At 46.6% G+C, this 115,128-nt stretch overlaps 2 protein-coding genes across 9 annotated transcripts; one reads left to right on the plus strand and one right to left on the minus strand.

The window, feature by feature from the left end:
• Positions 1-9,522: 9,522 nt before the first annotated feature.
• Positions 9,523-62,808, plus strand: Znf395 (zinc finger protein 395). Of its 6 annotated transcripts, none has more exons than XM_021182242.3 (11): positions 9,523-9,650; positions 21,472-21,563; positions 49,256-49,520; positions 50,189-50,421; positions 52,614-52,723; positions 55,100-55,329; positions 55,888-55,988; positions 56,757-57,057; positions 58,603-58,695; positions 59,608-59,711; positions 59,977-62,808. In XM_021182242.3, exons 2-11 carry the CDS (start codon positions 21,556-21,558, stop codon positions 60,086-60,088), a joined length of 1,557 nt encoding a protein of 518 aa, XP_021037901.1. In that variant the 5' UTR covers positions 9,523-9,650; positions 21,472-21,555; the 3' UTR covers positions 60,089-62,808. The 6 variants fall into 6 exon arrangements, with proteins under 6 accessions (XP_021037901.1, XP_029324864.1, XP_021037904.1 ...); XM_029469004.2 differs by having other exon boundaries at positions 49,259-49,520; XM_021182245.3 differs by lacking the exons at positions 9,523-9,650; positions 21,472-21,563 and adding an exon at positions 21,799-21,967.
• Positions 62,809-65,443: 2,635 nt separating this feature from the next.
• Pnoc (prepronociceptin) lies at positions 65,444-89,705 on the minus strand. Of its 3 annotated transcripts, none has more exons than XM_085828990.1 (4): positions 89,654-89,705; positions 75,081-75,230; positions 68,771-69,197; positions 65,444-65,802 (listed from the first exon to the last, which is right to left on the minus strand). In XM_085828990.1, exons 2-4 carry the CDS (start codon positions 75,204-75,206, stop codon positions 65,717-65,719), a joined length of 639 nt encoding a protein of 212 aa, XP_085685116.1. In that variant the 5' UTR covers positions 75,207-75,230; positions 89,654-89,705; the 3' UTR covers positions 65,444-65,716. The 3 variants fall into 3 exon arrangements, with proteins under 3 accessions (XP_085685116.1, XP_021037992.1, XP_021037993.1); XM_021182333.2 differs by lacking the exon at positions 89,654-89,705 and adding an exon at positions 89,396-89,476; XM_021182334.2 differs by lacking the exon at positions 89,654-89,705 and adding an exon at positions 89,396-89,476 and having other exon boundaries at positions 68,715-69,197.
• Positions 89,706-115,128: the final 25,423 nt, after the last annotated feature.

Genomic DNA, 115,128 nt, shown 5'->3' on the forward strand with positions numbered 1-115,128 from the left:
TTTCTCTATTTCTTTCTTTCTTCTCCTTGGGAATAGCTATGTTTATTATTGTACCACTAATAGACATAAGACCCTGTGGTCTCCCTTCCCCCCAGCCTGGAACCTGCCTGCTCTAGGGTGGAGCTACCGGCTCATTCGTCCTGCCACGCCCACTGCTGGAACCTGACCTTGCTGCCTGGAGGCACACACGTGTTCGTCCTGCTACTGGACCCTGAGTTACTTGGCGGGAAATTGGGTTCCCTCCCCCTTCCTTTATAAACTGAGTGTCTGGAAATATTAAATTGAGTCTTGATCAGAATGTTGTCTTGACTCCATTGTTTCTTCCGCCCTATCTAGTTACCTCTCTTTGCAGGGAACTGCCATTCTCAGTTGAACCGTTCGTGTTGTGGACCGCGGGCGGGCCGCAACAAGACCCAACAACCCCTGCCCCAACAAGGAAGTTGAAGAAACATTAACAAACAGGGCATATTCTAGCTATGCTAGGGAGTCAGAAATCATGTGACATGCCACCTCTGCTTTGGTACCCAGAAGAGAGTGTGAGATTCTTCAAGGCTTCCAAAGCTTCAGGGAATCCAGGGTCATTTCGGGTGGAGTCCTCGGGGTGCTGCTTTGTAGAACCTGATGTGTACGGTGTGCTTTTCCCAACTCTTTTCCCGTCTATACATTAAATTAAGTCCTAGGCCAAAGTCTGACCCAGAGCTTCTGACCAATTGAGACGGAAAAGTACGTTCCCTTGACTCTAGCTCAGATGTGTGGGCCTTGGATGACGGTTTAAGCTCCGTCTCACCCCTTAGATATAGGAATCAAAACCTAATGTCATCTTTGGTCATTGTGAGGGACTCAGCCAAGGCCTCCAGAATTTCCTTGTTAGGGTTGGGGTCTGTCTCGAACTGCCGGATTAGCTCCGGGAACTGCTCAAGGATGAACCCAGAGTTGCTATCTGTGGAAGACAGACTCGACTCCATCTCAGTTATGTCCATCATGGCCGCAGCTCCCTTGAGTTCCCTTCTTCAGTTTCAGCAGGGCAGTTTCTGAATTAGCCTGCATTAAGTTCATTTTGGCCTTCACAGAGTTAGGTCTTGGTAGATGCCATATTACCATACTGGCACTGTGAAAAGCATGATGGAGACTGGGAAATGAGGGTTGTGTGTGATCCGATTGTCAGGGTTGGGAGACTGTAATGTTCAGAGGGTAAACACATCCCATTAGAGTCATAGCAGTTCCTGAGAAGCAAAATAAAAAGACTGACTTCTTTTCATGTTCTTACATCATGTTTGGAAAAGACCACTAACCTTTCAGGGAATAAATATTTCAGTGGTTTGGAGTTAACGGCTAAACAAACAGATAACTCAGAAGTTTCTTTTGTCCTTCGGACTATGCGACCTTTGCCTGGGCCTCCAGCTCTCTGAGATCCAGTTCTTCAGATTATTTTGAGCAGCTCTAGCATTCCTCACTGGCTGGATGTTCCACTGGTAGCCCGGAGCCCAGGTTGTGAAAACAGGGTTGGAAAGTGACTGGACGGAGCCCATCCGTTTGGGGCAGTTCCAGATGTCTGGCTTCTGAAGCACACACAATTGTTGGGAACAATGATGCTAACTGAGAGGTCTGAGGTTGGGTAAGCAGTTTGCCAGGGGCTTCGGTGCATGAGGCCCTGAAGCTCAGGGTTAGCCATTTGATTAGCCTCTGGGACTGGTTGGTAAAAAAAGCAGAAATAGAATTCTAACTTAGTCTTGTCTACCTCCCAAGATACAAGATGTGGATTTCCTCTTATTAAACATAAAAAGGAGAAAAGTTTGGGTTGTAAAATATTTTCAAAATCAAGAACCTAACCGGGTGACTCCTAAAGGGCCTGGGTGTTGGTCTGCCCTTGTTTTTTCTTCTGATTAGAAGGTGTGAGAAGCAGCAGGTGGGCTTTGGTATCAAATGTGGCTTTGAAGCTGGACACAGACACACATGCCAGTAATCCCAGCACTGAGAGGTTGAAGCAGGAGTATCTGCGAGTTTGAGACCAGCCTGGGCTAAATAGCAAGAGTCTGAAAACAAAAATAAAACTATCAGAGAATGAATGAAAACTCAAATAAATGAATGGGTACCTTGGCTTGAATTCTAGCTCTCCTACCTCCAAGATCTGTGACTGTGCAGGGTACTTCCCACTTTCTTTCTTTTTTTTTTTTTTTTTAAAGATTTATTTATTTATTATATGTAAGTACACTGTAGCTGTCTTCAGACACTCCAGAAGAGGGCGCCAGATCTCGTTACGGATGGTTGTGAGCCACCATGTGGTTGCTGGGATCTGAACTCTGGACCTTCGGAAGAGCAGTGGGGTGCTCTTACCCACTGAGCCATCTCACCAGCCCAACTTCCCACTTTCATTGCATATGCTACCACTGCCACTGGCACAGCTATGGGAAGGGGGCTTCAAGGAGGCCGTCCATGTGTACAGAGCTGTTGACATGCAGGGATGAAAAAACTTGGGTTAGGTACGAGGAACTGATTTACAAGTGATATAGTGTAGAGTTGAACAGTTCTCCCTTAAGCAACACTCTGACCCAGGATACTCTACTAGTGAGATAAGCCCTTAGTTTGTTGAGAATGTGTAGCCCAGTCTGGCCTTGAGTTTTCAGCCCTTCTGCTCCTGACTCTCCAGTACTGGGATTATACATGTGCACCAACATGACCAACTGAAGCAATACTTTTTAATTGCAACCCCTTGGTAGCATGTCATAACTACTTTTTTTTTAAAATATTTATTCATTTATTATTTGTAAGTACACTGTAGCTGTCTTCAGACACTCCAGAAGAGGGCATCAGATTTCATTACGGATGGTTGTGAGCCACCATGTGGTTGCTGGGATTTGAACTCAGGACCTTTGGAAGAGCAGTCGGCGCTCTTAACCACTGAGCCATCTCTCCAGCCCCATAACTACTTTTTAATCAGAAGAGATGTCTATGGAACTGTTGAGCTCAGTTTTCAACCTGCCCATTTGCCTGTAGCAAAAATGAGGATGATAGGCTGGCTAAACAGACCACTGGGGAGTTAAGAGCATTTGCTGCTCTCAAAGAGGACCTGAATTTAGTTCCTAGCACTCTCATGGTGGTTCACAACCATTAGTAACCATTTGTCAGTTCTGGGGATGTAACAACCTCTCCTGACCTCTTCAGGTTCCTATGTGTATGTGGTGCACAAACATACACTCAGGCACATACACTAAAATAAATTTTTTTTTTAAATGAAGATGATTATTAATAAAAGTCACTAGGCTGGTAAGAGCCTAACTTTATGGGCGTCAATGAGGAAGTAGCACACCCCCACAAAAGGTGAGGATTAAATAAGATATCCCAATGAAGGTATATGTCTTCAGCAGGCATACTGCTTCTCTTGATCACCCTCTCCGGAGCTTCTCTGCTCCCTGACAATATCATGTTCATTTGGAAATGAAATAGATGAAAACTAGTTGGTAGTGTCTCCTGTGACTGGGAGATGAGTATACAGCAAGCAACTGTCTGCAAAAGATGCAAATCAGACCGAGCTGGCTGATCTCTGCTCAGTACCCAGTCTTGCTTCCGCACCCTGTTCACTGATTTCAGGGTTGTTTTGTTTTTTTGTCTTTATTACCCATAGACAAAGGTCAAAATTTATCCCATAAGTTAGAATTTCTCTAAATCTGGCCCCATCAACCCTCCAACACCTTGTCATACCGAGACTCAACACAAACCTCTCTTCTAAGCCAACTGGTTTCCTTGTTCGCCCCTATAAACATCCATTGCAGCCTTAGTAAAAAGCCTCTTCCTCGCTCACAACTTCTCTTTCCCTGGGGTCCAAGTCTTACTGAGCCAGGTCCTCTCTTGTAGTGAGTGTTTCTGATATCTGAATGAAGTTCTCTTGGCTCTTGCAAGTCCCGTGTAGTGTGAGTGAGTGTGTGTGTGTGTGTGTGTGTGTGTGTGTGTGTGTGTGAGAGAGAGAGAGAGAGAGAGAGAGAGAGAGAGAGAGAGAGAGAGAGAGAGAGAGAGAGAGAATGTATGTGTGTGTGGCCATGCGTGAGAGACCAGGACATTGGATATCCTGTTTTATGACTCTTGGCCTTATTTCCTTGAGACAGGACTTTTAATGTACCTGGAGCTAGGTCAGTATGCCCCAGTGATCCTATGCCCCAACAAAGTACTGTTTTACAAGTGTTCACACAGGCAGGCACTGGGATTTGAACTCAGTGCTCATGCTTGTGCACTCTTACCCACCGAACTCTTCCCAGCTCCAGCTCCCACCCTTTGTACTACTTTCCCTTCCAACTCCTGCATGATGGCCCTAACAGTCAGCTGGAAAGCAGAAACTTGGTTCTAAGTCTCACTGGCTGTATACCCCAGGTAATACCTTTCTTGGCTTCCTATAATTCTGGAGTTGCATAAGGAAACACAAATTCCTTTAAATATGTTTAAGATTTATCTCTGTTCTATGTGTACGTGTGAGAGACTGCATGGGTGTATGGGTACAGAGAAATTCTGCCTCAGAAAATAAAAAAGGAAGGAAGAAAGGAAGGAAGGAAGGAAGGAAGGTAGGAAGGAAGGAAGGAAGGAAGGAAGGAAGGAAGGAAGGAAGGAAGGAGATAAAGTTATGGGCCCAGAGGGTGATGTATGTAAGTTTTCATTTAATACACATTGAAACATTTGTTAACCACCAGTACCCAACAGGATGGATTTGAGGCCAATAGAGAGACCTGATAAAGGAGAGAGAGCAAAAAGGCTCCATCTGAAGGAACTTGAGCACACTATCACTTGTGTAATTTACTGAATGAGGGGTCAGAATAAAAGACCAGGGTCTTGTAGTGTCTCCCAACCCTGTCTGGGTCTATGGCCAGCCTCTTTCTCCGACTCCCATCTTCTTCCTGTTCCAGACTCCACCATCCACACCTCTTTCCTTGGCACCATAGATCGTTCATCGCACATTCCTTCCACTTAGAAACGTGTTCGGTGCTGGATCAGGTAGTTCAAGTCTGTAAGCTCAGCTGTTTGGGAAAGAGAGTCACAAGTTCTCAAATTTATCTGTACAAAGAAGAATGGGGGTGTAGCTCAGTGGTGGACGGCTACAATAACAGGAACAAGATCTGGGTTGAATCCCACAAGATTTCAAGTGTTACTAGCCATAAGATGCATTTGCCTTAGCCCGTAAAGAGATCCCCTGTTTGTTCCTCCATCCTTCCCCCCCAAAAACCTTGACTTCAGGCCCCTAAAGCCTTGTCAGGCTGCTGCAGGTACTATCAGGGAGCATGTTAAGAAGACAACATAGAACAGTCCTGAGTGATTTTTTTTTTTTTATTAATTTGATGCCAATCCCTATTCTGAACACCTTATCTACTGGTGTTTACTCTGTGCAACATCACTGTTAGGTAGTTACTGTCGCTCCTCCTCCGGGTTATAAGTCATCTGTGGAATCCAGCAAAGATTTGACCAAGATACCAAGTAGGTGAAGAAACGGGCTGCGGAATTCTGGCCTGAACAGTCCTTCCTCTTGTCACAGGCACAAGAAAGTACTGCTGGGAGGGCCTCCCACCTCTCTTTGCCAGCTGTGCCTAGCTCCATTAGCAATTGTGCTGTCCCCGGATGAGGCGGGGGCTGAGACTGGGCTGCAGGTTTGGACTGGTCAGTCTTTTGACACTGACCAGTAAGAGACCAGACAGAGAAGCAACAGGAGGTGGAGTCTGACAGTGGATCTCTTCAGTCCTGAACCTCAAGTTCGCTCACCTTCTAGGAAAAGGCGATTAGCGCCACCCTGACCGCGCAGGGGGGCTCGTTTACGCCGCCGGGATGTATACGTTTAAGGACCGAAAGGCCGATTCTGGGGCTCAGGCAGCGACTTTAAGAGGTTCAGCCGAGCGGAGGCTATAGGGAAGATGGAGCGAAGTGCGTTGCGCCTGCAGAAACAGAAGCAGCATCCACGCCGCCACGAAGCCCAGCCGGGCTCGCGGGCTGGAGCAGAGCCAGGCCGCGCAGGCCTCAGGGCGGGGCGGGACGGGATCTGGCCACGCCCCCATCTTATTTTTCTCTCCGGCCCTTAGCGCGAGTCACGTGGGCGGGGCCGCGTGGGCGGGGCGGTCCCTTGGGAGGAGACTGGCTGAAGGCTCCGGGCCTCTAGTGCTCCGGGACCCGGCGAGAGAAGGAATGGAGGGGTGGGGGGCGGGGAGGGGGGGAGTGGAAGACGGCATGCGGGCGGGGCCTGTTGTGGGGGCGGGGCCTGTTGCTAGGGCTGGCGCAGGAAACTGGGCTCAGGGGCCCGGCCTACTGGCTGCGGGCTCAGGCTGCTTGTTTACTCCTGGCGAGGGAGCAGTAACCCTGTGTTGGCGGAGGGGGGGGTGGGAGAGCGAGCGGGAAAACGTGGCCCGGAGTTCCAGGCTGAGGGAGCGGAACGGGCTGAGGGCCGGGGCTGCGGTGGGCCTGGATAGGAGCTGGATGATCCGGCGCAGCGCAGTCTTCAAACAAGTTCCTAGAGTGGCTGCACAGCTCCTCCTGGCCTTTGCGCCTCCCACCCTGCACACACAGTACTGTGGCTGGTGAAGGGTGCATGCACATCGTTTTTTGTAAGGTCCTGAATTTCTTGAATCCTTTAGGGTAGGACTGTGGAGCGGTGTTTCTAGTGTTGCTGCTCGAAGAGGTGGACGCCTGCTGCGTGCTTGTTCCTGAGTGGGTCTCTGCCATTTTTTTTTTTCCTCCAGGAACTGATTCATTTGCTCGTCCTCACGTAGTTCACATGCTTGCATCTGGCCACAATACACACAAATAAGCCCTTCGGGGGTTGTTCTAGGCAGTTCAATAGCTTGTGCTTGGTTTTTCTAACAAGGATGAGCCAGAGGGCTGCTCACACAACCTAAAGTGCTCCACAAATGAATTCGCAAAAATTAGCGAACACCGGGCAGTACCTTCTTCAAATGAGTTTCCATTCATCTGAAAAATACAAAGCACGGAGAAACTGTAGCTGTACTTGGTATTTGCTACTGTATCCATTACTACTACCTAACCGGTTTATATCTGAGGACTCGAAGCACACCACATAAAGACACTAGTCTGAAGTACAAACATAGAGAAGGAAGGGAACAGGAGGCTTTTGAATTACCCCACCCCCACCCCCCAAAGCGCTGACCCTATTGTGTGAGGACGTGTGATTTTCTGTCATTAGTGTCTCTGATTTGGAACATCAGTCCTCTATTCCCTGGGGTTAGTTATTAAAGATGTATTATTATCTTAAATTGTGTGTGTGGTTGCATGTGGGTATATGTGAGTGAGTGCAGGTTCCTAAATGAACAGAGGTGCTGCATCTCCCTGAAGCTGGAGTTCTAGGCTGTGGTGCGCTGCCCAGTGTGGATTGGGGAACTGACCTCCAGTCCTCTGGAACAGCAGCAGCCCTCTTAACTCCTCTGCCAGCTCTCCCTGCGGTTTCATTTGGCTTCACCATCCTAGGATCCTACCCTTTTTGGGATCAGTGGTCTAGAGGGTGGGGCATTTTATCACCGCAGTCAATTACAGTCCCGTCCCCCCCCCCCCAAACAAGGAGGTAGTTGGGAGAGAAAAGGCTGTTTTCTGCTAGAGTTGCTAAGTTGAAATGTCAGAGTTGTGCGTTGCCAACAAACTGTGTTCCCAAATATATGAAGGAAGTTCTTTCAGGGGAAGGGAGGCTCTTTTGAGGTAGGAAAAATAAAGAAACTACTAAGATAGAGCACACGGACATGAGAAATTTAGAGACTAAATCATTACAAATAGGTTTAAACTTGGGCTCTCCAGAGCTGGGAATGGGTCTAGCTCCATATTAGAGCTCTGGACCAGTGTGCACAAAGGCTCTGGCACTATGGCCTGAAGTGTTTCTAGATTTCTCAGTTAAGCAGACAAGCCTGCTCTTTTTTTTTGCTTAAGCTAGCATAAACCGAGTTCCTCTTACTTATCTCTAAAAAGAAGTCTGACTAATAAGTTTGGCACGGAGTTTATTTTTCCCTCCTAGAATAATGGAAGTTGGGTGCTGGCCACAACTATCACTTCTTAAGTGTTCTACTTCCCGTAATGAGTCATGCCAAGTGTGTGTGTCCCATGGATGTGGGTTAGACAGCAAGCGCAATTCTTCAGGAAGTATCACTACAATTGCAAATAGGACACACTTCAACAAGCACAAAAGAAGGGTTAGACAGATAACACTTAGCCTTGGGAGACTGTAATTATCTGAATCATGAATAAAATATAGACGGAGATTTTAGCTTTTATAAAATGTATGCATTTTTAAAGGATCTTGCTAAATAGATCAGGCTGACCTGGAATGAATCATCTTCTGCCTCAGCCTCCACACCTTGCTAAGACCAAGCTTATTTATGTATTATATTCATCTTATTTTACTGGCACAGCCTCTCATGAATCTCAGGTTGACCTTGAACTGGATTCAGGGCCAAGAGTGATGGCCGGCTTCCATCTCCTGAGAACTCCACAGGTGAGCACCATCATACCTGGAGATCATCCAGGGCTTCATGGATGCTAGGCAAGCACTCCAGAGCTGTCTTCTCTTAAAGGTTTGTGAGAGAGTACTTGGTTCTTAGTGATATGAAAGGAGAGAGAGGAAGGGTAGGAGGGAGAGAAGGAAGGAAGTTTGATAACAATTATTAGTTGGTTCTAGCTGAAAGATACATAGGGACAGGAACATTCACAGTCACTAAATCTTAGACACCAAGGGTCCCTGGTGTGTCATTCTCTTTCCTGAATAGTTTCACCAGGGACAAGGGTGTAGGTGATCCAGAAAGAGCACAGATCTATGTAGTCATCCAGAAAAAGCATGGATGGACAGTCTTTTTGCATTTTAGTCAGCAACGGACATTCTGAGGGGAGAGTGGGTTGTGTGTCCTCCTTGAAAACACATCCAGGATATCGGCACAGACATTTTGAAAGGAAAGGAAAGCTGAACCGGGGTGGCTAGCGATTACTAGCACTTGTGGCTCCTACAAAACACAGGGGTTCTGTTTCCAGTCCCTAGATGTTGGTTCATAGCTTCGGTTCCAGAGGATCTGACACATGTGGTACACAGACACACAGACAGGCAAAATGGTTATACGCATAAAATAAAATAAAGAAATATAAAATTAGTGAATCCATTTAAACACTTGAGATAGCTAGAATCCTAGGCCCTGTCTACTTCTTGACTCCTGTGGGGGAGGAGCCTCTCTACCTGGTGAGCGCAGGCTGCTAGGTTCTCTGCAGAGCTGGTCTACAGCACTCCCATTGTCCCTGGAGAAGAGAGAGAAACAAGAAAAGCAAGGCTGAAGACAGCAGAAAAAAAAAAGGGGGGAGAGAGAGAAACGGCAGATGTGGAAGTTTAATTCTGAGGAGAGGAATTTGGAAAGACAAGTTTTTGGAAACGTTGTTGTGTGTTGTGCAATACTCCTTGACTTCTTCCCTTCAAAGAGTCAACAGAGAGGCTGGCGATGCAGCGGCTCACGTGGTGGTGTGCCTGCCTGATAGGCACTGAGCTCCTGGTTCTAGCTCTAGAACTGCAGAAGCCAGGTCTGCTGGTGCATGCCTGTAATCCCAGCATTCTGGGAAGTGGAGGCAGGAGGAACAGAAGTTCCAGGCCATCATCCTTGGTTACATAGAGAACTGAAGGGCAACCATGACAATACATGACAAAGCAGGTAGGCATGAGAAAGGGTGGCAAGATGGGTCACCAAACAGAAAGCCTGAAAACCTGAGGACAATCCCAGGACCCTATGGTGGAAGGAGAGAACTGATTTGTGAGAGGAGTCCTCTCACCCGCACATTCATGTGGTGCTACGTGTGTGTATGCCTGATGCCTGACACACAGAGGGGGAGAGAGAGAGAGAGAGAGAGAGAGAGAGAGAGAGAGAGAGAGAGAGAGAGATTAATAAATAAAAGAAATTTTAAAAGAGAATGCAATAAAAGTACACACAATCTTTTAAAGAAAGCCTCAGCCGGGCAGTGGTGGCGCACGCCTTGATTCCCAGCACTTGGGAGGCAGAGGCAGGCAGATTTCTGAGTTCGAGGCCAGCCTGGTCTACAGAGTGAGTTCCAGGACAGCCAGGGTTACACAGAGAAACCCTGTCTCAAAAAACCAATAATAATAATAATAATAATAATAATAATAATAATAATAATAATAATAAAGAAAGCCTCACATAGTTTTATTGAACCAGCCAACCAGAACAGATCACACAGAAAGAAATGTCAGATTCCAAAATATGTCAACTTGTGGTGCAGTGGTAACATTTTCTGTGTGATGAGGTGAGTCATAACTGGTAAATCATGATTATTTTTGCTAGTCCATAGTAAGTCCATATAGACCTTGCTTGCTTTTCCAGTGTCTCCTTTTGGAAATGTACCTGGTTTATTGTGAGATTTCATCTGAATCCACTGGGGAATGGGGCAGTTTGCTTTTGTGTCTTGGCATGAGTCAGTCCTTTGACTCAGAAACTCTTTTGAGAGGAACCCACAAGGAATAATAGTCCAGTGGAGTCAGACACATATCATGGTCGTGGAGAAAATGAAGAATTGTAAAGTGCTCTTAACTACGGAGCCGTATCTCCAGCTCTAGAAGGCGATGGTTTTTTGTTTTTTTGTTTTGTTTGTTTGTTTTGGTTTTTCGAGACAGGGTTCTCTGTATAGCACTGGCTGTCCTGGAACTCACTTTGTAGACCAGGCTGGCCTTGAACTCAGAAATCCGCCTGCCTCTGCCTCCCGAGTGCTGGGATTAAAGGCATGCACCACCACACCTGGCGAGTTTGAGCATATTTAAGACCTCAAAGCCCACTTACACAGTGACAAACTTTCTTCTATAAGGCCACACCTACTCTAACAAGGCCACACCTCTTAATACTGCCACTCCCTGTGAGCCAAGCATCCAAGCCCATGAGTCTATGGGGGCGACACCTATTCAAACCACCACATTCCACTCCTTGGCTCCCATAGGCTTGTCGTCATAACATACTGCAAAATGCATTTAGTCCAGCTTCAAAAGTCTCTATGGTCTACTACAGTTTCAACAGCCTTTAAATGTCCAAAGTTCAAAGTCTCTTCTGATGTTCATGCAATCTTTTAACTGTAATCCCCTAGGGGGTTAAAAATCAAAAAGCAGATCACATCCTTCCAACATATAATGGCCCAGGATACACGTTACCATTCTATAACACAGGGAAGGGGGCGCAGGGAGGAAATACTGAAGCAAAGCAAGACCAAATCCAGCTGGGCAAACTCTAAATTCTGCATCCCCAGGTCTGATGTCAAAATGCTCTTCAGAACTCCCAACTCCTTTCAGCTTTGTTGACTGCAACACACTTCTCTCTCTTGGGCTGGTTCAATTCCCAGTGAGTAGCTTTCCTTGACAGGTATCACAACTCTGGCATCTCCGACATCTTGGGGCCTCCAAGGCAAGCCAGGCTTCAACTTCACAGCTTCACACAATGGCCTCTCTGGGACTCTATGAAAGGATACCTCGGCCGGGCGTGGTGGTGCACGCCTTTAATCCCAGCACTCGGGAGGCAGAGGCAGGCGGATTTCTGAGTTCGAGGCCAGCCTGGTCTACAAAGTGAGTGCCAGGACAGCCAGGGCTACACAGAGAAACCCTGTCTCGAAAAACAAAAAACAAAAACAAAAAACAAAAAAAACAAAAAAAAAAAAAACAAAAAAGAAAGGATACCTCTTTTTTTTTATTTTGTTTTTATTTTTTGTTTTTTGTTTTTATTTTTATTATTATTATTATTTTTTTTTCTGAGACAGGGTTTCTCTGTGTAGCCCTGGCTGTTCTGGAACTCACTCTGTAGACCAGGCTGGCCTCGAACTCAGAAATCTGCCTGCCTCTGCCTCCCAATGCTGGGATTAAAGGCATGCGCCACCACCGCCCGGTGAAGAGACACCTCTTGACACATGCCTGGCCTCAGGGACTTTTCTTAGTTGCAGAGGGAGATTCTATAACCTCTTTCCTCTCTTCTTGACTCTAAATCCAGAACCACGTGGCCAAAGCTTCCAAATTCTGCTGTTTGTTGGGGCTAGAACATGGCCTTCTTGTTCAATGACATCTTCAGCTCTCTGTTTTTAATGGTTTCCTTCACTGACTATGCTTGACCTTTCTGGAATTTATTCTGTAGACCAGGCTGGCCTTGAACTCAGAGATCTGCATGACTCTGTCTCCTGAGTGCTAAGTTTAAGGGCCTGGACCTAAGTTTTTCTTTAATTCCTTTTCACAAGATGGAAGTTTAGCTAGATGGGATCTTGCCCTGATGTCACTATTCCCTTAATTCCATTTAATATCCTTAATTGTATATCTCCTTGAATCCAGGATTGAGCTCACTTCGCTTCCTGGTGCTCCTTTAGTACTTGAATCACACAGTTCGCATTTTCCTTGCTCAGCTTATTCTGTTTAATCAAACTGTTCTTCATGAGAGTGAACCACAGGAAAGACTCTATACTAGGATGCTTTGAGATTTCTTTTGCCAGTGCAATTAATCTAAATATCTTTACCTTAGCCTCAGGCAGACCCACCCTTTGGATAAGAGCAAGAAGCAGCCACATTCTTTACCAAAATATCACAAGAATAATCTCTAGGTAACATACTAATGTTCTTTTTTTCTGAAACCTTTCTAGCCAGGCCCCCATAGTTCAAATCACTCTCAGCACTGCTATCTTCCACGTTCCTATTAGGATGGCCCATGGAGTCCCACTTAAAGCATCCCACAGCTTTCCTAATCTAAAGTTCCCAAACCCACATTCCTCCAAACAAAACCACGGGCAGGCCTATCACAGCACTACCATAGTCCCTGGTACCAATTTCTATCTTAAGAGTTCACATAGCTGTGAAGAGGCACCATGACTATTGGTTTGAATAGGGATAGACCTCTTCAAACTACCACACATACCAAGACATATAGAAGCCATTAAGTTAACCAAGTGGTGGTTTGCTTGTTGGAAATGGGTTTAGCTGATGCCAAAGCAAACGATGATAGTCATTTCCCCAGCTTTTAGTATTTATTGTAAACTTGTTGGCTAAGTGAGCTTTGGAGTTTGCCTTTGGTGACTAGTTTTGGTCATGAGGTAAGCCATAGGTGCTACAGTGGGAAATACAAGAGAGGGAGAGAGAACACCGTAGGACTGTCTGAAGTGGACTAAAGTCCTCTGAAGTGCTAAAGGAGAGAATGTGTTGCTACCGGACATTTCTCTTGTCTCCCAGGAGGCACTGAAGCAGTCCGTTGCGCTGTGGGAGAGGGTGGGTTGGGATTTGGTAAATCAGCAGTTTATAAGTGTGAACACTGTGAGGTGGGCCATGCCTGAGACAAGCTTTGGAAAATCAGAGTACTCCCAAGTGGATAGTACAAACGGGTAACTGAATAGGACTTTAATAATTCATAGAGTCTCTATCAAAACGAATTAAAAGGTTTACTAAAGCAGGATACCATCTAATGTCTAATGAATTGCAACTTGAGAGAATCAGTGCGGTGATAGATAGATAGCTATGTGAGGAGGCTGAGACCTAGAGTTCTAGGAATGTGTTTGACTCTCAAAAACAAACAGGCTAGAGAGATGGGGCAGCAGCTAAGAGTGCTTATTTCTGTTCCAGAGGACCTGAGACCTGAGTTGAGTTCTCAACCTCTGTATTGGGCAGCTCACGACCACCAGTGACTAATGCTCTAGTGGATCTGCCACCCTCTTCTGGCCTCTGGTGCTACTGTACACGCACATCACACACACACACACACACACACACATTACACACACACACACACACACACTACACACATAATTAAAAATAAAAATTTTTAAACAAACAAACAATCCTAAAGTAGGACCCAGTTTTTTTGTTTTTTGTTTTTTTAACCTAAACTTTGAGTTTAAGAAAATAGGCACCATTGTTCTAAGACTTAGATTCTCCTTCAAATGTAATTTCTCAAGATTAAATAACTTAGTGGAAAAAGTTTCTTCCCTTTCATAGATCAGGACACTTTTCTTCACGTAAGACTCCACCTCTTTGTTTTAATATATATTCTTTTTATTAGGTATTTTCTTCATTTACATTTCAAATGCTATCCCAAAAGTCCCCATACCCACCCCCACTCCCCTCTCACTATTGCCAAATTGGGAACCCAGTTCTAGCACACCAGGCTTGGGGGACAAAGTGCTTCAAAAATAATGTAGCTACCTTAAAAACAAGACAAAACAAGACAAAACAAAACAACTAATTTTGTGTGTGTATATGTGTGTGTGTGTGTGTTCCCATGGGTACCCATGTACTCATGTCAGTGGAAGTCAGAGGACAACCTGCAAGAGTCATTTCTCTTATTTCCCTTTATTTGGGTTCCACAGATTAAACTCAAGGTCACTAGGCTTGACACAAGGGCCTGCACTTGCTAAACCATCTTGGTCTACACATCTTGTTTTATATTGTGACGCTTTTTATTGCTCTGAGTTTTTTCCCTTGTGGGTGGGAAAAGCTGCCCCAGGCCTTATTAAGGATCTTCTATGGGAAGAGCCTTCCTTCAGGGGTCATAACAGAGGACATCCCCAAGTCCCCCCATCAGGAAGCACACAAATGGGACTGAGTTGAATTAGTTTTTGTCATGTGTAATTTGCCTGTATCTGGGAGGCTCCGGAGTGACAGCCGTGAAGACAGCCAGAAGGCAGTGTGGAAATCTTGCTGTTGGTCTTCTAGACCTCCATAGCGAGTTGATGTGTCTGGGAGTCACAGTCCTTGCACCTTCAAAGTGGTCCTGTTCTGGATCTTATCATTCTGCTTCCAGCACCAAGATAAACATACTTTTCATCTCTGTCTTCTGCCCTCACTAGAAAGCAGGCAGCGTTGTCCGGGATGAATTTCCTGTGTCATAGAAACCACAGAAGCATAAGATGATAAAACCATATGTGCATATACAGCCTGCCTGGGGTTACACATTCCCTTATACCCACAGTCCTTAGGGCTTGGGTATTTTTTTTTTCCCTTTATTGAGCATGGATTGTTGCTGAGTTTTAGTTGCAGAGACTAGTAGAGGAAGTAGGCGTAGAGCTGAGCATTTGAGCACTGGAGTGCCTCCCGCTGTCTACACGTGTAGGAGTTTGTCCGAGAGAAAGTGTCATTGTACAGATTTACCCCGGGGACTTCAGGTACACCCTTGAGTTTTGAACAACCTCACAACCTGTCAATCCTCTAGCAATGGAGTACAAAGCCTATTCCTTCCAGAAAAGCCTTAAGACAAGTAGATTAGAGAGAACTGCCATTGGCCCCGGGCGTGTTTGCAAACTATTCTCTTTAGAACTTCTGACTCTTGCAGTCCTTAGAGTGAGAAGTGCTCTGGATAGATGCTGCCCCCTCTCCTTTTTTGTCCACTAAGATCCACCATGGCTTTTTTCAACCAGAAAAAAGCACTCAAAATGCTACAAGTACAAAAAATAGCATATTATTCTTTCCATCTGAAACTCACTACCTGGTTCTGAGAGGACCACAAAGGAAGCTGGGTTTAGAAGTGTGTACCTAAGAGGCATTAGCGGCTCCTGCTTTGACTAAAAAAGAAACTAAGCCCAAACTACGGAGCTGATAGATATCTTGACTGTCTGCTTTAGAGAAGCTAAATTCTGGAGGGGGTTTAAGAAATTAAAGTTGTGGTTGACTCATGAGTACCTCCCTATACCCTTTTTTCATTTCCATGTGTGTGTGAAGTATGAAGGTGTATATGCACATTTGCATGTGTTTTGATACATGTGTGCACAGGCATACATATGTATGTGTGTACCATATAGATGTGTGGACATGTGTGTGGAGGCCCAAGGTTGAGGTTGGGTTGGATCAGAAATTATCCCCCATCTCTCTTCCACTTTGCTCATTGAAGCAAGGTCTCTCAATCAATCCCAGAGCTTGTGAATACAGGTAGGATTGCTAGCTATCTTGCTCTGGGAATTCCCCTGTTGCTAACTTCAGAGTCTGGGATTACAGGCAGGCTATCTATTCCTCCTGGCATTTACATTGGTGTTGGGGATCTAAACTTTAGCCTTCAAACTTGCTAAACTGTTTTAATCACTGAACCATCTCTTTAGCCCATGATTGACTAGTCAGACCCTTAGTTTCTGATTACTTACTGAATATCTACTGTATGCTAACCACTGCCCTAGAGAGCCAAGGATACAGCACAAATAAAATCCTTGTTCTCGTTGAACTTGTAGCCAAGCAGCTGGTGACAGATTGTCAGGTGGTAATGAGAGCTAAGACTATGGAATATCTCTGGGTAAAGGGATGGGCGGTGCCGGTGCAGTTTTAGATATGTTGGGAGGAAAATGTCTTGTGTGTTTGAGCAGAGATGTAGTTAAATACTAGGCTTCTAGAGGAAAATCAGTCTAGATTCTAAATAAGCAATTTCAAAGAGGCCAAGGTGGGGGCTGGTTTGAGAAACAGCATGGAGCTGATGTCACTGGGTAGGCCAGGACTTCATGGCCTAAGATCACATGGCTTTGGAGGGAGGGGATGGAGCCCTTGGAGGTTTTGATTGGAAGAGTGGTCCAAAGGGTCCCTGCATTTGCCTGGGTGTTATGTAGATTGTAGAGAAGCAACAGAGAGAGGGTTCCATTACAGAAGTCCAAGTAGGAGAGATGGTAGCTGGTTCAGAGAAGCTGTGCTGGATATAAGCAGCTGGAGCCAATAGGGTTTTTTTTTCTTTTTTCTTTAATTAATGTCTTACAGAGTTTGAAACAGGAAGGGAGGAAGGAAGGAAGGGAGGAAGGAAGGAAGGAAGGAAGGAAGGAAGGAAGGAAGGAAGGACATGAGATAAAGATGTTTCCAAGGATGTGTGCTGGTTTCCAGAGAGCTAGACGAATGCTGTCATTTACTGAGGTGGGAGGGAACAGATTTGTCGAGGGCCAACAGAAGTCTGATTCTGGGCATGGATCCCCCCCCCCCCCTCCAGCCCCAGGTCTAATAGACAACCAAGTTGGGATGTCAAGCAAGAATTGGTGGTAAGAGTTTGGAGCTGGGTAGGAGGTGGTGGCTCATACCTTTAATTCCAGCACTTGGGAGGCAGAGGCAGGCGGATCTCTAGGTGTTTGAGGCCAGGCTGGTCTACAGAGTAAGTTCCAGGATAGCCAGGTTTACACAGAGAAACCCTGTTTTGAAAACAACAACAGGGGCTGGTGAGATGGCTCAGTGGGTAAGAGCACCCGACTGCTCTTCTGAAGGTCCAAAGTTCAAATCCCAGCAACCACATGGTGGCTCACAACCATCTGTAATGAGATCTGACTCCCTCTTCTGGTGTGTCTGAAGACAGCTACAGTGTACTTTCATATAATAAATAAATAAATCTTAAAAAAAAAAAAAAGGAAAACAACAACACCAACACCAACAATGGGGGTTTGGAGTTCAGGAAACCAAGTAATAGAAAGCCTCACCTAGTGGTATAGGCTGAAGATCCAGTTCACACTGGAAGTTTCATTCTACTCTAGATAAATGGCTGAGAGGCCGGGCGTGGTGGCAAAAGCCTTTAATCCCAGCACTCGGGAGGCAGAGGCAGGCGGATTTCTGAGTTCGAGGCCAGCCTGGTCTACAAAGTGAGTTCCAGGACAGCTAGGGCTATACAGAGAAACCCTGTCTTGAAAAACAAACAAACAAACAAACAAACAAACAATGGCTGGGAGCTTCCCAAGAGTCCTGGAGCCCACAGAGCATTTAAAGTGTGCTTTGAACCGAGGAGCACCTTGACCATAGATCACTGCTACTCTCTCCTCAGATGCCATCAGCATCTCCATCTAGCAACCACTGTCTAAGGCCCCATGCAGGACATTGCCTATATCATGGACAATGAGACTGACCTGCAAATCTTTAGTCTTGTAGGAGATTAAGATGAAAGAGTGGAGATTTCAGTGAGGAGGGTGTAAATTGAGGGTGCTCTGACCCTGGGAGAGGCACCTCCTCCTGCTTTGGAGGCCAAAGGAAGCACACCAGAGAACTTGCTCCCCAAGTGTTTCTGCTTAGGGATGAGCAGGGAGAGCCATGGAAACCAGTGAGTGTGAACAGAGAACACAGCCAGTGACAAAGGAAGACATGCGTTCTGCTGAGCAGCTGAGTGTGAATAGAGTGTACAGAAAGCAGAGAGGGAGGCAGGTGGTGGCTCACCAGGAGGGGTTCTATGGGCAGTGCTGGATCTGTATTAGAAAAGCTTCAGGCAGCCTCTGGGAAGCCTTAGGCAGAACTAAGAGGTTAAGGGAAGGATAGATTGGAGAAGCCAAGCCTGTAAGCAGTAGAATCAAGAGTCTGAGGAGGGTGACCATTTTAGGCTCATAACTGCCCCAAATATGACCTATTCCTGTGTCTGTATAGCATTAGGTAGGGGTGGGGACAAAGGTCTGGGTCTGCTTTGCATAAGCTGATAGGAGATAGTCTTCAAAGGGCCGGTTACTTGAATGGAAGGAAGGCAGAAGGTGCCAGCACTTTTGTAGAGAGCCAGGGTGTGGGAGAAAGGAAGGTCAGCAGGCCAAAGATGAGACAGCCCTCATCATGGGCAAGCCCTTTAATAGAGGGAAGCAGAAACAACAGGACTACAAACTCCAAATGTCAGTCTTTGCAAGCACAGTTGGCTTGGCATGCACTGGGCTGCATGTGTGTATTCAGGGCCAGGGACTGGCTTCTGAGGGAAGGTGCTTCATGCTGGGTGTTTGTGTTGAGACCAGGCATCTGTGATAATGGGACATTCTGAGTTGGGGCTAAAGGGAGGCACTCTGGGATATATACTATAGCAGTAAAAAGGGATTTGCATCTAACATATGCTGGGAGAAGACATATGTCCCTGAACAGCCTGTGATACCAAGAAGAGATTTCAACCAGAACAAGCCATGGGCTCTGTTCCTATTCAGAGTATGGCTCACTTTGCACACAGTGAGGCATGTGTTTTGTCAACTAAGCGAGCATCCCAGTTTGATCAAGACTCAGTCATTCTAGGAAGTGTACGTATGTTTGGCTAAAACTTTAAATGAAGGGCTAGAGAGATGGCTCAGTAGCTAAGAGTACTGGCTGCTCTTTCAGAGGTCCTGAGTTCAATTCCCAGCAATCACATGGTGGCTTACAACCATCTATAATGGGGGTCTGGTGCCCTCTTCTGACATGCAGGTATATAGGCAGATAGAACACTCATATACATAAAATAAACAAATCTTTTTAAAAAGTTTAAATGAGATAGTTTAAGAAAAATAAAAAAGGTGATGGTGGTGCACACCTTTAATTCCAGCACTTGGGGTGAAGAGGCAGGTCAGTCTCTGAGTTCTAGGCCAGCCTGGTCTACAGAATGAGTTCCAGGACAGCCAGGGCTACACAGAGAAACTGTCTTGAAAAACAAACAAATAAATGAGTAAACAAATATAAAAATAAAAAATAAAGAAAAATGAATTCAGGCTGGGGATTTAGATCGGTGGTAGAAAGCTTGTCCAGCAGGCTCATTGCCCTGGGTTTAATCTCCAGTACTGCAAAAATAAATTAGTAAGTAAATAAATATCAGTAATGGTGGTACATAAATGTGATCCTAGCACTCACGATGCAGAGGCAAGTGGATTTCTGTGAGTTCAAGGCCAGTTGGGACTATACAGAGAGGCCCTGCCTTAAAAAAAAAAAAGCAAATAAATAAATAAATAAATAAAAATTATAAAAAGAAAAAAATTGGGCTGGAGATGTTGCTCAGTTGGCAGTACGATTGCCCAGTATGCACGAATGAAGCCCTGGGTTTGGTTCTCAATGAAACATAAATGGATGTCGGTGCCTGCCTGTGACCCCTGTTCTTGGGAAGTGGTAGAACCCTTGTTTATCTAAAAAGTTCGGTGTAGGCTTACCTACAATGCTAAAGACCCTGTCTCAGAAAACACAGTTAAAAGGTGTAGGCTTACCTACAATGCTAAAGACCCTGTCTCAGAAAACACAAACAAAAACCGAAGCCAGCCCCTCATCCCTTTACAGAGCCTAGCCGTTTAAATCTTGCCATGTCGCTCATACTCCAGCTGGAGACCTACTCTGTGTATACAACTTTCATTTAGCTCAACAAGCACTTCTGGAGGCCCGGATTTTACTCTGAAGACTCACTTGTCTCAGACACCCTAGTCCCTGGGCTACAGTGATCAATTACGGGCTTTGTTTTCTGTATTGCTCAATTCTGAGTGAGCAGCAGTCTGCTCTTGAGGAGGCCAAGTGTTCCTTGGGGCAGAGACTGTATTGCAAACTTCAGGGTGATCAAGAAAGACTTGAGAGGAGGCACTGACTATACAGAAGCATTTGGGGACAACTGGAACAAGAACAGAAAGCCATGCATGGACTGCATATGTCCCTTTAATCATAAAGTGTACAATTCCAATCCACATCTTCATGTTAAGGGAAGGCTTTGTGTATTAAATAAAGTCATCGCTGTGATTCCCTACAACACTTTATTCTTATTTGGAAACAGAATTGTTTCCTGAGGTTGAGAATTAGAAGGGAGAAGCAGTCTTGGGTGAACTACACCCTGGGCAGGCTGATCCTAGAGCAGGTAAGGCAGGCATTTGAAACTAGTTAATTCATCCGTGTGGGGCTGTCTTGTGCACAGCAGGATATTGGTGGAGTCCTTAACCTTCAGCAGCTTAGATGACAGTGGGAAATCACCCTCCTAACACCAGTAAAAATATATCTAGATATTTTAAGGACAAATTAATATTACTAGGGACAAAAAAAAAAAATCACCCCTAGTTGTGAATCATTTCCTGTAGGAATTTTGATTCCAGTTGGATAATTTTATTTCAACAAATAGTTGAGGGCAGGAAAAAGGACATACTATTTGTTTTTAAATGTATTTATTGAATATGTACAGGGCTGGAGTTGATTCCCTCTGCTATGTTGTGCATGCTGGGGCTCTAACTTGTGACATCAGACTTGGTCACAGCAGCGTTACCCAGGAGCCCTCTTGCCGGTTCCCAGGACATACTGTTTTCCCTTTGCCGTGAGCTAGGCACTATCTCTAGTTACACTGCTTTGTTTTATAGATCAAGAAGCTGATGTGTTTAGGGTTGAACCTGCTGAAGATGCCAATGCTAACTCAGCTCTTAAAATGGGATGTGATTCCCAAGCTTTACTAACTCTCCACGGCCTCCTAGAAACACAGGAAGTCCAAAATTGGAGGTGAACTGCAACTTCGAAGTATTTTAAAACTTTTTTTTTTTGATGAGGGAGGGGCTATTACTCTTTTACTCATTAAATTTGATTGTAAACACACACACACACACACACACACACACACACACACACACACACACACACACACACACACAGAGACATTCGCACACACCCCTCTCCACCGTCCTTGGCCTTATCTAGAAAAAACACAGAACTACACAATGGAACCGCTTCGATTCTCCCTGTTACAAATTATCCAAAAGCCAGAGCCTAACGGTGCCAAAAAGCAACCGGTATTGTTTACACAAGGGTTGAAGGCTAATAGTTAACTTTCTCCTATTTAATTCCAGAAACAGTAAACATCGCCTCGCGCTACAACTACAAACGAATAAAAGTCATAAAACTGGAGAAGAACACTCTTGGTCCAAAGCGAAATGGAAAGGTTGGGTTTTCAAGCGCTTCCGCCCTCGCGCGCCGCCTCCCGCTACCCGGCCTCGGGTCCCTGTCGCCCTAGCCAAGCTCCTGTCCCTGGCGCCTAGAGCTTCTGGCTTCCTTTCCCGCCCTGGGGCGCGCTGGAAAAACAACAGCTAGAAACTTTGGTTGGGTTTGCAGTTCAGTTGGGGGCGGCGGCGGCGGGGTGGGGGGGAACCAAAAAAAAAAAAAAAAAAAAAAAAAGGAGGCGCGGGGGTAGCAGATACGCTAGTTCGGTTCCGGGTGGTGCTGAACGTTCGGATTTCGGGGTGGGGGCTGGGGAAGTGGGTCACAATTCGGTCAGGTTCAAGTGCGCATGTGTGAGAGGAGTCGCTCCAGCACTTATTGAGCGCCCACTGTGTACCGCCAAGCAGGGTGTGTGGAGCGCGCGCGCGCACGTCCGGGGCTGGGGCTGGGGGCGCGCGAGCCGTGCGCGCGCGTGGCCGGGGGTGTGTCCCCGCGTTTGGCTGGCTCGCGGGCGGACTGGCTGCGAGCGGCTCGGCGCGCTCCCTTCCCGGGCGGGGGAATCCGGGCCGGGTTGTGGCCGCGGCCGCGTACGTGAGCGCAGTGTCCCGGAGAGGGAGGGCAGGCCAGGTGGGCGCGAAGGCGGCGGCGCGGGAGGCGGCGCAGTGCAGGGGCCGCGCCGGTGGCGGGCAGGGCCGCGGCCGCTGCAGGGAGCCGAGCTGTCCGGGTCAGTGGCCGGCCGAGGTGAGCTGCGCGCGGGACCTCGCAGGGGTTGCAGCCCGGGATTGGGGCCGACAGCCAGGGGTGGGTGGGAGACCCAGGAGGCTCACGCGGCCCGGGCGGGACCGGGGCTGCTGCGGCGCTGGCGGGGTGACTGGGTGGGGGTGGCCGCTCGCCCTCTCACGCGTCGCCTTGTTTATGTCGCGGGTCCTACGGCCGGATCTCCCTCCCAACTTTGAGTGGTGGCCGGGAGTGGCCTCGCGGGGCCACACTGACCTGTTAACCTGCTCCCTTTCCGGCTGATCCGTCAGCCCTGCGCTATGCGCGCCCCTGCCCTCTCCATAACCAGAGAGTGCGGTGCTGCGGGACTGGCCTCGCGACACACCCTCTCTCAATCCCCTTCTTGCGGCCCCTTTCGCCGCCCCCTTGGCTCTAAGCCTTCCGGGCTCACCCTGGGTCCCTCCCTGGCCGTGGCACTGTGGGCCTCTGGAGTAGCCCATGGGGGCCTGCAAAGGGAGTTTGTCATGGGCAAACAATTCCAAGGCTTCCTGCCTGGGAGTTAAGGCTCTGCACCTTCACTTTAGGGCCCACTTGGAGATCTAAAGAGACCCACCTGCCAGCAATCTTGCGCGAGCCCTGTTTTTCCATCCCTCCCTTTCCTGTGGTTCTGGAGGACTTCCACCAGGCATGGGTTCCCATGATGCCAGGCCATGGCACAGGGTCTATCTATAGTTCTTCACTGCTTTCTGCAAGATCCCTTAACAGAAAGGTGTAAAGTGGAGCAGTTTGTTTCAAACTGAGCAATCAACAGGTATTGTAGCCTGAGGACAGCCTTCTAAGGGGGGGGGGTGTAAAGAGAGGTTCTTGCTTTGGAAGGGTGAAACACAAGGGAATTGGTTAGCCCACATGTACCTCTGAGAAGCCACTCTGCCCTCTTCCCACTGCCAAGCTTTCTGGATGATGTTGAGAGGCACGTGAAAAGTCTAAGGTCTCTGAAAGCTACAAGAGGAGAGAGAAATGATTTGAGAGCTCAAATGTAAATGAACGTGCAAGGGCTACAAAGTTACTGTGCACGCTCAGGCACAGGAGGCATGGGAGATAAAGGTGGGGAAGGGAATACGGAACTCAGTTTAAAATAATTTCCACCTGTGGATAATTCCCTGGCAAGACTCAGTCAGAAGGAGGAGTTCGCAGGTGACAAGTTTGCAAAAGGATGTCCAAGGGCTTGCTTGTTTTGGTGAGAAAGGCAATAGAAGACTCGTAGATAACTCCCGTCGGGGCTTGTAATCTCTTGGAGGACATAGAAAGACTTGAGCATGTGAAATAGGACTCCAGATGGGGCACAGTTAGTTGTCACAATGCCAGGTGCAGAACTGGGTGCTGTTGGAGGTCACAGGGAGGGAGGGAGCTATGGACTGGGATTACCAGGCCTGGGCTGTGTGTCCTTCAAAGATGAGATTTATGAAAATGGGCTACAAAGTGGAGATGAATATGGGTTTCTCTAGAGACCAGGAGATGGCCTTGGCCCTCCTGGAATGTTACCTGAACAGTAAGAGAGAGGAACAGTGACTGAGATTGTGAAAGTCCTAGAAAGTCAGACTGAGGAATTGGACTTTTATCCAGGGTGGACTGGGAAGACAGTAGACCAGGGGATGAGGTAACAAGGATATTGGTAAGGAGTTTTGAATCTGATGTTAGGAGACAGACCAGTAAAGTAGCCTGTTGCACTTTTGGAGTGCTGTGGGTTTGGACTTGGTTTTCCTGGAAGACACTGCGGAAGACACTGCTGCTGCTGTTGGAGTAATCTGTTGATGGAGTGGGTGAAGGGAAGAAATGAATAGGAATTAAATCCTGGAGGAAGCTGATCACACACCAGGGCCTGGAGCTGCTGTAGTTGGTAACCGGACTCTAAAATGTGTGTTTTGCAGAGAAGATAATTGCCACTTGGGCCCTAGAGAAGTCTCTTTTGTTTTATCTGGAAGTAGGTATGTAGGTGTTAGTAACTGTGGCTCTGATAGGTGGGAGCCCTGGAGCAGAGGGTATGGAGACCTGTCAGGGAACTCAGAGAGCAAGCTCGGAGTTGTTTTGGTCGTAGGAGCAGCAGAGAATTCATGCAGGACTGAGGGTCTGACCTGCAGGGCTTCTGTTTTGACCTTTTACTGGACACTGTCTGGATTTGGCCCTGGCTGTGGAGGAGCAGTGCTGGGGAAATGAGGCCATTTATTATAAGCAGGGGTGGGGGTGGAGGGAAGTGGGGTGGGCTTGGCTGGAGGAGAATGTTATTAGGCTCTGCTTCGTGCTGAACTTTACTCTTTACTGAGATGTGAAGGTAAGTGTCCTGCGGTGTTTGTGCAGAGAGGGATGAACAGCAAGACAAGTTAAAGGAAGACAGAGGAATTGAGGACCGTCTGTGGGCCTGGTTTATCCCAGCCCCCTCCAGTAACCCTGTCTTAGGATTCTGGTGAGAAGGCATAGAAGGGAGCTTGCACTTTTTTGAATTTTTTTTTCCTGTCCACTGGTGTCTGCTCTCTTTTTTGCAAGAGTGACTTAGGGTGATTTGCTGAACAAATCCCCCAAGCTTCAGCGTGCAACATCTGCATTTGAAGAATGGTTGCAGAAGGCTGTGGCATGAGCTGGGATCTTCGTTTCAGCTGCTTACTTCTCTGAGATGCAGAATCAGTGAATTGAGGGGAAAAGGGGCTTGAGGGATGGGGCTGGAGGCCGTCAGGGCCGTGTTCTCTCCTCCTTTCTCCTGTTCTTTCCTTTGGTTCCTTTCCCTTTCTACCTTCCTCTCCTTTTCTCTTCCCTTGTCGTCCTCCCCTTCTTTTCCCTTTCCTCTATTTCCTTCCTTTTCCTTCTTTCTCTTCAGTCCTTCTTGCTCTGTAACCCAGGAGCCTTGAATTCACAGCAATTCTCCTGCCTTGGAAGGCCTGAGCCATCACAGGCATTTTTTCCTTATAGTGACAGTTGTACAGAACAGACAGAAGTGAATTCTTTGGCTCATTGTAGGGCATTGTTTGTATGCAGTTGTGACTGTGACTGTGACCTAAGGTAAGAAAGTTGAGAGCTGACAAGATGGCTCAATGGGCAGCGGGGCTTGCCGTTGAGACAGATGATCTGACTTTGATTCTCAGAATTCACATGGTGGAAGGAGAGAACCAACTCCTCTAAGTGCAGACACACACACCACACACACACACACACTCACACACTCATAATCTCTAAAAGTAAAATAATGAAAGGAAATTTACATCATGGCTTTATATACCTAATAGTGGATGTAAAACTCTATTTTAGTTTGTGAAGTCTTACCTCTTTTCTTGGTGCAATCTTCGACTATTTTTTATTATCTGTCCTGTTGCTTTTGTTTCCCACCAAGTTGATCCAGCCACTCTCTAGTGGAATCATAATCCACTCACAGTTTGAGATGCACTGGGAGGCTTTCCACATTCTTGAACTAGTTATGAAGCTGTCTGTGTGCAGAGGTACACCTCCCAGGGCTGAAGATAGCTGGAAGCCCAACAAAGAGGTGAGGGTTTATGGTCTATTTGGAGAGATAAGATATATCCTGGTGAAGGGGCAAGGCAGAGTGTTAAATGCCACTATGAAGTGGGCAGAGGAGGGAGGGCAGTCCAGTGGTGTGTGCTGATGGGCCTGGGAATAACCAAGTCCTGGAGGGGGTTTGGGACACCTCAGAGCTGCGTGGGAAAGACATGGAGTGAGTGAGTGGGGGCTGGGGTGAGGCATGGATACCAGGGTTGTGTGTGAGAGGGAACAGAGATTTTGTGAAAGAGGGGGACTGGAAAGGTGGTTTGGGGACATGTGTAGTATACGGCTTATGCACTTGTCAGTGACTTATAGGTTAGACAACACCAAACTTCCAAAGGTTTTCTTTTTCCTTTCTTTTCTCTCTTCTCTTCTCTTCTCTTCTCTTCTCTTCTCTTCTCTTCTCTTCTCTTCTCTTCTCTTCTCTCTCTCTTTTGTTGTTATATAGGTACACTGTAGCTGTCTTCAGACACTCCAGAAGAGGGCAGGCATCAGATCTCATTACAGATGGTTGTGAGCCACCATGTGGTTGCTGGGAATTGAACTCAGGACCTCTGGAAGAGCAGTCAGTGCTCTTAACCGCTGAGCCATCTCTCCAGCTCCCTTTTCTTTTTTCTTCCTCTTTTCTTTTCTTTTCTTTTCTTTTCTTTTCTTTTCTTTTCTTTTCTTTTCTTTTCTTTCTTTCTTTCTTTCTTTTTTTTTGAGACAGCTTCACTCTGTATCTCTGGCTAGCCTGTAGACCAGGATGGTCTCCCACTCACAGAGATCTGCCTGCCTGCCTGCCTGCCTGCCTCTGCCTCCATAGTGCTGGGATTAAAGGTGCGCATCACCACACCTGAGCACCACAGTTTAAAAACAAAAACTAAAACAAAAAAAATTGGAGCACTCCAGAAAAACCTCTGGATTTGGGGCTTTGAGGAGTCAAACATGGCAGCTCTCTCAGGTTGAGGGATGTGTGCCTGCTGAGTACAAAAGACAGGCCCCCTGCTGGCATGGTCTCAGTGTCCCCTGGTGCTTTGAAGTGGTTTTTGCATTCTTTGCATATATAGGCATTTGGCTTTGGGACCTCAGGTTTCAAGACCTTAAATGCCAAGGCCAGGAGCCTGGGATCTGTATCACAGGCTCTGGCTGGCCACTGGAAGATTCTGAAAGAGCATGACATGGGATCTGCTGGGATATTTGCATGCAGTGAATTTGTGTTATACCAGTCAGAGGCTGTTGCTTCTGAGGAGGAAGGAGCCTGGAGATACTTTATTTGATCAAAACTATGTATTTTTAGATTTATTTTTACGTGTGAGTGTTTTGTCTGTCTGTATGTGTGTATACCACATGTGTAGTGCAAATGACAGCCAGAAGATGTCGCATCTCCTAGAATGGAGTTAGGACTGTGAATTTCCATGTGGCTCCTGGGATTAGAACCTGGGTCCTCTGTAAGAGTGGTCTTAACCTTTGAGCCATCTTTCCGGCCCCAGAATTTTTTTCTTTTTTCTTTCTTTCTCTTTTTTTTTCTTTTTCTTTCTTTTTTTCTTTCCCCTTTCTTTTTCTTTTCTTTCTTTCTTTCTTTCTTTCTTTCTTTTTTTTTTTTTTTTTTTGAGACAGGGTTTCTTTCTCTGTGTAGCTCTGGCTGTCTTGGAACCCAGTCTATTGAACACAAACATGCTGAAGTGTTGGGACCAAAGATGTTTGTCACCACTGCCTGACCAGAATAGTATTTTTTAAAGCCAACTTCCACTGGATAAGTCAGGCTGACACTTGTTTCTAGGGATACCAGGGTCTCGCTAGCATCTTCACTGTAGGTTTCTGGCTCTCATGCTTAGGTGACTCCAGGCATATCATTGAAGGGTGATGATAACCTGGTGAGATGTTGAGTCAGGACTATCAAATGCCATGAGGCAGTGGCTTCCCAGGGCCTGTGTCTCCTGTGAGCCAGTACTGAGGGAGGAGTAAGAAGAGACAAGTCATGTCTCTCTGATTTCTTTACCCCTGGCATAGCTCCAGGATTCAGAGAGGCTGCAGAACAGTTGGTTCAAGTCTAGGTGGTAATATGGAAATGACTCCAGATAAACTAGTCTGATTTGGGAATAAATTGAGGTTTTTGTAGTCTAGAACATTCTAGTGTACTCTGAAGAATCCATAGTCACCTGTGATTCTGAGAGGTCTTCCCATATGAGCTACAGTGAGAGGGACTGGCAAATAGTCACCCCATTCTTGTTTTTGTATAGGTAGGATAAAATTCAATTATTTAAAAAATATATTGTTTTGATAGCATAAAAAACAAAGATGTTGGAAGCTAGGCTTGGTGGCTCATAGGCCTAGCACTTTGGAGGCAGGAGGTAGGATTGTAAATTTGAGGCCAGCCTGGGCTACATAGACTTTTTTCTTTGAAGTTTAACTGTATTCTGTTTTTTTTAAATGTGTCTGTAGGATGCAGGAGTAGCTAGAAGTCAGCTGAATTCTATCAAACTAAATCCATTTCCTGTTTTATATGATGACTGAGAGTTAGCAGCTATATTACATTTTGGCTTTAGTAAACTTTTATTTTTTTTAAGATTTATTTATTTTATGTATATGAGTCCACTGTCACTGTCTTCAGACACACCAGAAGAGGGCACCAGAGACCCATTACAGATGGTTGTGAGCCACCATGTGGTTGCTGGGAATTGAACTCAGGATCTTTGGAAGAGCAGTCAGTGCTCTTAACTGCTGAGCCATCTCTCCAGCCCCAGTAAACTTTTTTTTTTTTAAAGCTATTTTCATTTTTAAAATCAGCTTACAATGTATTAAATACCATTGTGCCTTTTTTGAACAAGGTGTGGCTTGCTCATTTTGTAGCTCCCCTTGCCCCATCTCCTCACCCCAGCTACACCCTTCCTCCCTGTGTATCCTCTTGAGACCCAGAGATTATTCTCCTCTTTCATGTCCCATGTGCCCTCTTGCCTCTGCCTCTGCTTCTTCCCTCATTCTCCAATATGTTTAGACTCAATTAGTAAAGTTTTTAACACCCCTCCCATCCAGACAGGGTTTCTCTGTGTAGTCCAGGCTGTCCTGGAACTCACGCTGTAGACCAGCCTGGCCTCGAACTCACAGGGCTCCATCTGCTTCTGTCTCCCGAGTGCTGGGACTAAAGCTGTGTGAGCAGCTGTATTTAACACTTAAAAAACAAGCAAGCAAACAAACAAAACCAACACACACAGTTGTTCATATTAAACCATAGGTGGTAAAGTGTGGTGGGCTTCGTGGTGGTATTAATTAATTTAATTTGACAATTACAAGCAAGAACTTAATTATTGGCTCCACCTCGGCCTCGAGGGAGGTCTGAAAGCAAAAGCTGTGTGCTGCGGCCTCTGCTGCTGATTGGTTCGGCATTTTTCCGGCTTTGGGGGTGTCGATGTTTATCCAGTTTAAGAGTCACAGAAGTGGAAGGGTTTGCTTATTTCACAGTAAACCAAGGTTCAGAGTCATTGAGAATGAGGAGGGTGAGTTAGAAAGAAATTCAGTAATGCATGAATGTCTAGGGCGACTTGAAACATTTTAAACGTAGAGGTAAAGACACTTGCTCCAACACGGCAAGTGTGACCTCTGAACTCATGTAAAGGTGGAAGGTCCTCTGACCTCCATACACAGGCCACCTCACACATGCCTGACCTACCATCATGCGCATATGGTATAATAAATACTACTTAGAAAATTAAAACAAAATTGGGCTTTAATATTTTGAGATGTTTATGCATTGCAATCAGAAGTTACTCTTCTGAGACCATATCCAAAATGTAGATGATGTTTTACACAGAAATTGGATAATGTATACTGAAAAATTATCTCATTATATAGCCCGAGATGGCCTGAGGTTCTTACCAGCCCTCCTTCCTCCACTTCCTGAGCAGTGGGGTTACAGGCGTGTGTAACCGTAAATGAGTTCTGGTGGACACGTCTTATAAAGATGGACTACTACAAGGTTATGAAAAGTAACATTTAGGAATTGTTTAAAAAATAGCTGAGACGATGTTTCTGCCCAAGGGTTTATTCATAAGATGAACTCAAATGTTTAGTAAAAAGCAGTGTTCGAGGACAGAGGATGTGATGTGCTCTTGTCATTAATCCGACACACACTGATTCTGCCTCAACACACACATGGCCTCTGAAGCCGACGGACTGGCTTCCAGGCCTCTCACTGCAGACCCTGGGTGAGCAGACCGCAGTTCAGCAATTAGAAGGGTTTCCAGTTGGTAAGTTGTCCAACAGTGGACATGACTGCCTGTGTGCTAGTGAGCTTCCCATTGTTGGGTGCATTCAAGTTGGATCTAAGCTATCAATCAGGGATGTTTAGAAAAGAAAGAAGGAAGTCAAGGTGCTCTCTAGAGTCTGTTTTGGTTTTCAGTGATTCAGTGACTTGTCACGGTGGAACAATGACCTGGAATGATGGCTCTACCTCTTTTTTTTTTTTTTTTTTTTTTGGTTTTTTCGAGACAGGGTTTCTCTGTATAGCCCTGGCTGTCCTGGAACTCACTTTGTAGACCAGGCTGGCCTCGAACTCAGAAATCTGCCTGCCTCTGCCTCCCGAGTGCTGGGATTAAAGGCATGCGCCACCACGCCCGGCGGCTCTACCTCTTGAATCAATATCACAACGTAAGTTTCAATTCTGTTTATTCAGTACTGGGGATGGAACCTGGACCTCACACAAAGACAAGCACAGGGTTCCTGTCCCAGCCTGGTTCTAGCCTTTTTGAGATGGGTTGGGACTTGTTTTGTGATTGATATAATTGAATTCGGTTCTCAAGAAAGGTAAGGAAGTGGGGCAGATGGCAGGTCACAATGAACACTCTGCTATGTTGATTTGCTTTTTTTTTTTTTTTTGAATATGTGTGGTCTGTGTATGTATGATTACATGTATATGGTCATGTGTGCATGTGAGCATGGATGTAGAGGCCAGATGTGGCCATCAGGTGTCTTCTTGGCTGTTCTCCATGTTAGCTAGTTGTTGAGGCAGGGTCTCTTACAGGACATAGAGCTCACTTACTCGTCTGGCTATTCTAGCTCATGAGTTTGCAGTAGGGATCCTCTGTCTCTCCCTCCTGAGTGTTATAATTACAAGTGCCAGCCAGTTTTCTCAGATTTTATGGGGGTCTGAACCCCTGTCCTCAAGTTCTTTATCGCTGAGCTGTCTCCTCAACCTTTGGATCTTTTTTTATTTTTAGACAAGGTCTCATGTAGCCTTGGCTAATCTAGTGCTCTCTATGTAGACTAGGCTGGTCTTGAACTCACAGCTGTGATCTTGCCTCGGTCTTAGAAGTATAGGTCTGAGCCACACCACCAGTCTGGATGTTTGGGGTGACTTTTGCTGTTTTGGTACTGCTTGGATGGCCTTGCATCGGGCTAACCCCAGCTCCTTAGAGACGGCTTTGGTTGAGTTTATCTTCCAGGACTATCACAAGCTGATTTCTGTCTCCATGTGATTCACGCTCTGATTCTGGCATTTGAAGAACCGACATTTGACAAGAAGCGCTCTGTTCATATGGATGAGGTGATTCGGGAGCGCAGCAACTCAAGGAGTGGTTCTTGGGATGCTCGTAAAGTGGTTGTGTAGAACTGAAACAAGATATTTGTACGCTTGTTTGTTTTTGACACAGGGTCTTAGTACGTGTTTTTTGATGGACTTGAACTTATGACCCTCCTGTGTCTGTCTTCTGAGTTCTAGGATTACAGGAGTAGAATGACTGCTGAGCCTGGCCGAGATTATAGATGTGGCTGGTTAAGTCTGGCTATTGCTCACGTGGGATGATGGGCCAGCTCCCCTTTATTTCCATGTTGCTTGTGCTTTGCATGGTGTCTGTACTTGTCTAGATGCTGGAAATCGGTTCTTTGGTCCACCTGTTGTAGTTAATGGAGAAAAGTTAGGCTAACATGTAATTCTTTGTGTGTGATGTTGAGGATGGAACCTAAGGCCTTATACCTGCTAGATAAGGGCTGAACCAGTAAGCTACATTCGTTGTGTGTGTGTGTGTGTGTGTAAAGGGCAACCTCAGGTGTTATCCAGTTTTTTTTTTTTTTTTTAAAAAAACAGGGTTTCACTGGCCTGGAACTTGCCAGAGATCTGCCTGTCTACAAGTGCAGTATGCGTGGCATTTATTTATTTATTTATTTATTTATGGATCTTGCCTTTGTTGGAGACAGAGTATGTAGTAGTTCAAGTCAGCCTGAGACACCTCACTTTGTCTCTCAGCCAGCCTTTGAACACCCCGTCTTCCTGCTTCAGCTTCTCAAATGCTGGGCTTACACATATAGATAGCCACATCCAGATACTCTTTCTTTTTTTAAATTAAAAAAGCAAACTGGGAAGAACCAGCAGTTCTCAGTTTTTTATTTTGTTCTCTGAGTACTGGGAAGTCATAAAACTTGGTTAAAAACAGCCAGCCAGTGGCTAAATGTAGGCAGTAATAAAACCTTTTCTCTTCTCCCACCTCCCTCTTTTCTGAGACAGGGTTTCTCTGTGTAGCCCTGGCTATCCTGGAACTCGCTGGCCTGGAGCTCTCACCAGAGAGAGTTCTGCCTCACCCTCCCAAGTGCTCAGATTAAAGGAGTTTGCTGCCATCACTGGGCTTGGGCTTTTTTTTTTTTTTTTTTTTAATTTTTTTTAAAGCTTTATTTGTTTTAACGTGTATGAGATTTGCCTGAATGTATATCTGTGCACCATGTGTGTGCACCATGTGTGTGCCTCATGCCTGAGGTAGCCAGAAGGGAGTATCAGCACCCATGGTGCTGGAGTTACAGGATCGTTTTGAGCCACCCATGTGGGTGCTGAGAACCTGAGTCCTACGAATACACAAGTGATTGTGACCACTGAGCCAGCTCTCTAGCCCCTTGTCACCTGTTTTTATGTCACTAAGCAGGGTGTGCTCCTTACATGGTAGAGCAGAGGTTTCTAGTGTCTAGTATAAAATAGTTCAGGGTCCCATGGCTTAGCTGTGTTTGAGATTTTATTTATTTTTTAAAAAAGACTGGGCCTCTCCACAGAGCTCTGGCTGTCCTGAAACTCACAATGTAGATCAGGCTGGCCTCAAATTCAGAGATCCATTTAACTCTGCCTCTTGAGTGGGGTTAAAGATGAGTACCACCATTCCTTTTTTTGTTTTTGTTTTTTTTTTTTTAAGGTATAATTTAAATACAGGTAAAATTTCAGATTTTTGTGCTCTTTAGTGAGTTTTGACAGAGACAATGGGTGTGTGTAAATAACACTGTCTGGGGCTGAGGCTTTTGTCGCTGGGGTGTGATTCCCTGGGTTGGATTCTCTTCCTGTATAACTAGGTGGCCCCTGCTGTACTGTTTTTTCTTATGGTTCTTCCTCTTCAGTAGCCCAAGGGATCTAGATTGAGTCCCAGCTGGAAAAGTCAGAGGAAGCATGATGGGGCAGGAACTGTCTTACTGCTGCATGCGTGCGTGCGTGCGGGCCGTGTGCCTAGGGTGTGTTTTAGCTTGTCGATTTGGAGCCCTGCAGTATGGGTTAGAACTGGAATGGCTCCAAGGAGAGGTCCCTTTGGATTACCAAAGTCCCCATGACATACTCTACCCCCCCCACCCCCCCCACCAACTGACATAAAATTTAACCATCTGCAGAGTTTCCACAGAGTTAACTTGAGTTGTGCTTGGGAGATTGAAATAAGATCCGTGTTGCAAAACGAGCTGCTGGCTTGAAGCACACACAGTCTGTGCACTGCTGAGTTTGCAGCCTGCTGGCAGGCAGAGGCCAGATTCCAGTGGAAATCACTCTTAACTAAACACATTGTTAAAATGTATCGAGCGGGGTCTCAAACTCTTCTTTTAAAAAAAATTAAGTGAGTGAGAGTTTTATTGCATAAATAATATACAGACATACCCTCTATAGGGGAAGAAAAATGCAGACTTTAAGCAGGCAAAAAAAAAAAAAAAAAAAAAAAGCTTTCTTGACAACCACTTCTATTCCTAGTCCTCCCCTCCCCCTCCCCCCAGAGGTTAACCACTGTCCTAGGGTTGTTGATATTCTTCGGATGCTTTGCATACTTATAGCTGGGCCTCTAGGACTTAAGAGTTAAAGACACTGTACTGCATGTGGGTATACCTTACTAGGGTATCTTGTCAGTGTGTGTGAAGTCGCCTCAATCTTATTTCCTCCTTAGATTTAGAAGGCGGAACAATTGTTTCTTTCTTTTCTGATTGATGGACACAGGAGTTACCGCTCATCTTTTTCTGTTCCAAGTGCCCTTAGAGAAGACATGGTTGGAGCCTTTGTAGCTCTTGGGAGGGAAGTTTCTCTTGGGTGGGTCCTGGGGAAGAGGAGTTCTTGGGTAGCAGGGTAAGGATCATACATCTTGAGGAAGACATGGGATGGGGGGCACTTCTGAATTTAGGTTAGCATGGACAGAAGGATGCCTGCATTGTACTCTGAAAGCAGAATTTCGAGCTTGCCAGGCGTGTGTGTTCTCTGGATCTCACCCGCCGTGCTGGCCGAGTGCGGGTAGGTGAGAAAAGTTGGTGTTTAAGAAAGCTGATATCTGAGCCCATGCCTAGAGGACTTCGCTATGTTGATAGTGCCTGTGTGAAGAAGAGGGTGGATGAGCAGTGCGGTGGACCCAGAATGGGCAGTTCTCAGCTCTTCACTCTCATTGGAGACTAGACTCACCTGTGGGTCTTCTCCTTGAGCTCTTCAGAATACCAATCGTGGTTTCACTGCTCAAGCTGGGTGAGGCACTGAGAGGTGGTTATAGTTTCCTGAGAGTGTTTAGACCCCTGCCACACAGGCAGGACACTAATGGTGTATGTTAGAGAAAGAAGCTGTGTGTCTTTCTCCTGTTTGCACTTGCAGCCATGGGTGCCTGCTCTTTGCACAACTCCTAGATGGCACCAACGCTAATTGATGGAGCCAAAGTAGTAATGGAGAGTTATGACCACACTCCTGGTCCAGGGCTGTCTGTGTGCTGACATGACCGATTGCCCATACAGAAGGTAGAGCCCTTTATGGTTTGCATGCTTTCTTGGGTGTTGGCTTCAGCTCCCTCTGTAGGCAGTGAGGAAAGTTTATATTCTGACCCTGGGACACTAGGGTCGTTTGTCCAAGCCTACGAGTGCATTCCAGTTTCTGCATTGGGGGCGGGGGGGGGGGCACTCAGGGGCTCCCCTTCTGCTCCCCCACAGGTGTTTGCCGAGGCTACCCTTTTTCTGTCCTTTCAGGATTTGGTGTCCCAGACCAGCACACCCCCTACCTTTCTCCCACTTGGCAGTTTTCCTCAGAGCCCTCTTGGCTTTGACCTTTTAGCTTGCCCTGTCTACCACACAGCACAGAGATTTGCAGAGATTTATTGGGTCAGAGGGTGGTGGGCTGGAGAGAGAGTTCAGCAGTTAAAGGCACTGGCTGCTCTTCCAAAGGACCTGGGTTCAATTCCCAGCACATACTTGGTAGCTTATCGCTGTCTACAACTCCTGTTTCAGGGGACCCTACACCCTCACACAGACATACATTCAGTCAGGTCACCAGTGTACATAAAATAAAAATAAATATATTAAAAAGAAAAGATTTATTTATGTGTATGTGTTTTCCAAGTGCGAGCATGTGTCCATGGAAGACAGAGGGATTGTCTCCTCTGAGGCTTCGAGCTGGAGTTCCAGGCAGTCATGAGATACCCCAGGTGGGTGCTGGGAACCGAACTTTGGTCCTCTGGAAGACCAGCTGAGCCATCATTCCAGCCCCTGAATGCCTTTTTGTTTTGTTTTGTTTTGAGTTGAGATCTCTCTATGAGCCAAAGCCATCCTTAATGTCTTGGTCCTTCTGCTCAGCCTCCCCCATGCTGAGATTACAGGTGTGTGCCCTAATAAATGCCATTTTGCTTTTGGCCTTTGTGCCTATAGTAGGATGGCATTCTAGTCCATATGGATGTACATGCCCTAGTCTGGGAGCGTTACTGTATTACACTGGCAAGATTATGAGGTTTTTTTTTTTTTTTTTTTTCTCTTTTTTTTTTTTTTTTTTGTTTTTGTTTTTTCAAGACAGGGTTTCTCTGTGTAGTCCTGGCTGTCCTGGAACTCACTCTGTAGACCAGGCTGGCCTCGAACTCAGAAATTTGCCTGCCTTTGCCTCACAAGTGCTGGGATTAAAGGCGTGCGCTACCACACCCGGCTGAGATCACTACCACGCCCGGCTGAGATTCTGATGTTTTGTTGTTGTTGTTGTTGTTGTTGTTGTTTTAGTGCCTTCCACTGTCCTTATCAGTGGTAAATTCTGTTTTCTTCTTTTAAATGTTAGTGATTATTTATTGTGTGTATAGGGAGTTTGGGTGGGGGGGACATGTGTGCCACGGTGCATTAAGTAGAGGTCGGTGGACGGCTTCTAGGAGTTAATTCTCTCACTGTGTGAGTCCTTAGGCATCAAACTCACATTGTCTGGCAAGTGCCTGCTGAGCCTCCTCACCAGCCAGTATTATATTTAGTGTTTTCCCTACTAGAGTGCCACCCTATACTCTGCCTATAAATTTGACTCTCACCACCGCCTATAGTTTAATGTCTATTATTTGGTCCCTGTACTTAGGATTGAGTTTAGGGCTTTGTGTATGCTAGCCAAGTACTGTATCACAAACCTGATACAGCCTTACTCAGCCCCATCTCTTTTGTTAGAAGTCTCTTTTGGGGAGATGTTACAAGCATGAAGACCTGAGTTTGAATCTCCAGAATCCACCTATATCAGGCACACACTTCAGTACAGTACAGTATAGGACAGTAGGTATGGTGCACAATTTGGTCATACCAGTGCTTCTCTGGTGAACTGGCAGGGGTGCCAGGAAACTCCCTCAAGCTTGTAGGCCAGCTACCCTGGTGTTTGCAGGGCACCAGCAAACAACAAAGTGGAAGGCGAAGAGTAACACCCACACTGTCCTCCAACCTTCACATGTGCCCTGTACCTACTCTGCACAGGTGACAACATGCACACACATACACACACACACACACACACACACACACACACACATGCCCTACCTCTTTATTTTATTATTGTACTACCCAACTCATTGCTCCATATGCTATATTAAACAATTTTTTTCTTTCTGATATAAAGATCTCTGTTTTCTTCTCTGTTTTCTTAATTTTTAACTGACCAGCAAATTTATACCTATTTATAGGTGTTGGCTGTGTGTGTGTGTGTGTGTGTGTGTGTGTGTGACATTCATTGCATAGCTGAGCTCTGTACTTGACATGCGTTTCCTCATTATCTTCTCTCACACCTGGGGAATCAGATTGTTTAGGAGGAAGAGTTTTGAGACTGCAAAAATCAAGGCACCCCCTCCCTGCATGTGTGTGTGTGTGGACTTGTGTCTGTCTTTGTGGAGACCAAGGTTGGGAGCCTTGATTGCTCTCAATTGTATTCCTCTTGTCAATCTCACAACTGAACCTAGGGCGATCTGGCTGATAATCCAGCCAGCCAGTTTACTCTGTGGGACCCTCTATCTCTGTTTCTAATTGCTGGATTTAGAAGTGGGCTTCCATGTCTGGCTAGTGTTTACATGGGTTCTAGGGATCCAGATTTTGATCCCTTCAGCTCTTTATTCATTGAACTATTTCTCCAGCCCCGCCCCCCCTCCAAAAAAATTTTTTTTTTAAAAAACAAATAAATAGCCGGGAAGTGGTGGCACACACCTTTAGTCCCAGCACTCAGGACGCAGGAGCAGGAGGCTCTCCGAGTTTGAGTCTAGCTGACTTACAGAGTGAGTGCCGGGACAGCCAGGGCTATGTAGAGAAACCTTGTCTTGAAAAACTGTGTGCGATGTGGGCGTGCGTGTGTTTTACCATGTCACAGGTGTAGTAACCAAGGCATAACAAAGAAGCTTTGTTTTTTTCCTGAAGATCACAAAGTCGAGCAGTGAGCTCATTTGCTGCCCGGGCTGATATGTGCCTTCTCCTCGGGTGGCCCTGCTGTTGGGGGAGCCCCATCCTGGATCACTGCCCCAGGGCCCATTTCCCCTTTCCTGCCACAACCACCCATGCCACTTTGACCTCACCGTGAGTTAAGATCTTTAACAAGAAACCTCAGAAGTCATCCTGCCTAGGCAGCCGGGCCTCTGCTCATCTGTGAGAGGCCATCCTGGCTGTCCTGAGGGTTCAGGCCTCTTGGAGTCAGATCATCTGAACTCCCAGCTGAGAGCCGCCATTTCTGTATCTGTGGTTCAGGAAAATTGCGCAAACTCACTGGGGCTCAGTTTGCTTATCTGGAAAATGGGGATGGCCACGGCACATATCTTGTGAATTATCTAGGAGGATTAAATGAAGTACAAATTGTGAACTGCACATTGAGTTACTGGAGCTTGGGTAGCTGGATCAGCAAAGCTATTGGACTGGTCCTGAACATAGCCTCTGAAAGACTGTGGTTTGTGTGTCAAGTTTCCTATTCCGTGCTTGTCTGTTGATGTTGTAACCAACCGTTCTAATGAAGTAGCCATGAGCACCTGTGCTCTTGGGTCATAGACGTGTGTGTGTGTGTGTGTGTGTGTGTGTGTGTGTGTGCGCGCGCGCGCGCGCGCGCACGCCTGTGCCTCTACTCTGGGCAGGGTTGGAACCATCCTTGTCCTCTTTCTCCACTTAGCATTGTCTTCAGGACCTAGGCCCTGACACAGCTGTGTCAGCAGATGGCTAGGGGCTGGGGCTTTGCTCAGTGGTACTGCTGGCCCCAGGTTTCTGGTGAGTCAGTGTTCAAGTGTGTCCTAGCGCCAGTGTGGGCCGGATCTGCTCCACGAGGCTGGCCAGGCCACACCCCGGGGAAGTTTGGCAGTCAGCCTTGAACACCCTGGGCAGGGCCCCAAGACAGATGTAGGCACAGGGGAGTGAGCAGGGGAGCAGCCCGTGGCTGAAGAGAGGTGACAGGCGCCTGGTCATGTGGGAGACAGACATGCCCTCTCTCTGGACTCCCCAAATGTCTAGGCTTGCATTGAGTATGCGCTGAGGACTGTCCCCAGGGGGTTTGTTGGCCAGGAGGCCTCTAACAGCAAGAGGTTGGATTTCTTTTCCCCTAGCTTGCTGAAGTCAGCTTGGTTGGGATTTCAGTTAATTAGTGGCTCACCCATGGTAGGCTTCTGGATTCCCTTGAGAGTAAGTAGTTGTATTTCAGGTTCTGGTAGGGCACCCCGGTGCAAGGCCAGTTCCTAGATGGCTGTTGGTGGACAGTGGCTGTGCAGAGCTCACAGTCACTTGCTATGTTATTTAGCACGGGCCTCACGGCCATGAGAGGAACACGGTCCTTCTGGATTTGGCGCAGTGAGCAGGCATTGGCTCATTGAGGCAGATGCAGTCTCGCCCTCACAGGTGAGGTGCGGAGCTTCGGACTTAAAGGTGGTGGTTGTTGGTGGCTTCTGGAGTGGACACTGATTCCTGCGGGATACTTAGCTGGTGCCTTGATCTCCACCCTCCCTGTTGAGTGTCTGTGCAGGCACAGCGTTCCTTGCGTGTGCGCACACCGTTTGTCATCGTTAGTTTTAAGTCTCACACTCCAGCCTGGTGCCTGAATCGCTGGCACATCTGCTGGCACCCGGAGCCTGGTTCTCTGCCACAGGGAAGGTGCAGGGCTGCCGGGTGACCTATTGATTTCAGCCAGGAGCGTCGCCAGGTACTTTGCCTCTTCCGCCAAGCCGGCTGCTTGTTTATTTGGCCTTGTCAGGGAATGTGGTAATTCACAGGAGTGACGTCTGAACCCTGCAGCCTCCTCTTCTGTGGGTTCACTGTCAGCAGCCATTCTGTTCATTTGGCATCACCAGGGTCTGAGGTTAATCTGTTCAAATGGTGACCACGTTCTAAAGGGCACTTGCTCTAAGCACTTTGGGAAAAGAAAAAAAAAGAATTATACCCCATGCTCTGCTTCCTTCTTCAAGGAGGAAAACGTCGCCTGTGTGTGTCGGGAGGGACCTTGGGTGCTGCTAACACTAGCTTCTCTTTCTAGTTACACTCGTGTCTCTGCTTTATGATTTGGGATGTGGATCTTGCTAGCCTGGCTTGTCACTCTTTCACAGGCCCTTCCAGGTGAAAATTGCTCTCCTTTCCACCAGAGGCCCCTTCTTTCCTGGGTCACCCTCCCTACCCCCCCAATTCCTGGAGAAGGGAGAACCAAACCCAGGAGGAGCCACCGAGACTGTGAATGTCCCCCACTGGGTTCCTAAGGTGATCTAGGGCAAATGAATGGCTTTCTTAAGGGACCCTGATTTCTCCACGGCAAAAAGGGGTACAGCTGTCCCTCCAAATTAAAAATGATCTTTCATTCACTTACTGTGTGCCTGTGCTTCGCATGTACATGTGGAGTTCGGCCAGAACACAGCCTAGTCTGCAGGAGGTGGTTCTAGTCTTCTACCATGTGAGACCCAGGGATCTGGTTCAGGTCCCTGGGCTTGGTGACAGGCACCTTTTCCCCTGAGCCAACCTCCATGTTTTATTGGGTTACTGGGGTAGGGTAAAGGGTCAGGAAAGAACAGCAGCCCCCAAATTGTCAAATTGAGAGTAGACAGGGAACCACCTGAGTGTTTGCCCTTTGAGCTCCAGCACCAGGCTCCCAAGCTTGCCGGGAAAAGCCACAGAGCTGCCAGCTGTCTGGGGCCTGTCTCCCCGGGGAGACTGCTCCTAGTTCCCTCCCCTGAGACCTGCCTGGCTCTGGGGAGAATGCCAAGTCAGCACTCCTTTATCTCCCTGTCTCCTCCAGGGAGGAGTTTGAGCCCAGTTTCAGTCAGGTTTAACCATAACATTCCCTCTCTGTTATGTATTTATTTACTTTCTGCTGGTTGAAACAGGATCCTACTGTGTTGTCTAGGTTGTTCTCCCCTGCTTCAGCCTCCTCAGGACTATAGGGATTGCACCTATATATGTATTACCTGGTTTTTGCCCGTTCTTTTCCTCTGTGTGTGTGTGTGTGTGTGTGTTCAGAGCTAGGAATTGAACCCAGAGCTTTGGTACATGCTATTTCAATGCTGGCTACCCCCCTCCTTTTCATCTTTTAAAAACTTTGAAACTGAGTCTCACTAAGTTTCCCAGGCTTACCTTGAACTTATTGTGTAGCTTAGTCAGGCCTTGAACTTGGAATCCTCTTGCCTCAGCTTCCCGATTAGCTGGGATCACAGCCCTGCTTGCACTATAAGGCCTGCCTCTTATGAAAACAATCTTAGAACGGAGTGTGAGTGCTGTTTAAGGCCCTGCCTTGGGCGGGAGAGATGGCTCAGTGGATAAGGACACTTGTTGCTCTTGCAGAGATCCTGGGTTCTGTTTTCAGTCTCCGTATGTTGGCTCGCATCTACCTGGAACGCCAGTTCTAGGTGATCTCATATTGTCTGTGGACCTCTGTGGGAGCTAGACACGGACATGGTACACGTGTAAAACACTCAAACACATAAAATATGTCTAACAACCAAAACAAAACTGCTTTACTTTTTCTAAAAATGTGTATGAGTGTTTTGCCTGTATGCATGTATGTTTATACATGTGTGCAATACCCACAGAGGCCATAAGAAGGCACAAGAACCCTTGGAATTGGGGTTGTGTGTGAGCTGCCATGTGGGTGCTGGGAATTGAACCTGGGTCCTCTGCAAGAGCAGCAAATGCCCTTAACAGCAGGGACCTCTTTCCAGCCTTCTGCCTTGCTTTGATGTCTACCTTCATGTCAGGGGAAGCAGCAGGTCCTTTTTAGAACTATTTTTTTTTTTTTGTTTCATTTGCAATTTTATTTGTTTTATGTGTATGAGTGTTTTGCCTGTATCACTTGCATGCAGTGCTCAAGGAGGCCTGCAGAGGGCATCAAATCCCCTAGAACTGGAATTATGGATGGTCGCGCATTGCCATGTGGGTTCTGGGAACTCCACAGGATCCTCTGCTGGGAGCAAGTACCCTTAACCACTGAGCCATTTTTCCGGGCCCCAAACTATTCTTGAATCTGGGCCCTGGGAAGATTTGATTAAAATCACAAACCTTGAGCGACAAGCAAAGTATGACAGTCTGCAAAAGGCTCTGCAGTCTCAGTGCTGCTGGTTGAATATTCTTCAGCAGAGGCTTCTGGGAAGAGAAGCTTATCAGTTATTTCACCCTGCCCCCAAACTGGGAATATCTGCAGAAATCTGTGTCTGAACCCTGAGTCATCTGTTTCATAGTCACATACCTTAAACGTAATTTTACCTGTTTCCCTCTCACTGTGCATGTGTATGTGTATGTATGTATGTATGTATGAATGCTTACATGTATGTATGTGTCATGTGCATAACTAGTGGCCTCTGAGGTCTGAAGGGTGGTTGGATCTCCTGGACCTGTTGGTTGTGAGCTGCCATGTGGGTGCTGGGAGCTGAGTGAATGAATCCTGATCTTATGTGAGAGACTGCTCTTAACTGCCAGGTAGTCTCTGGAGCTCCTTGCATGTTATTTTTAACATGCCCGTGTTTTCACGTGTAGTCACGTGTGGAATTTTCAAAGTTGTGACACCATGCACGAGCTCTTGGTGTTTGAGGTTTTCAGATGAGAGCCCTCCCTGGGTGCTAGGCTCTGTGCTGATCACGGTCTTGTTCCAGAGAGTCAAGCCAGCAGGACAGTTAGGAACAAAGGGCACTGTGTTTCTGTGAGAACTGGAAGGAGGAGCGGGATGGGGCGGGGCGGGGCAGGGCGCCTGTTGCTGGGGAGAGCTGTGAACTCCTTCCTTTCCCTCAGCAGCACTGAACCGCTTCTGTCATCCCGTTGAATGCCAGCTGGGCCGTGAGACCCATGGGCATATTTGCTGATCAGGTTCATTTGTTATTTGCTGGAAACCAGATCGGATGACTGCTGCTCTGACCCATCTCTGGAGTATGAAAATGGCTCTGTTACTTGAGATCATTATTCTTCCCTTCCATGATCCTGTTACATCTGTTACAACAGTAAGAGGCCCCGTGCTCCATTACCGGATGTTGTGGAGAGGGGTCCAGCCCTGATTCTTGATTGGCTGGTTTTTATTTAAATTTCACTTTTCTTTTTTAAACCTTTAGAAAAATACAATAGTTAGAATGCCCCAAGAATTCAAACTTTTACTATCTGGACAGCTGATTTGCAATTTTAAAAGTTCTATGTTATTTATTTAAGTTTTGGGTGTGGGTGTGCATGTCACAGTACATGTATGTAGGTCAACAGTGTGCAGGACTTGGTTCTTTCTTTCTACCAAGTGTGTCAGACGCAGGTTGTCACCCACTCACCAGCCTGAGGCCAGTGGATTTAGAAATACCAAGTAGATCGCTAATAGATGTGCAGTGCTGTGCATCTCAAGAGTGTGGTATGAAACTCTTAGATGTATATGCTCCCATTCTATAGGAGTTGGGAGATGGCTAGGAAGTGCTCTCTGTACAGGTATGAAGAGCTGTGCCCAAGTCCCTCCAACTCAGTGAAACAGCATGGTAGCTCAAATCTGTTCCCCCAGCTTCTACAGCAAGACAGAGTGAAAGAGCAGCAGGGGAGTGTCCCTAGCCTGGGGTACACGGGTGGGTGGTGAGGACAGACGCCTGAGGTTGCCCTCCTACCCACACATGTCCCCAGAATGTGCACACACACCAAAGAGCTGGATGGATGGCTGAGATCAGAGGCTTTTGGTTAACCCTCACTGGGATTTCGTTGTCGTCGTCCGTCGCCGTCGTCGTCGTCATGTTGTAGTCTTCTTCTTCTTCTTCGTCTTCGTCTTTGTAGTCTTCGTCGTCGTCTTCTTCTTCTTTTTCTTCGTCTTCGTCTTATTCTTCGTCTTCTTCATCTTCCTCCTCCTCCTTGTCATCGTCGGCGGCGGCTTCTTCTTCTAGATTTATTTTTATTTCTAATTATGTGTGTGTGGCTGGGTGTGTGCACGTGAGTGCAGTTGTCCGAAGAGAGCAGAACAATGCCGTCAGAGCTCCCATGAGTGACATAGGTGCTGGGAATCAAACTTGGGTCTTCTGTAAGATAGTTCATGCTATGAACTGCTAAGTCCTTTTTCCAGCCCCTTTACTGGGGTTTCTAACTTAAACCAGGTGGGGTTTTCTTCTGTCTCTGGGGAGAAAAAAACCCAAGTAGGTTAGGTTTTGTTGTTGTTGGTTTTTTGTTTTGTTTTGTTTTTTCCTCAAAGGCTTGAGAACCACCAGCTAGTGGGAATGGGATGTGACAAAGTGCAAATGGTGGCCTGTGAACCACAATGGTTATATGAATGTATTTGCTCATAATCACTGTTAACACACAGGTGTACAGGGCACCTATCAGCCAAGATACTCGATAGTCATGTGTGGAAAGAGATGCCGGTGGAGATCTACTGGAAACAGGAGACACGGTTTCCTGACAAACTTCTGTCCTCTGATTGAATTTAGAACATAACATTGAAAAGAAATTCAAGCTAAAACATTAAAGATTTAAAGGAAAAAAAAAAACAAACCTGGTAGTTCTCCAGTAAAAGATGAGGATGGTACCCAGGATATTAAGTACTAAAAACTCAGGCTACTGTGTATGCGCTGGGTGTGAGATCTCTGTAAAGACACGAAAACAGGGGTTTAATAGGAACCTCTTATCTTCATTTCGACCCTCATCATCAACTTGGTGAACGTCAGGGCTTTTGCAGTTAGAAACCTCGCTGTAAACCTCACCTCCTCAACTCTGACACAAGTCCCATGAGTTGTGTAATAAGCTGCTGGCTTCTGACCTGTGTCCTGGAAGTGCTGCTGGGTGATGTCATGGCATGCCGCAATGCCCCTGGGTGGTGAGAGGCACAGCCATCGGATGCAGCTCTGTGCACTTGCAGATGTGTGAAGAGAGAGAGAGAGAGAGAGAGAGAGAGAGAGAGAGAGAGAGAGAGATGCCGTTGTCCAGTAGCCATCATGTGATGAATGGCAGTTTGTGACTCTGGACCATCGAGTTTGTTTTACTGTTCTGTCAGGTTCAGTTATGTAACGGAGAGCAGACGTCTGCATTAAAGGCCATTAGCACATCAGGATGCATTTGCTGAGGCTGGTTGTTGACCAAAGTACATAAGTGATTCCTTTCCTATGGACAGCATTTGGGACTCCAGATGCCCCTTATGACGTTCTGAGACCACTTTATGAGTTTATGACCTATCAAGGGATCTGTAAGTGGAGAACGTAAAACCGGAAAGGCAGCATTTAGCTACATGCTGAAATCCAGTCCTTGTTACTTTACAATACAGGTTTCCTAATTTTCTCTGCTGCCACAGAAAAGAGTCACGTGGCAAATTAGAAGGCTGGCTGGTTCTGGAACCATGAGTATTTCTCAAGAAAGCTTCCTGGTTGGGGAAGAGGGTCCTGAAAGTGGCCAGCTGGAGGGTGCGTGCATACTAGGAGGCAGGGTGAGACCCGCCATGCCAAGTGACCAGCTAGCACTTCCAAAATAGGTGTGACTTTTCTCCTCTACCCATCTTTCCGGCCAACTTCTGTCGTTATTACCCCATTACTTCTGAATCCTGAAAGCATAATGTGTGTTTTTGAGTGGATTTTTGGAGAAAGTAGCCAGCCTGTGGAAGCAGGCCAGGAGCAGAGTTGCCTATTTGTGCAGATCCCTCTGGCTTCTGGAAGGTACAGGCTTACCAACCAACAGAAGAGCATTCTTTAAAAAGAAGACAGGCTTCCAAAAACAGCGTCAGAGTTTGTTGCCCAAACATCTCAGGTTCTTTCTGAAGATTGGGAACCAAGGTTTGGAAACACCGCCAGCTTCATTTTCAGTACCAGAAACCCCAAACTTCCGGCTCAGCAAAGCTCCTGGGTTTCTTTTGGTGGGAGGGGGGCGGGGGGGGGGGGAGTGAGCGAGGGAAGGGAGGGCAAGCAAAGGACTGCTGGTTTCTCTGTGTTAGTGCTGCCACCTGTCGTCAGTCAGTGGCATTACACGTTAGCTTTCTTTTGCTCTGTGCTCCTTTTTTTTCCTGTGCCTGGGCTTGAACCTAGGGCCTCTCTTACACCAGGGACACTCTACACTGGATCACACAGCCTGTCCTGTGGCTGCAGTTTAAAAGCCATTTATCTGGGGGGCACCTTTTATTTTTAATTTGTAGTCACAAAGTTCTCAGAGTGTGAAGGCACCAGCCACCTAACTTGGAGATTCTGCATGCCACATTCTTGCTTTGTTTCTTGGGGACTCAAGCTGCCAGTATATCAGATTACAGACTTTGAGCAGAGAACTAGCTTTTCCTTTCTCCCTTCCCTCCCCTCCCTTCCCCTCCCCTCCCTTCCCCTTTCCTCCCACTCCATTTGTTAATTCGTTCTTTTGTTCTTTTTGAGACTGCATTTCTGTGTAGCCCTGGCTGTCCTGGAACTCTTAGACCAGGCAGGCCTTGAACTCAGAGACCCGTCTGCCTCTGCCTGCAGAGAACTGGGCTCAAAGGAGTGCTCCACCACCGCCTGGCTGCCTCTTTCTTATCCTTTTGCTGTTATTGTTTTGATTTTTCTTTTTTATTTTCAAAATTTAAAACAGATTTGAACAGATCGAATTGAAATGTTTTGATCATATTCTTCAGTCCATCCTGTCCTTCCAGATCTTCTCCCCTCCCTTCCCTATCCAATTTTAAGTTCTTTCTTAAAGCAAACAAAAACAAACAAAAATCCAACACAACAACAACCCCCCCCCAACACCAAGAAGACAAAATAAAGCAACACCCAACAGAAAGAAAAAACACAAAACTTCAACAACAACAACAAGTAGCAAAAAAAGCCTCCTGCAGTTATGTTGGTCAGCTACTCCTGGACATGAGGCCTGCCCTGGAGGGTTGACATACCCAGTGCCATTCCATCGGGGAAGACTTGTGTCCCTCTTCCCACAGGCGGAAGGGTCAGTTCCGTTGTCCACCTTTACCCCAGTGGCTAGGTTTTCATTCATCGGTGTGTTTATCCATTTAAGAAAACATGACAAAGCCTGGCACAGGCCTTAACCCCAGCTCTCAGGAGGCAGGCAAAACTCTGCGAGTTCAAGGCCAGCCTGGTCTGCAAAGCAAGCTCTAGGACAGCCAGGGCTACACAGAGAAACCCGGTTTCAAAATACATTTCCTTCCCCCCATCTCGGGCCCCCCAAAGTGTAAGATAAAGCACAAGCTATCACATGGAAGTTGGACAAGACAAACCAACATAAGGAAAAGAGCCCAAGAGAAGACACAGCAACCAGAGAGCCTCTTGTTTGCACATTCAGGGACATCATAAAAACACTAACTGTGTATGGGCTTTGCTCCTGTTGATTTACAGGGCCTTGTTCTCTGGGTGTTCCCATCCCCTCTGGCTCACACTCTCTCCACTTCTTTTATAGCTATCTTTTCCGTCTTGGTTGCTAGTAGAACTTGCTTGGCTAGTTGGGGAAAGAAGGGAGGGTATGGGGGAGGGTTGAGGCTGTGACATGGGACCCAGACAAATCAGCCCTGAGGTACTTTTGGACCAGGGCAGACAGAAAAGGCTTATAGAACGGTTCAAAGACATTTGATGCTGACAAGTGTTTGAAGGGTACTTAGGGCTAGGAGATGCAGTTTGCCACAGTTGATTATTTGTGTGGGTGTGGAGGTCAGAGAATAACTTTCAGGAGTCAGACTTTTCATGGGGTTATCAGGCTTGATGGGAAGTGACTTTACCTACTGAGTTATCTCTATGGCCCTAACAGGATTTTGGTTATGGACTGGGGAAGGAAGGGGGTGGCAGGAGGGGAGAGGGAAGAGGAGGAGAGGAGGAGGAATGTGCTGGAATACTTTTGTTGTTGTTGTTGTTGTTTTTTTTTTTTTTCAAGATAGAGTTTCTCTTTGTAACATTGGCTGTCCTGGAACTCACTCTGGAGACCACCAGGCTGGCCTTAATCTCAGAGATCCTCCTGCCTCTGTCTCCCTAATACTGAGGAACTAAAGGCATGCACCACCACTGCCTACCTTTAGGATGCCTTTTAGAGATATTTAGTCTGTGTACAATTAGCCTGATGGTGTCCTGGGCTGGGGAAGCAGCAACTGGAATTAGGCCCCGAAAGCCCTGTTGCTTTATTGCCCACCCCAGCCTCACCATGCCTGGAATGTGCCCTATGCTCATTCAGCTTAACAGACAGTCCTGGGGCAACAGAGATCCAGAGGAGTGGAGAGGCACGTGATGGCGGGGGTGGGAACAGACGGACAGTGTGCTTGGCAGAGGCTGGTTTTTCCTCTTCTATTTAATGATTTATTGTTTTTACTTTCTGCATACAAATGCTTTGCCTGCTTGTCTGTCTGTGTCTGTGCTGGTGCTGGCAGAGGTTAGAAATAGGAATTTGAGTTTCCATGTGGGTACTAGGACCAAATGCCAGTCTTCTGGAAGAGCGGCCAGTGCTTGTGACCACGGAGCCACTTCCCAGTCCTGCTGGTGTTAGTTTCTAGGAGAAAAACAGCTCAGTGCGTTTCCAAGGTTGTCTGCAACTTTGAAGGGAACCCAGCCTGTGAGTCTAATAAAAGCCCTCAGGACTGATCTGGCAATACTGGGGGAAGGACCCTCACTAAGGAAGCCCTGGTGGCTGTTTTTACAGAACAATACTTCCTGATGTAGAAAGAGGTTAGCTGGCATATTAAGTGAAAACAAGCTTACCAAAAATGATTTCATTTCTATAGAAATAAAATGTGGCCAAGCTGGGTGACGTAACTCTTACTTAGGGTCTTAGCACTTTAGGGGGCAGAGGCAGGAGGATTGCCACAAGTCAAGGCCAACTTGACCTGGATAGTAAGTTCCAGGCCAGCCATGGCTATCTAGCAAGAGCTTGCTCATAAACAAAGCAATCACAGAAAGTATGTGAACACAGTTATAGAAGGAGAAGTGGGATGGTCTCAGGAAAGGACCTGGGAGTCGGGGCTGGGGCTGGACTCGGTTAGTGAAGGACTTGCCTAGTGTGCACGGAGCCCATGGTTTGGCCTCCAGCACCACATAAACTGGACGTGCTGGTGAATGCTTGGGTGGTGGAGTAGGGCATGAGAAACGCAAGGTCATCCTCCACCGCGTAGGAAATTTCAGCCTGAGCTACGTGAAACAGGAGTCTTAAAAAACAAAATAAAAACTAGCAAGTGAGTTTATTTACCTTGAGTTGATCGATATTTGTTACATGTCCTCCTAGGAACAGGGATTATTATTTCTGTAAAAGAAAAGATAGAGCAGGCATGGTGGCCCAATAGGTAAAGCAGCTCACCACCAAACCACCAAACCTGATGTCCTGAGTTTGATTCTTGCTGTCTACATGGTGAAAGAGAGAACTGATTCCTGCAGGTTCTTCTCTGACTTTCACGAATGTGCCATGGCATACACATACAGAAATGGGGGAGAGAGAGAGAGAGAGAGAGAGAGACAGAGACAGAGACAGACAGAGACAGAGACAGAGACAGACAGAGATACACAGAGACACAGAGAGAGACACAGAGAGAGAGAGAGACAGAGAGAGACAGACAGACACTGACTGACTGACTGACTGACTGACTGTCTGCCCTTTTTGTCTCAGCAGGCAGAGCAGAGTATCCAGCATGCTGTCCCGACGCCTTGGTAAGCGCTCCCTTTTGGGAGCCCGGGTGTTGGGACCTAGTGCTGCTGAAGTGCCATCAGGGGCCAGCCTGCCTCTGGAACCACAGATAGAAGTGCCGGAAGGAGCCATGTCCCTGTCCCCACTCACCTCTAAGGACCCCGTGTGCCAGGAGCAGCCCAAGGAGCTCCTCAAAGCTCTGGGAACCTCAGGCCACCCACAGGTGGCCTTTCAACCTGGACAGAAGGTAGGTTGAGTCCAGCACGGACACATACCCTGTCTCTTGAGCACTAGGACTGGCAGACTGTCTGAGTGATAGGCTGGAAGTCCGGTAAGCTGGCCAGTTGCGGCCTGCTCACGGTCTTCTAGGGTGAAAAGCATGTAGGGAGCTGTAGGAGGGAGGTTTGATCCTATGTGACTTGCCTGGGTGCTTGTGTGGGCAGCAGGTGCCTGGGAATACCGGCTCTCTGCTGGCCTGCTTAGGCTACTATAACGGAATGCCCAAGGTGGGGTAGGGTAGTTAATTTGGCTTAACCTTCCGGAAACTGGGAAGTCCGTGAGGAGGATAAGGTCAGGAGAACGAGAGAGTCTGCATCACTTTTGTAACAGTTCACACCCTCCCTGCCTACCCCCCTTTCTGGATAACTCTCTTGTTATGACAGGCCATTTGAGAGAGCAGCAGTTCTTGTGACATTCACAGACAGTAGACTGTACTTCCTGACACTGGTCTTGGGGATTAAGTGTCTAACATGTGAACACTGGGGATGTCGGCCAGATCTTAGCATCGTTAAAGACGAGTGAGTGTGTCAGCGCCTAGGCTGCTGCAGACAGAGTCCGATACCTGGAACACAGATCTCCGAGGGCTTTGGTGTGGAAACTCCTGAGCGCTGACCACTGACCACCCTTTCCCTGCAGGTCTGTGTGTGGTATGGAGGTCAGGAGTGCAAGGGCCTGGTGGAGCAGCACAGCTGGGCTGAGGACAAGGTGACTGTCCGGCTGCTGGACCAGAAGTTACAGATTTGCTGTAAAGTGGAAGAGGTGTGGCTGGCGGAGCTGCAGGGTAGCACATCCCACGTGCCAGCCTTGGAGCCCGGAGCCCAGGTGCCAGCCTACAGACCGGTGTCTAGGAACATCGACGTCCCGAAGAGGTTTGTGGGATTGGTGAGGGTTAGAGGTATGGGCTGGGACACGGTGTGGGGGATGTGGGGTCTTAGGTACCTACTTGATGGGATAGTGGAGCGAGGTACAGAAGTGGTATCCTTTTAAGGAAGCTTAGATAGCATCCTCTCTTCTCCAGAACTCTCTTAGGGGCGAAGTGTATATGCTTTGGTGAAAGTTTAAACTTCGCTCATAATTTTTCAGAAGAAGAGACAGGTACAAATAGCTTGAATCCGGTGCCGGTGCTCATTCTATATAAGGTGGAGAAAATGGTTTTAGCCTTGTGGCCTAAGCAGACTCTGTCATGACCACTTGTTACCACAGCCACAGACCCAAAAACCTGTGGGCACAGCCGTGCTCCCATCGATGAAAACTAATCAGGGTCCCCAAACTTTCTCGTAACTCAGTACCATTTGCGTGTATCTTCTGCCATGGTGTAAAATGCTTTTGATTCTTAGATAGCATTTAAAAAGGTAAAGCCATCCTTTCTTAGCTCAAAACTGCAGGCGAGCAGGCTGTGTCTAGAGCACACTGGTCTGATTCTTCACTTGGATGCTAGAAACCAGTGGGTGAAGAATGAATATTCTGCTTTAGACCTTAGGGATATGATGTCGCCTTGGGACTCTAGATCCTGATGTATACCCTGTGGTCTATCTATATTGACCTTTTAAGATTTAAAAAGGAGAATCTGGGGCCAGGAGATGGCTCAGTAGGTCTAAAGAACTCGTGCAAGCCCAACAACTTGAGCTCAATGCCTGAGCCTATGTCTGGGTGGTAGGAGGAGCCTACTCCACAGAGCTGGTTCTCTGACCTCCACATACGTGCTGTGGCATGAGTGCACTAACACACAGCATGTAATAATAATAATAATAATAAATTTAAGCCAAGAAACTTTGCCAACTGAACTATTTTGCATGCAAGATATACAAACAGCTAAACTCTGTCCCTCTTATTTCTGTGGGTATGGGAGCTGTTGGCAGATCAGGGGGCTTAAACCATATTTTTTTATTACATTCATTTATTCATTGTGTTTATGGAGTGTGTATGCATGCTGTGGTGCACACGTGGATGCCAGAGGATAACTTTCAGGACTCAATTCACGTCTACTCTGTGGGTACTATATACTGAACTCAGCTAGTCAGGCTTGGCAGCAAGCACTTCTACCCACTGAGCCACATCACTGGCCCAGCAGACCTAGCGTTTTAAGACCAGAGGAACAGCATTTCTGATCGTGTATCCAGTGGAAGGCCAGCAAAGAGCTTGTTTTGCTATTCTGAGGAGGTGAAAATACAAAGATCATGTAAAGTCATGTTTACTATGTTAATGACTTTGGTCCATCTGCTGCAAACCCAGTTGCACAGTGTAGCAGACCTGGTGTATAAAGAATGGGTGAATACAGTCCTTTGAAATAGACAAGCCACTGGCAGCTTATTACATTCTGATTTCCCCCAGATACTTTACATTTCAGATAGTGCTTATTTTACTTCCAAATCACATAACTGTATGAATTGAGAGGGAAAGAAAAGACACGTAAAATTCTATGCAGCCTGTTTAAAGCATGGAGTTTTAACAGCGGGAGATGGTTTCATCTGGTTATTTATTTTATCCTGGTCTGTTTGCTCATTGGCTTATGTAATAGGTTCTGTTGACATTCAGGAGCTAGCAGAATGCCATGTTTATTTTGGCAAAGGGAGAGAGATCCATTAGTGTAATTGTTTCCTCTTAAATTTGAATATAAGACAGAAGAAGGATGTAATTTCAGTGTTTAGATTCCGGTGGGCATCATTTATTTCCACCTTATCTTCTTGACTCTTCTCTCTCCCCCCAAGTAAAAATGCTCCATTTTAAGCTGCAGGGTTAGAGGGAGCGTTTCGGGGGAGTGGTGCTGATTCGGATGTCAGCGCAGTTTAAGCAGGGGACCCACTGCTCATTCTGAGCTAATAGAAGCACAACCGGAACAGGCAGTCATGGACTGAGTGGATTGAGTCCTGAAAGTTATCCTCTGAGCTTTACCATCCACTGAGCGTGTGCTGCCTGCCTGGGGGTGGGGGTGGGGTGGGGTGGGGTGCATGTCAGTGTAAGGTGATCCCACAAAATGAGCGGATGTGGTAGCTTAATCCGTGGGCTCTGTGGACCAGCCAGGCCTGGGAAGTAAGCGTATGCTCTGCTCATTTGAATCCAGGAAGTCGGATGCGGTGGAGATGGACGAGATGATGGCTGCCATGGTGCTGACGTCTCTGTCTTGCAGTCCCGTTGTGCAGAGTCCTCCTGGGGCTGAGCCCATCTTCTCTGGTGAGCAAGCAGGGCTGAACTGGTTCCTGGTGTGGCAGAGACCCATGACTGATACTCTCTCACACTGGCTTCTATTGCCAGTAGGGTTCTGCAGTCTCTTAAGTTTCCTCACCTGAGCAGAAACTTGGTGCTTTGTGACAGTGACTGAACTCAGTGCTAAGTCCAGTTGCCCAACCACTCAAGCAAGTTCTATGGGAGCCTGGACAAGGCCAACAGAAATATTTACTTAGTTTACAAAAGCAGAACTATGCTCTGTGGTCCCCCTGGTGGCGTCCAATGGTCAATATTCACTGCTCAGTGCCCAAATCAGCCTCACGAAATTCTCAGTGTGGGCTTACAGGCCAAATACCTGAGCTGAAGTTCAAATCTGATTGCACTGTACAAACCAGCCAGCGAAATGATTCTGGGTAAAGGTGCATGCTGCCAAGCCTGCCAACCTGTGTTTGGTTCCTGGGACCTGCATGGCTGCATGGTGGAAGAAAAGAACTGATACACACACACACACACACACACACACACACACACAGTTTCTCTCTCTCTCTCTCATACACACACACACACACACACACACACACACAGGGTAATAAAAAGTTCCGAGTTGTATGACCTCTAATTTATAGATGCACACACAATTCTTTGGGTTTTGATCCCCACACACTCTACCCATACAGTACAGTGGACTTGAAGAAGGGTTGCAGTTTACAGTTGGGAGCATCCTTAAAGATGGCAGAATAAGGCTTTTGAGAGGACTTAAATTTATTTTAATGGAAATTCCTTATCTGCCAGTCTTAAAAGCTACTTCAACATTTGTAGGACAACGTGGAGCTAGTTCTAATTCATACTGAGAGGGAAGTGGCCTTTACAAATGCCCTTCACAAGTCATCTAAAGCAAATTTTAATTATTTCACCCAGAGACCGTCACTGCACTTGGGGACATCTAGTGGTGAATCCCAGCAGTGCAGCCGGCTTTAATGAGCACAAGGAAGACCCTGAGGAGGGATATGCCACATTCTCAAGAAGTTGAGTCAGCAGATTCAGGAAAGTAGCTGAAGGGAAAAAGCAATGTCTGGAGTTCCCTCTTGGGTCCGTGTTCATGAGGCCACGGCCAGTTGATTTGGATGCTTCTTGGGTCCGTGTTCATGAGGCCACGGCCAGTTGATTTGGATGCTTCTTGGGTTCTTCCCTGAACATCTCCTGTTTTAAGTTCTGTGTGTAGCTGTGGTAATTTCTCAGTGTTCAGGAAAAGCGAGTGACGAGAGCTTTGAGGCTGGGCAGGGGTGTCTGGGGAGGAGGGATTCCTTACCCAGCATTCTGTCTGGACAGGTGTCTCCTAGAAGTAAGAAGGGCCTGTCTGGGTTGGAAACATGGGGCCTCGGAGTCGGCCCAGCCTCCAGATCTGTTCTGGTCTCCTAGGGTGTGGTAGTGTCTCTTTAAGCCCAGGGTCAGGAGACTCTGTAATCTGGATAGGGACATGGGGAAGCTGAGGGTATAAGGTTTGCTTTTTCCATCTTTCTTGCTATTTCCATGTATTAGACTTTCAGATTATGTTATCAATTGGCTTGGCATGAGCTTTGAAGACAAGATACAAGAGGGTCTAGAATAAGCCTGCAGTCAGCCCTACAGACCCCGTCAATCTACAAAGTAAAAATCTAGACTTGGGGTTCCACTCAGTACTGGAATGCTCGCCTAGTAGGAGCAAGGCCTCAGGTTCCATCCTCAGCATCACAAAAGCCAAAGAACGAAGTAGAACGAAAATCAAGGAAAAGGAAGCATGAAAATCCCACTTGTTATTTGCATTCTTCCTTCTTAGACATCTGAGTTTGAGGGGCAGGTGGCCATTGTGTGACAGGTGAGACAGGGCCTTCTGCCGTCTGGAGATCACCTGGCTGTGTGGTCCGAGAGTTCAGAGCGGTTTCCTTCCACTCAGAGGTTCATGCGCTTGTCCGAGGAGGAGTGATAGAAAGGCATTTTCAGGAAACTCACCAAGAAGATGTCCCTGTGTGGCTGTCACTGAGTGGACATTCTCAACCAGGCCAGAACCAGGAAAAGTTCCTCTTTTTAGCGTGTACAGCATGAACTAGGTTTTAGTTTTATTCTTTTCACTAATCCTCAATGAACTGTAGTAGCAGTGTGCATCTGCGTGGGTCAATGACAACTCATATGGCCATGCCAGAAACTACCCAGCAGGCAGAGCGGTTGAAGCACCAAAAGTTGCCGTAGTGTCTGCACCTGCCCTCATCTTGTAGCTCAGGAAGTGTATCTGTAATAACTGAAATTTTAATAATATTTTAATTTTATTATTCACTTAGACGTTTTTTCCCTTTGGTCCTGGAGATAAGCCTGAGTGTTCTTTGACCTTCCTCTCTGTCTGGACAGTTTCCCGTGCAGCCTGCGGTGACCTGTGGAAGGAGAGCGGTGACGTATCAGACAGCGGCAGCAGCGGGCACTGGAGCGGGAGCAGTGGCAGCTCTACCCCCTCGCCGCCCCATCCGCAGGCCAGCCCCAAGTACCTGGGGGATGCCTTTGGGTCTCCCCAAACTGATCATGGCTTTGAGACTGATCCTGACCCTTTCCTGTTAGACGAACCGGCCCCACGAAAGAGGAAGGTAGGTGACTGGGGAGCATGTGCGTACGTGAGGACAGCTATGCCTAGAGGAGCAGGCGCCCGGAAGGTCCTGGGCATCTCTAGTTTTCCTTAGCTGCACTTGTGAGGTTCCCAGACACAGGCGGCTGGTTCCTCTTTTTGTTTTTTGGGTGTGTGAGTTTGTGGATGTGCGTGCACATGGAGACACCCCACCCCACTTGTTGAGAAAGGCTCTCATGCTGGCCTGGAGCTCACCAAATAGTCTAGGCATGGTTGGTGACCAGTGAGCCAGGGATCTACTTGCTTCTGCCATGCCTCTTGGTATTACAAGTGTGTGCCACTGTGCTTGCCTTGTTTGTTTGTTTGTTTGTTTGTTTGTTTGTTTGTTTTTAAAATGTGGCCGGCCACCAGGTCACTTCTAAATTCTCTTGTGCCTGTTTCTATGCTCTCTGGGAGACCCTTCCCTTGAATTTTTTTCCTTTGGGTCTGGCTGAAATCCTCATCAGGCAATGAGTGAAGCTGGGGAGAGGATTCATATATACCAGTTGCTAAGGCTTTTTTTTTTTTTTTACCTCCCTAGAACTCTGTGAAGGTGATGTACAAGTGCCTGTGGCCCAGCTGTGGCAAAGTTCTCCGTTCAATTGTGGGCATCAAACGACACGTCAAAGCCCTCCACCTGGGGTAGGTACAGAGCTCAGTGCCTGTCGCCTTCACCCTGCTAACGCCACGGGACTTACAGCCCAGAATGCTTCTAGTGAAATGGCTTTGCTCTAGGTGCTTCCCCGAGCCTCGCCCTGACCACTGTCAGGATGATGTCGTTGCTGGCCAGGGAGATTCTTTGTACCTTGGTCACTGTTGACGCTGTTGCTCACAGAGAGTGAGCTCTGTGTGTCTTTCTGTGCGACTTGTGGCTGTATCTTTTTACCTGGGGTAGGAAGCAAGATGTTTCAGTTCTGGGTGGAAATAGAACCGTTTGGTCTAATTGCCAGTGACATCCTGTGGCTTGAGCATGGTGGCCAAGTTTTACTTCTGCGGCTGCATGGGGGAGTTAGGGTGTATCCGCTGTAGTGCTAACATAGGGCTCTCATCTCTGAGCAGAGCCCTCTGGGCAGCAGCTCTGGCATGAAGTGCCTCACGGGCCTTGAGAGCATGCTTTATTTAGATGGTGCCCTAAGAGGGCCTGTGCCAGGGCTAGGTCTGTGTTCACACATTTGTGATGTTGTGTGAGCTCTTGTGCAGGGAAGAACAGCTCCTGTGGCTGGGCATGTTCTAATCCCTGATAGCATCCTCTGAGAGCAGCGGTCCTGGGTGTTCTCTTGGGAACCCCCCCCCCCTCCCCAACTTCATGGTTGCACACGTGCAGTCAGTTCCTCTGTGTAACTTTCTTTCCTCTGGCTTCGAACCAAGGCAGCGTGCCCTCAGTGACGGCCACATGTCTATTCCACACAGGGACACTGTTGACTCTGATCAGTTCAAGCGGGAGGAAGACTTTTACTACACAGAGATGCAGATGAAGGAAGAATCTGCTCTGGCTGTGGCTGCTCCCCCTGCTCCTGGGACACCTATGGGTGAGCCAGCGTCCACCTCCAGGGTGACCAGCCCGTCCCTTGCTGCTCTTTCATTGCCTCCAGCCAAGGTCCAGTCGTCTGGCCCAGAACACCCTGGCCTGGAGTCTTCTCTGCCCTCAGTTGCACTCAGCAAGTCAGCTCCTGGCTCCTTCTGGCACATTCAGGCTGACCATGCATACCAGGTATGGGACGTTACATATGTGGGGGCTTAGCTTGGGGATCTCAGTGGTCACTGACTGTTAGAGGGCAGGCCTCTGAGCACCTTGATGAAAGACTGAGTCTTTTGGCCAAGTTGCTAACCTTACTTCCACAGAGAAGGAAAAGGAAAGACTAGGGATATAGGCCAGTTGATAAGTGCTTGCTGAACGTGCACAGGGCTTGGGGTTGATCCTTAGCACAGCATAAACCCGGTGTGGACACATCCCACATTCTCAGCACTTAGGGTGGAGACAGGAGGAATAAAAGTTCAGGGTCACCCTCACCTACATAGGGAGTTTAAAGCCAGCTCAGACTATATGTAAACCCTTTGTCAATGACAATAACGAACAGGACGGAAAGGAAGAAAAAGGAATCCTTGGTGACACATGGTAGAGATGAGAAGTCTAACCGTGTTAGCTGTGTGGCTGTGACCTGAGACCTGTCACTTTGCAGGCTGACTCATACAGAGCTTTCCAGGCAACCCCTTAGCTCTGAGATGTTACACTGAATGGTCCCACTTTGAGTTACCTACTAGGTGTCAGCATTGGATTATGTAACCCCTTCAGTTAGACTAGGACATGGGCCCTGCTCTCTCAAACTTCGTGGTGGAGCTAGGGTTAGCAATGAGGACTAATTATAAGTTCTCAAAGTACCATTTCCTCAGGACACGGGAAGACACGATGTAGGCCCAAGGAAGACCACTCCATTATGCTTATGGGCCTGGGAAAGTTGTCATGGCCAGGAGGGCAGTGTCATTTAAAATGAACCTGATCCTGAATGCTAAGTTCACGTGTCCACTTGCTGGTTTATAACTCTTTCTGTACATACAATTTAACTTTTGCAGACTTGACAAGCTTGCAAATTGGTAAATAAAAAGTAGTGTTTCCATCCAGGTGTGCCTGTGCATGCTTGTAACACTGGTGGTACCTGGGTCAAGGTCAGCTCAGGCTATATAGTAAAGCCAGCCTTTACCCCTAAAACCAGTGCTACTTTCAATGAGAAAAATTTTATAAAACAAGCGGGCTCTCCCCATTAGATTTATTGGCCACTTAGCGTCTGGCTACGGCTCAGCCTTTGCTGGCCCTGCGGTATCTGGTTAATGTGGCAGGTATTATTAGCGATGGCTCTAAGCCAGACATTCCTGCCTGCATCCCCACTCCTGAGTAGTTGCCTGGCAGCTCTCTGCCCTTTAGCAGACTCAGAAGGCTTTGGGCTTTCTGCTTCAGGCCTGTTCTCTCAGTAGGTGATCCAGCCAAGGAATACCACCCCTAAGGACTGAGTCAGGAGGCGAGCATGTAAGCAACCCCAAAGGGAGGATTACAGAGTAAGACTGCAGCCTCCCAGAAAATAGGCTATGGCTATGTTGAAGGGTTAGATGCTTTGAGGCTGCTCATCCTGTCCTGGTGTTTTCCGGGCTATTGATCGTGTTCAGATACGCCTTCTGTTGCAAACGGGCAGTTACTGGGACCTGAGGCACATAGGATATGTCCTTAGTTGAGGTCCAGGCTGATGCACTCTTGTCTCTGCAGGCTCTGCCATCCTTCCAGATCCCTGTTTCCCCCCACATCTACACCAGCATCAGCTGGGCTGCTGCCCCTACCACCACCTCCTCCCTCTCTCCGGTGAGTGTGTACCCCTAAACTCCAAAGCTCTTACATACATCTTCAGGTCTGGGGGACTGTGTCGTTGGTACACACCACATGGCTGATGTTGCCCGTCTCCACCCCCATACTTGATGAAGATCACTGTGTGTCTTAGGGTTCCATTGCTGTGAAGAGGCAGTGTGCAGGCAGACATGGTACAGGAAGAGCTGAGAGTTCATCTTGATCGAAGGCAGCCAGAAGAGTCTTCCCGGGCAGCCAGGGGGAGGGACTCCGCCACTCGGTGGATCTTGAGCCTAGGCCCTCAAAGCTCACCCCTACAGTGAGGTACTTCCTCCAATAAGACCACATCTACTCCAACAAGGCCATACCTCCTAATAGTTGCACTTCCCGTGGGCCAAGCATATTCAAACCACCACACCGTATGTCCTCTATCTGGCTACAGCTCCTCTGTGTGTGTGTCAAGTCCTGACATCTAGATGAAAGGAAGGGAGAATTCAGGGCTGTCAGAAGGGAGAACCAGGAAGATCATAGGAACACTCAGAGGCTCTGTGTGCTGGACCAGAAGTCTCAGGCCACCACGGATTCATGTACCCTTGACTCTGAACTGAAATAAATAAACTGGAAGTGATTAGAACCACATAGGGTTCTCTACTTTCAAGTGTCTGCCACAGAGAAGTACCACAGACAGCAGAACCTAGTTGACAGAAGGCATCACTGAGGCAATACAATGCCCTCATTTGTCCCTTGTATGGTAAATTCATCTAAGCTGACCCTGTCTGCTGAGAATGTCCTTCTAGAGGAGGCCGCATGGCCCCCCTGGACCAGCACCTGCTCCGGGGCCCAGCGAAGCCCAGCAGGGCCTGGGGAGTTGCCTCTCTGTTGTGAGGTGTTCTCATGCTTACAGCCTATGCTTACATTCCTCATACCCAGGTCCGGAGCCGTTCTCTCAGCTTCAGCGAGCCCCAGCAGCCGCCATCTACAGTGAAGTCTCACCTGATTGTCACCTCCCCACCCCGTGCTCAGAGCAGCACCAGGTGAGCCCTCTCCTCCTTCTGGTTTCTGCCTTCCAACAGCACTGGTAATGTAGACTGTGAATCTACCCAACTGTAGTCCCTAGAGTAAGTCCCCAGATGGAGACCACAAGGTGGCTTCTCTCCCTAGAGTCTCTGGCTGTAGGTGCCACTCACTCCTGCCAGGAGCCACCCCTTCCAGCTCCTACATGTTTGTGTGCTCATGCTAAGCCATTACCTGAGGGGTCACCTCCATCGAGTGACACACCCTCATTTTGTTCCCTGTCAGGAAAGCCCGTGGAGAGGCCAAGAAGTGCCGTAAGGTGTACGGCATCGAGCACCGGGACCAGTGGTGCACAGCCTGCCGGTGGAAGAAGGCCTGCCAGCGCTTCCTGGACTGAGCCTGCCTCCACTAGTCCTGCTTCTCACCCTGCCTGGCAGCCGGGAAGCCTCCAGGCCTGCAGCCATCAGCAGAACACAGGGAGATGATGTGGCATGGATGTGGGCAGCTGGGGCTCCATTGGCTAAGATAGAACACTTAAAAACACTTTTCTCCCCCTTGTTGGGAGTGCTTTATTTTTTAAAAGCAAACCTAAATGAAACTATTTTTCCCCTTAAAATAGGAGAGAGCCAAAATTGACCAAGGGTATTCTGCAGCGAACCGGAGACCAAAGAGTTACCCCTACCCCTACCCCATCCCACCCTCTCTGGGACTACATATGCATCAAGAGTAGGACAGGATGCCACCTTGCCTGGTTTTGTTCTGAGCTGGTGAATCCTTTGCTCTTTCAGCTATTCCAGAGTGGACTGTGAGCAAATGAATTTCTTTCTTTCTCTCTCTCTTTCTTTCTTTCTTTCTTTCTTTCTTTCTTTCTTTCTTTCTTTCTTTCTTTCTTTCTCTCTCTCTCTCTCTCTCTCTTTCTCTCTCTCTCTTTCTCTCTTTCTTTCTCTCTCTCTTTCTTTCTCTTTCTTTCTTTCTTTCTTTCTTTCTTTCTTTCTTTCTTTCTTTCTTTCTTTCTGTCTCTCTCTCTCTCTTTCTTTCTCTCTCTTTCTTTCTCTCTCTCTCTTTCTCTCTTTCTCTCTCTTTCTCTCTCTCTCTCTCTTTCTTTCTTTCTTTCTTTCTTTCTTTCTTTCTTTCTTTCTTTCTTTCAAAAAAAAACTTTCTGGCAGGTAGATGGCCACCCAGGGAACGTGGCAGGACCCTAAGAAGAGCAGGCACCTGTGCTTGTTGAGATATGAAGACAGAAAAGGGAGACCCTTTTATGGTGGCAACTTTTGGATCTGGGTTTCCCCCAGATATGTTGGGTTGCATGCCAATAAACATGTGGCTTCTTCTCAAAGCCTGTCTTCAAAAAAGCTGAGGCAAAATGCTAGTATGAATTCAGCCTGAGAATGTGGCCTCGAGACACTGTCCTGAGCACCCATCAACTCTGAGAGGAAGTGTGGAGAGTCTCCATCCAACTCTGCTCCTACTGAGTAAAGTCCCCTTTCCTTCAGAGTGTCACAGAGACACTAGAATGTCAGGTGCTCTTGTCTGATGTAGAAGTCTTTGATGAGGAAGCCTTCTTTCCCTTGGGGTCTCTGGAAGATCCTAGCAGACTTTGCCTGTGGGCCTGCTCAGCATGACTTCCAGGACCCAACTGTTCTGGTGACATCCCAGGTGTCACAGGCTCAGGGAGTGGCACCAGGTCACCTCTCCAGGGACTGAGCATCATTGGCTCATTGTCATGGAGAGCACCCTTCTGACCATGGAGGCTCCACTGGTGGTGCCACATGGGAAACATCTACTTCTCAGTCTAAGGCACACTAAGTACTAGCAGAAAACCTGTGAACCTAGGAGACTGTGTGTGTGAGGTAAAGGGTGTAGTGGTGGCCTGGGCTGCTGATGGAGGGGAAATACCAGTATCTAGGTGTCTTTGGTAGGGGTGTATTTTTATAACACAGAGTTTTTGAACATATAGGGACCCCACCAAGAGGCTCTCCTCTCCCCTTCTTAATCCCAGTGTAGACTGAGTGTCCACTTCAGCAAAGGTGTTTTAATCCCAGCCTTGGTTTGGAGCTTGCAGACGTAACCGAATATAATTTCCTCCATTTGCAGCATGGTTCCCATGCCATTGGCGCACCAGACAGAAAAGGGATAGAGAAAAGACAGGAACTGATGAGATGGTTTGAAAGCTGAAGGAGTTCTGAGTTTGTTTAGTTCTTTATTCCATCTCTGTGCGGCCTCCCAAGCCTACGTTCATTCCCTCCTCCCTTGCGGTGTTGGCCTCCTGCCTGCTGTCATGTGTCCCCCCATTTTGCTCCCCCCCATCCTGATGCTTTCATGTTGGTTCCTGACACATGGTCTGGCTTTGGGTTTGAAGGGCAAGGGTGGCTGTGAACCACCCTCAGCTCAGCCGTCAGGCCCGCTTCATCGTCATCTCTTATCTCCCTGCTCCCTGGCCCTGAGGGTTTGGAATCTGACCGGGTGAAGGCACCACCGGCGAGCTTTTGAAAGCAACAGGGCCTAGCCTGCAAACAGTTATCTTGGGAAACTGTCCAACCACGTTTCCGTTACTCAGAGCTCTCGGTTACCTTCAGACATGGTGCCGTGTTGGGAGCAACCTCAGTGGGTTTGCACTACACTCACTCCGTGCTTCGAGTCCAGGGATACAGTCTGTGGCCACTGAAGTCTCAGGTGCAGATGGGTTCTCCGGGAACCCAGGGTCGGATCCATAAGGCTTTTAATCTGGCCCTGAAAGCAATGTTGCCGCTTCAGACAGTACTGGGAGCAATGGCTGCCTTGTCGGAGTGAGTGTGTAGCTGGACACCTTAGAGGACCCTATGAAATTGGATATGGAGACTGATTTGGTGGGGAAAAAAAACCTGTTACTTTCCAGTCACCCCAGGTTCTGACTTTACCTGGGGCAAAAACAAACCGCCAAAAGGGAGAATCCCATCTGTGAATTTGTCTTATCGGCGCTTCTCCCCAGCACCCGTCCCCGCCCCCGTCCCATCCCCGCTGTCTTCCAAGTATTATTTTTACTGTTAAGATTTTTTTTAAATGTGAAATGAAATGTAATGTTTTTACAGCAATGATATGAAATATATTTTATAAGGAATAAAATGGTACATTGTCTGACTTAGTGTGTGCCTCTACTGATTACTATCCTGTTCCTACTGTAAGTAGCAAGTGATAGCATGTGGCACTGTAGGCAAGGGGACTCACTTGCTTATAATGTCAGGTTGGTTGGGGAATGTGGCAACGAAGGAGCACGTGTCCAGCTCTAGGTTCAGTGTCCTAAAACAAATTCAAGTTGGTAGACCCACTACCAGGTAAGTAGGCAAAGTGTCTATAGTGACTTTGGAAGGAAGTTAGGTGGTTTGTTTTGTTTTTTTGTTTTTTGTTTTTTGTTTTTTTTGGACAGGGTTTTTCTGTGTAGTTCTGGCTGTCCTGGAACTTCCAAGGACCAGGGTGGCTTTGAACTCACAGAGATCCACCTGCATACCCAGTGTTAGGATCAAGGTGTGCACCACCACCACCTGGCTAGGGAAGTTACTTTGGTGGGCCACAGGTTGAATATCTTGGCCAAGGGTAAGTCCTGGGGTGGGGGTGGGGTGATGATATTGTAATCTGGGAAGTAACTATTTTCTATGGCTTACATTAGTTTTCAAAGGAAGGCATATGTTGAGCAAGTTTCTGTGCTGGATGGGGAATTGATTGAGAACTTAGTAAATAAATCATGTTCTAAATACTCAACAGCTTTTCATAGCTATAATAAAATACCCAAGGCAGGCTAACTCTAAAAGAAAGGTTTCAAGGGACTTACTGAACATATCACCTCCTCGCTGATGTCGATGCTAGGAACTAATACCGAGAGAGAGAGAGAGAGAGAGAGAGAGAGAGAGAGAGAGAGAGAGAGAGAGAGAGAGGGAGGGAGGGAGGGAGGGAGGGAGGGAGGGAGGGAGGGAGGGAGGGAGGGGGAGGGGGAGGGGGAGAGGGAGAGGGAGAGGGAGAGGAGGGGGAGAGATCATAGTGACAAGAGAAAGCCAGAGAGGCTAGGGTCCTGAGGTCCCTTCCCTGGGCACCACCCTGGCGCATCATGCCTCCAGCACATGAAGGTTGGGGACTTCCCCAAACATCTCCAAACCATAGCTTGTCTCCAGGAAGGGTTCTGAGTATAGTCTGCCCCTAAGGGCATTGATGTCGCAGGCTGTGGACAGATGCTGGCTGAGCTGACCTCTAGGGGCAGGGTTTGGCTTATGCAACTTGAATCATCCCAAGGAGAGCCGGTCAAACCAGGCTGAAGGAAGTTGGAAGCTCTGTCTAAATGTTCAATGTATGAAGAAGGGGTTGTGTTGCTTGTAAGAATTACCGCACCTCTCCCACCCAGGTTTTCTCTTACACGGTGCAGGATGGCTTCCTCCTGCCTCCTGAGTGCTGAGCTTACAGGTGTGCAACACCCCAGTTGGCCCTTAGAAGACTTTAAAGGGGGAGATGAAGTGCCTGAAGGAGACCTGGGATCTCTTTTGTATTAAGCTGGCATCCTGTTCAGGAAAGGCAGGAGCTGGAGTGAGTGGCTGCTGAAAGAGAAAGAACCAGGAGGTCCAGGGAGCTGCTTTGGGGGATAGCCATCTCTGGGGCTGGACTCTAAGGCTCCCCAACATCGCTGGGCAGCGAAGGCCCCTTGCCCTTGCCCTTGTTGACCCTAGGAAATATAAGCAGAACAACTTAACCATTGCTTTGGCTTTACCCAATGTACGGTACAATTGCTCCACATCAGCAGATGCAACCAACTGCAGACTGAGACTCTTAAAAAACAAATCGTGTCTGTCCCAGGGAAATACAGACCTTTCTCATTATTCCCTAAGCGGCACAATAAAACAACCCTGTACATGGTGTTTATGTGGTATTAGATGGTATAGATAGAAGTGACTGCAACACGTAGAAGCTCATATGTAGGTTATATGTAAGTGTATTCTTTGTGCAGTGGATGATTTTGCTGCCCACAGGGGTTCTGGAACCATTTCCTCTAGGATATAGAAAAAACAGTTGTAGCCTGCTGTCTCAGCAGCAAAAAAATGGACTGTGACAGCAGTCGATATTGAACTGGTCAGCTACTCCAATTGGAGTCTCCATATGCTTCCTGGCTGGAGTTTTACACAGCTAACTGAGTTTAGTGTTACATGGAGAAAAAAGTAGGTGGGCGGGCTTGCCATTCTTCCTCTGTCCCAACCTGCCAGCCCCATCATCTGGAAGCTGCTAAAATGTACAAGATTCTGCTGGGTCTGGAGCTTTGAGTGGGTTCTAATAGTAACTAGATGTCCTACACAAAGGTTGAGACCCAGTCTCCTCTCCAGCCCTTGCTCATACGCGCATACTGCCATTTACATCTGGCTTCATGGTGCCTGTTGCCGTCGGTATGTTCACGTCCGGCATCTCCTTTTGCCAACTTTATAGTTATGCATAGCAGCCTATGAGTTTCCAGCTCTGGGAGATGTGGCTCTCAAAGTGTGTGCTTGCAGAGTCTATGCCTCTTTATGGCATCGCTTAAAAAAAAAAAAAAAATCAGGCAACTGGGAAGATGGCCCAGCGGTTAAGAACACTGACTGCTCTTCCAAAGGTCCTGAGTTCAATTCCCAGCAACCACATTATGGCTCAGAATCATCTGCAATGGGATCCGATGTGTGTTTGAAGACAGTGCACTCACGTACGTTAAATAAATAAATAAATCTTAAAAAAAAAAGGCAGCAAGTTTATTAACTATTTGCTCAGTAGAAGTTTAATGGAGAAAGTTGTTTTAAACGATCGGTCAAAAAGAACAGCTCTTTTACAAACAAGTTATGGCAGTGAAGAGGCAAAACCCCAGGTCTGATTTCATGTTCCTCTCACCTTGCCCTATGAGAGGGCAGAAGATGAGTGAGAAGATGGGGCCATTAAAATGTTAGCTGGAGGAATTACAAAAATACACTCTGATGTAGCAACAGGATTGTGGTGAGACATGCCATGGGGATGGGGCAACAACCGGGCAGGGAGGTGCTGTGGGTGCTCAGTGCCTCGGGGAGGGAGGAATCCTGACTCCCGGCCTGCAGGTCTTGGAGTGAACACATGCTGTACGAGGGATCACCTGGATGCCTGGGGAGACAGAAAGGACTAAAATGTCAAACTCGATAGGTCTTCTGAGCCGTCCACCCTGTTTGCCCATGGGACTAAAGCAACCCAAGTAGGCCATTGCGGCAAGTGGTTCCCAAGTGACCAGAAGGGGACCTTACTTGATGCCCTCCACCTACCTACCACTTTTGCCTACTTCTGACAGGGGTGATGCATTGGATAAAAGGGAGGGTGATGGACTGTGACATAAAAGGCACAGCGACATGCCTCTTAACTGTAATAGTCATCTCTCTCCAGTTCTTGGTACAGCGTCTATGTTAAATAGAGTCCTTACGGTTCTCTTATGTGGCTTATCTAAGTTAGATGTGACTGTGGGATCATGAGTGTGATGCCGACGTCTAGAAGGTCAAGGCCAGATGCAGAAGAAGAGTATTGGAAGTACAGGTCAGAGAAGAGGCTGTACCCAAGACCTTCTGTCCAGAGCAGGGTCTGCATTACTACCGTGGCCCATCTCCTAGGCCATCATTACACTTGGAATAGGTTCTCCATTCCACTCCAGTGTTGGGTGGCCCCTTTCCTCATTCCAATCTTCTGAGCATTGATTGGCAATAGCATCTTAGACGCCAAGAACAACTTTGGCAATGGGAGCTGGCTAGCAGGGGAGGATTTCTATCACGCACATGGCAGGTTGGGCTGTGTGTATGCAGATAAACACAAGGTCTCCTCTGGCTGTGCCAGGCTGTGCCAGGCTCATTAACAAACATCCACTCTGGAACTCAGCACCATGCATGTGGAGGAGAGAGGGGGGAGGAGAAAGGGAGAGAGACAGAGACAGAGACAGACAGAGACACAGACACAAAGAGACAGAAAGAGACACACAGAGAGAGACAGAGACACTCAGAGACAGAGACACAGAGAGACAGGCACAGACACAAAACCAGAAAGAGACAGAGAGACAGAAACACACACACACAGAGCAAGAGAGAGAGAGCGAGAGAGCAATAGAGGGAGAGGGAGAACGAGAGGGAGAGGGAGAGGGAGAGAGAGAGGCGACAGGCAGCCATTAATAATACCCAAATGAGCTGGCTAATGTATCCATGAAGAACTTTGCATGTTGAGCAGAGAAGCCAAGAGAAGGAGCTTATTAGCCCTGTTACAGCACCTCTCAGCTGGAAGTATAATAGAAAATCAGAAAAACCAATTGTCTGGCTCAAATAGTTTGCTTGGATTTTTTTTTCCTTCCAAATAAATTGATTCTTGCTAATGGGACTGATCTTAAACTGTAAAGAATATTGTTGTGGTTTAGAGTTAGATATGAGCTTTGGTGTCCCTTAAGAGCCCCTTTGAAGAATGTCATTAAGATTTCGAAGGATTCATGCTACTTCTGGAAGATTTACTACTAGATATCAGACAGGTCTGGCTTTGAAAGAAATAGACTGCTTGCCAAGAACAGAAGCTGTGACTTCAGTGTGTGCAAGTTCACTCGGGATCTTCAGAGATGGATCATTCTGTTAAGACAAACGCAGCAGCCGTCTCCCCACAACCTAGTAAGGGTGTCCATTTTGGGGGATAAGCTTGCTGCAGACAAGTAGCCTTGAAGCTTGGGCTATGCAGGCTGGCTGTATGGGAGAGTGTGGGCACCAAAGATTAGCATATAGATGGCTCTACCTTGAAAGAGGATTATGAACGACATGGCTGCCTTGGGTGCGCAAGAAGCAAAAGGGGGCCGCATGCATGTTTCTTCTCTGCCTCAGAAGTCGGGAATGACTTCTGTTGGGACAATACCATATTGTCAGACTAACTGGTGCTTTTGTATAAGGCCGTGTCCCCCTGTCCCCCGAGCTGTCTCAGGAGATGTTTACAGCAGCCTATGCTGATGAAGGGGCACAGACCTGACTGACAGTTGGGCTTTTTCTAACTGGGAATTATTAATTTCTAATGCCAGCTCACAGTAATGCACTGGTGAGAGTTGGGTTTGGAGTCAGCCAATTGTAATTGGGTTTCTGTTCTGTGTTCTCTGATAGACTTTATATGAGTGTGTGTGTACCAAAGGGTAGGAAAAGATCACAAATGGTATCCTGGAAAGAGGCAAAAAACTGAAGGGAAAAAAAATCCTTCCTTAGTACATATTTTATAACTCACTTGATCTGTTAGGTGAAATCCTGGAATCCCGGTTCAGCAAGGACGCCATTAATGATAAAGAACTGGTCTTTCCTTGGCAAAGTGCCAGGGTAACCAAAGTGTTAGAGGAAGAAATGAGAGCAAAAAGCATATCTCTGGGTCTCAACGAAAAGTCTTTGGCAAGGGTAAATGGGAAATAGTAACGGTTTCCATGGAGTCCAGCCACCTTGCGATGCAGGGTGAGGTGGATAAGCTGTCTTTGAAGCAGAACAGTAATCGGCCTCTTTGCAAATGGCTAAGAGGAGGGCTGGCTATTGGCTTTTTGCAGATAAAGTCTCTGAGGAAAGGTGAGCTGAATGGTTGCTATGGTAACCGGCTGTTAGAATTGGTCCACTTAACTGTCCCCATAGTAACTAAGCTCCTGGAGGGCTATAGAGGAATTAGTTATCTTAACATACTACTATTATCCCCATGGTAACCAGTCTCTGAATGGGAGTGGTCAGCCTCAAGGAGAATGGTGGGAAAAACTTTGCTTCCTGGAGAAATGGGTAGAGAGGCAGAGATGTGAATTTCTTCACCAACCAAACCTCTCAAGGACCGGAATTCTTGAGATGTGTGTGGGGAGAGGGATTGGGTGGTGAATGTGTGTGTGCGTGCGCATGTGTGCGTGTGTGTGTGTGTGTGTGTGTGTGTGTGTGTGTGTGAGAGAGAGATATTGGGGGCTGGCTAATGTGTTTCTAGACTTTGGAAGAAGTCTGAGACAGTTGGGTAAATGAAGTCACTTCTTGCCCCCTGCTAGTTGGTGCCCAACTCACTCATGGGTTGCAGTGGCCGGTGCAGCTGGGAGGGGCTCCTTCTGGCTACACATTACCATTCTGGTGCAGGGTGCGCCGGCGTTGACTTGACTGCATGCTCAGGACCAGGTACTGCCTCATAAACTCACTGAACCGCTTCTGGTTGGCCAACTTCCGGGCTGACTTCCGGGCCCCGGTGAAGCCCCCAAACCTTTTCTGCAGCTGCTTCTGCTCCACCTCCTCAGCGTCATCTGCGCCAGGCTCTGCATCTGCGCCAGGCTCTGCATCTGCCTCAGGCTCTGCATCTCGCGCTTGCACCAAGCTCCGGACACGTGGCATTCTCTTCAGGTGCTGCATCTCCGAGGCCTTTGGCTGGTAAAGAGCAGCTGACACAAGCTCTGGGTCAGCAGGGCTGAGCTGCCCGTAGCCACTGGCCATGATTTTGGTGCATACAGTCCAGAGAGGGCGGGGGAAGACCTTCTCTTCACACTGGAGGATGCACATCTGCAAAGACACAGGCAGGAGGACGGTCAAATCCACTGGCTCCCTGTTACCTTTAGATCTCTGATACCAGCAGGTAGATTTAATTCTCATGTGGTATAGTCTTACTGGTGTACTTTAAGTCGCTATAGTAAAATGTCCCCGCAAAAAGCAACTAAGAGGACGAAAGGGCTTATGTGTTATTTCAGGTCACAATCCATCATTTCAGGGAGGTCACTTTCACTCCTCATCTTTCACAGTCCTCTAGGCACACAGGGCTTCTACACCTCACACACCTCCCTGCCTTTTTGTCACTGTGTGCCCTCTGAAGGAATGACCCCTCCTGCTCCCATCCTTGCAGATCTGGCCATATCCTAACTTTATCTCTTCATCTTTATATTATCTTCTTTCGGTTCCTTGGAAAGAATCGCTCTGTCTTACCTCTGTGTTCCCACTCAACTTTGCATTCCTCCTGTGGGGATTTTAATGATAGATATATTTGTGATACTTCATGAAGCATAATCAAAAAAGCTAGGAGTACGTTTTACTCACATATGGAGTCCTGGGTAAGTGTCTTCTCTATATAGTGATTAGTAGGCTAGGCAGTCAATTAAATTCTCTTATATTCTAGACATATCAGTGCACAGACACATTTGGTTGTCATAACATTTGTCTTTAAAAATATGTGTGGATGAAGGTCAAAGGACAACTTTGGGCTTCCGCCTTGGGAATCTTGTCTGTTTCCTTTTAGGAAGTGTCTCTCTTTGGCTTGGAGTTTACTAATTAGGCTAGACTGGCTGGTCATTGGATTCCAGGGACCTTCCTGTCTCTACATTCCCAGTGCTGGGAGTTCAAATACATGCCACCTGCTTTTTTTTTTTTTTTTTGCATTCCAAAGTAAGTGTAATTACAAAAATGCATTGCAACTATTATATCAAAAATACTTATTAGAAAGTTAAACAAAGGATCATAATTTTCTTTCTGATAAGTCATTTAGTATGAAAGTAATTTCCATAACGTATATGGGCATCATTCCAGCCCAGATTCTGGGGAGTGAACTCGGCTTCTCATCCTTACAAGGGAATCCCTTAACCAACCGAGCCCACATGTGTCTTCTACTGCTATGGAGAGGCTGAAGACGTTAGCGAAACTCCTTTGGTGCACAGAACAGATGCCAACATCAAAGAGATGCCCAACTCCTCATGCCCATGGTGGCAGATCGGCTGAGACAGTGTTCTCCGGAGGCAGCAGCAGCACAGGGAGGTGTGTGTGGCACTGAGAAGCCTGCCAGAGGTGGGGGCTGGGAGCAGCTCAGCCTTTGGGAACACTTGGTTCAGCTTCACAGAGAAGGAGCCCTCCGTGCTTGCTCAGTTCTCTGCTCCTTTGGTTTACTGGTGGAAGAGATAAGTCTAGAGGCCACTAAAACTGAACACTCCCAGGCTTCTAATTCCAGATGGTAATTAGATTTTGTGTCTATGTGAGAAAATGAAATTTTGTGATCAAACCAGATGCCACGGTCTTTATTGAGATTCAACTCACTCATAGCAGATAAATCAGATACTGACCAAATCATCACAAACTGTTGGCTTAGGAGAAGGTTTGAGGCAAGTCTAGGGGGACTTAAATGTACAGTAGCATTTTTAGTGCCAGATGGGCATATGAGCCTAATGCTTATTATGGTCTGGTCTGGGGTCCTTATCAGCTCTTTTGCCAGGATGAACCAGTGGCTTATTAAGTGAGTTGGACACGTTTTCTCAGCCATGATGATGACGTTGCTATATTAAGCCAGAGTTTGCATGAGCATCTGGAATCTGACCGGTGCCAAATTGATTTGTAAAGCTGAGCTTCTGAAGAGACTGAGCAAAGGGCCATTTGGGTGTCTGAATCAGAGATTAGGGCACAGACTGAGGGTCTAGCCCAGCCAGAGGCTAGGCCTGGCTTCCATGCCTGTCATATAGACTCCTCTGGGGGAAAGAAGCCAGCCACTGTGTTGTTTTGGTTCCTGAGTGATGTTTAGGAGCTATTTGCTCTAGGAGGTCTTGCCAAAATATTCAAAGGCATTTAGGGATGTAACTCAGCCATAGCACATCTGCCTGGTCATTCACAGAGCCCTAGGTTCAATCCTAACTACTGCAAAATTGATAAAAATAAATTCAGAGGCTGGAGAGATGATTCAGTGGTTAAGAGCACATACTGCTCTTATAGAGGACCCAGCTTCAGTTCCTAGAACTTATGGGTAGTTCACAGCCACCTGGAACTGCATTCATGTGCACATGTATATATGTATGTGTGTATGTATGTATGTGTGTGTGTATTCAAAGGCAGACACTAACCAGGGGCAGTGAATGACTAGCACGGGAACAATCCATCAGAAGAGCTGCTGCAATCATCTGCTAAGAGTATTCACTAACTGCACGTAGAGATGCCAGGAGGCATCATTTTAGGACTTTGAAGTGCATCTCCCTAAACTGTTTTTTTTTGAGAGTGTGTTGTTTTAGCCTTGGATTCTAAAATAACTCTTCAAGTCTAGTTTCTTCTACTTGAACAGATGGAACATGTCCCACTGACAATTGGGTGAGGAACCAGAGGGCACTGCAATGGGTTTGGATGTGAGTCACTGCTGACCAAAATTACAGTCTAACAAAAAGCCAACCATGCCAGAGCCAAGTGTCCTGAGGATGTCGGGAACGAGTCAGGATTACGTAATGTGGCAGAGAGACTGGGAGGTGACCCTGGTTGGAACGTGAGTCCCTCCTCATCTCCCCATCAAAGCAGACACAGCCAAGATGTGCAGACACAAGATGAGACATAATTGCTTATGCTCTTGGCATTTCAGTCTACTTTAAAATGGGTTAAAAGGGAACATGAACTAGAAACAAAAAAGCAAGCAGGTAACAGAGTCCTCAGGGGCCAGCAGGCTCTGCAAAGTGTTTATCTCCAACTGTGAGGCTTTTACCAATCCATTTTCTGACTTATTTCTAAGAAGAAAAGTGAGTATTGTCTGGACCCCAAAGATTTGAGATGCTAAGGGAGAGAGAGAAGTGCGCTTCCAATTCTTCACCACCCCCAGCAAGACCCAAATGCAAGACCTTACCATGGCTGCCCAGGATGTGCCCAGGAGGAACCTCATGTTCTAAGAATCATACAATTTCTACAAGACAGGCTGCCTGAGCCCTGTTGTGGGCACAGTGGACTCCATTCTGGGATACCTAGATAGGTACTCATACCTATCAGCAAAGGTCTCTATCTCATACCTTAACCAGAGGCCGGGGGAGACAGAGAGACAGAGACAGAGACAGAGAGAGAACCGTCCAGACAGCCATCCAGCCATGGGAAACAAAAACCAGAATAAGTATAGCCCATGATCACCACCCAGGAAGAATCTTATTTCATTTTCTCAAGGTCAGCTTGGGTAAAGAAACTGGGATGTGGGCGTAGGTGGTAAAGTCTGCATATATATTGAAAATAAAGTCACTGGGGAGAGAACACCCCTGGTGGTGCTAATTTTCTTCCTGCACACACTGGCCATTCCTATCTGCGTGTGATCTGTGGCAATGGCCCAGGATCCAGGAAGGTTGGGCACATGCAATCTACCCCAAGGGGGGTTAATTATCAAATGCAAGCCAGGCCCTAGAGTCCCAGAACTCTTTGCTGCAGCTCTGTTTGCCCAGGTACCACAGTGTCTAGTGAAGACCACCATCCTCTCCAGCTCTTTCTGGCTGCTCCTGACCTTGGCTCACTCTCGTGAATTTTCTGTCTTGGTTTGGATCCCCTTAAGGGCTCCGTCCTTTTTTTTTTTTTTTTTTTAGCTCTATGTATGTTTCTCCTTTGTGTTTTTGTGTTTTCAGATCAAAACTCCACTTGAACCTTACCTTTGCCTTTGTGAGAGAACAGAGTGTTACGGGCCGAAGCTTAACCTTGGCCATGAAGTATAAGTGGGGTTTGGTGGATGGGGGAAGGGAGAGGCAGGAGCAAGGTAGCAGGAGAGCAAAGAAAGGCAGGGTTCCCCGGAAGCTGTCAAGAGTGGTTGGACCTGGGCTTGAACCCAAGAGGGAGAAGGTCAGGGGTCTAGCCTTGATAGTTACCTGCAGCCTGGGGAAGGAAAGCCAGGTGCGTAGTGGAAATTCAGAAGGAGAGGGTCAGCGGGGCAAAAAGCAGGCATCTGCTTAGGACTGAACAGAGACCTAGAGGTCAATAGAGAAGGCTGGGAAAGAGTAGACAGAGAGGGAAGAGACCCATAAACCAGGCAAGAGAAGCAAGAGATGTTTCTGGAAGGATGAGATATGGGACAGACAGATAGACAGACAGACAGACAGACTCCTAGAGAAAAACATGATGGATGAAAGTGTCAGAAACACATCCCTTCGAGGGGTCATGTGGCCTGTGCCTCTTGATTGTGCCCAGGCCTGGAAGAGTGTAACTGCCTGTCTGTTGGGGCTGAGGCCATATTTCTCTCTGGAGCTGTGAGATAGCAAGGCGTATTGGGCACCGGCTACACTGGATTTCATGTCTGCACAGTTGCCTTAAGGAACAGCAATTACTTGTTTGTTTCGAAAGGCTGAGGGGTTTGAAACACAGCATCTTGAAAGCAGCTTTACTGACTTCAAAGGGAAAAATAATTGAATTATACAGGATTTCATAGGAGAGAATAGCTAGCTAAACTGAAATTAAAGGAGTAAGGAAGCAGTTCACTTAATAAATAATAATTTAATGTTTTGTGCTTCAACTTGGAGATTTAAAACACAAGAGAGCATTTTGGATGTTTGTTGTAGAATTATCTGCGATATAAGAGATGGATGACAATATGCATGCTCAAAAGATGGAGACTAAGTTATATAGTCATAGGAAGGAATCACTTAAAATAGTGTGTAATAACATGAGAATATTAATTCTGAGACCTACAGAAAGTAAGAAAAGGTAAGATTCTCTTGGATTGCTGCACTATAATAGCTGATCTTCATTGTCATCCTGAGGGGTTTAGAATCGTGTAGGAGACACAGTTGAGGCAGGTTTTAATGAGGATGAGAGCCCCACCCTCAGTGTGGGGAGCACCATCCCAAGAGCTGTAGTCCAAGACTCACTAAAGCGAGCAGAGCTTCAGTACCCATTTCTCTCTGCTTCCCGACTGACTGCAGACCCACCAGGACCAACTGCCTCAAGTCCTTGCCTCCGGGCTCTCTCCTTCAGGATAGACTGTGCCCCTCAACTGTGAGCTGAAATAAACCCTGAAATAAACCCTTTTGTATCAAGGACTTTTGTCACAGCAAAGAGAAAAGTGACAAATACATGGGGTTGAAGAAGACTTAAATTTTCCTGATATGTAACACGTATGTTATGCATTAACACTGGGACAAGGCATTCATGAGGAGGTGTTTATTGGGAGATAGAGAGGGAGGACCAGAGGAGTCTGGTGGGAGAGAGGGAGGACCAGAGGAGTCTGGTGGGAGAGAGGGAGGACCAGAGGAGTCTGGTGGGGGAGAGGGAGGACCAGAGGAGTCTGGTGGGGGAGAGGGAGGACCAGAGGAGTCTGGTGGGAGAGAGGGAGGACCAGAGGAGTCTGGTGGGAGAGAGGGAGGACCAGAGGAGTCTGGTGGGGGAGAGGGAGGACCAGAGGAGTCTGGTGGGAGAGAGGGAGGACCAGAGGAGTCTGGTGGGAGAGAGGGAGGACCAGAAGAGTCTGGTGCTAGGGAGGGAAGATCACAGGGTTCCGGTAATAAAGGAAGAGGACCATAGGGGTCATAGTAGGAAGATGTAGCTCAGCTCCACCTGTTTCCTCTTGGTCACATGACATTGCTCAAGCCGTAGGACCTCTGGGAGAGACTTGCAGTGTCTCACATAGGGTTTGCTTTGGAGTCAGAGGGAGGAGATGGCAGAGAAGAGGGCAACCCCTCAACCTTCTGGACCTACCTTCAAGTTGAAGCTGTCTGGAGCTGGGTGGAGCTTCTCCTGGCAGGTGAGGCAGTCCCTGGGACAGCTGCTGAACACGCTGGAGAGCAGGCTGAGCAGCAGAACGTCACAAAAGAGGATTTTCATGGTGCAGCAGTGGGGAGCAAGAGGCTGAAACAACACAGGGGCACATGTCAGTTAGTAGGGTCTGGGCAGAGAGTTAGTCAGCTGTGGGGACCACAACCCAGAGAGGCAAGCATCCTTCCTCCTCCATGAGGAGATTCCCCAGGTCTGAGGTTTACCTGGGAAGGAATAGCTTGTAAAGGGTGCTGGTGGCCTGGTCCCTGCCATTCAAGTCTGCTCTCATTCATAAGCTATGCGTGGTCTGCATTCTGGGAGAGCACTGTGATTCCTGCCACTTGGCTGGCCTCTGCTGTTCCAGGGACTGCTGTTGGGTGGGAAACAGCTTTCCTGGAGCCAGAGGCATTGCGTCCTACCTGACTAAGGTGTGCCTGAGGTCTTCAAACCTCAGTTTCCATAGCCATAAGAAAACCATGGTACACACCTTACCACAGGGCTGTGTGTAGGGTATGTGTCTTCATTTGGAAGCTGAGATGTGTGATCTGTAAGGATTGCAAAGTGCAGAGTGTGGCGGTATCCATCTCTCACCCCACTTCTCAGGAGGGAGAGACAGGTGAATGACCAACTAAAATACTTCCTCTCATCCTCTCAAGCCTCTCTGGCCTGGCTGAGAACGTTTGTCCCTCAATTCTCTATCCTAGGAAGTGCTCGTCTGTTACCCACTTCAGAATGGAGTTACAGCTATAGTCTAAATGTTCATATCTTCTCAGAAGACGTATGCTGAAATCTTTGATGGTTGATCTCAGCAGACAGCTTGAAAAGATTAAAAACAAGTAGGAGGAGGTAGGGGAAATGGTTCAGAGAGTAAAGTACTTGCTATCCAAGTGAGACCGGAGTTCACATCCCAGGCACCTGCAAACACTGAGTGGACCCATGGTGCTCCCAGTGCTGTGGGAGGCAGAGATAGGGAATCAACAGAGCAAGGTAGACAAAGAATTGGTTGAATCAGTGAACTCCAGCTCTAAGGGAGAGGACCTACTTCTCTGTATAGTCTAGTTCATGACTGAGGAATATATCTGAAGTCTGCGTTGGGACTCTATAGATATGATCACCCATGCTCACTATGCAATATATAGCACTGCACTATGCACACACACACACATATTCATATATACCTACACACTATGCCCAGACATGCATACACACTATGCATATACACTCACACACTATATACATGTACACACACACTATGCACACACATACACAATATGCTATGAACACACCCACACCCATACATACACACACCATGTGGAATATTAATAAATTGCTCCTCTGGTTCATTTGTAATGCCATCTCCAGCACCAATGAGACCATGAGGGTGCTGACATAATGAATAGGCTAATAATCTCTTTGTAAATGCATAAGATGGTAACATTGTTGGGAAGCAGTGAATGACCGAAGGTGGAGTCTTCTTAGAAGAAATTGGTCACATAACTCCTGTTTCTTATCCCATATGCCTCCTTTTTTCTGCTTTCTATCTGCCAGGAATAAGTTCCCTTGCCTTGATGGTCTCCTCAAGATTGAACTGCTCTGAAGCTATGAGCTGAATAAACAATTCCTCCTGGAAGTTGTTTCTGGCTGCTGTTTGGTAGCAGCAATGAGGACAGGAAAGAACCTAGAGCCCTGTTCCCCCAAGATGGTGACAGTAGTAGATGGGCTCCTTGGGGAGATAAATTAGCCCTTGAGATACTGTCTGTGAATTAGAGAACGGGCCTCTCTTGGCAATAAAGATGATTGTATCTTGGCATTTGATTTCCTGGTTTCTACAGTCTTGAGGAATGAATTCCTGTTGTTTATAAACTATCCAGTCTAGGGCATTTTGTTACAGTAGCCAACAGTTAAGATGAAAGCTGGCTTCCTGAATACAGGGTTAGGATGCTCACCTTGACACTTCATGCAGGAGATTTATAGAAAAGCAGATGATATAATATACATATATATTCATTCTATCAGTTTTTTTCCTCTAGAGAACCCTGACTAACAGCACCCCTGGATCAAACCTCTTAAATCAGAAAACTACTCCCTCTGGGCCATGCCATTTTGGGTTGAACCATCTTGCACGCTTCAATGGAAGGACGAATAGGAAACCAGTCTTCACTGTTAACTTGACACCTTGGGAAGAGTCTTAATGAGGGATTGTCTAGCTCAGCTTGGTCTGGGGACGTATCCGTGGGATTGCCTTGATTGTTAATCAATGTAGGAAGAGCCACCCCATTGTAGGCAGTGCCATTCCCTGGGCAAGAGGCATTGAACAGCATAAGAGATGAGAAACCCAACTGAGAGCCAGCAAGTGAGCAAGGCTGTGTTTGTCTCCCTCTGCCCTAGACTGAATAAGATGTGTGATGAGCCTCGGCAAGTCCTTGTAACTGGGCTTTGCTGCTATGGATAGATTAGCTTGGAATTGTAAGCTTAAAGAAGTTGCTTTTAAAATAAAATTTATTTTTTTAATTTATGTGTATGTGCCTCTGAGTGCGTGGTGCCTTCAGAGGCAAGAAGGGGGCAGTGGATCTCCTGAAGCTAGAATTACAGGCAGTTGTGAGCTCTCTGAGGTGGGTGCTGAGAACCAAAGAGTAGCAAGCGACCTTAACCACTGAGATAACTCTCCAGCCCTCTGAAGTGCGTGTGTGTGTGTGTGTGTGTGTGTGTGTGTGTGTGTGTGAGAGAGAGAGAGAGAGAGAGAGAGAGAGAGAGAGAGAGAGAGAGAGAGAGAGAGAGAGTCAGGGTATTTCTTTTCATAGCAACAGAAATCTAGAAACTTTCTAGAAATATTGACTTTTTTATTGGGGCCATAGGGGTATGTATATTTCCCCAAATCCATCAAATTATAGCTGTAGCATCTGAATTTTACTGTATGTAACTCTTCTGTATAGAGAATAAAAGACTACTGTTTTCATTGCTTCAACAGAAGTGAAGGTTGAGTGGAAACTTTCTAGAAATATTGACCCTATTTAATGGGGCCACAGGGATGGATATATTTTCCAATATGCATCAAATTATAGATTTCGAGTTTGTGCATTTTACTGTATGTAACCTTTCTGCATAGAGAGAGAACAGCAAAAACCTGTTTTCATTGCTTTTTCGACAGATGATTCTGAGAAATCTTTGAGGTTTGCCATCTTTTTAAAATTTACATTTATTTACTTATTCACTTTACATTCCACTCATCGCTCCCTCCTAGTCACCCCCTCCCGAAATCCTTCCCCCATCCCTCCTCCTCTTCTCCTATGAGCAGGAGGGAATCTCCCTGGGTATTCCCCCACCCTGGCACTTCAAGTTTCCGCAACTAGACACTTCCTCTCCCACAGAGGCCAGACAAGGCAGCCCAGCTAGAAGAACATATCCTACATATAGGCAACAACTTTTGGGATAGCCCCCACTCCACATGAAGACCAAGCTACGCATCTGCTACATATGTGCGGGGAGGCCTAGGTCCAGCCGTGTATGTTCTTTGGTTGGTGGTTCAGACTCTGGCAGCCCCAAGGGTCCAGGTTAGTTGACTCTGTTGGTCTTCCTGTGGAGTTCCTGTTCCCTTCCTCTTATTCCTCTATAAGAGACCCCTAAGCTCCATCTACTGTTTCGCTTTGTTTGCCTTTTAAATGCTGTCTGCTGGGATCTTCTGATAAGTATATCATCTTGGGCTCTACCCACCACCACCATAGCAGGATCTGGGTCATTAGCAGTATTTCTAGGTGACTTGTCTGTATGACTACATTTGAGATGAATGGAGACAGTCAACAGGAGTAAAGAGGGGACATGCAACAGAAGCTACCAAGGAACCATATTGGAAGACCACTGGGCTCTTGTGTACCAAGAACTGTTTTGGACATAAGGGGTTCTAATTAGAAGGGTATTCCGTAGATTTTTGTTTGTTTGTTTGTTTGAAATAGTCTCATGTAGCCCAGGATGTCCTTAGACTCCCTATGTAGTTGAAAATAACCTTGAACTTCTGATTCTTCTATTTATACCTCCCAAGTATTGGGGTTACAGTGTATACCACTAAGCCCAGTTTATAGTGTTAGGAATCAAACCCAGGGCTTCATTCATACTAGACAAGCATTTTGCCAGCTGAGTAACACTCCCAGATCTCAGTGAGTTACCATTTAAAGTGGGTATAAAAACTAATGTTTGGTAACAGAGAACCCAGGAGACCTGGGATCATAGCCTGTGAGAGCAGCGAGCAGACAGGTAGCCTGCTCACACTCTTAAAGGTTAGCACCTGCTGAGGAGGGCTGGTCCAGATGGAACAGGTCTTGTCTGCTCTCCTAGGAGACTTGTGCTCTAACCTTTAGAAGATGAGATGGGTCTTGAGCTAATAATAAAGTGCTCAGCTGTGCTCATGAGTGTCTCTCCAATGCAAAAATTTCCTTCTCTAACCCAACAGCTAGTGTCTAGTTGAGATTTATTGCCTTATTATTGTAATAGTCTTCTAATTAGTCTACCTAATGATCTGGCCTCCCTCCAAGCCGTTGGATGATATCACTTCATTCTTAAAATAATTCTATGATGCCTGTGGCTGTCGGATGTTCCAAGGTCTTGGCTGGCCACTGGCTCCTGCTTCATCCTGTTACTCATCTGGTAGTACTTCCAGACCCAGTGAGCATAGCTCTCACCTGTATCAGGTTCCTGGTGTTTCTATATCTTGTCACTGTTTCCTCTGTCAGAATACTGTATCACTGCATCAGTAATGTACCCCTTCAGAAAGCCATCACTAGACTGGCTTGAGCTAGACCAGTGTTTGCTACTCCTGAGCATCCCAAGGCAATGTATTGCCATGGGAAACAAATGCAGCTCAGGGATCCCATCTGTAAAATGGGCCAACTGGAATGGTCCTGAGAATTGTGTAATGTTAGTTTTCTTATCTGATCATCTTGGGAAAGGAGTCCTGGCTTCAGCTCATTGATTCTGTAACTTGCTGGCTGTACTCAGTCTATGAGTTCCTTATTGTGAAAATGGGAAGCGTCTTAGGAACTATATCATACCAGCATCAATGGATTCGTGTTGTAAGCAATTAAAACAGCACCTAACATTAAAAAAAAAAAAAAACAAACAAAAACGCTTTTTAAAAGAAAGCTAAAGCATAGCTCTCACTCTGTGATGCTAGTATATCCTCTCTGCCTCATCTCTGCCCTTAGTAATCAACCAATTATAACCGTGCACTTCTGTGTCTGTTCCTTCCACTGACATATGACTTCCTGGAGAACAGAGATCTGGTTCTATCATTCTCCCTGTCTGCCAGGTACTGAGGCTTGGACACAAACTTTAGGATCTGCTCAATAAAAAAACTGACAACAGCCGGGCGTGGTGGCGCACGCCTTTAATCCCAGCACTCGGGAGGCAGAGGCAGGCGGATTTCTGAGTTCGAGGCCAGCCTGGTCTACAAAGTGAGTGCCAGGACAGCCAGGGCTACACAGAGAAACCCTGTCTCGAAAAACCAAAAAAAAAAAAAAAAAAAAAAAAAAAAAAAAACTGACAAAAGCCAGTGGGGGATCTCAGGACCCCCTTCATTTTTCTCTGTAAATACAGAACTGAGGAATGTTCTGGAAGCTCATTGGGGGTCCAGTGTGCTCACGACACACAAGTTGCCTCAGGACCGTCAACCCCCCACAAAGGCTTTATTAGCAAATCATCTTGTTTGAGCCGGAAGGAGAAGATGCTACGTCCTCCCAGTAAGGTAAGACGTCATCTTTAGCAGACACTCTGATGCATGTCTGTTAGAGGACTGGTTACAAATGGTCATGGCTGGAGTTGTGTCCCATGCTAAGTCTGTGAGGATTAAGTAGGAGTTGTTAGACCAGCAACGTGAATATTTCTTTGAGGGGAAAAATGCAACTCAAGTAGATATTATATAAAATAAATGTTCTAGGACACAAGGCACTCTTAAACAGGCTTTGATGATTTTCTCATTATCGGCTAATTTCTCCTGTGTCTCATTCACAGCAGTTCAGGGTTTGTATTTCTACTTAGGAAACATGTTCAGAGCAGCACAGCTGTTCCCTTTATCGCCACACGATGGCAGTGGCCATATGTCACAGAAGAAGGGTATGGGCCGTTTCCTATAGATCCTGCCTAGGGTGTTTAAGGCATTTGTTTGCCCAGTTGATAAGCTGTGACAGACACAATGAGAAGCTCCTGCTGAGGGCACTCAAGGACTTCATCAGCCTCCTGATGCGAGGTTCGTGTTGGCGTTTTGACTGATGGTTGTCATTTTCAATTTAGGGTAAATGGAATTTGGGGGCGAGGTTCTGGGACAGTTAGCCTCTGCTGCGGGCTATGGGTAAAACACAAGGCCTTTGGGGTTGGCTTTTGGTGAGAACTTAGCAGATTGACCTCAGTTTAGTCCTCCTGTCTGTACTTGATGGCCTCGCTGCTATAGCTCTTCCTCCTCCTTCTGTCATTCTCCTACATCATTCTCCTTCTTTTCCTTCACCTCCTTTCTCTTTCCTCCTCCCTCACCAACCCTCACTCTAAGACAGGGTCTTGTTATGTAGCTTTGGCTGGCTTGGAGCTTACTTTGGCAACAAGGTTGGCCTTAAATTACCAGAGATCCTCCTGCCTCTGCCTTCTGAGTGTAGGGATCAAAGGCAAGTGCCTCCTCTTTCCTGAGGCATTCTATGTAAGATTAGTACCTAGGTCTTCTTCCGTAGTAAGCATTACGTACTATTATTACATAGTAGGAATAGTATATATGTACACAGTACCTACACAACCCTGGTTGGCTTCCAACTCACATTCTTCCTGCCTGGGTCTCATCTGTCTGGGATCACAGATGGGTGTCACCTCACCTCTCCACCTTCCAATTTAACAAACAGCTCCAGCTCCCAGATGAAATCCTTCCATACAGATGGTATTCATTCCCTGCTGCAAGTCTAAGAGGCCACAAGCTAGGCATAACCATGGAATTTCATCTCATGGGTGGATCACTATATTTGTCAGTATAATCAATACAAACAAATGTGCAAAAACCTATGGAAATACATCACAAATTAGATGTCTTGTTCTTTTGTACTCTCATGATACCCAGTCCAGTTGTGTGCTGTATAAAGTTGTATTAAAAATAGAAAGCTTAGTACGAGTTTTAATTTTTTTTAGGGTTTTTTTTTTTTAATTTGTTTTTCTGAGACAGGGTTTCTCTGTGTAGCCCTGACTGTTCTGGAACTCACTCTGTAGATCAGGCTGGTCTCGAACTCAGAAATCCGCCTGCCTCTGCCTCCTGAGTGCTGGGATTAAAGGTGTGTGCCACCACTGCCCAGTGTGAAGTTTTATATATATATATATATATATATATATATATATATATATATATATATATTTTAAGTATTGATCTATTTTATTTTCAAGACACTGAGTCATTTAGCTTAAGTTGGCCTTGAACTCTTGAACTATGAGGATGACCTTGAACTTTTGACCCTTCTAACCCCAGCTCCCAGATGCTGGGATCATTGGCACTACATCCAGTTTACATGGTACTGGGGATTGAACCCAGGGTCTCGCGCATGCTATGAAAGCACCCCACCAACTGAGCTTTATCCCCGACTCTAAAGTTTTTTTTTAATTTTTAAGAGGTCTTAACAATAGGTCTGGAACAATGGTACTTATCTGTAATCATAGCACTTGGGAAGCTGAAGAAGGAGGATTATTATAAATCTGAGGTCAGTCTGGCTACAGAGTAAGACGGTACTCTGTCAAAAAGTCCACACACACACACACACACACACACACACTTGCACATATACACACACTCACACATATACACACATGTGCATACATACTTCTACACACACATACACACACAGACATGCACATGTAAACACATATACTCACACTCAGGAGAACACACACACACACATCTACATACATACACACAATCACACAAATATCTACACAGACACACACACAGTCAAAAATCATGTACACACACCTATGCACACATATACACACAATCACACCCACCTATACACACATATACTCTCACACCTACACAGACACATACACAGACATGCATACTCATGTGCACACACACAGAGACACACATATGTACACATACCTACATACAATCACAGACACCTACACTAACACACAAGCTCACACACATACACATACACTCATACACACACTGCACACACACACTCACACATATACACACACACATGTGCATACACAATACAATCACAAACATACAATCACCCCCCCCCCAAAAAAAAAAAAAACAACAAACAAAAGAAGGCTGAACTCCATCTGTGTGCTGGTTTGGAGCTGTGTGCATACACTGGTGTCCAGGAGAAGGGAGCGGAGTAGTTAGACAACTCTGGAGTCACACTTGTGCTCAGACCATACACCTTGTGACTGTGGGACCTGGGGCAACTCATTTCACTTTCCAGAGTCTTCTTGACTGCCAGGTGAAGATGATGAACCTCCCCTCACGGGAAGATGACTCCCTCCAGTTGTTTATTAGCCAGAAATATGTTTGGCCATGGGGAAGCGCGGTGTACCTGAGGATGTTTGCGTTTTTAATGGCTTCCATTTTGTAAATGAGCCCAGAGCAATTAGCCATTCAGTGTGGCAATCCTATAATCAGGCCATCTTGTATTGAATAAAGAAAGGTTTAATTACCTTTTATTTAGGTAATAGCACCTTATAAATTTGATTGTATCTTGCTGTTTATAAAGATAAGACACCGCTGTGATTTAGTCTTAATCTACTTTCGTATTCTCTTGCCTCCGAGGACAATTAGCTGTTTTTCTATTGGATGAAGACATCTGCAATGTGAGCTGAATGGAGACTCTGAGCTAGGGGAAAGTCTGTGTTGGTGAAGAAGGGCAGAGGGCTCTCTTTCCATCAGTGACATATAGAAATATTGTTATTTAGTTAAAAACAATTAAAAGATGATATTGATTTTCATCTACAACTATATCACCTTGGGGAGTAATTTTACTCCTTTCTGGAATAAATATCAGTTCCCAAAGGGTAAGCAATTAGCCTAAGATGACCCGGATGATAAACAGCAGAGTTAGGACTTAAACTCAGGTATTTTTGACCTGTGTTCTGACTTCCCATAAACTCTATACAAGGTTTATGGCTTTGAAATGGGCAGTGAACTGTGATAGGTTGTTGGGAAGAAATCCCCATGACTGAAAGATGTTGAGAGCCAATGGCTTTATAAGATTCTGTCCTGTGGACTAAGTGCTGCCAACTCCACTTTACAGATGAGAATACTGAGGCTGGGAGAGATGTACTGCAGTGGCAGAGCTGGTATTGAACCCCCCATGCTTATATTGAGGGTGCCTCTGATGATCGGTCTACGTGCAAATTCATTTGGAGGACTGGCTCAGTCCCTGTCCCTGATTCACCAAGAGATATTCATAGTCAACCAGCTACAAATCATTGGGAGAATACAGGGTTTTCCTCCTATCCTGGTTCTCTGATCCATCACAGGCAGGATTCTGTTATATATTAATTAGGCAAACTGCTTAACTCCTATGAACTTGTATTTACCCCAGAAAGGTATATTAAATTGCCTCCAGATTACAGGGTTATAGATGAATATAAAGGTCATCTATAACCTATAAAGAACAGTACTCTATACACGTCATTGGTGAACAGAAAGTGGCTATATGTACATCTAGAAGGAAGGAGCCCCACGCCCATTGTTTAATGGAAGCACCAAAGAATCATGGGCTTTCTCAGAGCCCAGCAGCTAAAACTTCCATATAGAGCACAGCTTTCTCTTACCCAGGGAGACAGCTTTCTTTCTTTTCTTTGATGGATACAATTACTCAATTGCTCTTTGTTGTTGTTGTTCCTCTGTGTAGCTCTGGTTATCTTGGAGTTAACTTTGTAGACCAGGCTGGCCTCAGATTTAGAGATCATGGCCTGTCCCTCCCAAGGGCTGGGATTAAAGGTCCAGCTATACAGTTACTCTTAAAAGGTTTCTCCCCTGCTCTCCATTTCTACCCAGAGAGGAGAGGAGGGGCTCAGGAGTCAGGGCACAATTCAAGGGTGCCTCGGTGGACCTGTGAATGAGAAGAAGCCCTGTGCTTAGAGACAAGCTCCTGGGTTCTAGATCTGGTTCTGTTGTTACTTATGGGATCCTGGATACATCACTTTCTTTCTTTTCCTGGCTCTGGATTTCTCTGTCTATAAAGACAAGGCAGTTGCGTGAGAAGGTTAAGTATCCTTTGATTGTATGAATGGCCAGGATTGCCCTCTACCAGTGAGAGAAGCAAGAGAGAAGGAGGGAAGGAGAGGGGTCAACCTGGCATTGGCTTCAGACAGCCCCGGATGAAGGTCATGAAGATCACTGGGTTTCACAGAGGGCCAGGAGGGAAGCCAGGCACATGTCCCTTTGGCTGTCACACATTGGAAGGGAATGCTTTTAATCCTCTCCTTCCCGATTCTGGTAAATGCTGTCATGTCATTGTCAAGGTAGTTTTGAATGGACTTCTGAAAGTTTTTATTTATATTTATAAAAGCACTCTACGTTCTTTTTAAAAATCATCAGAAAACCCAGATAGGAAGATAATGATGAATCTAGACTCATATAATCTTACAACTTCTTTAATTTTGTATTTCTAACAACCAGTTTTAAAGAGAGTCTTAACTGACATGACTATACATGTTTTTGGAGGCATGGTGTGTTATTTCCACACTGTGTGCACTGGGTAACAGTTAGATCAGGGCAGTCAGCTCATTCTTTTGTGTAGCAAATGTTCTAAGTCCTCTACCCTGGCTATTTTAAAGTGAAGAATAAGTTGTCATTAACCACAGTTACTCTTACAATTAGTTTTGAACATACATTCCTAAGCTCTTCAAATCATGTTCCATATTTTATAAAATCCATTAATGGAGAAATTAAGAGAGATAAGATTTAGGGGGTGGGGAGATGGTTCAGTCGATAAAATGCTTGTTACACAACATGAATGCCTGAGCTTGGATCCTGCAGAAGTTGTGTAAAAAACCAGGCGTGGTATTGTGTGCCTGTAACCCCAGGGCTGAGGCTGGGGACAGAGACAAGCAGAGCCTGCTGCCTTGCTTGTCAGTCACCCTAACTAAACCCTGAGCTTCTGAGATTTGGTCAGAGATTCTGCTCAAGTAAATATGTCGGAGAGCAGTAGAGGAGGAAGGACACCTGGTGTTGACCTCTAGCTTCAATATGTGCCTGCAGAGGAAATGTGTGTGTGTGTGTGTGTGTGTGTGTGTGTGTGTGTGTTGTGCTAAGATAAAAACCAATTTAACATCTCAGTTTCTAGTAGCCTAGTAGGTATGTATCTGGGTAGGTAAGCCCCTTTGGAGACCACTGGTCTAGGTTCATTCACATTTGGTGAGTTGGGAGAAAGCTGGTGACTGACGGCTCTGCTACAGGCGCATGCGCTGCTCCTCTCAGGAACCCCACGCACGTTCTCAGCTGGATGAATGAAAGGATGAATGGGGTGACAGGATGGGGGAAGATCACAGGACCAGCACGAGGAGGAGAGAGGCTGGTTGTGACACTGTAGGCTGCAGAGCCTTGTCTGCTTGGCAGGAAGGCAAGCCCAGCTTTCCCTACCTGGCTGGTCTATGCTGCTACAGTGCCTAGGCAGCTGCCAGGATTTTGACAGACCCAGGACCATGGGAAGTTGAGGTTCAAAGTGGGTGTAACCTTTCGAGGGTTATGATGCTCAGAAAATCAACTTGTGTCCCCCTGCTCCCTCAAATTGGTGTGCCCCAAATATCACAGCTAGAGTTTGTGGTTAAAATGTAAGATCTATGTGAGACGGTGGGAGCAGATGAAGGTATCGAAGCAGAACTATTTCAAAGATCCCTTTGTTCTCAGGAACTCAAGCCCCCAAAAGCCAATGTCATGATGATGCTCATTCCTGAGATGTGTTCTTTTGTTCCTAAAGCATCTGATGACCCAGCGCACAGGAAACTTAAACATTTCCTTATGGTCTGTGTGAGTGGAGGAGTCAGGGGGGAAGGAAGGGTCTTCGAAGCATATTATTGTAAGTACACAATACAGGATTGAACAATACAGGATTAAACCGGTCGTTGTCACCCTCTGTGTGTGTGTGTGAGATGAAATAAGTATATATCCAAGTTTAGCTTACTGCCATTCCTGGTTTTGAGAAAGATCAGTTCCTTTGCCTTTCCTTTGGGCTTTTGTCCTAGCTGCTTTCAAACCCTGGATCCATCCGAATTCCACCTCTCCCATCCGAATTCTACCTCTCTTCCCACTGGCATCAGTTACTGGAGGAAGTACCCTAAATTCGTCCAGCTTTGACTCTCTAGACCTCAAGTGTAGGACTGATCACACCCAGCCCTGTGTTATCCCATTATCTTGAATTGCTTCCTATCTGTGATGTGTGCCTGCTACTAGTTTAAGCTCTACAGATCTTAAGGGGAGCGAGCATCAGACCTGGGACAGCTGCTCCGGGCTGCGCTTACTGCACTGGGTCCTGTTCCTGCAACTCTTGAGATAATGATTTTTTTTTTCTTTTTAGCCTTCCAGGGTTGTTGCTGGAGATAATGGGTGTGAAGTGCGTAAATCATTGCACAAATAAAGTGCTGTTATTAGCATCTCTGCTGAGTCTATAGAGCCCCGTGCCTCCCTTGCCTGGTGGGGTGTAGCTGATAAATACCTGATTGATTGAAGACGGAATTGCTTGGTGACAGCTCCATTCTCGGGCTCGGCTAACGTCTAATCCTGCAATTACTCCCTTCACCGGCAATGCAAAACCTGCTGAGTTTTCTGCAGCCCTAAGTGCCCTCAGACTTCAGCTGATAAGGCAGCGGCGGCCACTCCTGAAGAAGATGACCCTTAGCTACACCAGAGCACCTTCCACAGACAGTGCTGGGGGTCACCTGGAGAAGTGCGGCTGTATCCTTGACTCAGATGATGTCTGGGGCAATTTCCCCTGCAGAAGACTCAGCAAGCCCGAGGAACAGGACTCCTTTCTGTTAAGGTATCATGGCACTGATGGAAGCTTGTAGAATATCTCCCTGCTAGGCTTCACAAATGAGAAAAAGGAGGGGTGTGTGCAGCATCCACCCACAGGCTGCGAGAAATCACAGCGTTCTCTTTGGGAGGTTTTGATACTAAGCCGGGCAGTTACTTTTCTCCCTCTGAGATGGAAACTCTCGTTTGGGCTTGCTGGCAAATGCCGTGTGGAGCTCAGCTTTTGTTAGTCTGCTGAACAATGTTATTGGTTATAATTGGGGCAATTATGAGCTGCTGGAGGAAGCTAAACACAGATGTTTAAGCCCAGGCTTGGGGTATTCAAGTCCAAAGCAGCATGCTTTAAATAGCCCCCTTTTCCGAATCATCCTGCCTTACTTGAAATCCCCCCCCACCCCCGAACTTCTCCGAGTTCAAAAGGAGATGGGGGAGAGAAGGGGATGAGTAGAGAAGGGAGGGGAAAGAAACGCACAAAGAGATGAGGAGGAGGAGGAGGAGGAGGAGGCTGAGAGAGAGAGCAGTGCTAGTTCAGATTCCCTGACCTGGGAGAGTTCCATGCAATCTGGGCAGAGACCTTTTAGGTGGGACAGACAAGCAGTGGGGAGAAAGATGTCAAGGAAGAAAGGATACCTCGGAACAACCCAGGATCCAGAGGACCAAGGTCATGCCTTTAAAAAACGACCACGAAAATCACCCTGCCGGCGACTGACTGCGTTCAGCCATGGACTCAGGTGAAGCTCAGCCTTTGGATCTGTCTTTCCCCACATTATTGGCAATTTCCATTAAGGTGTAAGAGAACCAGAATGACATCAGATTCAATGACACCAGACGACAGTTTGCACAAAGGGCAGGAAGCCACAGAACAAAAATCCGACATAAGGTGTGCTCCAGGGGCTTCCCAGGGCTCCTCTGAATGGCAAGCCCCCTCCCAGTGTCCACCCTTTCGCCCGCAGCCACCTCTTCCATGTGTATCCGTCACCCAGTAGCGGCCACAACTGGGAAAGCAAAACTTTTCCTCATTTCCAAGTTCAGCTTTCTTTCGCATTTCTCTTTGAGACTAGCCAGCCCTCAGCCCTCCCCCTTCTCCACCATCGGAACACTGAGAAGAAGATGAATGAAGCCCCAATCTCACAAGAGGCCAGCAAGCAGCCACAGTGGATAAAAGACAGGGGTGGAGGAGCTGCCCAGACTGCTCTGCTCTCCGGAGAGGCTCTGGGCAGATACTGTCAACCGGCTGGTTGCTGGGGCCACATGCATTGCCTACCTGACGCTGTCCGTCACAGGGTTCTCTCAGATGTGAGGCTTGTTCCTCTGTGTCAGCCACACCAGCATATATATCCTCCCCCCACGCACAGCCCTCCCCTTCCCTGCCTACCTCGATGATGACACATGCCTACGCTGACCCCCTTCATCAACCAAACAGCCCAACTACAATCCTGCCTGCCTGGCCCCCTCCCCTGCTCCGCGTTCAGACTTGTGACATGCCAGCCTCCCATCAACACAGCCTCTAGCCTGTTTTCACCTGGACTCCCGATCAGCTAGGATCCCTCAGCTGCCTCTCCGGCTGCTTTCAGAGCCACTGTGAGGATGGCCAGCCTAGGGAGAGCTGGCAAGTCACTCAGAAAAACAGACTCCTGGTGACAAGGGATAAGGCAGACCCCAAAACCTGGAGTCTTCTCCAGTAACCTCTCTGCCTGAGGAGTGAGGATCAGGCAGCACACAGGAGGGAAGGGGAGCTCAAGCCCAGCTCCCACTGGCTCAGCTGAGACCCCTCCTAATGTCCTGGCCCCACTGGGGTGGCAAGGGCTAGGCCACACCGGGCTGATTCTGGAAGCATTTTCCACAGGTGCTCACAGCACGGCACAGTATAGATCAGAGCACAAGCTCGGCAGGGGCTTTGAGATTGCAGCTTTCTCCTTTGCAGCAGGTGCATGTCCCGTGGGCCTCAGGTTCCCTTCTGTAGAATGGGTGCACCAACTCCCAAGACGGGAGTGGAGCGATGAGATTCTGTTTGTGTCTGGGACGCAGAGGCCTTTATTAAATGCTATTGCCACATTCTCTCCCATCTCACCATCTTTTTACTGTAATCGGTGCTACCTGAAGTCTCACATTGGTATCTGGGAGGTTTCCAAGCTGCCGCTGCACCTTAGGATGTTGCAGCCTGCTGAAGATGTCCCAGCCCTTGTTGTGGAACCCAAATCTTCTTCTTAGCCCAGGCAGGGAGTGGCCTGCGGACAGGTGGCACCCAGGCAGCTGGAGCCCCAGTTCTCAGAGTGTACCCCATCTCTGAGGATCTCCCTTCCCTGCCCCTGGAATCACCGCACCAGGACCCTGTTCTTCATTTTCCTAAGATTTGAAACATTCCAGAATGCAAGGCTTTCATCATCTGAGGAGAGCAAGCACTCGTTCAGGTGGCAAGTCTAGTTCTTGGTGGACTGGGGACTGGGCAGAGGAGGGTTCAGGGAAGCACCTGCCCTGGCTACTGATGGGTACAGCGTTTCTTTTAAGTGTGACGGAAGAGTTATTTAGAATGGTGAATTTTGTCCTTGTAGAAATTCTATCTCAACAAAAAGTGAACAGCAAACACTTGCCCAGGTTAAGAACAAGCCCTGAAAACAAAATTTCCACTCACACGTGTTCCCAGTGAAAAGGCCCAGGGAACCAGCATGCCCACTTGGCACAGAGCTCTCTGAGGTCCACATGGTCACTATGGGTCAAAGCAGCCAGGACAAGCTTTCTGCATGACATGGGGCGTGGGGAGATAGTTATGCACCCTGCTGGTCCTGGGTATGGAGCCTCATCTCGTACACACTGTGGTAGCTATTGCTGGCTGGCTGCCCAATATTTTCCATCCCTTGTTATTCCTTATTGAGCCGTGTCTTTGATTTTACTTAAAGTGACAGTGTACTCAGCTAAAACCCTGTATTTTCCTAGCCTTTGGTGTAGCTCGAGTCACTAAAAGTCATGCTGCTGGTTTTTAGGTGGGATTTCGAGGAAGGTCTTTTTAAGATCTCAACTCAGCTAACAGAGGCTTGTGTGTTCCCTCCCTCAAGCTTCTCTCCTGGAGCACACGCGTGATGCCTGGAGTTCTAGCTGCTCTCTTGGATCCTGAGGCAACTTTGAGCTTGAAGCTGTACAATGGCTACTTTTCTCATAGCTGGGAAGCAGACACCCAGCAAAAGCTACCTAAGGGAGAAAGGGTATGTGTGGGCTCACAGTTTGAGGGTACAGTCTTTCATGGTAGGAAGTAATTGGGTGGAGTTTGATGCTGCCGGTCACATTGTGGCCACTGTCAGGGAGCTGGGAGCAATGGATGCTGGTTCTCCTTCTCCTTCTCCTTCTCCCTTCTCCTTCTCCTTCTCCTTCTCCTTCTCCTTCTCCTTCTCCTTCTCCTTCTCCTTCTCCTTCTCCTTCTCCTTCTCCTTCTCCTTCTCCTTCTCCTTCTCCTTCTCCTTCTCCTTCTCCTTCTCCTTCTCCTTCTCCTTCTCCTTCTCCTTCTCCTTCTCCTCTCCTCTCCTCTCCTCTCCTCTCCTCTCCTCTCCTCTCCTCTCCTCTCCTCTCCTCTCCTCTCCTCTCCTCCCTCTCTCCCTCCCTCCCTCCCTCCCTCCTCCCCCTCCCTCCTCCCCTCTTTCTTTCTTTCTTTCTTTCTTTCTTTCTTTCTTTCTTTCTTTCTTTCTTTCTTTCTTCCCTCCGTCCCTCTGTCCCTCCCTCTGTCCCTCCCTCTGTCCCTCCCTCCTCCCTGCCTCCTTTTCTTCCTTCCTTTTTGTATGTTCAGTCTGGGATCCTGGCCAAAGGAATGTTGTTACCCAGACTTCAGATGGATCTTTCTGCCTCAGTTAACTTAGTTGAGAAACTCTCACAGACACACCCAGAGGTTTGTTTTCATAGTGATTCTAAACTCCATCAAGTTGACAATCAAATTAGCCATCACAAAATTCATAGGCTAAAGATGATTCAAAATAAACACAGAAGGTTCTGGGTCCCCCTCGGCTATGAACCTGCCATGTTGAATCTAGACTTCCAATGGTCACTGTTTTTGGAAAGAAAATAAAGTAAAACAAAACAAAAAAAACCCCTCAAACCTTTATTTCAACGGTCTTTTTTAAAATCATATTCTTTAAAATTTATAAAATATTGTAATAATAAAAATGAGTATTATAAAAGCTGTTTGATATAAAACAACAATCAATTGAACAGTCTTATGTAGATGTTTCATTTCTATGGTCTTTAAGGGCTCAGTTATGGGCTGCATTTAATGCCAAAGGCAGAGAACAGAACCCTTGCTTGTCTCATGATTCTGCAGGCTGGGGATTCAGGCTGGGCTCAGCGGGGAGGTCCTTCTGGTCTCAGTGTGGATTTCTCGCTCATCAGCACCCAGCGGTGGGTTGGCTTGCAGAGACTGGCTCAGTTCTCCTCCTGAATTCTTTCTTTACTGTTGCCTGCATAGGTCCCAGCTCACACAATCTCACAGGGAGGCTGGAGCACCAGTGTAAGCAAACCCAACTAAACAAGGGCAACACACAGCACATGGGTCCTCTTGAGGCCTCAGTGTGGAGTTGGAATTTCATGGATTGGCTGTGTATGTCTTGGCTGTCCAGGGCCAGGTAGGTTAGACACTACAGTCACATGTCCAAAAGAGGATGGCTGTATAGGGGCAGCCCACACTTTTGTTTAAGCCATTGATTTGAAGTTTCTGTTATATCCAGGGGGAAATCTTCTTGAATAGAATATCTGTCATTCATTCTTAGAATGTTGAGAGAGAGAGAGAGAGAGAGAGAGAGAGAGAGAGAGAGAGAGGTTTCTACCCCACCCCCACTCCAGCCAGGGAAGGAGAAAGCAAGAGTGAAGGGTGACCAACTCTGACTTGTTCTTTCTAGTTTATCAAATGGGAGAGGTGAGGCTCCCGGGGGGGGGGGGGTCACATCAGGCTATTTCTAAGGTAGAGGGGAAGGAGAAAGTGAGCCCGGGAGGGTTGATGCTGGCTGTGAGGCCCTTGTCTTTACTGTTGCACAAGCATGGTGACGAGTTAGAGAGTCACAGGTTGTCCTTTGTTTCCCTGACTGGACAGACACTCTAGGAAACTAACTCAGTTGGTAAAGTGCTTACCTTGTAAGTGTGAAGACTTGACTTTGACACCAAAGAGTCCACTTGAAAAAAAAAACAAAAACAAACAAACCAAAACTATGGTACGTACTTAGAATCCCAGCCTCGGGGAGTGAGTCAGGTAGATCTTGGTGTTGGGGTTGGCCCATCAGTCAGCTTGGTCTACATGGCAAATACCAATACTAGGCCAATGAGAGACTATGTCTCAAAAACAAGGTGGACAGCAACTGATGGTTGATGCTGTGGTTGTCCTTTGTTCTACACACACACACACACACACACACACACACACACACACACACACTATCCTGGTTTTGAGTCTGAAATATCTCCTGTAGGCTATTTTGAATACTCAGTCTTATACTCTTTGAAAGGCTGTGGAGCTTCTGGGAGGTGGGGCTGGTTATCGACAGTCACCCAAGGAATGCTCACCGAGTGCTGCTGTGTCGTGAGCTCCACCATGCTGGACTATAATACCCTCTGAACAGTCAACCCTTCTTCCCTTGAGGTGAGAACCAGCAGTGGTGAGAATGCTATCGGTGGGGGGTGGGGATGGGGGCGCCTTGCCCCATTTCTCCTGCTTTTGCGGCTGATTTACCTCTTACAGGAGAAGGGACTTGAGCAGAGGGCTTTAGGAGATGGTAAGGAAGGAGTAGACTCTGGCAGGTTCCACAGGTAAGCCTAGAGGCAGACAGAGCGAACTCTTCTGTCAGACATCTCCCCTTACTGGAGACAAGCTGCTGGAGAAGAAAGTGCTCCGAACCTTTGCTGACTCTCCTGGAGGACTCCACTAACCTCCATCCACCCAACTGTTTTCCTCCCTTAGAAAGCCAAGAGCACCTTCCTCCAAGGTATGTAGCCGCCTGGGGTTTACTGAGGAATTAAGACACCTCAGGCCAATTGGTCTCCTTAGTAACCACAGCAGCAGGGTCCTGGCTGGAAAAGCTGTTTCTGTTTTTCCAAAGAGGGCACCTGGCTTCACATTTTAAGACTCTTTCAAGTTGCAACATAAGAGAACATTAAAAATAGACAATTTCTCCACAACTTTGTGTCAAAATAAGGATGGGCTTTTGAAGTATTGAGGGCAAGGTGAACATCAGGGATGTCTGAGTGTAGGTTTCTACCCACAGTGGATTCATTTGTGTGTTTGTTCATTTATTAACGTGGTGCTAAGGATGGAGTCCAGAGCCTTGTACTAGCAACGGAAGTGCTAGACTACGAAACCACATCTCTAGCCCACAATAGGTTTTACAGTTATGTATAAGAATGGTCCATATTTAAGGTTTCTGAGTGATAAAGACCCACGTTTGTAATGTGGGATAACCAAGTCAAGGTATTTAGCAGCCTTATAACAGTATAACGTGATTTCCATCTATGGCTATGATGTGGAATGAAGTTATTATTTTTACTACTTAAAACATCTATCATTTCTCTGTTATGGGCACTCTGCTCATCTGCTTTATTTTATTTTATTTTTTATTTTTTGTTTTTTTGGGTCAGGGTTTCTCTGTATAGCCCTGGCTGTCCTGGAGCTCACTCTGTAGACCAGGCTGGCCTTGAACTCAGAAATCCACCTGCCTCTGCCTCCCAAGAGCTGGGATTAAAGGCATGCGCCACTACTGCCCGGCTTCTAGCTATTTTAAAACACACAAAAAGTCATTGCTAACGGTGCCATAGCACACTAGAACCTGGTCCTCTTACCTGACTGTATTCTTGTACCTCTTAGCCAACCTCCATATGTCTGTTCCTCTCCCCTCCTCACTCTCTGGCAATTGTGAGTCCATGTCCTATTTCTGTGACTTCAATTCTGTTGTTAAGACGGGGTCTTGCTACACTGCTGGGGCTGGTCTCAAACTCGTAGGGTTAAATGATCCTCCTGCATCAGCTTTCCAAATATCAGGCACTATGCATCACCACACCAGGCTAAGTTCAACAACATTTGAAAACTATTTATTTATTGTTAGCCTGTGAGTGTGCATGTGGATGTCATGGGACAACAATGGGAGCCGGTTTGCCTGTCTACACTGAAATCAGGGATGGAGCTTAGGAGGTTAGGTTTGCACTGTAAGTGCTTTTATCGACTGAGCTCCTGACAGCCCTTTAATTTAACATGTAAAGCTCATTTATGTGGAGGAGAACACTCTGGATCTAGCTTATTCCCCTTAATATAACACCTTGCAACCCTACACATATTGCTGCCTACAACAGGATCCACTACTTTCTTATAAAGATAAATAGATCACTTTAAAACACACGCCCAGTGAGACAATGCCGGGGCCTAGCAAACACAGTCAGCTATTGGATGGATCACAGGGCCCCCAATGGAGGAGCTAGAGAAAGTACCCAAGGAGCTAAAGGGAGCTGCAACCCCATAGGTGGATCATTATTATGAACTAACCAGTACCCCAGAGCTCTTGTCTCTAGCTGCATTTGTATCAAAAGATGGCCTAGTAGGCCATCACTGGAAAGAGAGGCCCATCGGACTTGCCAACTTTATATGCCCCAGTACAGGGGAATGCCAGGGCCAAGGGGTGGGGGTGGGTGGGTGGGGGACTGGGGGGGGAGTGTATTGGGGACTTTTTGGATAGCATTGGAAATGTAATTGAGGAAATTACCTAATTAAAAAAAAGAAATTATACTGCCAATAAGTAAAAAAAAAAAAAAATAAAATAAAATAAAACACACGCCCATGGGTCCACTAACACTTATATACATTCCATATCTTAGCTATGGTGAAGAGTGGACACTGAATGTAGAAGTTCCCTTACCTCTTTGACCTACGATTCTAGCTTCATTGGATGTATATCTGGTAATGGATAGCCGGATCATATGCTCATACTACTTTTTGGGGGGAAGAAACACAACACTGTTTTCTGTAAGGACTTGATGACTAATTTACATTTCCACCAACAGTGTCAGGCAAATTCCCGTTTATCTGCACCCTCCACCTTTGGTGACATTTTAACTGCAAAAAGAGGACAATAACACTAGGCTTTAAGTGGGTAGAACTTTCATGCAAAGAGTGTGTAATTACCTTTGAAGGTGTGGATTTGACCTTAGAGAGAGTGCAATGCCCGCCCTGCTATGAGGACAGAAGGGATCCGGACCCTGGAGAGGCTCACCAGGCTATAAGAATTAAGCTAATGAGTGCTCTCCACACAGCCTGTGCCACTGCAGCTCAGCCGATTAGACAGTTAGAAGGGCCACAATAGACTCTGATTATAGTTCAGGGCGGGAATGAGATAGAGATTCGACTGAGGAGAGAAATGACATGATGTTTATCATTTCTGAACAAAACGTTAAGATACTAAAGACAAATCGCAGGTTCTGAGTGGGCCGAGAAGTGTCCGCTTGCCTTCAACACAGCCAGAGCTCAGGATCAGGGGGTGGAGTAGTTTGTTTGGGCTGCTGTAGTGGTGTCTGCTGACTGAATGGCTTCAAGCATAGGCATTTATTACCTCACTGTTCTAGGGGCCAGCTTGCTTTGCTCCAGAGGCCCTTGGATTGATTGGCCACTTTCTTCTCCGAATCTTCCCATGATTGGCTCTCTCTCTCTCTCTCTCTCTCTCTCTCTCTCTCTCTCTCTCTCTCTGTGTGTGTGTGTTTAAATACCATATGTAGCTGAAGAGGTTCCTCAGTGGTTAAGAGCATTTATGGATCTTGCAAAGGACGTGGGTTCAATGCCCAACACTTACACAGCAGGTCACGATTGCTCATAACTTCAGGTCCAGGGGATCCGATACTCTCTTCTGGCCTCAGGTATAAGGCTCACACACAGTGCACACACCCGTATGCAGGTGGAATGTTCCTACATAAAATAAAAACAAATATTTAAAAAAACTATTATAAACTTAGGCTATGAGACTGTGACTGTGGCGCAGAGGAGAGGCTTGCAGGGGTATGGCATCACTGCGAGCATCAATGCTGAGCTGAATGAGAGCATCTTCGACTCGAGATACTATCTAACGCAATCCATTCATCTTCATTGGCATCCGTCGGGACTTTTAATATCCCATTCTCTCCTAGTATGTAATGAAGGATGCTCTTCAATTTCTCATCTTCCCATCTTCACTCGGGGGCTGGGATGATGAGTCTGGACCACCATACCCAGTCTGTGTAGTATCGGGGATTCTGAATATGGCTTCACCGATGCTAGGCTAGTGCTCTCCCAACTGAGTCACACACATCCTCAACCCCGCCAAATGTTTCTTGATACAAAAAAGGGTTGATAGGTGGGACACCCAGTGAACTGTGGTGCAGAGCTCATTTGTGGTCTGGCTTGAGTGATAGGCTAGAAGTAACAGGAATGTGGGGCAGTTAGAGTGTCTGCAGAGATAGCCGGGCCCTGAAAGGTCCTGGATCTCCTCTTGTAAGGATTGCAGAAAGGCTCGGTGAATGGGGAGGAGATGAGTGAGGTCTTAAAGAGGAAGAGGGTGGATCTTAAAGAGGAAGTGAGGTCCGGCGGGCAGAAAGAGTGAACAGGCAAGTTTGAACTCTGAGCCACTGAGGGTGACTGTTGAAAACAGCAGCAGAAGCCGGGAGAGGTGGCCACGGGAACTCAGGCTTCTCCTGGGCCATAGGAAAGGCACAGCAAGTATTTACTCAATATTTTAGAGCATTCAGCAAGGCACACAAGACTTGTTGAGAGTGTGGAGGTGTTCCTGTGTTTTGGCTGGCTCTGAGGGGTTGTCTGCAGCCTTAGAGTTTTGCCAGAATAAACAGACAGTCAAGCTTCTAATGCCCCCTGAAGATAGTGTTGCATTAAAAACATTCTTAAATCCCTTGTCATTTCCTTTTTCTAGATTAGGAACTCTCTGCTCTCCAATCGCCCCATTCCCCATTAAGAGCCGTGACTGGTTACAGTGCCCAGTGTGCTTCAGTCGGGAAGGAGCCCTCCCCCTCCCTTCCCCTGCCTCGAATCAGACGCGTGCTTGGTTTAAAGCCAGGATAGTGCCATTTCACAAAATTGTGTTCTTCAGGCGAGATGACTATCTTCCCCAAGCTATTTCATCGCTCTGAAAAGGAAAATACAAAATCCAGTTGGGGGGTGGGTAGGGGAGAAGTGAAGGAGAGACAAAGTAGTTTCAGTCCTCTGTAATATAAAATAACACATTTTAAAGTCCATTATTTTTCTGTATCAATGAGAAGTCAATGGTTTAAGCATCTGGTCTCTTCCCACTGTGGGCCACTGAAGGCTCTAGGTAGACTTATGAAAATGGGTGCATGGTCACATCATTCCAGGGCCTTTGCCACTCGCGAACTGATATCTTTGGAATTTACTTGTGGAAACACAAACAAAAGGCCAAAGATCCACACAGAGTCAAACGATTGGTTAAGATGGTGGGGTTGTTTCTCAAAAAGAAGCAAGGTAATTAATCTCTTGTGTGGAACGTCATAGCCTAGCACCTGCTCCAGGACAAGAACTCCCTCCACCCCCCAGCCCATTGGCTCCGCCTATTTGTATCCATTGCCCACGAAAGAGGTCAGAGTTCCCCAGACCCAGCTCTGGGAGGTCAAACTCATACACACAGAGGACTGGCTGAAAACGGGCTCCCCACTGAGGAAACACATCTGTATTCCAGGCTGTCACGGGGCCTCCACGGGGTTGCATCTGGGACCTGAGTGTTTTATGGAACCATTAATAGTGAATTTTCTGCTTGAATTCCTTGCTGCCTGGAGACAAAAGGCACCAGAGGGCCCTGTGTGGGGCTCCGGGGTGGGGTGGGAACATTCCGATTTGTATTCCATAGCTTCTTGCATGTGTGTACTTTCCACAAGACACAAGCAAGCCTCCCTTGGCAACTAAATTCTGTGTATTCCTATTTGTTCATCGGCATGTATGCTGCAAAGCTTCCTGGTGCCCGGCGCTGTGCCCAGGGCTGTGAACACAAAGGGAGACACGAGCCATGCAGTGACACTCCGGACCCCTCTGAGTTTGTCAAATGCGGTTTTGTAGGAACATAAAGCAGAGCGCATCTCAATGTGGGCAGCATAAAGATGCTTTTAAGTTAATGAAGCATAGATTCAGAAGTGGGCTGAAGAAGGACTTACAGACATGGACTGCCAGGAGACAAGCATGCGTGAGGACGTCTTTCTTTGCAAAAATTTTGTTACACGTGATGAGAGTAACACTTATGCGGTAGAGTTGGAATATGCTCAAGGGAAGTGAGGACTTTAAAAAATATAGCCAGTCTTTGCAAGCAGTATGATGGTCCCTTGTGCTGAAATATCTGCAGGGCGAATAAGCATGCCACCACAGAACAACTGCCCCAGGAGTGTCCTCAGCTGAAAGATCACTTATGGGACAGGAAATGGTATTTCCTTCCCAAGTGAGAATTTCTCCCCCTCCACAAATGCACAATCAATACATAGAGTGAGAAAAAGTTCAAACTATAAACAAATTATAAAAGGAAAAAAGTCATTTGCACTTCCTCACAGGCTGTTAATATTACTATGTGGTAGTATCAATTTTAAACCTTAGAACATGTATGTATCTTTAAAGCCTATGGTCACAGCATAATTACTAGCATTAATATTTTAAAATTCGTCTTTGACAGTTCATACACATACAATGTAACTTGATGATAGCTGCTCCCAACATCCCCTCCCCCTCTACTCATTGCTAGTGGAATCTTCTGAAAGATGAATTACAAATTACCACACTTCTTATGGGCTTTTCCTTCTCTGGTACCAACTAAAATTAACACATTCTCTTTCCAACCCCCTCATCAATTACAATCCAACATCATCTAATTTCCAGTATATATTCAAAGCTTCTTACGAGTCCCCAATATTTCTCTTATGACTTAAAAATATCCAGGACCTAGTTGTTATATATTGTATTTTGGTTGTTATATATTGTATTTTGGGCCCACTTTTTTTCTTTTTTCCTTTTTCTTCCTTCCTTCCTTCCTTCCTTCCTTCCTTCCTTCCTTCCTTCCTTTCTTTCTTTCTTTCTTTCTTTTGGTTTTTTTCGAGATAGGGTTTCTCTGTATAGCCCTGGCTGTCCTGGAACTCACTCTGTAGACCAGGCTATCCTCAAACTCAGAGATCCGCCTGCCTCTGCCTCCCAAGTGCTGGGATTAAAGGTGTGCACTACCACCGCCCACCTTTTGGGCCCACTTTTTAAATCATCAAAATCTAGAACATTCCTCATGCCTTGCTTTGTGCTTGACAGACACCTTTTGAAAATTTCTGCTCTGTTGTATTATTGAATGCTCATCATGAGGGATTTTTACTGGTGATTCTTCATTTTGATTGGATTCCTATTAAACGCCTTCTTTGTAAAGCAATAATGAGCCGGGTGTGGTGGCGCACGCCTTTAATCCCAGCACTCAGGAGGCAGAGGCAGGCGGATTTCTGAGTTCGAGGCCAGCCTGGTCTACAAAGTGAGTTCCAGGACACCCAGGGCTATAAAGAGAAACCTTGTCTCGAAAAAAAAAAAAAAAAGGCGCTGTGCACCTCTTGCATCATCGTACAATAAACGACCGATGTTAGGATTCCTTGGCAGAGGCACCAGCTGACGGATCACTGTGATGGAAGTTGGTGTCTCACTAACCATCGAGGAACCCAGGAGGGAGAACTTGGAGATTCTGTGCATCTTTTGTGTCTGTATAACTTACAAAGTGCTCCTTTTTCAGAAGAAGGATTCAGGCCTGTTGGAGTCTGAGTTTCAGGCAGTTGGGTGCCACCCGACCTGGGTGCTGGGAACTGAACGGATCCCTTCCAAGAGCAGTATGTGGCCTTAATCTCAGAACCACCTCTCTTTATTTAACATTTTATTTAGCACTAATGAGGGGTGACTTTACTTGAACCAGAGGTTTTCTTGTGAGAACGATGGTTTCTCTGACTCCTTCCTTGCTCCTTAATGGTTTCCTTTCTGTTCCTTCATTTCTTTCTTTTTTCCCCTCCCTCTTTGTTTGTTTGTTTTAATTAATTCGATACACTGCTATGGATCCAGTTTAAGATTACGTGCATGATAGGCAAGCTACACTCTCCAGACCTTTATGGGCCCACTGTAGATTTATAGACCAACAACGGTCTAGAGATGTAGTTCAGTTGGAAGGGTGCAGGAGGCCCTCTCTGGGGCCAGGATTTCTAGTGGTGAACCCCACCCCAGATGGTCAGTGGGTTATACACACTTAGTGCAATATGATTTTTTGATGTTCAAATTGCCCCAAATTTAACAATCACCCTTCTCAGGTTTAGATGGAATACTGTGTTTTCTGGCACAAGAAATGGCACAGTTACCATGGACTTTAGTGCTGCAGCTCAGTGAGAAACCACAGGAGAGATCCCGAATGGTTCAACATAGATCTGTCCCTCCCTCACCCCTATCATTCCAAAGGATGCAGTGAATGATGGGTCAAGAAAATAGCTTCACAGAATAAATGTTCCTGCCAGTGTGTGTGTTTGTGTGCTCCATAGACACTAGAGAAACCTGGAGGGTTGGTTTGGGACCCAGGACAACAAGACAAGGACCAAACCTTTCCCACGTTGCTCCTTTAGGGCGGCTCATCTTTCCATTTCAAATTTTTGTCTGTTGTTCATTTGAAACCAGTCGAAACACAGCATAGCGCTATTTATTTTGGCCCTTTACCTCCCGAGCAATATTTGGATAAACCCTACACATTTGGCCAATACGGATCTCCTACCTGATGACAGAATAGTGGATTTCACAGATGGAGGCTTCAAAACAACTATACTAAACAAGTGCTGTTACTTTACAGCAAGCATTTAGAATGGGGTTTCAGATACAGTAGCCTACTCAGCCACAGGCAGGCAAGTAGCTGAGTTCTTACTTGGATCCAACTTGACAGACCCCAAACCTGGCAGTTTCTCCCCTATTTCTTGCAAGCTTGGGTGAATATATGAAAATATTGTGAAATATTTCTTGTGAAAATAATTTGTTTTCCTGACAGAGTCTATCACTAGAAAGACCTAAGTACCTATTATGTGTTCATCACTATGTGAGTGCCAAGCACCAACTGTGTGCCAAACTAATGATAGATTTGCTAATCTAGCCAACCAATGAAAGACAAGATTCCCATTGTTTCAGAACTTTCTGATCTCATTTGTGAGTGAGGGGTAAGAGGAGACGACTTCGTGGAGAGATTGCTGCAGTTAGCCTGGAGGAGGGGAGAAGGTTTCATGAGCGTGGCCGTCGGATCCGTTCTGTGCTCTCCATTTGTTCATTTGCAAGAAGGATGCTGACTTGGACCTCAATAGAGTGATGATTCGATACTTCCAAACTGAGCATCTGGACTATACTAAGTACACCATGTGAGGTACATACAAGCTCTAACCTTCGTAACACTCCATTGCACACTGAGTTTAGTCTTCCTTCTTCCCTGTGTGCCAATTCACACGCACTGAATTCTTAGCCCTCAGTTTGGCTGTAATCAGAGATAGTCCATTTTGAAAGGTGATTAAGGCTAAAAGAAGTCATGTAGGTGTGCCATAGTGCATGCAAAACAGCCAGAGAGTTTATACAAAGATGGATAGACACACACCAAGAAACGGTCACAAAGACACACCAAGGGTATCCGCATGCCCAGAAGAGGCTCAGCTCACACTTGCTCTTGGACTTCCAGATCCATGAGGACAAAGGTCTGTTGTTTCACTCCCTGAGTCTGTGGTGCTTTGCTATGGCATGTCCTTCAAAAAAAATCAAGCGGGACCTCCACTCATCAGAGATGAGAACACAGCTGAAGAAAATTTTCCTGGGGATGTCAGAGTGCAGAAATAAGTGAAGGGCTGAGGTGGTTTTGTTTGTTTGATTTTAATTTTTAAAAAGTTCAAGGGTGGAGATGATATTTAATTTTCCCACCATTGTGTCTCTGTGGATGGTCCCAGTCCTAGCCACAGTACTTAAATGTTTGTTGAATAAGTACCCTTGCCCTAAAGAGTCTTATGATTTGTTTTAGATAAGATCCAAGATGATAAGGTCTGGGAAGATGGCTCACTGGGTAAGAGCATTTATGATACAAACATGAGGACTTGAGTTCAAATCTTCAGAACCCATGTCATGGTCATGGTCACATGTCACAGGCCTTCAACACAGGTGCGAGAGTGGGGTAGAGGCAAGCTAGGAGCCGCCATTCTGAGACTCTGCCTCAAGAGTATACTTAGAAAATAATAGAAAAGGAAACCAAATATTCTCCTATAGTCTCTACATGTGTGACACACACACACACACACACACACACACACACACACACACACGTGGGAGGAGAACACAAGGGAGAGAGAGCTCTCATGCATGCAAAGGAGAGGGTGAAGGGAGAGGGAGGAAGAGGGAGGTAGGGATGGAGCAGGAGAGGGAGGGAGAGTGTAGCTCATCTCAAGGCTTTGTTTGGTGGAGGTTCTAGAGTAAAGAGTAGAAGTTCTAGGTGGACTGGAACAGCAACAGAAAGTTCCAGAAGGTAGCACTTTATCAAGACTTCAAACCCCAGAACTCTGCCATTCTATCACTGGAGTGCACTGGATAATTTACTTATTTTTAATATTACAATTCAACTGCATTAGAAACGTTGGTAGAAAATCAAGGATTCTGGGCCTCTTCACATCACATGAGCTTCCACGTGCAAAAAAAAAAAAAAAAAAAAAAAAAAAAAAAAAAAAGGCATCCAAAATGAAATGGTGTGGTCACGTGGACTTTCAGAAAGATGAGATGGTCCATGTTCTTGTCCCAAATTACAGCATGATGTGGTCCTTCCTGTTGTCTAGCAGGGTAAAACATCCTATAGTCCCGCTTTCTCCACAAATATGCATTATTCATGCACTAATTCCTTTGTTTGAGAAAATTCGCTCAGGGTAGAGCCACCTGAGGACTCATAGACTTGGATTTCACTTATGAAGTACATTTTATGCCCATTATTAGCACTGAGAGTGCTGTCTCTCTTATCTTCTGGCTCATCTAATAATTTGAAAAGTCTTTCTCGATCCATTTTCTTTTCTTTGCCTTTAAAAGTAGAAAATGAAAAAAAAAACTGAATTGTTAATTGTGTTCCATGAAGGCTAAAAGTAGACCACAAAGATAGTATCTCCTGCCTTCTTTCACAGCTCCGTGAAAGATGACGTCATTCTTTTAGCAATAGGAACACAGGAGGGGGAGCTGGGGAGACAGCTCAGCTGCTGAAGTTTATACAAGGCAAGCGTGAGGCCCTGAATTTGATCCCAGCACTGGAGAGGTAGAGACGGGACGAGCCTTGTGTTCACTGGTCAGTGTACTTAGCCTGTTGAGTGAATCCAGGCCATGGAGACTCTGACTCTAAAGAAAATCAGGTAAATGGCACCTGAAGAAAGACACCTGATATAAACCTGGACATACATGAACACACACACACACACACACACACACACACACACACACACACGGAAAGGGTTCTCCCTTTCTGTATCATCATCCAGGCAATGTCTTATTCTTCCGTTAAGAGGTCACTTTTACCACATCTGGCACAGCTGTAATGATGAAGGACAATAATCTCCAGGATAACAAATTGGTAAGATGGTTTGAGCCGCAGGAGAAGAGGAATTAGTGTGATTCTACCATTTCTTAGATATATTGTCCTTGGGTGAAATGGGTTCCAACCGAATGTTAGGGTCACCGCAAGATGAAATAAATTTGATTCAATAAAATGTGTGCAGATAGATACTATTTTCTTTGGAAGATCTCCCACAAAAAGTCATAAATAGCAGTCCTAATGAGTTAGAACTCAAAGAGACACTAGGAAAATTGTTAGCTCGAGTGGGCACACAGCTGTGGAGGACAGGTCCTGGAAAATGGGTACAGCAAGGAGAGACACCATGGCATGCTTGGATGGGTGTCAGCAGGTGACTGAGAATCCTCACAGTTGATGCTTTGCAGGGAGGAACGGTTAGGTCAGGGGTCTAATGAAAGTCCTATGTCAATCCATCTACCATAAATTCTACTCTGCAGGTACCCCAAAAGGGTTTTAAGCAGGGGTAGCATAGTACATTGATGTGTAAGGACATTTCCCTGCATCTTTCAACTATAGTTGTGACATTGATTCCTACAGGTGAAAAGTTAATTCAGACGGTGTAACAGAAACCAGCTATAACAAGCACTTCAGTGAGTCCTGCACTTAGTAACACAAATTAAAGCTCACATTCCATCTTCAAGGCTGAATTAACCCTACCCTGTATTCCTATATAAGCGACTTGGCTAAACTATGCCACTGGACATTAGCAGTGACTGAGCAGGGCTTGGTGGTTGGCATACCATGCAGGTTTACCATTAGGGGAAGGTGTCTTAGGCTGCAAAACTGAAGCTGAAGCATGAAGGTGATCCTAGCATCTAAACTGGTAAGAGCGGGGGAGTGAGAGGATGCACATTTGTTTTTCAAAATCTGGGAGGACTTTTGTAGGAAGGAAGCTTATAGAATCATTATCCCAAGAGGTGACAGAGCCTGCAAAATGAAAATGAGAAGATGTCCTATGGTCCTAGGCATTCCATTCTACTTCCATGATGGATTGCATCATGGGTCAAAGACACAGCAAGCTGCTCCCTAGAGATGGGGCAGAGAGAGACCTTCGTGGGAAGAAATGGATTTACCCTGTACCCCCGCTTCACTGCCTTTGGCTGTGGAGTGTAGGGGAAAGGTATGGCTTCAATGTCAGGGATTTCTCTTGTTCAGACAGAACACAAAACAGCTGAGAACTGTCAGCCAATGCCAGCTATCTGCCCACAGATGATGCCTTCCTTGATAGGGTTGGTGGCGATTAAAGGGACTCAGACTCACTAGATTCACCCCTAGTGAGTGGGTGTGAGAACCTGGGCCTTGGGGCTCTGCTCATCTCAAAGTGTGAGAGGGTTGAGTTAGAGCTGGAACTCTAACCTGACCTGGCTCCCTGACCCACCCTACCTTCAGGCCTGGCAGACTCTTTTGTCTGCCTTTTCAGCTCTTGGCTGGGAATATTTGTCATATGTGCTCAAAGTAAACTAGAATACCCCATAGGGGATAATGTTTTAAATGGAACTGCAGAAAAATTTATTGTGACTGTTAAGTGGCTAAAGAACAGAGGCTGTCTAGGGAGTTATGGGATGGGAGTTGAACCTTACCACTAATGGGAGCGAGTTATGTACAGAATTGTGACTAGTAACTGCCTGGGGTCAGCCTTAGCATTTACCAAGAGTCTATTGTGTCTTCCCCATTCTTTGGATTTTATTTTCTTCCTGAAAACCCTTTGCTGATTTGCTTTGTGTCTTGTGAGTTTGGAGTGGCAGATTTGGTGCTCAAAGTCTTTTTAAAAATAATTAAACTAAGGGGTTATCTGTAGCTTTGACTCCGCTTATCTCCTGTTCCCAAGGTCATTAACAGGTGGCTGACATTGAGGAGTTTCAAGGCTTTACTTATCAGAAGGATTTATCTTGTTCTACATTGCTGGTGAAATCTTGGCTTTCTCTGTTTCTGTCAATCTGTAGATATCAAAGATAGCAGGATTACTCTGTCACCCTTGGGAAGTCAGGCTGGTGTCTTAGATCATTCTGCTAGCTCCTGGGAGGATGAATAGGAGGATGGAGCCAGGGACTTCGGAGGTGGAAACCTCTGCAGTGGACTGAATTCTGTCTTCACCATCTGCAGGGGGAATGTTTTACAGAGCCACAATCATACCAACTGGAAGAGATCCTCCTGGGAAGTGGGAACAACTCTAGGGTTGTGAGTTTTCAGTGGGGATAAGGAGACTAGAGAGTCAAACTGGGGGCTTCTATGTAGGTCTTGCACATTGTCTGTGTGCTGGAGTTGAGGCAACCCTCCACAAGCTGCTTCCAGAGGTTAGAATCAAGATGGGTCTGTTAGTTGCTTTTGTGTTGCTGTGACAAAATACTTGATGCAGATAACAAATGAAGGAAAGGTTTATGTCGGTTCACGGTTTCAAGGTCTTGCTGTTCATCATGGCAAGGATGGAATGGTGATGTGGCTTAGTGGGTGGTAGGTGAAACTATTAATGGGGTGGTAGACCAGAAAACAGTCTACAACCTTCAAGATTCATTTTTATTCACAGTTGTATATGTGTGTGTGTCTGTGTGGGGCTATGTGTGCATCACTACAGGTCCCCATAGAAACCAGTGCTATCATATCCCCTACAACTGATATTCCAGGGTTTGTTCTGCCCCTGGTGACCATGCTCAGGTTTGTGGCATATGCTGATGTCAGAGCCCATGTGGATGTCCGTGATTCATTCTGTTACCAAAAACCATGTAGAAGTCCATGATCCATGCTCCCACTGATGGTAAAGAACAAGAAAGCTACTTACAAAGAGGTATCAATGTGTCAACACAGCCCTGTGCTGCAGCAGGGGTCATGGACACCATCGGCCCAGACGAGAGCCAGATGTGGGTGCTGGGAACTGAACTGCACTTGGGTCTTTTACAACAGCAGAATAAGCTCTTAACTACTGAGCCATCTCTCCAGTCCTCAGCCCAGAACCTTTAAATCCCACCTTTAGGGTCATACTTCTGTTTGATAGGTCCCATGGCCTCCTGAAAGAGTGCTACCAGTCAGAGAACTAAAGTTAAGCATGAAGTTGCTTTCAAATCATCGTGGATCATTTTGAGAGCACAGAAAGGCTGCAGAGGAACCAGATGAAGTTCCTCTCTATTGTCTGCCTGGTACCTGAAGACTGGATGGTAGTTATACTCCAGGAACACTGTTGTAGCCCAGGTATGAGGCAATGAAGGGAGGTGGTTTGGAACTTAATGGCACTGTACCAAAGGTGTCCATTCTTTTGATTTTTCCCAACATGCTATTTTTTTTTTTGTCGATTATTTGGGAATTTTCATACAGTGCCCCCTGGTCACACTCACTTCCCAATCCACCCAGGTCTGGCCTCACCCTTGTGACTCTTCCCAAAGGAAAAGAAAAACCCAAGTCCAATTTGTGTTGCTCATATACTCACTGGAGCGTGGACACATTCCCAGTAGCGAGGTCCTTGAAGAGAATCGAGTTCTTCCCCACCTGCACCCTCTCTCCCACCCCCGCCAGAAGCCATCCACTGTGGGGAGCGACACTTTACCCTTATCACAATTTTAAAGAGTTCTTTTTGATGGCTTCCTGTCTAGGCTGTTACATTTTGGGGAGCGGGCTGAGGTGGGATGGGGTTAAGGTCGGAGTTGTCACAGGAGCCTTCTATGTTTCTTTCTTAAGAGTCTATAGGCATCCGCACTGCTGCATACATAGCTTTCCTGCCCTTTACTGTCAGTGGGAGCATGGATTATGAACTTCCGCATGGTTTTTGGTAACAGAATGGACCCATGAACATCCATCTACATGGCCTCTGGCATCAGCACGTGTTACAGATCTCAGCATGGTCTCTAGTGGCAGAACAGACCACGGACATCAACACAGCCCTCTGCTGCAGTAGGGGCCACCGACAGCATCATGGCCCTCGGCAGCTGCACAGCCAACATGTCCATTCTTAATGTCAGCATCACAACTTTCAAGGAGCCTGGACTTTAGATCCTGGGAATGTCCCAATGTCCCTGCCCCATGCCCATCACACCCCTAATGCTGTGAACTTAAAGTTGAAAGGTGCTTCCTTTCTGTGCTTCTGGTGCTTATAGCCTCTGCTGAATTCCTAGAGCCTTCTGCTCAGGATGAAGGACCACCTCCCACCCCTTCTGTGCCTTCAAGCAAGGCAGAAATCCTTTAGCAGCAAGCACTGTGTCCTTCAGCCCTCCTTTTCATCCCGATCTCTTGCATCCAATCCTACAGAAAGTCAGTTCTAATTTTGCTGCTTCTGCATCTTTGTTTATAACTCGCCATCCCGATTCAGACCTCCTTCCTTTCCCTTTCTTCCCCTGTGGCCTCACTGATAAAACACTTGCTGTCTTAAAGGTCTAGTCTAATAAACTTACCCACGCTTCTATAAGCAGAATGCATTTCTTTGTAATGCTGTTATTACACATGATCCTGGTGCATCATCTATTGCTTTTCTTTGTCTTCCTCCATCAACAGCTTCTACGTGGTACTTGAGTGTTCTGGGACAAATTGTCAAAACTCTTATCACTCATTTGGCTGAAATGTGGACATTGGTTCATTTTTTTTCTACTGTGTATGTTCCTCTTAGTGACTGACATCCCTTTCTCTGACACTCTGATGGTGATTCTTCATAGGACCTATGCTTTTCTTCCTCCATATGTTGAAAATGGTGATTCCCATCCTCCTGTGACATGGCTGGGGATCTCTAGGAGTTGGAAAAAAGAGTCTGCAGATCTGAGATGAGCCCAGGCCTGGGGGAATCTGGCTTAGCTCCAAGTGAGCACCAGGAGTAAGGAGGCGCTCCTATGGGGGACTTAGGCATAGCTAAGGCCTCCACCCACAGTAGTCCTTGATGAAGGAGAGGGTCCTTGCTTGTCCAAACTTTCATTCATGGCAGATGAAGATGCATACATCTTACTAAGGGTGAACCAGAGACTAAATATCTCTTGCAGGAAGGGAAGCTTATTGGCTAAACACTTGGGGGCCTATCCAGATACTCATTAGCTTGGAGAACTCTAGGTTCTATGCTATGTGACTGGTTGTCATGGTCCTCTTAGTAGGGTGATGTGGTCACGTACTCCAGTCCAGGAGCCTGGTTAGGAGCTAGTTTGAACTCCTGCCGTTCTCAACTATAAAATTTATCAGGGTTCTGAACTTGCTTACCAGTTCTTCTGTCTGGTGGCATGGTCCACTGCCCTACAGTCAATGGCACCAGTCCTTTCCTGCTGCAGAAGTGGACCACACAAGGCTGTTGAACCTGAGCATGATGACCCACTAGCATCCCAAGAGTGGATCACCGGGTGAATTCCACAGAACCATTTGCACATGTTAACAATGGGAATCAAGAATTGCTTCTCAGGGGATATCAAGGACAAAATAAAACCTCTGGTGACAAAAGACTTCCTAAAGGAGAGCTTAAAGCTCATGATAAAATAATCCATTTAGCAAAATCACAACAGTGGGTTCACCCTTAAGGCCCATGGCTTCCCAGGGATAAATCCTTGGCCAAATTTACAATCCTAGGAATGAGTTTCCTCCTGTGGAGTGGGTCTTAAATCCAATCAGAAATTACTTGGTTATTCCCATAACATTCATACCACTTTTGTATCCACTGGCATATCTTCCCAGGGCAGTCTGTAGTATAGATTAAAAGATTTATTGCTGGACAAAACCATTGATGACCTTTCTCTTCTAGTAGCCCGTTATAGTATCGCCTAGTGCCTAGAAGGCTAACCAGCATGGAGGAGGCTTAATTTCTCTAAGTCCAGTAGTCAGAGTATGAAGTGCTTCAGCAGCAGGATCTTAGCATCATGTTCTAGTGATAAACCAGGAGCAAATGCAGTGACCTGCACTGTTTGGGGGATCTCTCAGGCCCCTACGGCTTCTGGGAGGAGCATTATCTCTCACTAGGTAACTCATGTAGCTTCATGCACACACACCTTAGGAAGTTTACACAACAGTAGGTTCCTATATGGCCTTCTCAAACATTCTTAGTGGTAGTCCTCCCTCCTCTTCCCCACCTTCACCTGCCCCTCCCCACTTAAACCTCATGCTCCCATTATTTCCCTGTTCCCCTGCAGAAGCAATTAGATGATCCTTGGTTCATTATCAAGTTTAAGATGCTGTTTTTTTAGAATATGGGTTTAACTTCATTTATAACACATAGAATTAACTAAGAGTTCTCAGAAGTACCCACGGAGCTCCCTGGATAACGTACAGTATAGACAGAGTGATCGCTCAAAGGTCAAGTCATGTAACAAATGGGGATCACATTGTGACACTGGTATAGGGTACAGCACTGATCCAAATTCAGAGGAGAGGACGTTCTCAAAGCCAGGGCACTCAGGCAAGGTGATTTACTGCTGTTACCTTCAAAACACATCTAAGTGAGTTACAAGGGCTGTGGCTGTTGACTAAATGGGTCACCTGGCTCAGTCACCCATCACTCTTTCTGAGTCAACATCAGTAAGTGCACTAGGCTCTCTCTCTGGGATGACATGCTGCAACCAGCTGACAAGTCTCTGCTGGAGACAGACGCAGTGGGAAGGCACAGGGACTTTCCTGCGGGATCAACCTGAGAAGTTGTTAGAGGACTAAGGAGGTCGAGGCTATAAAGGGCACCCTGACTAGAGTAAGTGTTCCAATTAATGGCCATCACTTAGCGTGATCACTCAGGTGAGAGTAAGCATTCCAATTAATGGCCATCACTCAGAATGTCAGGTGAATTACCTTCCCTGCCTCAGAATTTGTAGCTGGAAGAGCCCAGAGATCTTGCACTTTAACCCCTTCAAGGAGGACTTTCTGTCAGAGGGTCTGAACTAGGGCTTTGCCATCGGTATAGGCTTTTGACTAACAGTGACTGCACAGTGTGCACTCCTGGGATCTCACTCATGTGACTCGGTCAGGCATCTTCAGGGGTCCTGTGTTTGCATGGTTCTTCTTTTTCCCTCGGTGTGGTCTTCCCTCCCTTGCTGCACACCCAGATTCGAGATTTGGCCTTTTGGTGCAGTGTGGAGCAAGCTGCTCCAGCTTGCTCAAGGGCAATGTTCAACCTTTCGAAGATAACCATCGTTCCTCCCCTGAGTCATCTCTCTGCCTAAAGGAGCCTGACTCCTCCAGCCGCACATCGTGACCCACGGGTTCCTGAGTCTTCACGAGCTTGCTTCCTTCCTTTGGACAATTTTCAGGTCTATGATTAATGCAGAGTCTCCCTCCTAAAAGGATTAGAGTTGGTTTTATGACAACAGCCGAAATGTAGCAAGATAAGGTTTTGTTTCTGAGGCAAAAGGGAAATAGTGATCAAGAAAAACAAGGGAGAAAACACGGTAAGACTAAGGGTAAATGAAACCTATATCCTCCCGCCTAGGATTGAGCTTTGAGCATTCTTTTTGTTTGTTTTTAATAATAATTCAAAAATGATGATTATAGCGTGCAGGATATGCACGCACGGGGGTGGGGTGGCGCTGCACATGCTACAGTGCACATTTGCAGTGGCTAGAGGATAGCTTTGTGGACTCGGTTTTCTTCTCACACTTTTATATGGGTGCTGGGGATTGAACTCAAGTTGCCAGGCTTGCATATGCTGAGCCTTCTGGCTGCTGCTGGCTCTGAACAGCTAGGGTACAACGGAAAAGATGGAGAGCTGTGCGTGCTTGCTGTTAAAAAGGAGAATGCAGAAGAGACTCTTAGGGGAGGGTGTTTGTTTGTTTGTTTTGGATTTCAAGCTTTTTAGATATTTTTTAAATGGAAACAAATGTTTTATCCTGTAATAATTTCGGACTTACAGAAACCTTGCAATAGTCATAGACAAGTCTCTGCTCCTCCCCAACTCCCCAGTGCTGTGTATGTATTGCGTAACCTTTTTCCATTTTAAGAAATCAAAACTGGTACTTATTGACTAAATCCCAAACTTTATTTGGATTTCACCGTTTTTTTTTCATTAATGTCTCTCTTTATTCCAAGTTCCCTGTTGAATTTGGACCCCTGATCACACTAATTTCATCTGGTTTGTGAGTCTCTCATATATAATAATAGTAATAATAATAGTGGTAGTAGTAATAATAATAATGATAATAATTATTATTATTACCAGAAATGTAAATTTTTTTATGCCATGCAGGGGATTGAACACAGGGACTTGTCCATGCTAGGCAGGTGCTCTGCCATCGAGCCATCTAAGTAATCACGTTTGTAATTGAAGCAGGATCACCTTTCACTGACATCTCTTGGAATTATTTCCAAACTCAGTGACAACTGATGTTGAAAATTCTGGTGAGTTCTCTCGACATGGCTACCTATTGTTAAGTCCGTGAATGAGAGTCAAGAGTGCAGTCCTTGGTGTTTAAGGAGGGGAGTCAGAAGAAGTGGATGTTAGCCCTCAGAACTGGACATCACTTGCATCAGAGGGGCTTTCTAGAGAACCTGGAGTGGGAAGGTCAAAGGGACATTCTCCAACCATGGCCTGAAGTGGCATTATCTGTATGGACAAACAGACACACCCACTACAGTCCTCATCTCCTAGGAGACAGAGTGATCTTGGAGGTTCTTTGTCACATTAATGAAATATGCATTTTGATAAGTATGATAATTTTCTCTGAATAAGCCTCCCCCTCCATTTTCTTCTCTCCTTCAAACTTAGTTATCTGGACACTCCAAGGCTTATTTTTCTTCTTTTCCCCCTTTCAAGATGTTTCCACCCCAGCGCCCATGAACCATGACAATTGGGGCTAAGTGCGAGGTGGCAATCACACACCACAAGGCGACAGCTGTTAATCAGGCCAGGTAAGAAGGGATTTAGGGAGGACTGCATAGCAATGGGCTGGAACGTGGGCATCACTCAGAGACCGAGTGACACCGGTCTGCTTGAATGGATCCCACCGGCAAGACTGCCAAGTCCTCTGCCAGGATGAGCATCCTCTGGAGGGCGGTGCGCTGGCCTACTTCACAGTTTATGTGACTTTGTAACCCTGAGAACCAGCTTGAAGAACTTGATGTGAGCAAGTAAGTTCTTCTGGCCTAGATGAGCAAGAGTTTCTGATCACTTGGCAAAGCCATTTTCTCTGTAGAAACCTGAGGTGAGGTACTATTTTAATCTCAAATGGTGTGTGTGTGTGTGTGTGTGTGTGTGTGTGTGTGTGTGTGTGTGAACAGGTCTTCCCACATAGCTCAGGCTAACCTTCTGTCTCAGCCTGCCCAGTGCTGGGATGAAAGTTTCTTAAATGCTTATGAAATGCAATATCAAATAATGCAAAAAATTCCTCAGGCAAATAACACATTTTAATCAAACCGTGAAGCATTCTTGAATGCTTTTTCTGGATGGAATTTCAGCGGAATTAGAAACTGTGACATAGGCTTGATTTAGTTCCACAGGTAACATTTTGTGACCATGCCCTGTGGCTGGCATCATGTCACCCAGGGCTCATAAACAAGTCCAAACCCCAAGCCATGAGCACTGACAGCTTGGTAGGGGACAGCACACCAGAAGGTCAATATCAAGTATGGTAGACGTTGTGAGAGGTACATAGTCAGTGCTGTGAGAACTCTGAAGAGGGTATATAACTTAACCTCTGGGTTCAGGCACAGCTTCCTACAGGAAGTGTCACCCTGAGCGAAACAAGAAGACATTGGGAGAGAGGCATAAGTGCAAAGGTAAATAAAGACACACTCAGTGTAACACTTTTGCTGGACCCCAGTCTGTCTGTATAGGTACAGTGTGTCTGGAGGATTGGAGTGAGGAGCCAGGCAACCCTGCTAGCGGGCTCAGGCTTTCTCTTCTGCTGGGTAGAAGCACGGGCTTCTCATGGGATGTGACATTTTCCCGTTTCAGACAAACTTAAGGGATGATTTCCGTGGGCCAGCCAGGATGCCAGCCAGGTACTCTGAGAAGACTCTGGATGAAGTATACCATTGTCACCTCCTGTTCCCTTCTCTGTTTGGTCTGCTTGGTTAATGGGCCAGTGTGATCGTGTGGTTCTCTGTGAGGGCTTGGGTCATTAAGTGCAAGACCACGTACACAGGTGTGGGCTGGCAGAAACCCATTTCTCTGTAACAATGAGGAAAAGTAAGCCCACAGACTCAGGAGGAGCCATGTTTCCTGCCAACCAGTGCTCACTGCTCCTAAATACATAGGCTTCTGCTTCCACTGACATCTTCTGTTTATTTGACCTGCCCTCTTTCCTTATGGCTGGAGAAGAGAGGACCTCCCGTGGTTCCCAAGAAACTCAGGCCTGATCAGGTGCTTTAGCCAAGATACAAGTTGCAAAACGCATGAAACTCAAAAAGAACGAAGACCAAAGTGTGGTCACTTTGCCCCTTCTTAGAATTGGGAACAAAACACCCATGGAAGGAGTTACAGAGACAAAGTTTGGAGATGAGACGAAAGGATGGACCA

This window comes from Mus caroli, unplaced genomic scaffold (assembly GCF_978045245.1).
Source record: "Mus caroli unplaced genomic scaffold, Mus_caroli_1 scaffold_12, whole genome shotgun sequence".
Taxonomy (NCBI): domain Eukaryota; kingdom Metazoa; phylum Chordata; class Mammalia; order Rodentia; family Muridae; genus Mus; species Mus caroli.

Excerpts from the sequence above, each read along its gene's own strand:
- Pnoc (XM_085828990.1), bottom strand. The coding sequence starts at position 75,206 with ATGAAAATCCTCTTTTGTGACGTTCTGCTGCTCAGCCTGCTCTCCAGC. Across the intron at positions 69,198-75,080 it reads CAGACAGCTTCAACTTGAAG|ATGTGCATCCTCCAGTGTGA; the intron begins GTAGGTCCAGAA and ends GTGTCTTTGCAG. Across the intron at positions 65,803-68,770 it reads GCGCACCCTGCACCAGAATG|GCATCCAGGTGATCCCTCGT; the intron begins GTAATGTGTAGC and ends CTGTCTCCCCAG.
- Znf395 (XM_021182242.3), top strand. Across the intron at positions 50,422-52,613 it reads AACATCGACGTCCCGAAGAG|GAAGTCGGATGCGGTGGAGA; the intron begins GTTTGTGGGATT and ends ATTTGAATCCAG. Across the intron at positions 55,330-55,887 it reads CGGCCCCACGAAAGAGGAAG|AACTCTGTGAAGGTGATGTA; the intron begins GTAGGTGACTGG and ends TTACCTCCCTAG.